Here is a 135,178-nt window from a genome sequence, read left to right as displayed (position 1 = left end):
TTCTTAAACAAAATTAAAATCTACTCCTAGATTTAAAGTTTCCAAGAGTTTCACGAGCCTTAATAAAAACAGATCAAGAGCCAAAGGAGTTGCTGTCTTGGTTTCCTGACGAATGTATTGGCTTTGGTGTGATGGCCGGAGCAAAGAAGAGGAACTACTTCTGTGGTGAAATGCTTTTCATTTAGGAAACATGCACACACCAAAGATGCTTGCAACAGCTTGCCTCTGTATCTCAAAGCAGGTGAAAATGCAGGCTAAATGACAAGAAGTGACCTATTTTATAATTCACTCCAAAAAGACGGCTTCACAGTGTGCTATGGGTATTGAGAGAGCTGTTCTCTCCCCAAAAGCTGCAGGGGCGTAGATTGAGCTGATGGGACAAGGCGCTGAGAACCGTACCTGAAAAAAAAATATGAAAAAAGGCGCTGAAAAAGTACTTGTTTCTGGCAGCAGCAGCCTGGGGGGTGAGCTGGGGTCCTCTGCCCGGGCTCTGCACGGCAGAGGGGTGGGGGGGCCGCTGGCTGCGAGCCCGGCTCAGCCGGTAACGGGGTTTAGGGGAGGTTTCACGCACCGGTCCCGCACCGCGGCACCGAGCCGAGGGCTCCCCGCCCGGAGCCTCCCCCTTGCACCGTGGCTCGGCCCGGCCCGAAAGGGAGCGGGGCTCGGGCGGGGCCGGAGCGGGGCCGGGCGGGCAGCGGCGGGGGCGGCAGCGGGGCGGCAGCGGGGCGGGAGCGGGGCGGCAGCGGGGAGGCAGCGGGGAGGCAGCGGGGCGGCAGCGAGCGGGGCGGCAGCGGGGCGGCAGCGGGGCGGCAGCGGGGAGGCAGCGGGGCGGCAGCGGGGAGGCAGCGGGGCGGCAGCGGGGCGGCAGCGGGGCGGCAGCGAGGGCTCCGGGCCGGCAGCACCGCGGACAGCGCCCGCCACGGGGGCGCGCAGGATGCGCGGGTGGATGCGCGGGGCGCGCAGGGCCGCCCCGGCGCTCCCCGCCCGAGGTGCGCAGCCGGGGAAGGGGCACAGGGATGGGGCTGCCAGAGGCGAAGCGCGGCCGGCAAAGCAGCTTCCTCCCGTTGGGGGGGAAACCAGTGCGTTGTCGCAAAGCTCCGTGCCCTGATTTATGATAAAAAATTTAAAGGAAATCATTTATATTTCAGAGGGCCTAAATAGCTGCATGAAAGTTTTATCTAAAGTGGCACCATATTTATAGGCAGTTCTGCTATGTTGGAAGTAATTAATAGAGGGATAAGTTTCAGGCCTTTGTTTTGTTTTGTTTTAATCCTCCCTTTATTTAGTGCTGTCTGGTTAACGTAAATAAATAAGAAGATGCAAACAGAAAGCTGGGTATAAAGCCCGAGGTAGTGCCTGTTCGTCAGAGCACGTCTCCCCATCCCTGGCTCCGAGAGCACTTGCACTGGGCTGGCACTTTTTTTCCATCTCTCTGCTGTTGCTTCCTTCCCTTTCAAGCAGAGAGGAGATGTCGGAGCCCTCAAACACCTCCTTCCCCTGCTCCCGTGTGAAGCTGCACGCGCCGTTGGGAGGATGCGTTGCAGCCAAGCATCACGCGTTTGGATACAGAGCTCGGTTCGGGGCTCGTGTCACAGCTCAGACCCGTCTTCTGTCACAGCCCACCCCAAGAACACCTTTCCCGGCCGCCTCTTTTAAGCACAGTCTTCTCCTTCCCTCCTGAAGGCAGCCGCTTTGAACGAAACCGGACTGGGTAATCTAGCTGCTGAGCTCCCTTTAATTAAAGCTGTAAAATATTGATGTTCCTGGCTCTGTCTACTGATGTTACACCTTACAAACAGAGGAGAGGAGTCCAAAGGATAAACAATAACAAGTTAAAAGAGCCCAGATGGTTTGCCATCAGAAACTATCTGCAGACTCAAAGGTGTCACTGCAATAGATTTCAGAGATCATTCACATACTAGTAAATAATTAATAGTATTTCTGGAAGAAAAAACCCCACCAAACCAATACTCTGATGAAACATCACTAGTGACTCATTGAAAATATGAAGGTAAAAGTCAGATTAAAAGCGTGTGCTATTTTATTCTTTGTCACAATTCAAAGATTGCTATCTGTTTTCCTAATATATAAAAATATTCTGTTCTTATTTAGAATTTAATTCAAAGACCATCACAATCAGAGAGAGCTGTCAATAGGCTCTTGGTTTCATTGTATTCATTCAATTCAGTTTAAAAATTATATAGTAAATGTTTACACAGGACTGATGGGAAGTTTGAAATATAAACGTGTTCTTTAACACACAGTTTGTGCTAACATCCTCTCTACAACGGGCTGTAAGCAGCACTACCTATTACAGTCACAAAGCCAACATAACTTGCCCCATTAAGTTTTCTTCACTGGCTATTTAAATCAACCACGTAATTTCCTGCAAATCTGGCTTTTCTGGGGCAGACTACTGCAATGCTTCACCTTCCGAGGCCTGTGAGTAAGCTAAAACATGCACAGCTAACACAAAGATACTCTCCTGTTCCTCGCTGGGGGCACACAGCCATGCGCACCCGCTTTCTGTCTCCTGCCTCGGAGCCTTTGCTCCCCTGTCCTGCCCACCCCGAGTCCTGGGAGGGTTTCTTTGTCATGCCCTGGCATTTGTCCTCACTCTGTATCCAAAAAAGAAGTCATGTTTTTCAGACCTGACTCAAGATTCACGTGATAAAGGAAGTTCTGGTGCTGAGGTGCAGCCTGTTATCACAAAATGCCTGATCCGCGTGAAGGACGAGTGACGAGCGCCGACTTTGGAAGGTTCCTGCAGAACCTGGGTTTACACAGCACATTTCTGGTACCCGAAAAGCACAAGCCACGCTGCGCCCGGTATGATACGGCTGTTCCACTGCACAATCTGATCGAGGAAATATCTAGGATTACCCAGACAGTCAATTATTCATCAGCTAAACGGCCAAGCGTCAATTACCTGGCTTGATTCTCTTATTCATTAAGGAGATTGAAGTGCCCAACTTAACAAAGCAAAAAGAAAGTTGCTAAGTTACAGGAGCTGCCCGGCTCAGTAGCGAGGCCACAGCGTGTCAGGCTTTCAAAGGAGAGGGGTCTGACAGCGAGGAAGTCTCCGAGGCTATAGAGTGTCACCCAGAGCACTCGGGTTTTAGAGCAGCCCATTCCTCCGCAGGGCTGAAAGTAGCGGGGTTAAACAGAGAGGCAGGAGCATGCCGGAGTTATAACTGCACCTTGGTGCGGGTACAGTGGGAGGTCAGCTGGGGCCTGACCCAGGAGAGAGGGCTGGAGAGAATGAGAGGAGCTGTAAGGGTGTTTTGAAGAAGAACTTTAAGGGTTAAAGCGAGGGACCAGGGAAGGACCATCGTCATTCTGGGAAGTTTTCAATACAAGTGTGTGGGGGGGTTGAAACTATTTAAGAGAGAAAAGCTGCGAGTGGCATCACCACAAAGGTACCACTCAGCAGAGATCCTCAGCCGGGTCCTGCAGCAGAGATCTTACAGGCAGTTTAAGACAAAAGCACATTTCCACCACTCCTGAGCCACCTCCCCGTGCCAACGGGCCAGGCGCTGCGGCACTCAGCAGCTTGCCGAGGGTCATCACAGCCCAGCGGGCAGGGGTGAACTTGGAGACGGAAGAAGCGTGGAGCCACAGGAGGGATGTTCCCACCAGCTGCTGCAGGGGGGAGCCCAAGGTGCGCATCTCTGATAGTCACGAAGATGGGCTGTGAAACCAAAGCTAGAGCATCCCACAGCACCTGGTAAAGCCCCGCAGCTCCAATCACTGAGCTGCACGCTGACAGTAAACACAACCAAAAATTTGCAGTGAGTGTTCAACATACAGCCCCCGTACGGCCAGGGTCAGTCTGACCAACCTGGCACAACTCAGGAAAATAAAGGTTGCTGCTGGTGCCGGTGTTCCTCTTTCAGAGAAGTGGATGAAGACCCGGAGCCATGGGTCTGGGGAGCTGGGCTGGTTGTAAGGACCGGGGTGGTGAGGGACAGGGGACGGTGCCTGCGCTCTCCCTGGGGCTGGAGCGCGTGGTGCGTGCAGGGCAGGGCGCACCGAGGTGCCCGCCACGCGGCAGAGCGGGTTCGGAGCTCGCCGCAGCAGACGCCCGGCATCCACCCAGGGAAAAGGCCCTTCAGTGAAGTAACATAAACCCGCAGCAGGACTCACAGCTTTCGCTGACAGACTGCTTACCCTGAAAATTGCCAGAGCCTGGAAGAGAATAATGACAGTAAATTAAAAGTCAGAAAACTGCAATGTACATAGTTAACACGGCTGCAGACACCATCTCTTAATCATTCTGTGACTGCCAGATTACTCCTTCTTACAGGGATTTGAGAGAACAATAAAGGCACGGCATTTCATTGAGAAAAGAGCAACAAAAGTTTCAGTAAGTACTTGTCTCATCAGCGTTACCAACCTGCTCTGGTAGCAAGCGCTCCTGAGCCGCGCAGCTCCGCCACCATCACCCAAGTGGATCAGTACACTCGGCTCCAAGCATGGGCTTTCCCAGCTGGCTGGGGGTGGCTCCGTGCCCTGGCTCTGCCCGACGTCCCCTGGGCGTACCAGACATCCCCGCCAGTCCCTGGGGGTGACCGCCCCTTTTCCGTGCTGGCTGTGGGTCTCGGTGCTGGCCCGTTAACAACAGCACGTGCAACTAATCTGACTCAACAAGCGGATTTTGCGACTTATGCTTTTGTCCCGTATCTTTCTCTTCCATGATTTGTCTTTTGCTGTTCCTACCTTGTGCCTGCTGGCGTGGCTGAGACCTGGAAAGTCTGGGTTACCACACGCTAGCCCATTGGACCCCACTCCCGAAGGACTGGGCCGTCAGGGCAGTTGCTGAACTTCCTTCCAAGGAGAGGAAAGGGGAATTACCTGGGGTTTGCACGTTGCTTCAGACTGGATTGTAAGTGCTCGCTCTCATCTTCTGTAATTAAAAACCAAAACGAAGTTTTGCTGGCTGCATGCAGAGGAGCTCTCGGGGAGCAAAGTCTTGGGCATGTTACTGGGCACAGGCAGTGGGCACAGGCAGCTCCAGAAGGCTGAGTGTGTGTTTGCGAGTATTAATCCTAGATCAAAACTAAAAAAGTCTTTAGTATCAGAAAAGCATTGTGGCTGTATTAGAAAATTAGAAGTGCCAAAGCTCCGCTGCAGCATTGAAATGCTTGTTTAATGGAGGCAGAACAAACAGCCTGTCTTCTAGCAGTAGCATTTGGAAAACTGATGCAATCTTATTTTTGAATTTTTCAGTAAACAAGGCTTTGATTTGAGGTCCCAGGAATGCAAGATACCAGACAGTTCATGCTAACTGGGAGGTCTTCCCTGTACTCGTTTGTAACGTGCATGAATTATAGAACTTGTTTCTTGTATCATTCCCTGAAATTAAAATTGCAACAAAGGACACATCGATGCTTGTTAAAAATAAACACTATCTGTTCCTGATGGAGATAATAAGAGCAACATGACAATATTTTCCTGGGGGGGCTGTGTGTGGAACAGAGCACTTATCTGTCAGGCATCTCTTTCTTGTTATATTTGCTCCTAATTCTAGAAATACATCTAAACGTAGTCTAACAGGACTCTGTTCCACAAGAAATTAATGAGGAACAAACATTAATTATTCATGTCTGAAACAGTAGGTCTGCTAATGTTTTTGCTAATCAACAAGTCAAACAGCTGTATCTTTGTCAGGGCAATCTTGGGGAAGATGGAGAAAGAACAACATTGATATGTTTTACCCGCCTGCCCCCAAAGTCTTGCCCTTAGTTTGCATATTTCTCCGTCAGGAGTCCAGGATCGCTGCTACTTTTTAATGCCATCCGTTGTTATAAGATTGAACTGAAACGCTCTCCAGCTCAACATCAGCTGCAGACAGGACCAAACTGCAGGGAAGAAGCTGGCTTCCAGGCCCCTGGAGTCAGCCCTTCGTAGGAAAAATCAAGGGAAGGAGACAAGGAAAAAAAAATCCAACCACAGGAAAAAGGAAGAACCAGGATTCAGCTGCTCAGGCCTGAAACGGAGACCGAATATTTGAAGAAAACCTGCATTTGGCACTTCTGGCCCTTTGCGCCCCAGTTGGAGGCCAGCGGCTCACTGCTGGGTCCCGGGGACAGCACCGCAGCGGGGACACCCGACGGCGGGAGGAATGGAAACTGCAGGCAGGTTTTTAGGGCTGACTTCTCATGCTGGGCCTTTATCTGGGTGAATGTAATGAACTGAACCGAGAAAGATGTTGCTGTTCAGAATTTGCCTAACGGAACACACTTAAAAATTAATGGCTTTGTTTAGAAAAAAAAATTAAAAAAAAAATCTCAAAGCATAGAGAACAAGTTGCTTTCAAACAAGAGCTTGAAATGTTAAACAAAATTAAAAATATATTTCCTTCAAAGGAACAAAGATTATGTAGCCAAAAAAAGGACTCAATCCTCTTGCTTTGCCAAAATTCAGTGTCCTGAAGCTATTTTTTTGGTTGCTGTGAAATTGTTTATTTCTTGAAGAAGAGCAGAGTGAGGACTGTTCAGCCTGCATTTAAGCAGAGCCTCTTAAACATCCGCCATCTAATTCAGCAAGGGGCGTTTGCCTCCACGTCCAACCAAAGGAACACAAAGTGTGTGGAGCAGGAACAGTCCTGACCCTGCGCTGCCCAGCAAAATTCAACAATAAGAAAACTCAGGCCAACAATGCCAGAGAAAGCAGTTCAGCATCCTCACACGTTGCTCCCAACATAGCTGTTTGTCTCATATTTACCACATTTGATCATCATCTATAAAGCAGTAAGAGCAAATATATAATTTTTCCAGTTTCAAAGTGGAAAAAAAAATAAAAAAAAAAATTGGAAAAATCTTTCCAAATCGAAAGGATTTTAAGACTTGCCCATAGTACAAAATCTCTTCTCTACATGTCCAACACGATTCCAAATTCCATTAGAGCCACTGCATCTTAAAACTAGTCCAAGAAGAACGTCAAGCTGATTAAACCCTGGAGCTATAGCTATGGTTGCAACAGATAAAGCCCTTCCCTCCTAGGATCCCCAAACAAGCTGATTATCAGTTTAATAACCAAACCTAGAATTTTCCCACTCCAGGTGCTCTAACAAATAATTTTCCATCGCATCTGCCTTGGGATTCATTTTGAATTTGTTCCAGTTTGATGAGGCACCATGGGACCCCGCACCGAGGGTTTCCAGGAGAGGAGGCCTGTGAGGGTCTGCTCCCCTGGAGGCGGCCGATGCCCCGCGGGCTGAGCTGCAGGGAGCACGGACATTGGGAAGTCGTTGGGTGCTGCTGAGCCCTGTAGCTCTGTAAAATTATTCGGCTTTCTGCTGCCTTCACATCCCTGTTACGTTAATGCTCCCTGAAATCTTCATTAAAATTTGAAATTAAAATGCAACAGTCAAAGGGGGGTGGGGAGAAGTCCTGTCACCTGATGTTAAACTCATCCCTTCCGTGGTCAGATTTCTTGGGGTTTAACTGACGAAGTCACACCGACTGCTGCATCCGAGCTCAGGGGAAACAAACGGTCACCAGCCCGAGCGGGTGTGCTGTCATGACGTGCCCATGCGAGCCCACGTCGGTGCCAGCGCCGATGGGCCGCAGGTTCCCGTGGCTCCCGGCGAAGAGGACGCGGGGCCGTGCAGGGCTGGCTGTCCGCACACCTCCGAGTGCCCTTTGCCACAGCAGGCACTTGCTGGCTGCACGTGTTACACGGTGTTTTAGCAGCTCTGCCTGTCTTCCGTGTGACAGCTCTGCTTCTTGCACAGTTTTTTGCCTATCAGGCACACCAAGATGCCTTGTTGCGGTCAGGAGAAGAAAATCTCAAGTTTCTAAGCTGCTTTACATTTAGCCACAAGCATGGTGGTTAGAGGGCAAGAAATATTTCCAAAGTAGCAAAAAGTTTATGCATGAAAAGCATTAGAGAAATCCCTGGGGCGTATTCCCGAAGGAATGCCCCACTCGGCTCCTAACCCGGCGCTTGGCTGCCGTGCAGGACCCGTGGGCAACACGGCTCTACCCAGCACCAACCCCGCGTTTGTGTAACTCAGCACAGGTTCCCGACGCGGTGGTGCCACCGTGCAGCCTGTTGTGGAAAGTTTATGTTGCCTGTGCAAAAACGTGAGACCTCCAGGGGATACTTCTACTTGGGTTTTGCGGGGAAGTGTGACCCAGGGAGCGCAGACATTGCAGGGAAGGTGCTGGCTCCTCCCAAAGCCGGTGAGAGCTTGGACAACGGAGGGAACTACTCAAAGTCAGTCCCTGAGCTGCAGCAGCGTGAGGAGCGAGCCTAGGGCAACATGCGGCCATGTTAAGATGCAGACAGGGACAGGAGCTTGCACCCCTTCTGAAAGCAGCTTCAGCACAGCAATAGCATCGCCCGTCTGGTGCGCCCGCAGCCAGCCCCGCTCCCGCAGCTGGGGCCGCTCTCCCGGTGGGGCTGCCTGGGAAGGGTTGTGGCACCCTGCTCCTGACAGCATCCCAAAAGGTGCCGCATCAACAGCCATGCAGGAATCTGTGATGAAATTAGGCTTGGTCAGGAAGGGGGTTTAAAGGTTACAACTCTGCTTCCAGAGGACGCTACACAACAGTTTCGCGCTGGTTGGAGCAATGCTTTGTTGCTGGTGATTCTCATGCATTGCACCAGCTCTTTCTGCAGGGCAGAGGGCTCTCTCCCACCCAGAGCTCTGCAGGCTTTGAGAGGAGCTGGAAAGCAGTGTGGTTGCTTGTGAGGGTTTGCGGCAGGAGCATCGCCTGGCAGAGGAAGGGGAGAGTCTTTGCTCTGCTCCGCAAAACTGCCCGTGAGGGTGCGAGGCTGCTTGCTGCAGCAGGTGGGCTCGTGCTCAGACACGGTGCAAAGCTGTGCATCCAATTCTGCACAGCTTTGCAGATTTTACTATTTGAAGCCACACACGTTGTGTTCTGGAGGTCTCTCCTCCCCTGGTTTAGGGAAGCACAGCACCCTAAAGCTCGTGGCATCAAGTTCTGCAGCCCTTTATCAGGCTTTTCCCCAAATGAACAGTCAAACAGTTTTGGGGCAGTGTAAATCGGTACGAATCCATTCCTTCCACCACAGGCAAACCTCAGACATTAATGTATTTTGTAGTTAAATTAACAAGTCTCATTACTTTTCTCCTTGTCACATCAATCTCCACATGCTGATGTTAAAGCTTCCATTGATACAAATACAGCCTGAAAATACTTTCTCATAGGCCTAGATATGCTTACAGTGGTGTATACTTTTATCCTGATTTAGGCTTAACTCCCTCCTTCATAATGGGGACATCAACGGTTGGAAGTGTGCTTGTTCAAGAAGTCCTCTCACTCTTCTTTGACCCACAGAGAACCCAAAGTCATGTTAAAAAGTGAAGAGTGGATGAAATTGTTGTCTGACATATCTTTGGCCACCAGAGAGCACACAGAGGTATGTTATGTTGAGTTGACTCCAAATAATTTTCACATGAATTACTAAAGTGCCAGAAATGTATAATTTATTAGTATTTAAATAAATCACAGAGCAGAAGTGCTTTAAGGTTATCGGTGCAAGATGCGCAGAGTAGGCTATAATTAACTCAAAAACGTCATTGAGCGCAGTGCTCTCAGCGGTGCCGCACCGACACGATCAGGGCACAGCAAGACAAAGTACAAAAGGGGTTCGACTCCTAAAAAATAAGATGAATAACAACACAGCAGTCAAAGCCCTGAGCTGGGGGGTGATGCTGGTGCCGGGCTGGTGCCTCCTTGGCTCTGGGGCTCCTCCACGCACCTCCCCGTCGCTGGCAGGGGTTTCCCTGGGGTCCAGGACACACGTTTTTCCTTCTTGAGCACTTGCAGTCACAGCAATGCTGCAGCCTGCGTGCTGTCCGTCAGCGAGAGCCGCTACAGCGCCCGACTGAATCAACCTCTCCTGGAGGCGACGCGACCCCGGCAGACGCGCACGTCCCCGGATCGCCCACGTCCCCGGATCCCCGCTGCCTGCGGCCGCGCACCCCGGGGCTGGCACGGGGGTCGCTGCCGTTGTCTCTGCTGGGGGGCTCAGGCCAGCGCCGCCTCTGCCGGGGGCTTCCCCCCCCCCGCCTCCCCCACCGCTGCAGGCACCGAGAGCGGTGTCACCAGCTCTGTTACAGCCGCCTTTTGGGCTGGAGTGTATTGACCAGATAAATTGGTTTTTTGAAGTTCAAATCTAAAAGCTGTTTCTGACAAAAACTGTGTTTGCCAGATGCTGTAAAAAAGTAGCGAAAAAACCTCATTTTTCTTCTGTGGGAAGAAGGGGGAAGACCCCGGCGAAGCAGGGCACGTAGGGATGTAAGCAGTTCTGCCATTTGACCCTGCTGTGGTGAAACAGAACAAGGCTGAGGAAATCCCTCAGTCCCCCAGGTTCGGTTGCCCTTTGCTCCCCGGGTTTGGACACCCGGCTTGTCCCCGCACTCCCACACCGTCCCTAAGGGATCCCCCTTCTCACCCTGCTCCCCGGCAAAGTGCCGGCACTGCCGACCGCAGTCGCTCAGGCCGGTCTCCGGGACGGGCAGGCGCCGCTCTGCCCACGGGGACGATGCGCAGGTCCCCTCGGCCCGACGGGGCGGAGGGGACACTGGACCCATCCCGCTGCCACAGCCCACCCGGACCAGAGGCAAACACCTCCCAAGCACCCAGGGAGCAGTGGCAGTTTTGGGGGCCGTGGCTGGTGAACCAGGGCAGGTTTTCTCAGCAGAGCATAACCGCTGCCTTCTCAGAGCAAAAACTGCTCTTGCTGCCCCTTTGCGGTTCACCGGAACAGTTTCTGCCCTTCAGTCGATGTATTTCATAGCGAAACCCCAGGGTTTGTTTACGTGACACATGCAAAGCAGGAGCAATAGCAGTAAAAGTCTGCTTCAGCAGTGCCTGTATCACACACCAACACCGCTGAGCACCGGCCTACGCAGCATGGCAAGGCCAGGCGCCACTGCCACCCCCGAGGCCAAGCACCAACATGCAACTCCCTGCGTGTCACCCGTATCCACGTGGGAACTCTCTTACGGCAAAGACGTTATTGAACCGAAGTAAACACAGACCTACCCATCCCCACGCAAGGGACCCAAGCATGGTGAATGGGTGCCGCTTTTGAGACGCGGCCCGAGTGGAAACGATCACTCCTTGTAGAGTGCCGAAACGATCCTGCCTCATGCGTGCAATATTCATGCGATCACAAGTTTAAAAGACACAACATCAGCTTTTTCTATTTATACAATTTTCAGGTCATACGAAAGCTGCAGGAACATAGCTGAATAAGTTTATAAACCTTCAATTTATCCTAGGGTTAAAAGCAAGACAGCAAGCAGAAAATATTGAAAAAGTACAGAAGCAGTATATGAAAATCTGTATCATCATAACCAAGTTTACCATTGTGAAAGCACATTTAAGATCAAATTGAAAATAAAATAAGCAGACAATTCACAGTAAAATGCATTAGACTTCCAGGATGAACATTGCTAGGGTCACAGAAGATATTGCTTTAAAATACATTTATCGAATTTAACATAAATCCTGCTCTACATGGTTTCCAATAAACTTTTCTGTGTGTCTTTTCCTGCCTGGCGATGCAGTCCACCCTTCCGATGGGGACAGAGGAGGCTGGGACAGCTGGGAAGGAGCAGCCTGCGGACAGCAATGCTACCGAACCTGCCCGCGTGCCTGCGCTGACCCCAGAGCCGAGGGCACCCGCGTCAGGGCACTTTGTACCCCCACACCTGAAGAGAGCCCCGTTCTTGCTGACCATGGAGATGCCACGCTGAAGTGTCCCCGTACGACACCTCGTGATGAAAAATTATTATTGCAGAGAAAATAATCCCACGCTTTGCTTTGGCAAATATTTTGTTTGTATATTCAACCTACCTGATTACCGCCGCTTCTCCCCATAAAATACGCTTCAACTAATTCCCCCCAAATGCAGGCTGGTGTTTGTCTGCATGCAGAAATCAACAGAGCTAGGAGGGAGCAGCTCAGGGAGCGTGGGGATGCCTCGTCCCCGGGGCGGCTGCTGCTGAGCCCTCCTGAAAATAAACGGTCTAGAGCAGCTACCTGGGAAACACGGTACTGGCCCTCCGCTTGTAAGTGGAAAAAGTGTACAGTGCTGAGCTCCAGTCGTCCAGTGTCAACTTAAGATGCCCACAGATTTATTAAAAATAAATCCTGGACCGCATCCTGTTATGGAGCAAAAAATCATCACTTCAAATAAAGCAGGCGTTGAGAAGCTGAGCGGCATGCAGCACGCTACCTGCGAATCAATCTCGGGCAGCGTTTTAAGGGATAAAAGGCAATATTCTGTCACCTCAGCCAGCATCCTGCCTTCAGACTGAGTGATGGGGAAGTCCTCACTTAGGTAATACAGGTCAGATAGATACTTAAAATACTCAGATGCCTAAAGATGCAGATTTCAAATAAAAAAAAAAATTAGATAACCATTAGATTCTGATGCTTTTACCTTTCAATTAAACCTGTCTCCAAATGGCAAGAACATTTGAGAGATGCTGAAGCAATGCCGAGGCCCCAAGGAGCAGAGGTGCGGAGATCCCCACTCGGGAAGGATCCCTGCATCCTTCTGCCCTCTACAGGGTGGCCTTTAAAACGCTAAAGTAGTTTCTCCAGCCTACACTTTTCCCCAGTTCTTGTATTTATCTCCTAAAACTGAACAGAAGGCCCTCCCAGTGGAAGTTCAAATGCCCTGTAAAGAATTTTTTTGTCCTTCCAGACTGGATACTTGCACCACCCTTACACCTTCCCAGTGCCTCTTCAGAAGTAGCTGTAACTCAGTGGTTGTCAGGCACCAGGTTATATTATGCACAAGACCTCACCCCCCCACCTTGCTGGCGGCCTTGCAGTGGTTCTCCACATCTGGCTCCACACGTCCGGGATCCAGCACACATCAACCTACCTGAAAATTAACAGGCAGCAACTGGGAATTGTCTGTGGAACGATCCTGGGGAGAAAGAGAGAGAAAAAGCTCTAGTTAATCCATTTACATTTTGATCATCATAATTGTAGATCCATCATGGAAAAAAGCAGTGGAAGTACACATAAAAGACTTCAGAGAAACGCCAGACAAACTTACTTTTCCATTTTCAACCACACGCTCGTGTCAGTGATCTCGTCCATAAGGTCCCAGACAAACGTTACCCAACCTGCTCCGTGGGCTATACAAGACAGAACTGGGTCCCACGCTTCAAGAGAAGTTAAAATTATATTTCCATCTTTGGGAAACCTCTCTAGACACAATTATTGTTGTATTTCATACAGCTATGACTGTAGCTACTAAAGAGATTCTTGGCCCAAGAATTACCGCAACAATTTGTCTTCATGTATTTGTTCAGTTAAAATAGTTACTTAACACATCTTGCTTTCTTCAAAATGGCTTTCAGCAAGATTCTGATCCCTCGCTGTAGGAAGAGCTGTCATGCCCCACTAAACGGTACTTCTTCAATAGGGGAACGTTTAGATGATATATGAAACAGCTGGTGGGGGGGAAATAAATCCAAACCCACACATACACACAGAGAAAAATGCTAGCCCCCCCCTTCAAGACCTTTTTATTCCCTTTTGCCATTAAAATCAATTTTGATCATGTAGGAAGAAACAAGTATTTTGAACTAAATGCCAAACCTTTCCTACTCAATGTCAAGACTCCATCTCCTTGAAGGACTTTATTGCATCTTGCAGAACAAGGATTACTTGGTGGTTATTGACAGGGAAGCGGGCCGTGGAAAGATTCTAAAGTTCAATTACTGGCAATGAGAAAACGTCCAAAAGCCACACGTTTATCATGAAGAGGCTCTTCATCAACGCAGAAAAGCCAGTTCGTGTTTTAAAACATCTACATTGCAGGACCACAAAGGGATGTGAGGGAGATGGTGATACAAATATAGTTATTAAATATACTAGCAAGTTCCTTCCTCTTCTGCCCCTATTCCTTAAAACGAGAGTGCAATGAAGAAAAAGGAAAAATTCCCCTCCTTGTAAAATTTCTAGTCTGTTTTCAAAAAAATCCTATCACAGCACACTAACAGTACAGCTAAGAAAAGGGAATCCAAGAGAAAAGGCTTTTAAAAAACTTGGATCGCAAACAAACATTGACATTCACGAAAACAACACAGGAACGAGAAGGGAAAAACGGAAAGTAGTGAAAGCAGCAAAGACCAAGAATAAAGTTAATACTAGAATAAATTAGTTTTCAGACCAAATTGCAAAGGGGTTAGCATTTGCACGTATATAATCTCACGTTTTGTACACGCTATTTTCAATAACCCGGCAATACTGGAAATCTGTAAAAGAGACCATGGAACCCACCATGGTCTAGAAAACATTTTTCATTTTCTGTTAAACTTTGCACCTTCCCCAAAGTGTAAAATAGCCTTTACTGGAAATCCCCCTCTCCCCATTGTATCCCCCCCCATCAATTTAACTGTCTTAATTGGTACTATCGCAGAGCACTGATACACTTGAAGATTTTTCTGCTAGCTATTAAGTAAAACAAGCTTGCACACACATTCCGTACAAAGAAATACCCAAGAAATACCCCCTTCACACATATACGTCCCCCGAAAAAAGTGATAACGCTCTTTTTGTGATAGTTGTAATTTTTTTTGAATGGTTCTGCTGTCCAATTTATTTAAGTTAGAATTTTGTCTTTTCTAAATCTTGAACCATTCCATAGTATATCTTTATTGCAAAAAAGTCAACATGCATCTTAGAAATTCAGATTGTAATCAATAAAACAAACATTACATATATGAATTTAAATGTATAAACAGTTAGAAATTCAACAATATCTCCTATTATACTATTACACAAGTTCACAATTTGTAAAAACTATAGTACATGTTTACTATACACCAAGAGGAACTTTATTCCTTTTCACATGATTTTGTTAAAAAAAGCATTGTTTTCACAATAAACAGGCAACTGTTTTCAGATTTCTCTTTTCAGCTCTTGAGTTTGCTTTGTTCTTTTTGCTTAGGTTAACTCAACAGGGAAAGGGAGATAATTCTTCGTAACAGTTACTTCCCTTTCTTATCACACACTCTTTCAGCGTTTATCCCCTAAGCTCAGACTGGTAACATCTAATTACACATCGCCTGTAAATACACTGGCTGGTGTACACAAGGTACTTGTTGATTATAAATTTTGTCTAATGTACTCTCTGAAAATACATGTGAATTTCACAATAAAGCGTTGCCATACAGTAAGCTGTACTGTGGTGGTACCTATTAAAACAAACCAACCAACCAAAAAAACCCCAAACAGTTTAATATAGCCTAGTATACCCTAAAATACAGGGAAATCCATAAGCTTTGGCAAAATGAAGGTCACTTTCAAACAGCTTTCCTCCTCCTTAAACACCAGAAGTCAGATACCGCTATACTGCCCATCACTTAAATTCCCAATAATATAATAGCATGCTTTCAATACACAAGCTAAGTTCAGAGGCACAACTCACTTTTGTGCCTCGGCGTTTAGAAATCATGTTTGGGATGTCACCGGAGGATTTATGTAAGCCTGCCAATGTGTACTGTAAAGGGGAGGAAAAAAAGAAATCGCATGAAGCTCTCAAAAAATCATTAAATAAAGCTCCCGCACTCGCTCCTCTCCTCTCTCGCCCAACTTGAACAGCCAGCGTGTCAAGCCAAGGGCAAGTGTCCCTGAACACAGTGTGCCAGTCAGGTGTCACTTTAGAGCTAAAACCATATGAAAAGGAATCCCATTCTACGTGTGTCAAAGGCTACTGCAATTTTTCTTACAGCTTCATTCATTCACTGTAATTTTCATTTTCCAAATACAAAAATACAACAATTCTTATTGAAATCTATACGCTGGTAGTTTTAGTACACAAAAAAAGCAAAATATTTACAAAATTATACAGTTTAAGAAAAAACTCTGTACAAAAAAATATATAAATCCTTTTGTTCCCTCTATCATTTTTTAAACCGTCAGGACTCAAATATGTTTGCTGCAATGGATTTTTCAAAATATACACTGACTGAGCCACAGACATTAAAAAAACCATTAGAGATGATGGGAGAAAAGCAAGACATTCTTCCAAGTAGGTAGGATTGGTTTCCCCTCGTTTCTTCATGTCTGTAATTTAGCCTCAATATTAGCAGAAGAGTCGTAATTGTATAAAAAGGTGAGGTTTCAATGTGAAGAGACAGAATACTGAAAGACATATTCCCTTCAACTGACAAGGAAATAGAAAATTATACTGTTTGGACTTTTGATACGCCACCACGGCAAGAGGATAACAAAGTTAGGGGAACGGTTAACCCAAAGGCATGCTCAACTACATGTCACTAGCCAAGTTCAGAGCCATTGTAATTTAAAGGTTTTGATGTATATTTTTCTTCAGTTGGGAACTTGCTGGGAAATATACTGTAAACTAATTATTCAAAAGAGGAGAGCGTTTTTGCACCGACATTCTGTTTATTTTGTATAGAAACGTACATCGAATGTACTGAAAAGTGGACGGTACAAATGGACAGTCAAGGAAAATGCTTACTAGATAACACGTTCATGAACTGCAAGAGCCGCGTAACAGTTAAGATACATGGCTCAAGCCTCTGAACTTGTTATCCCCATTTCTATCATAATACACGCCATTTCTGGGGGGTGCGTGTGTGTGTGTTTTTAAAATGGTACAACAATAAGGCAATCGAGAATGTAATGGTGTTCATCTTAATTGTGTCTGAACAAAACTATACTTGGAGATAAATTAATAACCTTCCAAAACCAGCTGTGAACACTCCTCTGCAGACTTACCACTGAAAAACACTGGCTTAACGCCAGTCTTTGAGCAGGACACTGACATTCTGTTGGCTGAAAAGCATTTTGCTCTGAACGCTTCATGGATTTGGTTTGAACATAAGCAATCAGTTGGTAACAGGGAGAGGAGGAAGAGTTTCTACTGGCTGGTATGCAGTTGCTAGTTGTTTTTCTTTTTGAGGAGGTATGAAACTCATTACATTCATGCTCACAAATACTGAAATGCAGTAAACAGTCAGTCTAACTTAAACTTGAACCTTATACTGGAACTACAGATGAAAATCAACAGTGAGTGAAAATTCACTCAAATATGTGCCATTGCTGATGTTTTCTGTGAAGCAGAATTTGAAGAAACAGAGTGAACTGGACAATGTTATAATAATACCCTGTTAAATTGCTTCTTCCATCTCCTCTCACAAAAAGCACTAGAACATAGAAACCATGTGGCTTTCAAACGTATTGAAATAAATGATTTATGAATCTAGCCACAAATAATTCCTACAATAAGTGATTCCATATGAAATAAAATGCTACCCTTTTTCAATTAGCAAATGAGGCAATTTTCTTTTATAACATTTAATGAAAGTTTGCATCTTTCCCCTAACCCCATAATATTGCTAAATAAAACCTGTAATATCTTCTCAATTATAAACTAACAAATCAATCACATTATAAAAAACTCAAAACAAGGTAATACAGGTGACACAAAAAGAGGACAAGAAAATACTAATATTGTTTTTCCCCCTCTCTCTTTTTATCCTTCTTAAATAGAAAAAAATCACCACCCTGGTGAGCTTGATAATTATGTAAAAAGTTACTGGGCCTTTGGCTAGCTTAGTATCACAGCTCTATATCCAAAATGTTTTTATAACAAACTTTGCTCACTTTAAATCTTGTGGTTTGAAAAGAAAGTAAAGCTTTTTTTGGCTCATCAACTTCCTTAAATAAATGTTTAAAAGATGTAGTTTGAACTATATTCCTAAAATTATACATTTCCAACATCAACTTTCATCTTCTCCAAGAACGGGACTCATCCTCATCTTCATCATCATCATCATCATCTTCGTGCAAAAATAAGTCTGAGGTTTCAGTCTCCTAGATTAAGAAAAAACGTACTTTTAAACAAAGAAGTTCCATGCTGTATCCTAGTAAACGTGCCATGCAACACAGCATCAGTTGTACTTCCTATCAGGTTCTTGTTTACCGTATGTCTCACTGAAACGCATGCAACTACATTCAACAAGTTTTACGGAAAGAACAGTAGCTTCGCACACCAAGAAAGGAAAAAAAGGCCACACTTCAAAGGAAGCAGGAATAAACAACCACCCACCCTCTCTGAAACAACAGTTTTGTGTTAAACGCCTAGACAGAAAAACCTTCAAAAGATTAAGGTATTCATAATTACAGGAAAGAATATACGTGACTATAATGCTCCTACAGTGGAGCATTAATACTGTGATGTAAAAAGATTAGCAGCCTGCATATAGAGAACGTGAGGTTTACTTTCATAGATGACAAATCAACATCCCATCCAGAAAGTGTATTTTTTTCCTTTTCCCTTTTTTAAAATGTGGAAAGTGTACCTGACTATTCAAAAACAGTGAAGTTTCTGGTTTGCAAAAACATCCTTTATGAAATTTCTTCAGTAAACAGAAAACTGTATCCTAAAAGAGCTCTTAGCTATTAGATTCCCAGAAGACTGATTAAGTTATTAACATATTTTCATACCTCTTCCTTAGACTCCTCTTCCTCGATTTCTGTGGACACAGAAGGTACCTTAGGTTTGTACCAAGATATCTGTAGCCTTCGGTCTTTGAACCGGGATCCTTGGTTAGCAGCCTAGATTGTATTTTAAATGAACATATTTTCAAAACGAGGATTAAGTAAAGAATTTTTAAGATCGCCAACGAGCTAGACCCAGTGAACAACATGCAGATGCACATCTAAAGATCTCAAGCATAAACGCCACAACCATCCACTTCAGTCTTCCAAGAGCAACTTCGCTCAAACCTGAATCTGCTAAATAATGCTCATCTGCCAGCAATCCGAAGAGATTAACAGAGCTCTGAATTGATCGCGACATCGAACCTTTATCAGCAAAAGACCTATGTTACTATTAAGGTAAACAGGAGGCATTTCCCCCTTCAGTGACACTATATGCAGTAGCAACAACTACCCACACTATCTAGCTCAAACTAGGGGGATCAAAGCCTGCTAAATTTTAAAATACAAAGGCAGACACAAGAAGTTAAAAATTCTTATTTTAGAACTATGAAAAAAAAATAAATTCCATTATTCTACTTACATTCTCAGCTTCTGAGCGAGATTTAAAAGTTAGAACAACACTTAGTGGGGAATCCTCTTCTTGAAGGTCTTCAATATCTCCAAATTTCTATGAGAGAACAATCGATTAGGAACAATAATAATATTCTCCTCCAAAACCAGGATCATCATGTGCTACAACTGCAGTGTACTGAAGCACCACTGAAACCTTATTTTTTGGACAGAAAAGTGAGAGCCAGAGAAATCTCAGCTGCATCATCCAGCAATACTGCAGCATTTGCACCTGTATTTTTGGGCAAAAGCTCAGATTTATTGTTATTCTAATAAGTGTAGCTTAATTTTGCAGGAGGAAAGGAAATAAATGCATTAATTTATAGCTCAGAAGTGAACTTTTTGAATTCACTACTTCCCTTATTCTCTTCTGCCCTTCATTGTTGTACTTCTTTAGACCTGTTAAGCCAGTCCTTTAGAGCTCATTAATTTGCAAAAGAGATTTCAGTAACAGGAATCAAACTTTCCTGCAGAGCTCCTGAATACGTTCTATAAGTATTCTACTGGGAGGAGAAAAAAAATATAATCTAGTATGGCTAGATTAACAAGAAGTTTGTATTTTTAGAATTTATATACTGCATAATGGTGAAAATTGGAATGACCACAGCAGTGATAGTTAAATAGTAAAGAAAGAAGAAAATCAAAACCAACAAAAAAAGGATTTATGCATAGAGTACAAGCAGCACAAAAGAAAACTGTAGTCAACTTCAGATTTAATATGAATAGCAGAAGAAAAGTAGTTTAAAAGCCAGTAAGATAATAGCTTGAGTAACAGCACTAGTTGTTTGTAAAAAACTTACTGGTTTTAGCAGCTAAGGATGGCTAAAACTTTCAAGAACATGCAGTCTCTCAGAAATAGAATTAAAGCAAAGATCTTTTTTAAAAAGACACTCTGGTCCCCTCTTAGGAATTTTTCCAGGGTTCATGGCACTGTTATCATACCATACATCAGGTTGACTTTTTTGATCAAACCACACAACATTTTTCACTGAATTTACCTAATCAAAGCAGTAGTGGTGGCCTCTAACCTTTTGATAAGCTATGAGGCCAAAGTAGAGAGTAACAGTTCCCCAAAGAGCAAAGCTTACCCCACTGTATGAAGAACTGTAAAGTTCTCTGTTCCCACTCAAACCAGGAACAAGCAAGCTTTCAGATTACCAGTTCTCTCGAGAAATCTATTGCTTTTCTGTGTCCAGGTCTAAAGGGTATGATTCTACAAAATTAGTTTTCCCTATCAGTCACTTGCTTTGCAAAGAGCATCCAGAAATACCAAACTGACTTGATCAAGCTTAGATTTCACGCTGGGTCTATTTATGAAGTATTACATGATCTCTCTGAGAAGTTTACTAGCTTTGCACATGAAAACATTTCATTCTGGAAAGAGTAACTGAGGGCAATGTAAAACCAGTTTTTCCTTTATTATGTTAACTTAGTTATGATGCTAATGCATCGGTTAGCTTACAAACTAGCAAGCTACTTGCTCTGCCATGAGTTCGTAAACAAATTTAACTACTTTGAAATTGATGTCCTGTTCAGCAAACCAGTGCTTTGCTTCTTGAGCTACAGAGAAACAAGATAAATGGTATGAATTGCTAAGCTGAAAAAGTTTGTAAACAGAGGGAGGCTGATAGGTATTTTTCAGCCTTCTAATGTCTGTTTTAAACTACTTTAATGCACAATTAATAAGGGTAAGCTATTTAGCTTTGCCCATTAAAAGAATGCATTGGGCAGCTATTGTAAAGCAGATATAAAAGACGTTACATTTACACCCTTGATAACTCTTGAAACTGTTTGCTTATCCATAGACTGTCCCATGAATTCAGGATGAAATCTTTGATTTGTTTGCACTAGACAGAAACAAAAAGACTTGCATCTTCAAGAATTTGGTAAAGAAACAGTTATTTACAAAGTCCTTAGCATGCCTCTCTTTGCAAGTAAGTACACATCCAGTGTATTGGTTACCTACTTAATCTCAGATTTACAGTTCGGCCACAATTCTCCTCTTCAGGTTTTTCTTTTTTTAATGTGACCTGATACTTACAGAGAAGTGCTGTAACAATTCATCTTTTTCCTCTTCAATGAAGCCTCCAACTGTTAGTGCTTTGGGACGATGATCCACCACCATATGATTTAACATGCCCCTTCCTCTCCCACCACGACCCCGTCCTCGTCCTCTTCCTTGGGCTGGCACTGTCTTTCCTCGACCAACAGGCAAAATGCCTAAACGGGCAGCCTGTTTAAAGAAAGCAAATAACGTACAAAGCCATCCTCAGTTTGAAAGGGTTTAACACACTTATATAATCAAATACATTAAAAGCAGCAATCCAGACAAACTCACCTCTACTTGTAACTGATTTAGCTTTTTTCGCAATTCAGTTGTGTCTTCTCCAGAAGAGAGTCTCTTATGAAAGTCCAGCTCTGCATCTAAAAGTTCCTTTTGTGCCTTAGAGAAAACGGTACCGAAAGAGAAAATGGAAGGGAAAAGCAGAACTGTAATGCATACTTTTAATGTTTTATTCCACTTCTTCAGCAATACATTTATGTAAATGATATAGACAGAGCAGTACACGATATCCATACTTTCCTCTAAATCCAGTTTGTTTTAATTGCCTCCATGCCCCTCCCCCAACCCATTTTTGGAAGGCCCCAGAATTCTCTGCTTCAGAATTGGAACAAGCTTGAATGAGCTACACGCAAAACTAGGTCATCCGAGTTCCTTAAAACCATAGCTTGCTTGTCCATGGTTATCACTCTCAAATTCAAAATATTGCTTGGAAGTGTTTTGATCTAATGTTGCTGCATTTTTAGGACATAATATTAGAAATAGTTACAAAAGACAGGCAGGCAAGTGTCTTGTGCAATAAATACCTCTGTCTTGGACTTTAATTTTGATGGCGTAGAGGTTGTAGATGAAGTTTTTAATTCATCCTTTAACTGAGATATTTTTCCTGCTAGTTCTTTTAAGGTCTTCATTATTTCTGCTCTCTCTTCTGGTTTCATGGCCTTATTTTTCTCCAGCTTGGATATCAACATCTATGTATTAATAAAAGAGCAGGAATATAAAATTCCAGGAAAAACAATACTGAACAGACAGGTGTCTACAAATTCAGAATGTATTTACTAGAAGACATTCCAGACTTACCTTCTGGCATTCTATTTGTTTTTCTAACATCTCCTGCTTCTTTTTCCTCATGTCTTGTTGGAGTTTCATTGCCTCCTATATGAGAGGAAATTTCTTTCAATCAGTAAAAAGCAGCCTAGCATTATACGTACTCATATATATCCTATTTTCTTTTCAAGCTATAGAAGTGAAGGCCATAATGAAAACCACGTCTGCAAAACACACAAGTATAAAGTGTATCTGATCTGGAAAAAAACAATAAGAAGTTGCTAACTTCCTGCTGTGAAGTACTCTACTAAATTTTTGCCCCCTTCAGACACCTCTTAAGAAACATATCCTACGTTGTCATTTAAGTGTCTCATACCTGCAGAGACTAAAATCAGAGAAATGCCTCAAGAAAACCCAGAAAATCCACACACGACCAAGTGTGTCAAGTAAGACATTCCAAAAGGAACACTCCCTTACCCATGATTAACCTCAATGTGCATTTGCAAGATAGTCTGATAACGATGACAAATGCTACCCTAACGTAGAAAGCTATACAGCAATATCTGAGGTTTAAGTTGCCTATCAAACCTTTCTTTATAAAGTACTTTGATCACTATACTGTCAGTCAGCCAATGAATAGTAAAGTACCTGTTTTTTTTTAAGGGCTTCTTGCACATCGTGAGGTTTAGACCCTGCACCAGGCTTCATACATGTCTTTAAATTTGAAGAACTGTAAACCATTTTTGAGTGGCTTGTAGAAGTAGGAAATGTCTGAAGTAGTAAAAACACACACACACAAAAATATGTAATAGCTTAAAACAAACGTGATACACCATCAATGAATTTTAGAGGAATTCTGTGAAACGTGAACAACAAACTTCCAGATTTGTGCAATGAGACAAAAAGACCAAGGCAATTAAAACACATGCATAAAGGCATCAGTCTAACAGCCAGCTTGCTTGGAAGCAATCAGCTTAAATGCTTGTTAAAAGGATTACTGCAAAAGATCCTTTCTTTCCTTCTTCCTCCAAAACTCTCTCTGTATCCCAATATCCACTAGGAAGGCCACTGAAGCTGATCTTCTGCATCTGCATTATATTCAGCTTCACAGTCACAGTCTAACATCACACTGTCTGATCCAATAAGGCAGCAAAAGTCACCTGCGTACTTCCTTTCTTAAAAGGACTTCTCTGTGGCCAAGAACACATGCTGCACTATGATACCAGTGTGAATTAAACTGTATCACCTTGAACTCTATGCAGAGGTATTCTGTAAGCTCCTAGCACTACTCTTAAAGCACAGCATAAGCTCAAAATTCACTGGGAAAGCAATCAGATTTGCAAACAAAAAGCTGACATCACATATAGGCTGTCAAATTTGTTTGCTATGAAGCACTGCCAAAAATATTTCATGCTACTTAAAATACTGTGACTTTGTTTCTGAAGTCACTGTCCCTATTTTATATAAACAACTAATGAAACTAGGAAGAAGTGACTGACCGTGTTTGCATGGAACATTGGTGAAAAGAAACAGAACCAACTGGGAACAATTCACAAGTTCTGTTTGCTAGTTCCTTCTTAGCTAACAGGCCAAAGCTTGAACTGAAAAGTATGCAGATGGTCAGCCTTCATAAACATACCTGAGAATCCTCTACCACAGCCCCAGACTGGCTTAAGTCAGGCTGGTTTCCACCTGCTGCTCCAAGGCGACGTTTCACTGGGACTTTATTAAGGACATAGGCACCAGATGCCAGTGGTTTATTCATCACCTGTGTATCAATAGATATTAAAAAATGAAAGACACTGCTTTTTTGAAGTAGCAGTCATTTAGGAATGCTGATAACCTTCACCTCTCAATCACTAGTTTACGATAGCACAATACCTTTGACAGGTTGCTATGCATTGTTACGGCTGGAGATGTGGTCAGGGCTTGCTGCTGAAGGTGAAGTTGGTGATGAAGAGACTGTGTGGGTGTCTGCTGCTGTTGTTGCAGCAATGGGGGCTGCTGTTCGCTTTCTCTGTGCCACAGTACCCTTATAAACCGATTGTTCAGAACTGCCTCTGTGCTGGAAATTGCCTTCCTAGCCTCGTCGTTAGTTAGGTACTGAATTAGAGCAGCTTCAGGATCATTCTGGAAAGCAACCTAAACCAGAAGTTCATTAGAATGTGTTATTTCTCAAGGAAGAAAACATCTCAACCAGAAGCAAACCAATCTACAAATAATCTGCAATAATGAGTGGGATATCCAATGATATTAACAGCTCAAAATACAGGTAAAACATTCTATGTAATTAAAGCCAAGTACCTTTTGGCAAATCTTACATGTACTTGCAGCAAAGCCTATATACAGTAAAATAAAATAAAGACCCCTCCACCAACTAGCATCATATACTCAGAGCATTGTGAACTGCCACTGGGGTATGACTGAAGAGACCCCAGTGCTGACTCGAAAGCTCTTTATTCTAATCTCCTGAAAGAAGATTACTGTCCGAGGATGTACAATGCAAAGGTTCACCACATTCTCAAAGAAGCATTATCTAACAGTCTTGAATAAGACTATTTTTCTCTAAAAATTAATCACAGGAATAAAAACACATCCTGGACTTTCCAGTATAATGATTGAGATAGCATGTTTTAAATGCATGATTTCATTATCGAGGTGCAGAAAGCACCACAGTATCTTTTGGGCTAAGACATGAAATTATCAACTCAAGAAACACAGAGGCTTCCCAGGTATCTGTCTTTTATTTAGACCTCTAACTGAGGACTTAAGAGGCAAGTGTTTTGTATAGAAAAATAAATGGAAATTAAATGCTATTTTAACCGTGTAACTACCTGTGTTTTGCTTACATATGCTTTTCCCCTTCTTACAATGCAAGGAACACCGCTGACCTGGAGCCAGTTCTAGGATGCAAAGCGGTAATAAACTGATGCATATAAAGACTATCCTGTAGCATCTTTGTCAAAATCCTGACTACGAAATACTGTAGGACTATCATACAAGACAGAAATTGTTAGAAGATCTCTTCCAAAAGTTATACACAAGTTGCTCAAGAACCTGAGTTGGTTTAGACACTGTTAAACCTGCGAGCCTTTCAAATTTAATAAGACCTCATGAAGGCAGAAGCCAACATACTTTCACAGAATTAAGATAATAATACAGAGTAGACCAAGAAAAGGTTTCTTTGAATTTGATTACCTACTCTCCCACTTAGCCTCCATTAAGGTTTCTCAAGGAGTGTAGTTCAGCTGCAATATTCAAGAAGGCTTCAGGGAAAATAAAATACCCACATACAGGCATAAGACTGAACTTTGTTTTTTACCTGAATGTTTACAATAGTTCCAAATTTGCTGAAATGTTCGTTGAGCTGTGTAATATTGTTTAATTCTGGTGGAATCTTTCGAACTTCTAATTTTGTATTAGTATACTGATTCTTTTTCAAAAATCCTGGCTTATTCTGGTTATTATTTGCTTGCCTAGAGAAAAAGAGAACAAGATAGTAATTTAGATAGGCATACATACACTCAAGTAAGGCAGCAAATGTTAACATACATTTAACTTTTATTTTTCTCATAATAAATATATGCTCTAGACATTTAACAAAACAGAGCTCCTCCCACCACAAAATATTTAGTCTCCATATTATATGCATACAGATTTTCTGACCCAACCAGCTCAAATTACAGGCACTAGTGAACAGCGATATTCACAGCATTGACAGCAATAAACCGCATTCCAATTAGTCAACCACAGTTGTTAATTCTTACTTTCCCAGCCACGGTTTCTTTAGTGGTGGACATTCCATGCTGCTTGGAGACCTTTTCCTGCTGTCTGGTTCAAGGACAACTCTAGTTACATTGCTGCTATTATTTGTAATGGGAATGGGAGGTTCAGTCTGGATGATTATATTGGCAGCTGGAGGAAAGGAAAAAGGCCTGTGTTATTCACCATACATCAGCAGAGATATCTGAAAAGCTGTCACTCAGAGAGCAAAATAGGATTGAGTTAAAAAACATAAAAATTAGGAAGACTTTGTCAAGTTGGTCAGTTTTGTTTATGAAGTTAACTTCAGAGATCCCTTGCTAGCCTGACTAAACAATTTGAGGAAAAGAAGCATTTAGTCCAGCCAGCAGGGATGAGATTTTGACCTTTAAGATTAGTATTAGCTTGAAGAAACAAAGCTAAAACTCCATCTTTCAGGTACTGAAAATTCAGATTCTGCAGGAAAAGACAAAAGAAAAAAAAGGAAAAAAAAAAATGAGGAAAAGAAACAAGGCTAGGTTCCCAGACTTCAGGTTAGAGTTCTGCAATGTGGCATGGGCTGAATAAACAACCAACTTTCCCTGTATTAACCCTTGACAGTGAAAAAGAAACTAAGAACCCGTTCCTCCCACTGCTATCCCCTTGTCATCCCTCCATCCAGTTTTCAGCAACAAACTGTTAATTAAGCACAACTATGGCACAGAGACATTAAAATTGGAAGCAACTTCTACAAACACAAAGCTAAAGCACTAGATCACAGTTTGCCAAGTATTTATTTACAACCTTTTTAAGATTATGCTATTGCTATTAGCCTCCTGGGTATGCCAAATATTCAACTCCTAAAAAGAAGTCTGAGTTATAAGTCAATTTTCTATGGCTTTTATATATGCCAGAGCTCTGCTGATTACACTGGTGAGAACAAAGACTGGGAATTTTTGGGCAATCTTGCTTTGGAGGATGATTTTAGAATAAACCTTTCACACACGTGACAAAGACAGTAAAACAAGTGGTCTGAAGCACCACTGCTGAACACTCACCCATGCCTTACAACTGGAATGGGTTCTTATAGAGAATCTGAGGGCCAGCAATAAAGCCCCAACCCTGTCTTTATGATGTTCATTAAGATGAAAACAGCAACAGTAATTTCTGCAATAATATTTAACCATATTCTTTATAGGATGAATCACTGGAAGGAAATATTGAAAAAAAAATAAAAATCTGTCTTATCTAAGAAACTATCTAAGAAACACTGAAGTGTAACAGTAAACACTGAAATTTAACATCTTTTCTTTTAAGGATTAGGGCAGGGAAAGCAGGAGGGAAAAAGAAAGTTATGCTAACAGAACAAAAATTTCTTTAAAGAGCCTTGACTTGTTCTCTCCCCTAAAAGATATTTTGCACATGTCACCACTAAGAGACTACATCCACATCCATCCAGTTAAGGATGCAGACTGGGATTTCCACGGGCTAGGAGAATTAGAATCCTACCTGCAGTGTTCGTTTTAGAGACAGCATCTGGCTGACAGAGTCAGACCGTCAAGTACAAAAATATGCCACGATAATTCCCCTCTTCACTACCATCACAACAGCCAAGGGAAGTATTGTAGATCATCACCTCTGTGCCCCAGGTCCTAAACATACCCTTGGCAAATCCAAAGCAGTCTTCAGCCTGTACTGCTTAAAGCTATCTTTCTGCACCGTTTTTCTTTCTAGAAGCACCCAGCACCCAAGAAGTGCCTTCACAGGCTAAAGAGGAATAAAAACCCAACCAACCAAAAAACAAAAAAACCCCCCTGTAACATTCCCAAGCAAGTGGTTATTTTTAAAATCAAAAAGGCTGCTTTGACTTTAATATGGTCATATTAGCATTATAAAAAAGGTAGAGATGTCTGAAAATTGCTCTGAAATATTGATCAGTGAGAAAAACTACTGCTTTCAGCCTGAAAAAGGGGAAAATAAGTGTTGACGGTCTTGGACAAAAATAGCAACAGCAATGACTAGAAACCCTTCCTACCTCTTGGATTTGTATCCATCTCCCCAGATGTTAGGCCAATTAGATTTGGACGCTGCGTTTGTGCTCTTGTAAAGAACTGTCGATACTGAGATCTACCAGCACTGGTAATACTAGGAGCTTCAGGGTTATAGCCATCTGGCTCATATGTATCTACAAAAAAAGGAGAGAAATGAAAGAATTTTTCAAATGAGTTTAAGACTCAGGGTTAATTTTCCTTTAAGGAAATGCATGGATGTCCAAGAATCAGAAGTTGTTTTGGATGAAGAGAAGAGAGAAAAGAGGTCGTACAGCCAATGTGTGTAGCCTTTTAAAACCCTCAACTGAACTTTATGCCCAAGTCGATTTGGGCATATTCTCTTTGGTTTTTAATCTGATTGTTACGGTTTGTAAAAAGCGCATAGGTCACAATAATTGAGTATTGCTGATGAGCTGCCTGAAAAAGGAATGAAGTGTCTGTATGACAAACTTCACAACGTCTGACAGTGTTTCAAGGGGAGCAACAAAAGATTTAGTTTGAGCATTTATTCTGCAGAGCCTAAGATGCGAAGAGATTTTCAGTCTTTGCTGCCCAACAGTCTAGTTTACTTCAGAAAAGGATTTTTGGGGAAGAATGTACTTAAATGATTCCAGTCAAAGAAAGCTGAGAAATCAGGTAATTTGACCAATACTTACCTATTAATTCTCTGAATTTATGTAAGAGTAAGATCAGCTGCCTAGCTTCAGTAAGGTACTAATGATTATTTTAATTAAAAGGGGTAACCGTGAGAACACAGGATGACAGAATTGACTCTCATTATTCCTCCAGCCCAAGGTCTAAATCAAGGATGATGCATTTTTCCAACCATAAAAAGGAGAAGCTATACAAGAACTGGAATGAATAAAGTCTATGAAAAGCCTCCACAGAAGAACAGTACATCCTGGAACAGAAATGAATGCCTACATAAGGGGACCTGACAGACTCGATGCGCTCTAAATTTCAGCTCCTTATTCCACAGCAACAATCAAGACTCTACAATTTAAAACAGATGCCCCAGAATTTCAATACTCATGTTTTACAGTTTAGTTTCAGGCTCTGCCAAGAACTTTCATTAACCTTGCACGAGCTGAACCACAAGTTCCTCCTCCATGATTTGCATGTGACTGGTTGCAAGAGGGCAACCAGCAGTTGTTACCGTAGCAGTCCAAGAACAGGACATGAGAATCTCCACAGATGTTCTGGAGAACAGAATTGTGTAGTGCAACTGAAGTCAATGATGCCCTGCAAGCTAAGACAGACAGCACCACCCATTAGAAGAAGTTCTGAAGCTGAAAGAATCAGATGGTAACATCTAAACGCCTGACAGCATTTGGAGATCACTGAACAGATTATCTGACAAGATATTTGAGTGACTGAAGTTCTGAAAAGCATGGAAGTCACAAAGGAAATGACATGGATCATGAACTAGAACCCTCCTTTGAATAAAATTCAAAATATTTATGTAAAAAAAACCCCAGATGGGAATATTATAAAACACAGATTTAATTATCTTATTTTGCTCATGTAAAACATGGAAATGCCATTACTCCTTTCATTATCAAAGAAACATAAGCTTTGTTGGATTTAAACTGAGCAATCTAGGACTCTCTAGGTATTTTGCTATTTCCCCTCATAAAACCCGACTTTTTAAAAATTTGAGCTCTGTTAAGGAAGATGGACATGTCCATTGAAAGCCATCCTTTTTTTTTTTTTTTTAAGTTAGAACTAAGTCAATTCTGGAAAAAAAGATAGAACGAACGAACTAATGTATATGGAGACTGTAGAGACTATTGTGATACACATCTGGGGGGAAAAAAAAACCAAACCCAAACTCTCTTATCTGTAGTAGCCAAAACTGGATAGGAATAAAGACCAAGTTAAACAGTAATTACAGGTTTGCAGATCCATATTTTGCCTACTAATGTTCTACTAAACAGCTTGAAGACAAAGGGATCCCTTTCTTATGGAACTATCTTATTGCTTCGAGCATATGGAACCCAAACGAAGCTCCCCACAAACGATCTTTCCTCAGACAATGACAGAACACTACTGCTATTTCACACAGTAACAGCAGATGATGGACTGACCACAAGGAAAGCCATCAGACTTCTTTTTAGATTTGTATGTACTGGAGGAAGACAGAGGTAATAATTTCTAATCACACATAAACAGAGGAATTTTAAAATTTGTATCTCGAGCAGATTTTAAAAAAAAAAAAAAAAAAAGGTATTTGCTTACGTTCTGATACCGTATACAGTAGATTCTGGGGTAAAGGAGGAGGTAGTCTTGCTCCTACGGGTGCAAGACTGGGCACTGCACTTGTCCCAGGCTGGTCACGATTATTTATCAGACTTGACTGTGTTAAAGGTGGTCCTACAATGACACCATAGAATAGATCGCTAAGACTTATAACTCCACAGATAAAACGTGCAAACAATTCAATGCAATTTGTTCATGCCTTGCTTTGAGCAAGGTCAAGATTGTAAATATTTACAATCCCACTACAGTAAAAGTAAATTTAGAAGCCCTGTTCAGGCAAGTTACTCTGATTTCAACACCTTTTCTCTTTCCCAAAAAGGACAAAGCTTTAAGTGGGGAAAGACAAAAAAAAAAAAAAGAAAAAAAAAAAAAAAAAAGAAAAAAAAAAAGAAAAAAAGAAAAAAAAAAGAAAAAAAAGTGTCTTTTCTTCCCCAGAGGTTTCGTATTGTTAGAGCTTGCATTAAGTAAAGCAGCTCCTCCCTCAGCTCTGCCATGCAGAATCAAGGCTTGCTCAGAGCAAGAGATGCTATCAGCAACATTTCGATTATAGTTCTAAAACAAGAACTACGGGGCAAAAAGGCATTCACAGACACAGAATTTATGAGCTATTTTTGCTTTGTTTGCAGCATATAGGATACATACATTCCTATTTACTATATGGCCAAAAAAGGACAATGAGTTACACTACACAACCTGTCAAGACACGACTACAATCAGAGCGCGCTGTCAGTTCACTCATTAGCAAGGCAATTCCACCCACCAAAAGGCTCATGCAAAGTTTAGGACTAATCCTATATAAAATTGTCCTATAATTTAATAATTCTATATAAAATATTAATCCTATGTAAAATAATTTCTCATCCCATAGCTGCCGCTATTTGATACAACTGTCACAGCATGTATTGTGTTACTGGAATAGAGAGTACTGAAACAGAGTAACCACGTATCTAATATTCTATTTCTTCATAGAATTTACATTGTAAAATACAGTAAGATAACAAAAAAGGCTAAACATCTCAGAGATCACTGTTGAGCTAAAATAGATCTTAGATGTATCAATTATGTATTGCTTTTTAGTAGAAGATAATATAGCATAAACAGAAATTTATTAGCACTTTTAGGAGATTAAATCTCAACATTTTTGCATTAGGAAAAAAAAAGGCTAGTAATCCAATTGTCAGTAATCAAACCAAACAACACCAGGGTTATGAGATAATCTGAAACATACCTGCCTCCGCTTCCCCACCCAATTTATCTAATTCAATTTGGAGTGCTAGGAACATCCTATTTTACAAGCTGATTTTTCAGAATTATTTTGGCAGTATTTTGAATAGCACATGGCTAGCAGAGAAACCTGAACTCATTACTTGGAATACACATAGATCTTCCAGAAAGAGCCATCATTTTAACTTGGTGACAGAAAGAAACACAGAACAATGTTTCTACTTACTTGGTACGGGAAGCACAACAGGAGGTGGTGCCTGTGGATGAGCCTGTGGAACTGGCAACCTCAAATTACGAGCTGGACCTGGCAAAGGGGGCAGAAGCATACCAGGAGGAGGAGGAAGTCCCGGAGGTGGTGGAGGAAAAGGAATCATACTTGGCAAGGAAACTTCATCTACTACTAAAGGATCATTTCCATGATCAAACTGGCAAAGATCACCAAGTACACAAAATCCTCGCTCTGCAAAACAGGACATTTAATAATCTTTTTAGAAAAAAAAAAAAAAAATAGTTGTCAGCAATTTCTAGCATCTCAGTTTTTTCTGGAATTTCTTGCTAAAGAAAACATACAGTCACTGATCCAACATGAGGTTTCAAAATAATTCAAATCAAAATAATCTTCCATAAAAGCACACAAACATACATGCATCCATCAGAAAAGATGGGGGGGGGGGGGAAAGTAAGTTTTATATTAAACACATATACTGCAATCTCTATCAGAACTACCAGTGGTTGAAATATTTGCCAAGCATATACAGAATTGTGAACTAACTCCGTATGTTCTTAACCAGCGACCATCAGATTATAAGTAAATTGCTTCCAGTAAGACTAGTTATTTTCCCAGTAAAATATAGGCCATATATGCATCTTTTACATACAAGGTATATTCCACATGCTACTGCATTTTGACTTGCTGCCTACATTTAGTGAATACCTGAAAAAAAAAAAAAAAGTCACAGAATAATTGAAACAAGGTATGAAACTGAAAACTAAGAAACAGTTTACCATCATAATCTCGACATCTTCTTTTAGGAGGAGGGTTTCTGCCAAACGAACTGGGATTGCTATGATTGTTATAGTAATTTGACCAGCTCTCTGTTGTGTTTTCAAGATGGTGCGCAGGTGCAATTACAGTAACAGCACTGGGAATAGATTGTGCAGAGGAATACTGTTCAGTAGATTTACTGGGAGACACAGAAACTGGATTATACGAGCTTTCAACATCATTTCTTTCACTCTTGAATTTTGATCTCTCTCGGTGCTCTGTTTAAAAAAAAAAGAATTAGGTAAAGTCTTCATGCTTTGTTCCATATATCAGAGTGTTGAAAAAAAAGATAATACACAACAGTATGTTTTCTTAAATATTCAGTATTCTGCATATTAAACTGTTCTTGAAGGATCTTAGTCTTACCAGTGGAGTAAGAACTAAATATAACGGAAACAGGGTTTTAACTTCAGAAATCTAAATGTTTTCTTTGCAAAATGCACGTTCATTCCCTCTACCCCTTACTCCATTCTGGATTACACCTTTCTCTTTTAAAACAGTAGAAATAGGGGGTAAAAAGCCTGAAACAAACCTACCCCCTGCCCTTAACTAACGTGGTCTCAACATGCATTGAAATCCGTTGTAATCTGTGCCTCCTATTTTTCCAACTGACCTGAATTAGCTCTAAAAGAACAATGGATCACATGGTAACCACCTTCAATTACAAAGAAACTTTCTCTAAAAAACACACAGTAACAAAGTGAAAAAGAGGGTAATACTACTTTGCAAAATGATAGATCTTTGGAAAAAAATGAAAAAAAAAAAATCAACAGCTTTGTCAACACACACAGTAGAAAAATATCAGCTACCAATATCCACTGGTATACACCTGTGGATAAATTAAGAGGTTAGCAAAGAAGAAAACAATCCCCTTAATTGTTCTACTCTGAAGAACAGCATCTTAATTAATAATTTCAGGAACACAAAGCTCTCAAAATTTGCTCCAACTACTCAAGGACATCTACAGCCTGCTAGACCATACAGTATGCAGGAGTCACCACACATCACTGACATTAGATGTTCTCCTAAAGCAGCACCTTGGGTACTCACCAGCACTTCTGTTTGTATCACGGTCTTTGCTTCTACCTCTACTGCGGCTGCGACTTCGACTTAACCCTCTGCTTTTACTACGACTTTTACTCCTGCCACGTCGCCAGCCAGACTTCTCTCTGTACAAGTCACTCCTGTCGTAGTACCTGTCATAATCCCTCCATTTTCCATCATCTCTCTTTTTCTCTCTGGTTCTAGAAAAGATATATACAGACCATGTTTATGAAAAGAAAAACCAAATTAAAAAACAAGCTTGCAACAAGTAAAGATAATGTTCATCCTTCCCATCCAACCTGGATAGCAAAACATTTGAGTCAGAATTTCCCAAATTACATAGAAAAGTACAGCATCTCAAAGTTGAATCACTAATTTGTAGAAACCAACTAGGGGAGGACTAGGAAGAATTGGAAAGGTGACAAAGTTAGACGACCAAAACAGAACACATTTTAAAAGTGATGCTGACACTGTGTGAACAACCCTCTGCCCCAAGACCCCCCCAACAATGCTTTTCATTTATATAACAAGGGAAAGAATGGAATTGATGACACTCCTAAGTATTAACATTTGAAAAATACTGTCATTTTTTCAGAAGAGACCAACTTCTAGCAAAGAGTTCTCATGCACGTGATCAGCATACAGATAATACATTGCAGATAGAGAAAAGTAGGGAGGAAATCACTGTTTTTATGAAAACTCACTACGTACAAGGTAAAAATCCACCGTTAAAGACTGCCAGCAAATACAGAAGAATATATTAATATTTTGATTCAAAACTAACCTTTGTTCACTGGAATCTGCACGGCTTCTCTGCGGACTGGAATACTTCTTTTTCCTGCCCTCCCGCTCTTCTTCAACTGACTCTTGAAAATTCTGTTTAAGAGATGACTACCAATAAAGGATGAGTATCACTTTTTTTGTTTTAAATGAAGAAAATAAGACCAAGATTTAGTTCAAGTTACAGTTAACATCCTGTGCAAAAACAATATTTAAGTATTACTTGCACAGAATACTTAAACACTACAAGCAATCAAGCGCTAGAGGTTGTTGGGCTTTTTGTTTCCAATCTTTCAGGTTTTTTCTGCAGAGAAGATGCCCCAAAATAAAACTACTTCGATATTTTGGTTTTAAACAGGATTCATGAAAGACGACAACTCTATCCACTCTATCTCGTTAGTTAAAGTAAGTAATTCTACAAATGAGGTATTTCTGAATCTCGTAACAGGAACAAAACTAAGGAGAGTTACTTCTTCAAGTAGATACGTCACTAGTTTACACTTTGAAATAAATGCTTTAAAGCAAAAAACTGTTCACATGGTTGAACTAGTCACATTTCTTGCTGGCCTCAACAAAAGCAGTTCTAGAAGTCTGTCAGCTATACCACTACTGAAAATCACCCTGAACCCATTTTGTACTTTTGCTGCCTTTGCTGCCATTTTACACTGCTTAGAAGTTACTGTAAATTTTGCTGCCAAAAGTTTACACGCAATAATCTTTACAAGATTTTTTCCAATTAAAACAGAATAAAAAGAAAGACTTCCTGCATCCTTGTTTAGGATTATCTGGGGAGAACTGGTAGAAATATTCAAGACTTGGCTTGGCAGGGCTCTGGATAGCCTAACCAAAGGCCCCGCTTTCAACACAAGCTGTATCACATGATATCTGGAATCCCTTCCAACCTAGACTTGGTTACGATTCTACATTTGTCTTATTTTGTGTCCTCCATTTGCAGGAATCGAGTACTACACTGCACTATATGACAAACAATCAAGGCCGTACTGATGTTGAAATAACTAATTAATGTCCTGATCCTGTAGAGCTGTCCTAGATATCTTCTTTTGCCTTATCCCTGCCCCCTCCTCCCCAAATTCCCAAAAACCCCCCTTTTCCCCCCACCAAAGCACTGGTTAAGTCAACTGACTGTAGTTCTAAAGCACATTTTATAAATTATGACAGTACTTTGAGAACTGAACGGAAAACTATGGAAGTCTTGTATAGCTGCAAATTATGAACTTCCATCACCAAAGCTACTTCCACGAATTGTCATTATTTTGGGTCTCATCCTCAGATAAAAAAAAGGAACATCAGAAAAAAAAGAGAAAAAAAACCTAAAGAGCGACTTTAATCTAAATCAACTGATGAATCGCATTCTGTCAAATAAGGACCTGCATTCTGCAATATAATATAATACAGCTTTGTTTTGGTTGACTGACAGATTTCCATCTGCAATTATTTGTCACCTTCGTAACCATCAACCAGTTTTAACTCTGAAGACAGAACAAATAACTCCAGCAAGGTCTTTCCTTCATGTTATTTTAGGCTCACAGAAAAAAGCACAAATCTGAATACCCATTTAGAGTACTTGTCAGAAAAAAACGCTCCCTATGGTCCATTTATAAAGAGAGCAACAGTTTTTTGCTCTTAACACTGCGTGACACAAGCATCCCTGGAGTAAGGGGAAAGGGTTAGAATTTCATACATAGTCTCTGACTTTATTTCCACCTTTCCTGTAGTAATTAAAACACATATTCAGCCTAAAGTATCTTTGCAAACTGTGATCAGAGTACATGGAAATAAAGAACATCTACTTTGATAGCAATTTCTTCCCCAACTTTCTCTCAAAGCTGGTACATTAGGATGCTACAAACACAGAGAAGAGGTCTCTTCCCTTGGAAAATCAACAACTTAGAGGAAAAACACATCTATTTTAGACAAGTGATAGCAGATGATTATACAATATACAGAGAGATTTAGACAACTATGGAAATATTACTTCACTTTTCTCAAAAACTTTTGCTTTCAATTTTGTCAATAAAACTTAAAAACAAGATAAAAAAAAAGAACTGTTGGCAAATGAATGCTACCTCACTTTTTAAAGTAATTATCCCTCAAAATAGAGGCCACCATATTTCACTGATTTTAAGTATTACAGAAAACATTTTAAACAATTTCTGTTCCTCACAGAATATACAAAATTGGAAAAGGAAATGTTTTGGAATGTTTTTGCTTCTTCCGCCTCTCTTAAACCCTTCCAAATCATTATCAGCTCGTATTGCCAGGGACGTCTGAATAGGATTTCTGAATGCTATTAGTCTAGCTCAAAGGTATACTCTACAAAGGGATTTTAAAATGTTCTTGTCTCAATGGTCATCTTCCATTTTTCTTCAGACGCACAGAGATTGTGAAGATCATTAGTCACAATAAAGTGGATTTTTCTTTCACATATTGCCTCACAAATGTACAGGATGGCTAATTTGAAAATTAGAGGCAGGTAGACAGAAAAAATAATGTTACCTCCTCCTTGACTTCTTCTTTTTCCTGACCTGCAGGCTTTGCTTCTACTTTCGTGGGTTCAAGAGAAGGAAGATAACTCTTTGTGTACAGACTTTCAAAAAGTTTATCTACAAAACCTGAAGTTTCTGAGGATACAGAACACAAGAAAATATTGTTACATATTGATTAAAGGGCACTGTTAGATTTACCAGAGAAGTCCCTGAAAAAAGTCATCCAGGTGGACTGCTCGCAGCAGCAGCAGCATCTTAGATTAATGAACATTAGTTCCATTCAAGGAGCTGGAATTACATCGGAGGAACTTGAGGTTGTTTATTTAGACAAAGAAACTCATCAGGTGTATCAAAGACAGAAACAGAGACTTTTCACTCAATCACATTTACAACTTTGAAATGTTCTAAGGGGCAAGTGTGATTGAAACTTATGATCAAGGAATAAGTCCACAGTTATTCACTAGCTACAGTTAGCAGCTTCTTTACGGCAATTTTTCTGAGAGTAAATCATTCACAGAAGACTAATCATCAGTTTAACGTCAGATCACAAAAAAATGCACAATAACCGCCCCAGTGAGTGTCAGAATTTTAAGCGTTTAAAACCTTGAATTTGAACCAAATTGCCGTGAGCAGCTCACCAGAAGCCTGAAAGATTAATATGGACCAGGTTTTCAAAAGTTATCAAACATCTGTCAGAGAAACTTCTGGCAGTATGACTGACACTTTAAAATGAAATTGCTAGCTTTTATTTCAGAGGATTCCCTCCCACCCACCATGAACAAGACCAAGCTACACAACTTCACCTTAGGATTTTTTTTTTTTTTTTAATCACAAGATCTTTATTCCTTCACATTCTGTAAGAAATATTCAATTCACAGTGAACAAGAAGTATTTTGAAAGCAACAATGGTGCATCATCCTCCCTCCTCCCCACCAATGAAATGAAAACCACCGAACAGATAGTAGCGAGCACAGTACCTTTTTGCAGAAAGACATCCAGCTGATCAGCACAGAAAGCTTTCAGCTCTTTCTCTGGTTTGTCTTTCTTGACTAATGCCACAACATAGTTGGCTAAGGCTGAGGGGTCTGCGTCACATCTATTGAGAGAAAGAACCATGCTTGATTCTGCTGAAGTATGCCAAAACCCCCGTGTTGGACAATCGCTGTTACAGAAGAGCCACCAAAGAAAACCGGTAACACACGTTGGATGCTTTCCTGACACCTAGCACCAACACAGCCGCACTGGGATGACTGAGCCAGCAAAGTTTTTTTCTCAATTACAGCACAATATTTTAGTTGCCTTGTCACCACCCCCCACCCTACCACACCTGACAGTGTTCCCACTCTTTTGCTCCTTCCTGAGCTTTGCTTAGGAAAAACGACCGTTTTTTTTTACAGAAAGATCCAATTCTAGGGCAACTGAGCAGATGCCATTGTTCCTTAATTTTCTCTAAGCACAGCAGCCACCACCAAGTATGACTCTACAAGAATAGCAGAGCAAGTACCAGGAAAGTCACTGCATAATTATTGTAAAGTATTAAAGTGGTTTTAAAGTATTAAAACATATATTGCAAAAGCACATTTTAAGTACACACACAGACATGCTCTGTACAGCTTAAGTTACTGTGCCTAACATACTGGGGTTTTCCTTCCCCAAGGGCTATTTCCATGCCTACAAATTTTACAATAATCCTTTAACACTGGTAAAATATCTAAAGGGGTGCAATTATTAATACAGATTCACTATCCACACTACCTAAGCCCTCATCCAGCTTCATGAAGGCCAAAGATAGCCAACTTTGTGCGGCAATACTCTGCCACTAATCTTTAAATTGGATATTCTTTTAGATTCCATTGTTCAGCTACTAGAAAAACACTCAAAGTATGAGCCAGATTAACAGTGTTAAACGATCAAGCAAGAGCTCCTCATTTTGCCTCTCTCAAAAGATGCAGATGCAAGCTATCAGATGGTGGGTAGGAACCTAAAACAGTTTGATGATTTAAAGATTTTTTTTTTTTTTTTTTTAAGATTAACATTTAGAGAGGCGATTGTGTATTTTCCAAAAACATTAACTATGGAAATAGAAGGAAATAATATAAAGTATATAGACCTCAAAATAATCTCAAGTAAAAAAAAAAAAATCCAGGAAACAAACAAAGAAAACACAAAAAGCCACGCAGATAACAACTGGTTAGAGAACATAAAAATCCTCAATGAGCAGCCAGTCAAGCAGCTCTACTCCAAATTAGTTTCCTCGCTGTTTCCAACATCCAATGAATGCCATGTTAAGTGTAGCAATTAACAACAAAGAAACCACAAACTTACAGATTTTACAATTCTTACACACAAACACTCACAAAAAGAAATAAACCGTATGTAATACATATTTGGTGCTAGTGCCCACATGCAACTGACTATAAACCCTCAATTTAAAATAAAGGAGATGATCCATCACTTTATAAGCATTCCCATCCCTTTCTCCATGTATTAGTTTCTCTTAGGCATTATGTTACATTATGCATTACAGGAGCACGTGTACGGTGCGTACACTTCTCCGGGTTAACCATTTTGTATTTTCACTCCTGAATCCTCGAGTGTCAGGACCCACCAGCAAATTCTACGATTCTCTGCCATGAACCCTCTTCTCCAACTCACGTCCCTATAGTGCAGCTCAGATACCAAAGGAATGCTGGACAGCAAGACAGAAGGTCGATTGGAATTGGCAGTGAAGGCATAGGAGCAAGTGTTACGCTCCAGTCTAGACAGACTTTCTGAAGGATTTGGCCGATTATCAGAGAAACCCATTATCTTAAAAAAGAAAAAAGGAAAGTAATGTAGAATTTTCAAAGGCCTGCTACTTAATGGCTACAACTCAGTAGTTCTAAGGCCTATTTAAAATATGAAAACAGAAAAATATCTGTAGAAATATCAGTTAACTACACATTGTAAATGTACGTCCTGCAACTTCAAATGGATCTTAGTTTTACTTTGTGGAAACTGCACGGCTACCTCCTTACTGACAAGTTACCTTCCTTTAGAAGACCCTTGCTACAGGTGAAACTCTGCAGAACACCTTGCTACACCTATGTCACGTGTGTTCAGTCAGTGTGCAAGGTGCTTTTCAAAAATGCAGCGGTTTTCATTATGAATGTAAAACCCCTTGAAAAAATCCTCTCCCACCACTCCTAGGACCAGAAACAACCAGCCCTCCCCAACCCCTCCGCCAAGAGGTAAGGAGAGTTCCCGCACATCTCCAGCGGACACTCCTGACTGCGTACTCTGTTGTTCCAATGACACTTGGGTGACATTTGGTAGCTGGCCTACGGTTTTGTTTTAAGGGCAGTGCCACAGACCCACGTTACGCAGCTGGAGATTAAACTTTGACACGGCAGCCCGTCACGGCTCGGAGCGCTCTGCGGCCCCGGGCCCTGCGGCCGCCCGCAGCCCGGCCCTGCGAGGGTTTTACACGGAGGCCAAGGCCGATACGCAGACTGGGGGACAAAAGGCCACGCTCAGCGCACCGGCCCTCGGTAAATCCCAACTCTCGGCCCAAACGCTTTAAGCCGGAGTCTCCCGTAAAATCAAATGTGTGCTCAGAAGCGCTGGCCACCGGGCGAGCCACCTGCGCGGCTCCCGGCCGGGCCCTGTCACCTCCCGGGGCCTCAGGACAGGCGGGGGCAGGGCCCGGCGCCACACCGCCTCGCCCGGGTCCCGCGTCCCGGCCCCGCACGCAGCCGCGTTCGGCGGGGGCCCGTGGAAAGCGCTGCCCGGCCCGGCCTCCCCGCCCACTCCCCAGCGGGGAGCCGCCTCCCCTCACGGCGGGGACCGGCCCTGCCCCTGCCCCGCCGCCGCACCGCCGCCCGGGACGGCCCTGCCCCCGCCCGCACTCACATCGGCTCCAGCAACTTGGCCAGCCAAGACTTGAGAGCGTCCACGTTCTCTATGATCATGGTGGCCCACTGCTCCGCCCGGCTCTGCTCTACACCGCCGCCGCCATCGCCGCCGCCCGGCCCGGCCCGGCCCGCTCCCCGCAGCAGTTGCTCGCCCCGGCCCCTTCCCCCCGCCGAGGCCTAGTACAGGAACTAGCCGCCAGCCCGCAACGGAACCTGCTGGGCATAGCCGGGGCGGGACCAGGTCGCCGCTCACCAATCAGACGGCGGCACTCGTACGCTGCGAGCCAATAGCAGCCTCGAAGAGCCCGTCCCGAAGGTCAGCGGAGAACCAGCAGGCTAGGGCGAGCGAGCACATGAACCCCACTGCGACATCTTTGGGGGTGCTCTTAAAGGGGCAGCGCGCCTCGCCGCCCGGGCAGCCCGCCGCGGTGGCGCCCCCCAGCGGCCCGGCGGGAGCTCCGCGCAGCGGCGGCGGGGGAGACACGCGGATTTTATTTTACTTTATTTTTCCCGTTTTTTGGTTTCTGCAGGGGGAGCCCCGCCCGCGGGGGCGCGGGCCGGTGCCGAGGTCTCCGCTGCGGCCGGGGCACGGGCAGGCCCGGCTGCCTTACCGGCCAGGCCATCCACGAGGCCCCGCCGCGCCCAGCCCGCTCGCCCAGGCCGCGCTTCCAGCGAGCAGCCCTGCCCCTGCTCGGCCCCGCCGCTGCCAAGCCACTGGGAGCGGGGCTGTGGCTGCGCACCGGGACGGCTCCGCTCGCGGGGCCGCAGGAGGCGGAGAGGCGCACTGCCTCCCCGCCGGGCCGCGCTCCCTCCGCCCCGGCTGCCACAGGCGGCGGTGACAGCCAAAAGGCCCGCGCCCCCAGCGCCCTCCCGCCCCGCCGCCTTGGTACGGCCCGGCCCGGCCCCGCCCCGCCGCCTTGGTACGGCCCGGCCCGGCCGCCGGCGGGAGCTGTGGCCCGGCCCCGTGGGGCGGGGCGGGGCGCTCGGTCTCCCGTCAGGCGCGGCGGCCCGGCAGCATGGCGGTGAGTGCGGCCGAGGCGCGGCCCCCGGCGGCCGTGCTCTCCACAGCGCGGCCATGCGGGAGCTCCAGGCCCGGCCCGGCCCGGCCCGCGGGGTGCTGCTCTGGGGCCGCGGTTGGCGGCGGGGCCTGTGCGGGGCGTCCTCCCGGCCCCTTCGTGTGGGGACGGCCGCCTCCCGGGGCCGGTGGCCGCGCTCCCCCAGCGCCAGCGTGGCTTTCCCGTTGACAACGCAGTTTTGCGGCGTGTGGGGCTGCGGGACGGCGATCCCGAGGGGCAGGCTTCCCTCGGGGGGTGGCGGCGGGAGCCCGGCGCTCTCTTCCGCTGCCTTCGGGTGTCTCCGAGTTCGTTCCGCCGCCGGTATCGGTAGGCAGCGCTTCTGGGAACCTTCCCCGGCCCATAAACGCTTTGAAAGCCCCAACTACTTTCTGCAGCTGGTTTCCTGCTTTTACAGGTGCCATAATAATTAGTAAAATGGTAGAGCCACGCTGAGGTGAATGATTCAGTAGCACAGAGACTAAGAGCCTAGTGATTAAACTTTTTGCCATGAGTTAGAACCTTTCATTAAGTTATTGTAGTTCTCTTTGCTTTTCTTTTAAAGGTATTTTGAGGTTTGCTGTAGTACTTCTATTGTTAGTCAGATCTCTCTTTGCTTACGTGAGTACAGGTAGGCACAACTTCTGCCCCAAGTATCCTAGTAGCGCCTTGATCTTGGCAGAAAAAAGCCCCTCAAACTTTGTGTATGTCAAGATTTATGACTGCAGTATCTGTAGTTTATCCTTTAACACTTGCAATGTGTTGTGCAATAAAAGAATAAGGAGAAGGAATATTTAACGCTTAATGGTGATGTTTAAACATGGATGGAATTTAAAGTAATTTAAAATACTTTACCTGAATAACTTTCTTTGCGAACTACAATTATAATAGGCTTGTATGCCAAACTCTTCTCCCGGCATAGGAAGTACTATTCCCACTTAATGTATAGCAAGATGAAGAAACATTGCATGGGGCTTATGAAGAGTCTGGAGCAAAACCAGAATTCCACAGGTTTTAATCGCTTATGATTTATATCCACTCCTGTCTCTTCAATTCAGACATCTCTGAGTTTGTTAGTTATTGGTAAGATGATCAGTTTGTTTGTGTGTGTTATGGTGGCTGCTACAGAGTCTTTTGGCTTGGAAAAAGGTGGTTAACCCTTTCCTTATGGATTTGAGATCTTGTTTCAGAAGGCTGAATCTCAAGGATGCAGATGTACACAGACCGATCATTGATCACATTAATGATGCCCTGTTGTGGCATTATGCTGCAGTGTTACGGAGTCCAGAGAAACGCTTGCTCGTAACAAAAGGAGTTGAGGAGTGGTCTGTAACATATTACAATTCTGTATTTGTTAACCCATTCAGCCAGACTTTTCTTCCTCTTTCTGTTTAACAGGAACGTAAAGGGACAGCAAAAGTCGATTTTCTGAAGAAAATTGAAAAAGAGATCCAGCAAAAGTGGGATGATGAGCAAGTCTTTGAGATTGATGCTTCAGATAGGGAGAACCAAAAGAGGTATCATCAAGTTTTTTTTTTTTTACAGGTTTTATCTTTAACTGCTTGAAATGTCTTTTCAAGGGAACTTTTTTCCTTCAAAACACAGGGGGGAAAAAGTAGCCTCTTTTGAATGAATGGTGTTATTGGGTCATCTGGAGGTACTTACTTATGCATTGAGTTGGTGTTTCGATAGCTGACGACATGAAGCAGTGCTGTACATGTGTTGGCCAAGTTCCAGTAGGATGAAAAAACTCTTCTCATTCCTTGGTAGTATCAGTACCCTCTGAGATTTAAAATATGGGTTCTCTTTGGTGACTTCTACTTTTTGACATGGAGGATGCTTCTCAAGGCCTGAGCCCTTACTAGTGGGAGGGCTTTTACGGTTAGAAAGGACCTCTCCTTTATCTGAAGGAAGGTGTGTACTTGCTTTGCTTTGCTTTGCTGAGAAAAGGAAATTGTTAAACAAATATCTTGGGTCCTGGTGTAGGCCAACCTGTTTTACTTTGCGTAGAAGTGGATGAAGGCCAGGCGTGTGATCATTACTGTTCCTCCGATGAGGTTCTGTGATTTCTTTTTGTAGATGAACTGTATTCCAGAGGTTTGTCCCACTGCCCTGTTAGTCGTAGAGCTTCAGTTTGCATTTCTGCTGTGATCTGCAGCTCTGGCAAAATCAGTCCCAGGACTGAATAAAGAGTGAAGGACCCAAATAGGTCAGAAGATTTGAATGCTAAATTGGGAGGTGTAATAAAAACTGTTGCATGGGGGTGTGTTGCTTACACTGTAGAACTCTTTTTTTACTTAAAAGAAATGCAGTCTGTGCTTTGAGTATTCACCATCTTACAGGCTGAAATTTAAGGCTGTAATTAATACTTAGTTTCTGACCAAAAATGAAACTAGTAGGTCAGTATTACAATATGGAACAATTTAACGTGAAATTTCGGTGTTCATTATGGTGACATGTGATCACCTTATAAATAGAGAAAAAGCTGCTTTGCTAAACTAGCGTTCTTACACTTCTAGTTAAGATGCCATGTGTTTCTTTCAGGGTTTGTCTTAAGCTTCTATCTGTTTTTATAAAATAGCTGATCTGCTAAAAGCTACCCTAGAGGACAGAGAGGTGATGCTGGCAGAGCATTTCTGTGGTCAGTCCTTATATAGTCACAGTGGGATTTCATCCTGTGCTGGGAGAAGGCTTTACTTACAATGTTTTTTCTTGTGTTGAGCTAGTAAAGCTCTACTATGATGTAGATGGAACTGCTGTAAGAGATCTGTTGCTATTCATGCAAAACTCAATCCCAGGAATAGCAGGATATCTGTATCATTATTAAAGATCACAGTTTTTCAAAGAAAATGAGCCAAGAGAGATGACTTATAATGTGGTTGACCTTTTCCAAAACTCAGACTGAATAAATTCTTTGATATAATTCCTGTTTGAACTAGAGGAGTTTCCCTAGGAAAAAAAAAAAAATCTAACCCTTATTTAAAAAGAATGGAATTCCACCACAGATCTTCTCAGGTTGTTTTAATGGCTAACAATGTTCCTGATTTATTTTTTTGTTATTATGTAAAGTTTTTTATTAACTATGAAGTTCTCTGACTTCCAGTCGCTGCATTTGTTGTATTTCCGCTTCTTTGCTTGCAGCTTCCTCTGCTAACATAACTTCATTGTGTTTCTAGAGGGACTGTGTCTGAACCATCTCTTGTTTTCTGCTGTTTCCATGTACTAATGCCATCGGTAGGATTACTTTTGTTCTTTTATTTTGTTAAAATAAAAGAAAAAACTCTCTTGTTGACATCATCCCTGTGAGTGAATCTGTACTGAGGTTTATCTGGGTTATTCCTTTCCTTTTTGGTATTTGCCACTTCTAATTCATTTGAACTGCTGTGAATTTTCTCTTGTTTTTCTTACTTGTTAGTTAAGGATTTTTTTTTTTTCTGTAGAGTATTCTATTTTTAATCTATGCTGGTTTTGGTCAACATAACATTTTGCTTTGATAATGGCTTTCTGGTCTTGTGGTAAAATATTCCTGAGCTGCTGGCTGTTGATTGTAGAAGGTGCTTATTTCTTTGCTTAAATTTTCTCCCACCTGGTTGGTTTCATAACTGTTCGTAGTTTTCTGAAATTGGTTTTTCTAAAATAGCAGGCACGTGTAGCGCTGGTTTGGACTCTGTTCACTTTCCATGTGGCAGATATGGTCTGCTTTAGTGCCTGAGCAGCTACCAAGCTTTAATGTTATGTTCCCTGCCTTCATCTGTCACGACGGGGTTCCCTGGTGCTCGGTGCAGTGCTCCTGGAGCGAGCTGACGGGGGACAGCTCTTCTCAGTTGCCTCGGTCGCCGCTCGCTCAGGACCGTGAGGGTGGCGGCACGTGGCGAGCTGCGTTCCTGGCCTCCGAGGAAGGGATGGAGCAGAGCTGCTGGGAGGAAGCATTTCATGGGCGAAGGGATTAAGAAAAAATGTTTAACTCTTGGTTTTATTTCTGCCCCAGAGTAACCCTGAGAAATTTGTTTAAGACAGAGCCTCTGGAAATGCTTAGCGTGCTTGGGAGCACAGTTCCTCTCAGATGAATAGGATTGATGCTTTACAGTGTAGAGGGAGGCTTCCTTGTGGAACAGCATTAGTTGTTTGGGTAGGTCTCTGAGGGGGAAAAAGCAGTGACCTCGGCAATGTGAGGTTAGTTATTTGTCATGTGCGAAAGTCAAACTAAACCGTGATAACAACTGAAGTGGTGTAACAGGTGGCAGCTTCTTAAATTGTAATATTTTGCGAGCAAACAAATGACTTGGCCTTTATTTATGCATGTTTATACATCAGTGGTAGTGTCTGAAGGGTAAAAAGGCACGGAGTAGGGGTAGAGTTTAAAGGTGGAGGTAGAAATTTACAATGTCCTAAAGATCTAGAAGTTGTTTTAGTTGCTTTGAGAGGTCAGGTTACAACAATATAATATACATTCAAAACACTGTGCAACAATGTATCTCTCTGAAATGAGTAATAATTTACAGCGTGCCACTAGGAAACCTGAACTCAAACAGTGGGAGATTAAATAAATGACTTCAAGCCTTTGCAGTAATTAATTTACAGAAGCAGGATTAGAATTTGTTACCTTTGGGAAGATGTTATACCTATTTCAAAGTTTCTCTGTGATGTCAGTCCTCTGTGGGTTTTTTCTTTTGAATTTTTTTTTTCCTAAAGATGATAGAATTTGTGAGTATATCAGTTCTTTAAAATCAAAGACTTATTTCACTGGCAGGGAAAATATTATTTTAATGCCCCCGTGGGCTGACAATAGCCGAACGTATCAGTTAAGTGTTTTACTTGTGCATCTTCTGATGGACATTTTAAAAGCTAATTACATGTTTTAATTCTTTGAATTTCTTCTCAGCAAAGGAAAGTACTTTGTTACCTTTCCTTACCCCTACATGAATGGCCGCCTTCACCTGGGACACACATTTTCTTTATCTAAATGTGAGGTAAAAATTTTCTTTTGCTAATACCTTTAAATACTACTCTAGAACAAATGCTAATTTTGTAGTTAAATTTTGAGCTAACAGAATGCCTTGTGAATTACTTTATAGATTCAAGAATAGCTTATTCAAGCTTTTCCTTTTTTCCCATATTTTCAGTGGAAATATTGCTGGTTGAAGAGAACTGCCGCTGATCGCTTTTTTAATTCTAGGAGACTAGACTACAGGTGTTTCCTCTATTCATTCTTTCAGATTTGCCGAGATTTTTAGGAGGTGCTGCTTCTTACCATTTGTCTAGCTGCTAAATGGTGCAAACTTCACAAGAAATCTTACTGTCTCTTTTGTTTGTGAATACTCTGCTCTGTTACCTGTGTGCTAACAGGTTTTAGGTACTAGTGGACAGGATTCCACAAAATCTCTTCTTTGCACCCATTCTTCTCTAGTCAAAAACAGCCCCCTGAAAATTAGGAAGGCTTGTACTTATGCAGGTGGGCAGCAGCAGACCTGATAACAAAAGTTAGTTTCACCTTCTTTTCCTTTAATTAGCTTCCTAGATGCTGTTGACTCCATTCGTTTATCTTTTAGTAGTTTCATTTTAAAGAAGGAATTGCACTTATTTTTTGACAAGGGCGCTAATTTAGCCTTATGCCATTCTTATTTCATCTGTTTCGTTTTTCTACTTTATATAGTTCGCAATTGGGTATCAGAGGCTAAAGGGAAAGAACTGCTTGTTTCCATTTGGTCTACACTGCACTGGGATGCCTATAAAGGTAAGATGGTTTGAGTTACTGAGGGCTTTTTCTAATTCTTTTTTTTTTTTTTTTTTAATACTTAAGACTACTTAGGGCATTGCTTACTGTTCATCCAGAATATCATGTTAATTTATTCAAAAATTCATCAAGATAGTTGATTTGGAACCTGAATTTGTAGTAAACATGTGTTGTGCTTGAACTATACATTATGACCTTCTAGAAAATAAAATGCTTTAAAAAAGTTTAAAGTGTTGTAGTGAAATGCAAATTGTTATCAGCAAAAAGCACTCCTTAGCTATGATTGAAGTAATTGCCACAGAAAAGTGCTGATAGACTACCAATAACTCTGTTTAGGCTTGTGCAGATAAGCTAAAAAGAGAAATGGAATTATATGGCTGCCCACCTGAATTTCCTGATGAGGAGGAAGAAGAGGAAGAAAATTCTGCTAAGAAAGAAGAAGAGATTATCATCAAAGACAAAGCGAAAGGCAAAAAGGTAAAATTTAACAAAGACTTTGTGGATTGGTAGCTGTGCTCTCAAAGCTTCAAAGTATGCATTATGGGTTTTTCCTCTTTCACACTCCTCAAAAACCTGTGATAAAAATATTTAGATTGGTTTTTCCAAGTTAGCTGGGTACTTTTAAGGTAGACTTGGAAGAAAAAATGCATCAACTGTATGGTTCCAGAGGTACCATTTTAATGCATGAAATCTTAATGGCGAGATGGTGCACTGTTTAATAGTTTCCTGAGAAAAATGAGATCATCCAGAGTAATACTCTGTGTTTCTTGTGGGTTTTTTTGTTTGTTTGTTTTTTGCGGCCTCCCGCCCCCCTGGGTAGAGACATAAGATATTTGGAGGACAGTAGCTGGAAAAAGTAATATGAGCAAAGTAACAGCAGAAAAGGTTTTTGATACATGGATATAGTGCAGGACTGCTCCACCTTTTCATGGTAAAAACACCCATTTGTTTGACCAGGACCTCAGTGAGCTACTCGTTTCTTGCCAGTTTGTCATGGCACACCCTTTCCGCAGGTTTATCAGAGAGATGTAAGTATGTAACCGTTGAAAAGAGGGGGGGGGTTAATGTATGTACAGTTGAATACAAGCTAGGAAATAGTGTAGATCAGAAACTCTAATCATTAATCTGCAATACTAGAGAAAGGATGCTAGAATATCTGTATTAACTTGTGTATCTGGAAATATAAAGCATAACATTAATAGAGAAAAAATGCTCTTGTCCACATAAAACTATTGTGAATACAAGAATGTGCACTTTTTCCTAATCATAATTGTCCATTCAGAGTAAGGCTGCTGCCAAGACTGGCTCTTCCAAGTACCAGTGGGGAATCATGAAGTCTTTGGGTCTTTCTGATGAAGAAGTAGCCAGTTTTTCTGAAGCTGAGCATTGGCTGGATTATTTCCCTCCCCTTGCTGTCCAGGATCTGAAGAGCATGGGATTGAAGGTAACTGTATGAAATCTAAAATTCAGTTATGCGAGCAGCCATACTTGTATTGTCATTATGTTTATGAATATGCTGCTTCTCCTTTGAGGAGATTTTTTTGCGTAATACCAGCATTATTCTAGAAATGTTTCTGGTATTTTTGGAATTATTCATTTAACCTTTTAATAGTCTTGGGTGATAATTAAGTGCTTTTTTGTATAGAGCTTATACCCTATGCACTGATCACAACTGGAAACAAGAGTCGAATAAAGGAATTATGACTTCCACTTCTTGCTTCTGTATTAGATAACTGTTCTGTAGTCAGTACTGATAGTAGTTTTAGGAAGAGTAATGATGTGATATTAAATAAAGATACTTGTCCTGCTGACAACAGATTTTTAAAAATAAAGGCATGTAGAGATTATGAAACAAGGTAGTGCTGAAATTTAGCTGGAGCGATTGGTTAAAATTGTTACAAAATCTCTAAAATTCACAGTCGGCAGACAGGGCCTTGGGTCTTTGACATCTCAGCTCTGAAAGACCATGCTCATACAGGCTGCATAGTTATGTTTTTAAGGATGTGCCCTTTGTGTGATATGTACTTGCATTATCTTTTTGGAGAGAAACTTCTTTTCCTTTTTAAAATAATAGTTTTGCTATTGTGAGGTTCCTCGAATTTCTTTATTCTACTTACTTACCGGAGACTCTTATGCATTTCCAGGTGGATTGGAGACGTTCTTTCATTACTACAGATGTTAATCCTTATTATGATTCCTTTGTGCGATGGCAATTTCTTACATTAAAGGAAAGAAATAAGATTAAGTTTGGGAAACGGTAAGCCTGCCACTCAACTCTGAGTTTATTGTGAATATGGATAAGCTCAGCTTTACCAAAGATGGAACCCTATGACATGTCTCTAGAATGTGCTTATAACTCAAACTAAAATCCTTTCATTTCCAGTGCTCTACTAGACACAGTAAAGTAGTGTATTTATTGTCCTAGCACAGTGTGTGATATTGTGTTCCTGTTTTAGTTTTTCCATGGATATCAACTGAAAGCAAAATAGGGCCAATACTTAAAGCTCTTGTAAAAACTGAACGTTGACATCGGTGGAAACAGATTGACACAAAATTTGAGAATACCATTAAGACGTCTCTTTTCAATAAAGTTTTTGTTTTTACCTCTTGGTCTATGCATTATTGTATTTGCTACTAAATGAAAATATACCTTTTTCTAGATATACAATTTATTCTCCAAAAGATGGACAGCCTTGCATGGATCATGACAGGCAAACAGGAGAGGTAATATTTTTAATTGAGATTTTTATGCATTGCTTATGATCTTAAATACTGAATGGAAAAATAAATTGTATCTTGGAGCAAAGTGTATGTTGTACATACAGAGTTATTGGTTCTCAATTGTCAGTACATGTGAAAATGGAATGAACTCCTCTATTGAGAATATTTGTCTTGAACTATGGATAGTATTTTCCATTGTAGCTGTTTTCTGTGATTATTTGGCCATTTGTGCCAGCAGCATCACTGCATCGTATCATTATCTATCTGTTGAAACAAAACAAATGAGCTGTTAGTGGCTGTGAGGAGTAAACTTTTGCACATAGAAATAAAGTATAACCTCTCTCTCCAGTCTGCATTTTAGTAAACAGCTATATGTATCAATGGAAATATGATTTACTTTGAAGAAAGCATCAGTACCTTAAATAGCATTTAGGTTAGGTTACTACAGAATAGGATTTATTTTCTTGACTGTTTGAGTCTGTCATATTTATTGCTGCATTATGTGCATTGTAGGGTGTCGGGCCTCAAGAATATACGCTAATAAAAATGAAGGTGTTAGATCCTTATCCTGCAAAATTAAGGTAGGTCTTGAATTTGTAATGGCAAATAGGTTCTACCTTATGGCCAGAAGTGACCATTAAATTAGACAGTCTGTTTTGCCTAAAGCAGAATATAATTTCACCCTCTTACTTCTGTCACTTCAAAGACTTGGTCTCTGTTTTGAGCTGCTATATTCACTAGTCTGTGTGAAACTCAAATTGGAGTTTAAAAAAAAAAAAAAAAGAAAGAAAATGAAAAACCCACAAAGAACTTAATGACCCACTTTCATCCCTTAGGAAATGTTACTTGAAAGTTCATATTAGCTTAAAAGTATGTTCTGTATTGCCCCAAATGTTTTTGTTTTGGTGACTTATGAAATACTTTTTTCCCCCCAGTGGTCTAAGAGGAAAAAATATCTTCTTGGTGGCTGCTACGCTCAGACCAGAGACTATGTTTGGACAGACTAACTGCTGGGTTCGCCCAGATATGAAGTACATCGGCTTTGAAACTGTGAATGGGGATATTTTTATCTGTACCCAAAGAGCTGCCAGGAACATGTCCTACCAGGGCTTTACAAAAGATAATGGAGTCGTACCTGTTGTCAAGGAGCTGATGGGAGAAGTAAGCATCTTGCAGCTTGCTGGTCAGGCTTATCTATTCCTGTGAAGCTTATACTTACAAAGGTGATGGCAGAATTCTACTTATAAAGAAAATATAGAAACTATTAAAAAAAAAAAAAAAAAAGTGCTAAAAAACCAAGCAGAAGACAGCTTCCTTGGCAGCCGAGCTACAACTACTTCTGGGAGATTATCCTGATGCACTTACCTGTGGACAAATGCATTACTATTGCCTTAGCATTGCGTGATGAATGAATGGTTTTAAGTAACAGTTTTCTGCATGCTGGGAAGAGTGATAACTTCTCTACGAGGAATGGAAAGGGATGGAAAAAAGTAATAGCTAGAAAGGGTTATATGAAAAAGGCTTTTTGTTGATGCTGAAATTTCCAGTACATCTTTGTGAATGAAGCTTTCTTAGCTTAGTAGTTGAGTGTTAGTGTTTTTGATATTTACTATCCTTAACTTCTCTGTTCAGAGTAAGTGTAATTAGTGGCGTTTGTTCATCCTGATATAAAGTACCTTCATGCTGTTTACATCTCTCGATCTCCGTTCACTAAAACCATCTTTCATGATCCTGCTTTGAAGGATGAAATAGAAAATACAGGTTTTGTTTCTTTGAAAGTAGATATGATGTGAATTCAAGCAAATTAGAGAGGTAGAAGACAACTGCAACATCTAGACTACCTCCTGTTAGTGCATAAATGGTCTTGACAATATGCTTTTCCTGCCTTTGTTTAATCTAACTTTTGACACTGGCTTCCCAGTTCATTCCTGTCTTGATGCTGATGTGCTTCGGATATTTGGAAACAAACTGTTCTCCTGCTTACTATCTTTTTCCAACTCTATGCTTTCAGTAGTTTTGCTTTCTCTGAATTACTTTGTATTATCTGGTATTTGATTGTTCTACCAGTAAATAGTCCATATACTGTCTCAAATAGTACACACATGCTTTTCATATGTACTTTCTCCTTGTCTAACTATATATATATATATATATTTTTTTTTTTTTTTTTAATTTATTTGTTTGTAAGGTAGGGAATGCTAGCAAATTTGGAGAATATCAGCCAGGAGAGCTTACTCAGCTAGACTGAGAAAGTGCTATTTATTGTAATGATATTCCTTTGTCCTGCATAGGAGATTCTTGGCGCTGCACTTTCTGCACCTCTCACCGCCTACAGAGTTATATATGCTCTTCCCATGCTCACGATCAAGGAAGACAAAGGTAACTTTACAGCAGTGTCTTGCCAAAGCCTGTTTGATGCACACTGTGCATTCAATACATGTTGACTAATCTTTTTATCTGTTGTATCTCTTTCTCTGTCAAGGAACTGGAGTGGTAACAAGTGTTCCCTCTGATTCTCCGGATGACTTTGCAGCCCTGAGAGATTTGAAAAAAAAACAGGTCAGTGTTAACTGAATTGCTTCTGTTTCTGTTTCCTTTCTGCAGTGTGGAGGGTCAAAAGTGGATATCCGGTGGGTAAAATGGAACTCCCTTTAACTGGAGTTTTGCTATCTCTAACTTGAAACCAAAGTAGTTTAAAAATAAATGAAGTTAAAACCAGCTGGACTGGGACAGGTGTTTATTCTCAGACTTCAAGACGAGTTTTGGACAAGAATCGTGTAACTTCTGCATGTTAAGCTATAGAAGAGTACCAGTGAAATCAAAATAAATTCCTGTTGTGGAAATGACTTCCAGAGCTGAGATTAAAAGCTCTGTATGAATTTCAAATGAGACTTAAAGTAGCTGTTGCTATTACAGCTTCAAGAGTACATCAGTGTCTAAACAGGTATCCTTGGCTATTGGATTTTTGTCCCACTTGTTTTCAGGGTAGAGTGACAGTGTTTTTTTCCCCTCTTAAAAAGGTAGACAATTATGACAAAGAATCACCTGGAAATGAGATGGGCATTAAACACAGGTGTGAGAAATGGTGAGAAGGCAGGGAAGTGGCTTTTTCTGCTTTATAGTAAAATATGATATACAGGAAAGACCCTATGAATGGATTAAAAACCTTTAAATCTAGAAGATTTTTCTTCTAACCAAATTGCTTTTTTTTTTTTCCTTCCAACTTTCAAAGGCTTTGAGGGTGAAGTATGGCATCAAAGATGAAATGGTCCTGCCGTTTGAACCGGTAAGTACACCCAAATGTGTCCATCTGCAGTACACATTACTTTGTATTCACTGAGAAATGTGCCAAAAACTGTGCCTGCTTTTTCCAGAATTTCTATTTAAAGTCTTTCTGAGCTGAAAGAGCTGAAAAGTTTAGAGTAAAGTTTTCATGTTTTGCTATAATTGTAATATTTGGTCTGTTAGGGGTTGCAACCAGCGTTTGTTATTCTATGCTATACTTCAGGGATAAAGTATTAGTTTTTGTGGGAATTACTATTTTGAAGAATGGATTGCATCATTATACTGATAACCTGTTGGTTGGTTAAAACTTACCGCCTTAATGGGCAGATTATTATTGTATCTGTTCTACGCAAAGAGCTAAAGTCCCTTACTGTTAATGCAGACCCATGGCTGGATCTGTTTTCATTAGAAAACATAGGTTACAGTAAAACCATCCCAATGTTCAACATTACCCTTGCTTCCACATGCTAGCTTCAGTGCTGGTACAGCTTGGTACTGGTGTCATGTCAGGAGATAAAACTGGGTTATTGCTTGTAGGACGGCAGATCAGGAGTCACGCTGGGGACTGCCAGGAATTTTTGATTTGATGAGTGGAATTGCACTAATACTTTGTAAGTCCTATGTAACTTGATTAGTAGTTGTCGTGGTTTAACCCCAGCCAGCAACTAAGCACCACACAGCCGCTCGCTCACTCCCCCCCGGTGGGATGGGGGAGAGAATCGGAAGAGTAAAAGTGAGAAAACTCATGGGTTGAGATAAAGACAGTTTAATAGGTAAAGCAAAAGCCACACGCACAAGCAAAGCAAAGCAAGGAATTCATTCACTACTTCCCAGCGGCAGGCAGGTGTTCAGCCATCTCCAGGAAAGCAGGGCTCCATCACGCGTAACGGTTACTTGGGAAGACAAACGCCATCACACCCAATGTCCCCCCCTTCCTTCTTCTTCCCCCAGTTTATATACTGAGCATGATGTCATATGGTATGGAATAGCCCTTTGGCCAGTCTGGGTCAGCTGTCCTAGCTATGCTCCCTCCCAGCTTCTTATGCACCTGGCAGAGCACAAGAAGCTAAAAAGTCCTTGACTAGTGTAAACTCTACTCAGCAAGAACCAAAACATCAGTGTCTTATCAACATTATTCTCATCCTAAATCCAAAACAGAGCACTCTACCAGCTACTAAGAAGAAAATTAACTCTATCCCAGCTGAAACCAGGACAGTATCCACCCCTTATTCCATACCATTTACGTCATGCTCAGGTCCCACATTATCCAATACATCCTCATTAACCACCACCCCACTTATTCTATGGACCACTCCTGTAAAATGTCTGTAAAATGTCCATAAACATCCACAAATGTCCACATAATGTCCATTGGGTTCATTTAGTCCGTGACTGGGCTCCATCGGTGATGGTGATCACTCAGGACAGGAGAGGTGGTGTGTTGCGTGGAGTTATTGGGCACCAAAGCCAGCTCAGGTCGGGTTACTGCTGCACTTGCACTGCTTCTTGTAAGGCTTCTCCTCCATTTGTTCAGGTGGTTCCTGCTATGGTAATTCCTATAACATGCAACTCAGATCATGGGTTACAACAATTTAAAGGTATTTCCATTACAATCTCCACCCCTGGCCACTTTGGGCCAGGATTAACATTGCAATGAACTCCTCCCCTTGATCCTAGCCTGGCTAGCAACAAGGGGTTCCTGCTATAGTAATTCTCATAACATGCAACTCAAATCCTGGGTTACAACAATTTAAAGGTATTTCCATTACAATCTCCACCCCTGGCCCCTTTGGACCAGACCATTGGGTTTAACACTGCAATGGACTCCTCCCCTTGCCCCTGCTTCGGCTTGGACTTATCCACAGACTGTAGTCCCTTAGCGGTTTACCTGCTCCAAGCGGAGCCTTGTCTATGAGCCACAGTCTCTCCAGGGGTATACCTGCTGTGGCATGGATTTATCCACAGCCACAGTCACTTAGAGGTGCACCTGTTCCCACATGACCTTCTCCATGGGCCACAATGCTTTCAGAGATATACCTGCTCCAGCGTGGCCTTGCCCGCAGCCACAGTCTCTTCAGAAGTAAACTTGCTCCACCATGGCCTTACCCGCAGCCACAGTCTCTTCAGAAGTAAACTTGCTCCACCATGGCCTTACCCATGGCCACACGCTTTGAGGTGCTCCAGCATGACCTCATGCACAGCCACTGATGCTTCAAGGTGTACCTGCTGCAGCACGGACTTATCCACAGCCACAGATGCTTCGAGGTGTACCCTCTCCAGCGTGGACTTATCCTTGGGCCACAATCCCTTCAGAGGTATACCTGCTGTGGCACAGACATAACCATGGCCACAGACTCTTCGAGACATACCTGCTCTGGTATGGGCTTATCCACGTCCACAGGCGCTTTGGGGTGTCCTGCTCCCACATGGACTCATCCACAGGTCACAGTCCCTTTGACTCGAGTTCACACTGGAGTTCCAGCCTGTCCAGTACAGCAGCACAAAAACAGCAGCGATGCCCTGGCCATCTGCCAGCCCAGGGCATGGCCGTTGTTGTTATCAAAATGTTCCCAGGCACAGCACAGTAAGATGATAAGCAGTTCAGCAAGTAGCAAAAGCAAAAAGCAGCCACTAACGAGCACTATACTCTAATATACAGTAAGGCAAGCAAGCCCCATGGCAAGTACAGAAGCGTGCTGATTAATACCTAAACAGCACTAACAACTATAAATTCAATCTAGCACATTCCAATTAAATCTGTCATTATCTCGAACCCTTCGAGCCCCACGTTGGGCGCCAAAAAGGACTGTCGTGGTTTAACCCCAGCCAGCAACTAAGCACCACACAGCCGCTCGCTCACTCCCCCCCGGTGGGATGGGGGAGAGAATCGGAAGAGTAAAAGTGAGAAAACTCATGGGTTGAGATAAAGACAGTTTAATAGGTAAAGCAAAAGCCACACGCACAAGCAAAGCAAAGCAAGGAATTCATTCACTACTTCCCAGCGGCAGGCAGGTGTTCAGCCATCTCCAGGAAAGCAGGGCTCCATCACGCGTAACGGTTACTTGGGAAGACAAACGCCATCACACCCAATGTCCCCCCCTTCCTTCTTCTTCCCCCAGTTTATATACTGAGCATGATGTCATATGGTATGGAATAGCCCTTTGGCCAGTCTGGGTCAGCTGTCCTAGCTATGCTCCCTCCCAGCTTCTTATGCACCTGGCAGAGCACAAGAAGCTAAAAAGTCCTTGACTAGTGTAAACTCTACTCAGCAAGAACCAAAACATCAGTGTCTTATCAACATTATTCTCATCCTAAATCCAAAACAGAGCACTCTACCAGCTACTAAGAAGAAAATTAACTCTATCCCAGCTGAAACCAGGACAGTAGTACATGCTGCAAATTTACACGCAGAGTAACACAATACAGTAGAAGTTTGACATAGCCCTAGCACTTGCTTCTGCTACCATTAGGGTTCTTTGGTTAATACTGCTTTTGGCCAAGATATCATGCAGCACAAACGCTTTCAGGTAACTCGTAATGACTGCCTTTTTTCCCCTTCATAACCTCTGGTTCAGACTCCCATGTCAGCCTAGGGACTGCGAACCAAGCAAAATACACTTGTCTCTGTTTCGTTCAATGCATCACTTCTGGTGAAGCTTGTGAAATCTGGGAAACAAATCTTTGTGTAGGTTTTATGACATTGAGATAATTTGAACTGAATATCTGACGCTGTTTTGTTAATCCTCAGGTGCCCATCATTGAGATCCCAGGCTATGGCAACCTTTGTGCTCCATCAGTCTGTGATGAGCTCAAAATCCAGAGCCAGAATGACAGAGAGAAACTTGCTGAGGCCAAGGAGAGAGTGTACCTGAAAGGGTTTTATGAGGGAGTAAGTAATAAAAGATTTTAAGTGTTTTCTTGCTGAGTTTGATTAGGAGGAAAAAAGTGGGTAAAGGTAAAGAAAAAAAAAAAAGACTGCAAGAAAGAGGGAGATTTTTTTCTTCCTTTTTTCCCCAGACCACTTCTCATTTAGGCTTCTCCTGCAGTCGGAGGAGTCATGTAGAACTGAAGAAAGAGAATGGAGTAATGCAGGACTGCAAACTGAGACTTATAATCTGGTTTCCTAGCAAGTGATCACATGCTGGGGAGTTGATCAATTTTGTTATAAGTTTCCCAGTCAATACTTGTATGAAGAGAGCAATGTGTTGGCTTGTGTTGTGGGTGTGTTTTTGCCTTATTATTTCTGACTAGCTATGTTCAGTTGCCTATGTGCATGCTGACATGTATACAGACACATTTTGTGTTAAGATGACTGTCTATTTAATGAAAAAAAAAATCTGTATTCCTATTTTTTGCACGTCAAAGATTGCAGTAACTGCTACTTCTTTATGTTGATCTAAAGAGCTATTGCACCTATGTCTTGTTAATTAAAAAAAAAAAAAATCAACTCCTGTGACCCATCTTTTACAGGTAATGTTGGTGGATGGATTCAAGGGACAGAAAGTTCAAGATGTCAAGAAAGTTATTCAGAAGATGATGGTGGATAATGTATGTGGTACTATGCACACAGCTTCTTTGAAATTATCCATTTTGTCTTTTCCACAGTAGCCGAGTTGCTGAAGAAACCTCTCTGTTTTGGTTCTGCAGTCCTCTTAGTGGTGCTTTGGATTGCTACAGAGTATGAAATACTGCTAAAAGAAGAACCTTGTGTTCTTGGACTAAGTGGGGTGAATAGCTTAGAGACCTCTATTCCCTGCTTAATCCCATCACCTTGTCTAGGAAATATTTTGGTGGTCTGATTTAATCTTTGATATAGTTGGGAAGATACTGAAAGTGTGAGATCTGAATTGTCAGTCTTTTTCAAGCCTACAAATAAAGGATATCTGTGACATGCAAACACCTCATTTCTGGGGTTCACCATGCAGAGAAGGAAGAGCAGTAAATGAACAATGATCGTGTCATCTCTCTAGTAAGATCTTCCTGATGAGGACTGGAAGTGGGAGAGGCTTCAGTTATTTAGTCAATATTCCCTTGGCGCATCATAGTTATGTTCAGATTATAATATAACACTTCATCCTGCATCCAAATACGTCGTTTGTGAAGGTAGAATTAAAGCTCATCGTTCTATTTTTCTTTACCTTCCCCTCCCCCCCCCCTCTGTCCCTCAGGGTTTCTAGTAGCTGTTTTAATCAGTAGGGGCATAGTCAATGAGTAATATTTTGTGTTTCTGTCCTCCTTTTTGTCATGCGTGGAGACATTCTTTACGAAATTATGTGAACTGATACCTCAGAGAAGTACATAATCAAGTGTTGCTCTCATTTTAAAGTGAATACTGAGGCAGAGAGCCTGTGCAGTGATGAAAGCCACGCAATAAATGCTGTAAAACAGATTAGAATGGAGAGGATGCTTTCTAGTAAGATGTGAGGATTTTCAAGACTTTGCAAAGCTAAGATCTTAGCTTTTATTGCCCTTTCAACTCTTAGGATGAAGCCATGATTTATATGGAACCTGAGAAACAAGTTATATCGAGGTCTGCTGATGAATGTGTCGTGGCCCTTTGTGACCAGTGGTAAGTGAAGTAAAGCTGTAGTTACAAAGTTACTGCCAAATTATATCCTACTCGTGGATTGCTTTATTACAGTAAACTTTTCCTGACTGTAGGTATTTAGATTATGGTGAAGTGAACTGGAAGAAACAGGCATCAGAGTGCTTGAAACATCTAGAGACGTAAGTTATAAAAGCAGATGTAAAGGGGAGTGATTGTTGGCTGCTGCTGGTGATGGTCCAAGAGGGCTGAGAGAAGTAATTTGTAATAGCTTATTTCTTACAGGTTTTGTGAAGAAACTAGGAGAAATTTTGAAGCTACTTTAGGTTGGCTACAAGAGCATGCCTGCTCCAGGACATATGGCTTAGGTAGGCAAAACGCTCCTTTTCTCACTCTGCTTCATGAGGATGGTACTCATCACTTCACTTGGAAGGCTTAAGTGCTATCTAGAATCCAAAATGGTATAGGTAAGTGTAGAACAGATTTATCCAACTTAACATCTTGACCCAGCATCCCAGAGAAGGCACACTTTCTTGAAAACGCGTGTGGCCAGGGGTAATGTTATTTTTGCATTACTACAGTGATCCTATGCAGCATCTCTGTAGCTTTTTGCCTGGGCCGTTGATTTGGAAGGGATGTCAGGAAAAGGAACTAATACCATTTCTTGGGTGTTCTCCTTAAATTGTGACTAGCCTTCATCTTGTGTAGCCTGTGACATGGGCCAACTGTTATAACTCCATTATAATACACAGCAAACGATCGTGAGCTGAAGCTTGTTTGACAGTTGTGTTAAGAAGCTGACTACAAAAATAGCAAGTATTTTCTCTTGAATAAAATTTTCAAATGCATAAGTTGAATTTTTTAATAAAAGGATTTTTAAAAGCATAAGTATGGCTACTTGCATATATATATATATATATGTATGTGTCCCACTGAAAGTCGTAAACTGCTTATGTGTGCTTGAGTGTCACGCTTGTTAGTAGGGATGATGCTGACTGTATCTGATACCTGGCTTCCATCTCTTCTAGGTACCCGCTTACCTTGGGATGAGCAGTGGCTGATAGAGTCTCTCTCCGACTCAACTATCTACATGGCGTATTACACAGTGGCTCATCTGTTACAGGGAGGTAACCTGAGGGGCCAAGGAGAATCTCCTCTAGGCATCAGGTAAGGAGAGTGAATCATTAAGTTTTCTTGTTTAATTTGGTGTGTTTATCTCCTGAATTGTTCTTGGCAAAGGCTTGCCAAGCAGGCTGGTTCTTTGCTTTTGTGTTTAAAAAGCATCATTATTAAAACTTAACCTGCTGTTAGCTAAGTTACAGCAAATCTGCAGAAGGGAAATAAGGAAAGCGAAGGAGTGTGGTGGCCAGAGAGAGGGGAGGAATGTCCGTGAAGCAGAACTGTATGCAGAGTAAATCACCTTTTTTAATAATGGTTTGATTTGCCTTGAAATTATCCTTGCCAGGTGTTTTTGATTGGTTTCAGTGGCTGCTGAAGTGTGTCTGCTTACTGAGACTACTTTGCAATGATAAAAAAATTGTATGCTTCAGTGTATAAAGTGGGCAAGATTAGCACTTAGTTTTTGTCACTGTATTAAAAGTTGGTAACTCTCTTAGAAGCTTAGAACCATCTTTTATCCACAACTTGTATGTGGAAGCTTTCAAAGTGAGAGGGAGAAGGCATTTGTACCAAAATACCTCCTAAGACTGCTTTGTGACCTCTTGGTTGGGGTGGTTGTGAACTTTCAGTGATAGAGATCAGAGAGCTGAGATGATACAACTCACCTGCAATTGAAAAACCCACTGCGAATCTTATGCACTAATTCTGCATGTTTTATGAACTATTTTCTGGAGTAATTTACACATTGGAGCTAGAAGTTACCTTATTCAATGCTGTAACTACCCTGAAAACCATTTCCAAAGTGGAGATTCTTAGAAACAGAAATAGTTCTGAAAGACTTGGCAAGGTTTTAATTTTGGCTCAAACCTCTCTAATTATAGAGAGGCTACCTACATACTAGTCATGTCTGGAAACAAACTTTGAAGTGAGCATCCTGAGCACTGAATTATAGATTTGATGTAATTAAGTACATACAATTAGAGTGTACTCTTACACGAGTAGATAACATCTTTCTTATAGTGCTAGCAAACACTTTTTACTAAGACTTACTGTGTGGGGTAAAGTAAAAGGGCATTTATGGTGCATTGTGTCAGTTGCCATTCGGTTACAGTCATCTTTGGCGCCAAACATAGAAGCTAAGTCAGGGCACAACAGTAATTTAAAGCACAGAATAATAACTACCAGATCTAAAACAGCAAACTGGTGCAGGTAAGACTTTACTCTAGACTGGTGGTATCGACTGTCATTTGAACTAGTTGTTTAATACGTACTGGAGGTACTTGGGATCCAGAATGCTTTTCCTCTTTGCATAATACAGGCTGAAGCACCTTAGTAGATGTTAAGAAATAATAAACTTTGATTTGAAATGATTTAATTTGAAATGTGTGTAGGTAGTATCTGGTGGACTCCAGTGAAATGCTAAGGAGCTAGGAGTAAAAATCTCTGTAGAAACAAGAAGGATTTTTTTTTTTAATGCAGGCCCGTGGCTGCAGAACTGTGGGTCTAAGTTGCATCTCATCAGTATTTTCATTCAAAATTGTGGATCCTACCTCTAGTAATTGGTAAAATGTGTCTTACAGTAAATGCTAATTTTGAATGGATTAATTCCATTCAAAGTGAGAAAAGACCACTATTTTTTCCATGTAGGAGGCGCCCTTGAATTGTAGAGCAATTCTCTTGTAGTCCTGCTCTTTTACTTTCATGGAAGCCGGAAGGAATGGCTGTGTGACCCAGTGCAAGGGAGGGCAGAGAAACTTAGGTACTAGTAATAGGTTTTCAGTATTCAGTTAAAGTCACAAATGGTGCTGGGGGTGGAGGGGGCAGCGTTTGGAAAAGAAATCATCAGGTTTCCAGGACATTCAAGATTATGCTTTAATTATTAATTACTTTTTGTTTACGGGTGTCTTTATGCTTTATTGGGAAATATCAAAGGGTGTTTTAAGCATGGCATGGCTTGAGCAGTTCTGAGTTTTGATTTTTTCTGCTGTTGGACTCACTCATCTGATTGTAAGCAAAGTACCCATACACTCTTTGTCCATGTTTGCTCTGCTTATCAAATGGAGTATGTTGTGAGAAAGAATCAACAGTTCTAAGCTGTCTTATTAAAAATGCTGTGGAATGTAAGAGGAACTTTTACTGCCATCTCAATATGGGCCTAATTCTGTGCAGGGCACATCAAATGAGCAAAGAAGTTTGGGATTACATCTTCTTCAAGGCAGCTCCATTTCCTGAAACAGAGATTCCAAAAGAAAAGTTGGACAAGCTAAAGGAGGAGTTTGAATTTTGGTATCCTGTGGATCTCAGAGTTTCTGGCAAAGATCTTGTTCCAAATCATCTGTCGTACTACCTCTATAATCATGTGGCTATGTGGTCAGATCAAAGGTAAGTTTGGAGATAATGCAAAACAGGTGTGCAGGAGATAAAGCTGGAGAGTTTGTAGTTCTGGTACATTTGCTAGTGGCTTTGGACTGTACAACATTCAGAATTAGGTTGAAAATGTATTCCTTCATGTTGCAGCTTTGTTACAGTTGTCTATAGTACAAGTTACTGAAATTGAAGGCTTTTTACCGTTATTTCCCCTGTTTTTTCTGGTATCCTTTAAAGATTTTAAGATGCAAGATTCTTACGTACAAATTCTAAAACATTGTTTAAAGCAAAGCTGAAATCTAACTGCATAATATGACTTCTAGTTGACTTGCTGAAATCCTGTTTGTTCTAAACACTGGAATTCTAGCATGTAGCATAAGTGACTTGGCAGTTTCAGTCAGCTCTAGAGCAAACCTAAGGATTTATGTGTCCTAACTAAACAGTACCTTGGCTTGGTGCTTCTTTAGAGGATATGTGTAAAAACATATTGAAACAGCATTGGTGTATATTTAGGATTTTTTCCTCCTTTGGGAGCGGAAACAATACTAAATAGCAGCATCTAGAGCTAAATCCAAATGCAGCCGCTGTTGGAATTGTGGTGTTGGATGCTATTTTTCATTTGTTTTAGCTATCTATGGAGGCATGAAATGCTCAGTTAAGTAGCCACATGAAAAAGCAAATGTGTAAAAGTGGAGAAGAAATTTTATCTTTAGCTTTCATTGGCCTGTTTTATAAAAGTCAAATGTCTTCTGTAAATATCTCTTCTTATGTATTTTCCAGTACTGAATTGTATTCCTGTACTGGGATTTTAAGTAACATTATTATCATAAAGTTTTCTTTATTGCTTCTCAAGGCATTAAACCAGTGCATACATATTCCCATGGACCAGTACAGGTTGAGAATCTTTGCTGATCACACAGTGCTTTTAGAAGGATGTAGTTCTGTGCATTAAGATACTATGTTTGCATTCCCTTGAACCTCTATTTAAGAGTTGTATAAAACTGTGTATAGGAAAAGCTGTTTTCTCATGTATAGTAAAGATCATCTCTGGGAATTTGATATCTGCTTCCTCCATTGGTAGAGATACGTGGGACTTAGCTCTATCAAGTGCTTTTGGGCAATGCCAGTCACTGGCCTTTAAATTAAATGTAGCTGAATAGAAGGAGGTGGGGTAAATGAAGTAGGTGCAATGCTCTCTGCTTTCCATTTCAGCAATGATAATCCCTAACCCTTGTATTGTAGTTCTTTCCATCTTCAAAGACACTCCCTAATTTTTATTAAGACACCCCCTAGGTATTTTTTTTGAAGATTCCACTTAAGGTGTTCATCCCAAACCAGAACATAAAATGTGGTGGCTTTTTTTTTTTTTTTTAAGAGAAAATGTATTTTACTTTACCAAATGCTTTGTATCTTGTCTTCAAACAGAGAAAAGTGGCCAGTAGCTGTGAGAGCAAATGGACATCTCCTTCTCAATTCTGAAAAGGTATAGTGAGGTTTCATGTATGAGATAGCTTTTGTGGTTGTCAAAATAGGCACTTGCCAGACAGACTGGAAAAATCCTTCTTGGAGTTTAAGAGGAGGAAATAGTGAAAATTCTAGTTTCTTCATTGGTGCCTTCCAGTTTTTTGTTCATCAGAGGTAAAGACTTGCCTTTCCTCCAATTCTGTCTAACACTTTTCCTAAGTTAGCTCTTGTATAGCTTCATCAGTTTGGTAAAGATTTCAGTGCATTTCTGTTGAGTTTTAGGGTAATATAGAATGATTTTTTTTTTTTACTAGATTTTTAGCTTTGTTAAGCATTGGAGTAGGTGCAGTGAGAGGAAGAAGTTTGTGCTGATAACTTGCTAACGTATGCAAGTTCTGAAATTGAATTTAGTTGAATTTAAAAGTACCTGAACCTAGGAATTAGACCTTGGAGACTGTCCAATATGAAGCAAAAAAACCCCACCAGAGTCCTTCTTGAAAAATCAATGCAGGATGAGCTGAAAATGCCAATTTGAAGTAGTATTTAAGTTTAATTTAGGTAATTTTTGGAATTAAATTTTGGTACCAGTTGTCCCATTTTTCAAAGCCTGACAAAGTCTGGGGTGGAACCAAAATGATGCAGAAGGCAGCTACCATTTCCCTGCAGCTATGGTGGATATGGACCTTAGTATTAACAACTTGGGCAAGTCTCAAGACAAGTTCAACATTTAGGAGTTAGATGAGTGCTTGCAAAGTTGTCTGCTTTTACTGTGAGAACTAATTCAGATTTACCAAATTGCTTTTCTGTGATTCGTGAGAAAATACTTTCTCAATGGTTTGCCCAAACCCTTGTTGCATCTGTCTTGCTTATCCAACAACAAAATGGATGTGTGAGAAAACAAAGACTTTTCTATTTCTTTCAGATGTCTAAATCTACAGGCAACTTTCTTACCCTGACTCAAGCTGTTGACAAGTTTTCTGCAGATGGTAAGTATGTTCTGACCTGCATCTGGTTTTCAATTATGCCAAAATGACTAAAATTAGTGTTTTGCTCTCAAAGGAGCAGTGGGTTTATTGGAGTAATGAATTGCAATAAATCTACCGCTTACCACCTGCTTTTGTTTGAAAAGCTGAACTTTATTTAGAAAATTGGGATGCATGTTAGCACAACACCTGTTTCAACCAAGAACTGCTCTTGGTGTTGAGACCTCCTAGAGAGTGCCTATTGCATTCCTCTGCATTCACTTAAGAGATCAAAACGTTAAGACGCACACTGTTGATGCGTGCTGTGTTCATACATGTGTGCCCTGGTTCCTTCTTGCACGGTCTTGTTTTTTGGACAGTGATTGTACTAGTCTCCTGGTTCTTGGTGTCTGTTTGGTTTCCTTCCTAAGGAGGGCAGTGTACCTTTCCTGGGTAAAATGCATCCTTTGAGACATCTCTCTCTAGTTGGCCAGGCAGTTTGTAAATTCACTTTGCGCTTTATTAACTCATAATGAAAAGTTAGTTGTAATTCATTTTGACTCCCATGCCTCCTGCATCTATATCTACCAGCTGATTGCATGCCAGCCATGTTAGCTGATCCAGTTTCTTTCAGGCATGCGATTAGCCTTGGCTGATGCTGGAGACACTGTTGAAGATGCCAACTTTGTGGAAGCCATGGCAGATGCTGGTATTCTTCGTCTCTACACATGGGTGGAGTGGGTAAAGGAGATGATTGCAAACAGAGACAGTCTAAGAAGTGGTCCCGCCAATACCTTCAATGACAGAGTCTTTGCCAGGTATTGTACAAAGGCTAATAATACAGTTTGGTCCTTTTTTTTTTTTTTTTTTTTTTTTTTCCCCCCCTGGAAGGAGCATCTCTGTAGTTATTTTTTTTCTACAAATTGATGAATTGCATACCCCCCTCATTACAGAATAGGTTATGTGATTGTGCTGCACTGGTGACATTGGTAGTGTTGTTTTACACAGTGTTGCCATTATGTGGGGTAGACTATTGATAGAATATTGATGTTTTCACTTCACTTTGCTTCCCTCCCTAGTGAAATGAATGCAGGCATAATGAAGACGGACCAAAATTATGAGAAGATGATGTTTAAGGAAGCTCTGAAAACTGGCTTCTTTGAATTTCAGGTAGGAGGTATCTTTTCAGCTGTAAGAAACTAACACTTGGTATTTGTTACTTTGTGGATTTCTTTTGATCCTGGTGTCTCTGATCCTTAATTATACAGCTGAGTTGGAATCAGAATTGTGCCAAGAAACAAGAGTACTTTAGTGGAATAAATCTGAAATTATAAAGGTCTGCTTGTGTCATTTTTACAAAGGTCCAGAGGAAGACAACTGTCATGCTGCAAATAGTCCTGATATCTAATATGAGCAAAAAGCTGCTTAAAAAAAGACACTATTAAAAAGAGTGTTTCCTTTCTTTAGCTGCTTTGTAATAAGGAACGCTTCATAAGAAATCCAGATATTACGTCAACAAAATTGTTTGGAAGCAGAGTGCTTTTTGATATATTCAATAAACCATGTCTCCGGAATGTCTGCTCAACCATGCCGCTTCGCTTAATGAATTACAGAGACTCCTTTATGTGGCTCCTTTGTGATATTCAGGAACATGATTAAGTAGGCTGAGTTATATATATAATGATAGATCACATTCATTGCCTTTTTCTTATTACTTATTAGTATCTTTATGCAAGCTATTCGGGATGATAGTACCTGATACACAGTTGTGGATATTTTTGTCTTTTATGTCTGTGCCAATAAACACTCTTTAAAAGTACCATATTAATGCAAAAATCAAATGGCCAACTGACAGATTCACACTCAGGTGCTTCAGGAAAATACAGTTCTTGTAATAATCCATTTTTGAGTTCTAAGCTGCTTACATTCTAAAAACATATTAGAGCAAAGAATTGTGTGTGTTTTCTTCCAAGTGTTTCTCCATGGCAGTTGGAGTGTGTTAATGATGGTTGCATTGGCTGTGTTTCAGGCAGCAAAAGATAAATACCGTGAGCTGGCAATAGAAGGAATGCACAGAGAGTTGGTGTTTCAGTTCATTGAACTTCAGACTCTGCTGTTGGCTCCTATCTGTCCTCACTTGTGTGAGCACATCTGGTCACTGCTGGGAAAGGTACTAATGTTTCAGTTTTGTCATTTGATTCAGATCTAAGCTTTTACTGATTTTTTTTTTTTTTTTTTTTAAAGTAAGGCTCGTATCAGGCTTATGGATGTCTTTCATATGCGAGTAGAAGAAATATATGTCTTATAATATGGAGAGCCATAATAGCTTATTGTCCCTAGGACAGGGAACATGCAGAGTTAGCCTGTAACTGTGATGATATATGTAACTTCAATACAAGTCACTTCAGTTGTCTCCTCACAAAGAGGTGATCTAAAACGAACCCAAATAATGCAATATTCCTACACTTATGCATGAAACTTAGGTTTTTTTAAGTGCCTTGTGCTTGTAGATGAAGTTATGTAGCTATATGGCAGGTGTAATTGTATGTATAGTCCTTAACATACTTGCAAATAAATGCTTGTTGGCTGTATGCTTATTCCTTTACAACCTAGTTATAGGTGGGTGCTCATTGAGGTTCAGACTGTCTAAACTCCAGTTTCCAGTCAAGCTATAATGGGCTGAAAAACCATCAGATACTGATGTGTTTTGATCTCAGCGCATGTCACTTCTTCCTTTCTTCAAAGCCGCATTCCATCATGAGAGCCTCGTGGCCGATAGCAGGTCCTGTGGATGAGGTATTAATTCGCTCCTCTCAGTACCTCATGGAAGCAGCTCATGACCTCCGACTCCGTCTCAAGAGCTACATGGCACCTGTGAAAGGAAAGGTGAAGTGTGCTAGGTCATCTTTTTAAGTGTGCATACTTGATAAGTCTGTATTGCCTCAGGACTCCTTCCTAATATTTTTCTTTGTTTCCTTAGAAAAGTACTAAAGAACCTTCCCAGAAGCCTTCTCACTGTACCATCTACGTGGCAAAGAACTACCCGCCTTGGCAGCACACCACCTTATCAGTTCTGCGCAAACACTATCAGGTGGTCATCCTTTCATGTGTCTTTGGGCTGCTTACCTGCTTTTTTGTGGGCTCCTTTTTTCTATCTGTAAAAAGTTTATAAGCTGTAATTTGTTACCAAATTATTTCAATACAAAGCAAGATAGTTTTTATTTTCTTTATGCTTTTACAACTGTCCAATGAATTTTGGTGCTTAATGAAAATTTCCCAAGGAATTTCATTGATTTGACAGTACGATTTCATTGTTTTTCGACAATCTGAGTAAAAAGCAGCCCATGTTCTGTTATTTTTTCTTTTTCATTTGTAAGTGGATAGCTTTTAAAATATTCTTCCCAAGTGTGTTTCTGAGGAAACATTGTTGACTGACAGATTAATGCTACCTTACTATGCAAGTAGGCTTAGAAGCGTTGTTTTGGTCCTTGATGTTATGTTCAGTGATGTTACAAGAAATATGTTGAAATGGAATACATCAATCATAAGTAGAAGAAATAAGCTTTTCTGAAAGCAGAAGAATCTGTGCTTCTGACATGGGGAAGCTGATAAGAGTGGCTTTTGGCATCTTGATGAACCATCCTTCTCAGCTTGAACAAATCAGTATTGTAGCTGATAGAAAGTCATGACTTTTCCAACTTGTGGCATTGAGATAAACATGTGAAATTTGTTTTTGGGGTATTAAACTTCGGGCGTTCTGTAGGGGTTTTTCTGCATCAGTGTTAAAATGTGCTGTTTGGTCTGATGCACTAAATAGGATTCTTGCAAATATCTAAATTTTGGATGTAAAACCCAAACAGTTCAGGAAACTAGTGCTTAAAAATATGCTTGTGAAATGGCTTAAATCTGGATTTAAAATGCGTTCTGGTAGAAAACTTGTATTAATACACAGTCACCAGAAATGATAATGAAAACGTGGAATAATACTGAGTTGCTCGAATGGCAGTAGTTATCTGGGGTTTTTTGGTCAAAGTTTTAAAATTTTACTTAAAATGTTTCAAAGGCATGGGAAAATTATTATATGTGGAATCAATGATAATGACAAACCTTGCTGGTATTTATGGGAAAGCACGAACCGTATATGATATTAGAGGGCAAGTTTTTTTAATCATACCTATACTTTTTAATGGATGTTCATCAATGTTTAGGTCAGTGGAGGTCAACTGCCAGATAATAAAGCAATTGCCAGTGAGCTTAACACCTTGCCAGAACTGAAGAAGTATATGAAGAAGGTTATGCCTTTTGTTGCCATGATTAAGGTAAGTGTCAGAGGGACAGGTCTTGTACAGAAAAAGCTTTCATGAATGAAACGTGTCGGACAAAAGCAACGATAATCTGTAACTTCATGCATGGGTATTGTTGTTTCCTTTATTTCATTCCTGGATCTCCTGCTAACTTCTGACTTTGGTCTCTGTCCTGCCCCTTGCTTATTTGGCACCTTCATGTTTTTGTTTATAAGCTACTTTGACATCTCTGGAAGAAAGATGTAATAAAAAGATCTCTACGTTAATTGGCCCAGGTGAACTACTGGTCTAGTCCAGGCTTGGTAGTTTGTGTATTTTGCAGGTTGTACAATCTGTGCTTCAAATACAAGTGGATTCCTCTACATTTGAAATGCATCATATTTGACTTCTCCCATTTTTCATGTTGAAATGAGAATAAGGTGTTGCTCTGGAGACATAAAAATGCTTAACACTTGAAAGTTAAGAAGACGACTAGGGATAATTGATTGCACTACATTTAAGGGAGGAAAAAAGGGACTGTTCTGAGCCCTGAATGGAATTATGAATTTTGTGTATCATTCTTATTTTTTTATCACTAATATTCTGATATTTCATTATTATTTTCCCAGAGTCATGCAAGCCTATGCAAATCTTGGCTTGCCTCTTTTTTTTTAAAGAAACTTTTTTGTGCTTGCTGTTGCAGATAAAATTCAATACAGCAACTAGGAAGGTTCAAGAAGCAAAGAATAAGCAAAATTTTAAATAAAACAGAGGGCAGAGTAGGATTTAAAACCTTTTTGACTTCTACTCATGATCTGTAGAAGTTGAGAGGGATTTGTAATGGAAAAAACCTTAATGAGTATAAAAATATTACTCTTAAAGCTTTAGCTTGATTTTTAAAATGCATGTAATAATGTCTTCTATTTGTAAGCTTTGTCATATTTTATAAATGGAGGTGCTCTTTTCCCCTCTCCCTAGGGCTATTCTAATTATTCCTTTTCATGGTAGCTCAGAAGCCTTCAGAGGAACAGAGAGCACAAAGCAGCTATGAAGCTTCCTGTATAAGTAAAGTTTGTAAAGAGATGTAGTGATGGGTTAGATCAACTGATAACAGTTGGAAAAGGTCAGAAAAGCTTTCAGTCCTACAAGTGTGTTAGGTCTGAAATATCCTTGTTTCCTGATGTCCTTACTCTGGCACTAGTTAGTGATCCCGGTGCACGCAGGGAACGGGTTGGCATGCTGAGCCTTACCCAATAATCGATCCTTTCACTTTTAAAGAGCAGTAAGGAATTTCACATAAAGACGTAGAAACATCTGAGCTCACACTCCCTAGCTCGGTATGTTTTTCTCTGAAACCAATTATTCAGCAATTCCAATGTACAAGGAGCATTTCTGCTTGTGCTTCTTGTTTGTCAGAGGAGAGCTTAAATGTGGAAGAAACTTTGTGATTTACAAAGGGAAGCAATTCAGTGTTAATGTAGGGAATCGTTCACATTGAACTGACAAGGAAACCAGGAAACCACAACCATGCTGAGTCTGACAAAGCAGAGCTTCAAAGGAGACAGCTGGCTCAGCATATGAAAGCAAGAAAGGGACAGATTAAATTCCGAAGAGGAAGTTCTGTTTTAGTAAAAAAAAAAACCCACCAAAAAAACCACGTGGTTTTTATATTGCCTTTAATACTTTGTCTCTTGTGACTGTTGCTGTTGGCTTTCTGGACTAATTAAGTTACTTTTATGTTAACGTATAAAGTAGTTGTTATTTCCCTGCAGAGAACTTGTTTTACAACTGCTGTGAACATGTCCAGTTGTTGTATGCTTGTCCTTTATTTTAAACTAGGTCATAAGACTGAATTTCCTGCTGTGAAATACCACTGAAATGCTGACTATCTTGTGAATTCTCAACCTGCACATTAAGTAGGGATTATAAATAACTGTGAATGTCAAACACCTTTTCAATTCTATATTAAAAATGTGTTCTAATTGCTCTTACTCCTCCCATCAGTGTCACTAACTCCCTGTAGAAGAAACCCTGTTACAAGAAAATTATTGCTCCTACGTTAGCATGTTGTGCCAGCAGAGAGCTCTCATATTTAAAAGCCTATTCTTTTCATGACTAATGTAGATAGTTTGCCAGTTTGAAGCATTATTTTACTTGCAGTGTTCAGAGAGTTTTAATCTTTTTTTTTTTTTTTTTTTTTTCCCCTCCCCTCCCCTCTGACAGGAAAATCTGGAGAAGAATGGTTCACGTGTTCTTGATCTGGAACTGGAATTTGATGAACGTGCAGTGCTCATGGAGAATATTGTCTATTTGACAAATTCCCTGGAGGTTGGTATATATTTGGCATATTCATTACTGGTTTTTATTGGGATAGCTGGAGGACCAGCCTTTCCTAAGGCTCTAAGCCTGTTTACATTATCTTCTGGGTGTATGTTGCTCAAGTAGTAGATTTTTAATCAACTTTCTGTATTTCAGTCTTGCTGTTTGAATTTGTCAAGTATAGGCATATAAATCTGTTAAATATAGGCATGAGACACAGTGGTAGGTGTGTAGTATGCAAACATGTCCCCACAAAACAGAGGTGGTTTTTGCTGCAGCACTGGTTGTATCTGTGGTAGCGAAGTCCAGTGACACTTTTGAAGAGACGCTTTTCTCTGAGCCAACCAGTGTCTTACGTTTTTTCAGCTGAAGAAATGAGAAGGAGATGTTTCAAGGCATTACTAGCAAGAATGATCAGAGTCCTTAGCCTTGTATCCTTGGACTCTTACAATGGCATGTTAACTGTAGCAGATTACCCTGCCCTCTTTAAGGAGCAGGTTCTGGGCAGGGCTTTTAAAACTAGGGTATATAGGATGCCAGTCTAGTAGCAGTTATGCTGTTTTGTATGATAACCAGAATTTAGTTCAATAGGCAATATGTTAATGAGGGGACAGCTCAGGCAGGTTTCTGTAAGGAAAAAAAAGGCACCTGTTTCAAGAATTAGAAAACACATATATATTGCAAAACTTCATTTTGTAACCTGTACAGTATGAAACAAATGTGATTTCATTGGACTTGTCCCATATCAGAGCGAAGCCAAGAGCGAGCAACAACTTTTTATTTTAAAATATCTGTAAATCTGCAAAACTCACTGAACTGGGGGACGGAGCAGTTAAACAGTGGATCTGTTAAGCAATGGATCTTTCATGTGGGAGAATCTGTAGAAACTCGAGAACTGGGCTATGAAGTCTCCTGAAGTTTAACAGGAATTGTCAAGTTCTGCACCAGGGCAGAATTAGCACATTTTTGTATAAGTTGGAACTGGCTGGCTGGCCATCAGCTCTGCTACAAAGGACTTTGGGGTTACTGTGGGCTTGTCAAGATTAATGTAGACTTAATGTGAGTGTGCTGCCACTGCAAATGAGCCGTGCTGTGTGTTGACCTACATTAGGAGGAGTTACCTATATAGGTTGTGATTTGGCAAGTCGAGGGAAGTCATCCATCTCCACTCCGCTCTGCTGAGCCCGAATTTGGAGTATGTGTCAGTGTTGTGCTCCACTCTTATCCTCCTCCACTCCACACCCCCAGTTTAAAAAGGCTGTTGAGGCCTTGGGGCTGTTGAGCAGAGGACCGTCAAGATGGCTGGGGGCAGCCTAGAGAGCGTGACCTCCAGCGAGAGGCTGAAGGAGGTGGGCTTGTTGAGACTGGCTGAGGCGAAGATCTCGGAGAAATCTTCTGCTACTTGGAGAGTTACAAAGACGATAAAGCCAATCTCTTTCTTGGTAGTGGGCTGATAGTCAAACAAGGGACGGTAACTGGGAGTTACTGCTGGAGCTGCAGGTTGTGAGGCTGAGATGGGACGTGAGGAGAGTTTTTGGATTTGCTAGGGCAGCAGTGTGGTGTTGGGGCAGGCTACCCGGAGAGGCTGGGGGATCTCTGGCCTCAGAGGCGGACTTGGTCCAGCGTGGGCAGTAGTCCCACTTCGAGCAGGGAGTTAGTGAACCTCGGGGGTCCCTTCCAAACAATATGTTGTGATTTTGGGTGTGCTACTGTTGCCTTATATCAATGCACATTTACTTTCCGCTTTACTATGCGAACAGTTGTTTGATAGGCCTGCTAACTTCTGTTGTTCCCTCCAAAACGATTAAAATCCTGTTTATTTCCCTTCCTCATCCCCCCCTCCCTTTTTTTTTTTTTTTTAAACAGCTGGATCACATTGAAGTGAAGTTTGCGTCTGAAGCAGAAGATAAAATAAAAGAAGATTGCTGTCCTGGAAAACCATTTTCCATATTCAGAACTGAGGTAAAATCAGAAATTCAGATATTGGAAGTCTGAAAACTTAAAAAAAAAAAAAAAAAAGCGCAAATTTGCCATTTAAAAACTTTAATCAGACATGAACACTGGATTTTTTTTGCCTTTGATCTAACACCCCTTCAAAACAAGAAACACCTCCTGAAGCAATTATGAGTTTGGTTTTTTTTTTTTTCTTCCTCTATATAGAGCCCTAAATGTGGCTGTGGTTGTACCTTAGCTTTAAGGCTTTTCCAGTCAGCACAAGTTAATGATTTGACCTGAAGACTGTTAAAACAGGTGACCGGAGCATTAGCATGTTCTTATATTTGTTTCTTTCAGCCATATGCCTCAACCACCAGTCTTTAGATAAGGTAGATTGTATTCTAGTTAAAACATAGGCCAAAAATAGAGAATTGAGAAGGTCTTATGCAAGTATGGCTGAATCTCCCTTTACCACGGTTATTTAGGAATTGTTGTGTTGCTTATTATACTTGTTTTAAGGTATTCTAAATTTCCATGTGAAACTTTGTATTACTTGTTTGCTGAATCCTAAGGTGTTTTTTAATACTTTCTATGTTTATCCGTTAGGTTATAATGGGCTAATAAATGGCGTTCAGTTGCGTAAAAATAAAACCTTTCAAAAGTATTCATACAGCTGTGTCATGGAGTCTTGGAAGAGTTAGTGAGTAACGTGTCAGATTTAGTGAAACTCTGCAACAGTGGCATCGTATAAATATTTCTAGCTCTAATACTTTTCAACAGTAAAAATTTGATTGATTTCCCTAAATATGTCCTAAAAACTTGGGTATACTGTGGCTTATGTTTTGAAGAGTTGTGGGAGCGCTTTCATTCTGCTACTGGCAGGCAGTGCTTCTGAAGGAAGTTCATCCATGCAGAATATTTGTTGATAGATGATGTTTATTTGTTTTAGTTTCATGTTTCCTCTGAGGCTTGGATCACAAATACATATTCTCCTTTAACGTTTGTATTAACTTTCTTACAGCCCAGTGTGTCTGTATTTTTGGTGAACCCTCAACCGTCAAATGGCCACTTCTCTACAAAAATTGAAATCAGGCAAGGAGACAACAGAGAGACAGTGATCAGACGCTTAATGAGGATGGACAGAGGAATCAAAGGTAAAATACTAGCACAGACATACAGCTGTCACATGCTGATTAGATGAATGTTTCCAGGAGGGAAGTGGAAACAAAGCTGCTGAATTTTGTGCTGCTGTTATAGATGCTTAGAAAGGAGCAAGAAGTTTTGTGTTTGAGTGAACAAGAAAAGAGATAATCTGCAAATAGGCAGGCTTTTCTATGGGTTTTCCTCATTAGTCTTTTGCTCTGCCACTGGTACACTGAAATCTAGTTTCAGCCAGAGATTAATACAGATGATATTTCCCCTTGTGCTTTGAATTTCCAAGAAAACGAGTTAGACCCAGAACTGGTTATAGGCAGCTTCTGCTACTTCTAGTTTGGAGCTCAGGGCTGAAAAAAAAAATTGCCAAATTTATTTTTCAATTTAGCCTAAGGTGAATTAATTTAACAGTTGCTACATTGGCTTCTAATAATTTCTGTCCCAGTTCATAGTGGAAAACTATCTGTTCACTTAAAATTGGGATTACTGAAGAATTGCTCAATAGCCTATCAATTACCATTGTTTATTTCAAACTCGAACTAGCAACCTCTGTGGGAACTAGTTTAGTACTCCTTTTGAATCCTCTGAGCTATTTCTTCCCTCTCTACTCTTGTATTCTTTATGCACTAGTACTTCATTTCAGCTGTTAAACATTGAACTCTGCAGTCGTAAGAGACACAATAAGTACTGGAAGAATTTCTTCGAGAGCAGTCAGTCCATGGGCAATAGTGGATTCCAGTGTGAAAACATTAAGACAAAAGCATTTCATCACCTGTGAACCTGACTGCATTTACCTGAATTCCATCATAGGAAAAAAAAAAGCAACTCTATAGAGGTTCCTTTTTTGGCAAAAATCCTGATTGCTGCCAATAATTACTTTGCCTCCTCTTGCTTCTTTGCTTTCTAGATAGTTTTCTGTTTAGTAACTTTATGCAGGGCTTTTCTGCTGCCACGTAAGTACTTGAGGTGGCATGCACTGACAAGACAGAAGAGGAGAGATGCTGTTTTATCTTTGTCACTGTCTCATTGTGTGGCACTGAGAAAATCTTGGCCCCTTTCCTGTTTTTTGCCTTGTTGCAGTTGGAATAAAAGCTGCCTCTTAGGAGTGCTGCTATGGTCACTTTACATGTTTGTGATACCTTGGCAGTCTAAAGGTGGTCTTTGTAAGTAGCAGTATTTCAGGGTGGGTGCTTTTCCTTGATTTTTTTCATGGAATTAAGCAATGTTTTTTCTAGCGTACTTGTTGATAATTTTAGTATTCCTCACTTATCCACCTGCTTATAAAGATATTTTAGGAAAACGCAGAATAGCATGATAAAATTTCATGTCAGACATTGTTGAAACAAACTTTAAGTTTCTGGCCAGTGTAATGAATGAAAATAGTTTTCTTAAAGGAGCAGCAGCTGTGTTTTTGTTGAAGAACGCAGGAATTAAGAATCAAACCAATCTGAAGCACTGTGAGCTGGGTAGAAAAGGAATACTGGACCTCATCCAAAAGCTTGTGGCAGCAGAGTAATTTTTTCTTTCTGTATCTTTCAACAGCTTGTGTTTGTATTAATATTTATCTGTAGAACAAAGACAGCTATGTACCGATGATGGTGCATGCAGAGAGGAATATATGATAAAGTATGTAGCAAAATACAGGCAGGGGGAAGTGCACTGTATACATAGATTAAACGGTGACTTTCTCGCTCTCTGTCTTTTCCAGAAGGTGTCACTGTTCTGTTGGTGCACAAGGGCAAGAAGGTTGTACTTGGAGGAAGTCTTGGCTGAAAGATCCCAGGCTTCCTGAGATTTGTCTTGTTCTGCTTAGCAGTCTTTTATTAGTATGCATTTTAATAGGGAATTGTATTTAAAACAACTCTCACCTTCCCCTTTCTCCCAGTCTCTGAAATTCATTCCTCGGAAAATGATACTGTAACTGTTCAGTTACAGCTGTCCCAAAGTCAATAAGGCAAATTTAGTGCCTAGAGTGAGGTATTTGGGTTGGTATTTCTGTGTGGTTTATCCCCATTTCTGCTGATAACTTGCTGTGCAACCACTGAATGACGTTTGTAGTGGGTGTAAACCTTAGTGTGAATGTTATTCCCGAGAGAATGTATTTCCTTGGAGCAGATATAGCAGTACCAAATATTAAGTATTGCTTTAATTCAGTTGATACTATAGCTTGTGTGTAGATCCCATAGCCTAACTAGCCACTCTCTTTACTGCAGATCAGTCTAAAGTGAAGCTGATGAGGTTTGATGATCCTGTGCTTGGGCCACGCCGTGTTCCAGTCCTTGGCAAAGAGGAAGCGGAGAAAACGCCTATTCTGGAGGAAGCCATCTTCCACATTGACCTGGCCGAGAAACACGTTCGCATTACTGAGAATGGCCTGACAAAGGACATCGGTGACACAATTGTTTATCTAGTTCATTAAACTGGCGCGTACCTGGCTTGATCCCTGGCAGTAAGATGGTTCATCGAGTGACTTCAAAAGCATCTATAATGAACAAAGATGAGAATTTGTTCTACAAAAAAAAAAAAAGCCCACCCAAAACAACCTAATTTTGCATGCAAGTTTACCCCTTCTCTTTTAAATGTGGATATAATAAAACTATTTTCCTCTGGCCCTTTGGCTTTTCTTGAAAAGAAACGGTTATCCTGAATGTTAACATGGCAAATCTTCCTTTTCAGCTGCAGCCAGTCTTTTCAGAGGCAAACTAGAATACCACACTCAGAATTCCGCTCCCTCTTTAAATAGGCTGGGATCTGGGTAGAGAAGTTGGTTGTAAATCTCCTGTAACAGAGAGCGAAAAAGTTGCTTGCGCACCTCTGTATTTTACTTTTCAATGACCCAGGTGACTGAACACCATTAGGGCACTTACAGAGACTGGCAGTTCAGAAGTGGTTTGATGCTGAAGAACTCTTAAGCAAGAGTAAAATATGGAAGTTTCCATGCTACTCAGCTCTTAAAATGGGAGCGCCTGTAGCAAACTGTTAAAGACTGACTTTTCCTTTTTTTATTCTTTCATAAAACTATTCATAAATCTATTTTAAGTAGAAGGGTTAAGTGTTCTTTTCATAGATTTTAAATTGTGATGTTTTCTGGTAATTTCAGGGCTATCGCAGGCTGCTTTTTCCCTTTTTTGAATTGTGAATAATCACATATAGCTTCAGGACTTCTGTCTGCAAACTTATGAAGGTGGCTGGTGACAAGCAGCATACCTTGTTCTGCACCATTGCTCTTCGGCAGTTTCACAATTCTTGATGCTCCATATGGCTTAACATTTGAACTTCCTCTAATAATATGTTACGGTGTGGGAGGAACGAGCAGCGCAAGAGCCCAAGACTGCCGTACCGAGCGTGCGGTTTTCTGCCCCTCCCTTTACTACCCCTTTGAAAAGGCAGGTTTTGTTTGTGGTTATACAGATGCAATACCAGCTTTCCTTTGCTATTGCTTCTCCCCCGTCCCGCTAAGCAAATACTCATGCGGTTCTCTTAAAAAAGTTTGCTTGTCAAGAGAAAAAAGGTGATTCCATAGTCTAAGGCAGTCCTGGGCGCTGGGGATCGGCACGTGGAAGAGTCGAGGCTAAATATTCCTGCTGCTGCAGGGTCGTGGGAGAAAAACTTTGCCAGCCCTAAGCCTGATGAGCCTTTTAAGTTGCTGGAATACCAACGGGCAAGAGGAATGTCTGTGGTGGGCAGAGGTGTCTGCTGGTTCAGGGGAGCTCGTACCTCGGTGCACTGGACTGGTGGGCAGCTGGCGGTGCTTTCTCATCGCAGCCTCTGGGAGGGAAGAGCCCTGGCCGCAGCACGGCCACGGGGACCCGGCTGCGGCGGTGCGCTGGTCGCATCCCTTCGCTGCTGCCGGGACTTGGTTCTTTGCTAAAGGTTTACTTTTGTGTAGTCCGAGATTGGAATTCCCTTCCAAACTGGTAAAATAAACCCCAGCACACGTATCTAGTGCCACTTCTCATATGTGGCTGTTCCCATTAGGTGTTTGGAGCTCGTTTTCAGAGCATGCTGGTGAGATGCCTGTGCCAGTGCTGCTCTGGCACACGCCTTTGAGAACTCCGATTTTCTGTTCAGTACGTGGCTGTTTCGCACCCAGATATCATCTGTGATTTCTTGCTCTGTACAGTTGCTTTCCAGTGCAGAGGGCTGAAAGGGAGAGAGGTCCCCTCGTTCCTCCGGTGCTGGGACCCCTTCCCTCCAGCCAGCCAGGCTGCCCCAGCATCTCCCGAACGTGGCGGTAGGAAAACAAGGTATTTCAGCGTTGCGATCGTGGAGCCTCCTGAGCGTCCATCATCGCCGGAACAGGAGCCTGATCTGAACTCTGCCGTCACTGGAGGAGGAACCGCAGCTACCAGGGCAGAAAGTTGAAATATCCTCTGTGCTGGGAGACTTTCATACCCAGCTCTGTTGGGGGTAAGCGTATAAGCTCTGTGACAGCGTGACACAGTGCCTCCGGTCAGCATGGGGAGAGGGGAGAGGGGTTTAAAAAAGCCTGACAAAGATTTCAAGTGGCGAGGGGTCGGTGTGCTAACAAAAAAAGGGGTCTCGAATATCGCTCTTGTTTGGCTGGCTCCCTTTGAGCAAATCTGGCTCAAAGGCTGCGAGCAGACGTCTCTTAGAGAAGGCAAGAAAGAGGATTTGGGGGTTTTCGCATAGGCTGAGGCGGATGCGAGATGCGCTTTGTTGCCTGCAGATGAGAAGGCTGATGCTGGATACACGACAGCAGAGGCAACGCGCTGTGGAACTGGAACCGTTGTGCTGCCCCTTGTAACTCATCAAGGGACGCTCTTCCCACCTGTGTGCGTTTTGATCACCAGTGCTCCACAAAGAGCGGCTGAGGATCGGCTGAAGCGAGCTGGTCAGAAAGGTTTCCTTAATTTCCTCGTACGAAAGCAGCTTTATTAGTTTCGAGAAGCAGGGATTATGGCAATAGAAATCTAATATATTGACAAAGCAGCAGCCAGATAATCTGAGCAGATAAAAATTAGTTCAGAGTTTTAGAACAATAAATATTGTTTCCTTACTCTTTCATAACCTGGGGGGTTTTTGTCCCTTCGGCAGCTGTCCAGAGAGCAAAGACTTCCCCACAGATGTTTGGGAGAGCTGGTTTGCAGAGCGGGGCTGTGTGCGTGCCGTTCAGTTTTTTCTGCCGTGAGGGGCAAGTTAAACGATGGTATTTCTTACAGATTCAGTGTTCAAGTGAATCAGCCAAACTGATTGTTAATGAGCAAGATAGAGCTAAAAAGCTGGAATTTTTTTTTTTTTTTCTGTGATGATTTGTTGGCTTCCAGGAGATGTCACTGCTGTGCTGGTTCTTCTGCATTTTTTCCCTAAGAAAAGCTAGTAACAGGATAAAGAGGCTTTCTTGGTATTAGATTTCCCACATTATTAACAAATTTCTGGCCTTATTTAGTAGTCTTCATGTTATGATTTTTGTTAGACAAATCTGGAAAGGGAACCTTTTTTCTTCTTTTTAACTGAGCCAGTTTTTGACGTATATAAATGCACAGCCATGAAGAACAGGGTTATTGCTGTTATTTCCCAGCTCTTCCCGTTTCCTGCTGTAGCACCACGGAATATTTCCTTGGCTTTGAACCCTTCAGTTTTACGCTTTTTAGGAGAATGCATGGACGCTTTTCTTTGAAATATTGCGAGCCATAAGTAACGTTTCTTACAGAAGGGAGTTAAAATATTTGGCGAAGTTCAGAGGGACAGCGAGTGCCACCAGCTGCATCGCCTGCTGCCGCGCCAAGCTGGACGGAGCCTGGCACTGCACGGCCATGTCGGCAGCGGGAAAAACAGCTCAAGGCAGAACGCAGACTTTTCATCTCTGCAGATGTTTTCCAGAGTGGAAGGAGTACGTCTCCGTGATGCTGCTCTGCTGCCTGTCTCCGCACATCCAAGAGAAGCGGCAGGTTTAATCAAGTTGTCCCCTGTACACGTCCAGCCAGGAGTCGTTCATGTCGTGAAGGAGGCAATGGGTGACCAAGGCACCGTGAAGCCTGTTCCTTCCACGTGCCTGTTCTGCAGGTGCTTGATAAATTTGTCTCATTTTAAAACCAAACTACACAACCCCTAGTGAGTTAAATCTCCCCTGGCGCTAGCAAAGTCCTGGGCCTACTTTTCAGCCCCTGGCGGGGTTTGGGTTTGGTATGTCGTAGCAAGGAAAGCTCTACGGGAGGAACGTGCTCTTCACTGCCTTGCAGATGTGCTAAAGCTGCACTTAACTTCTTGTCCGCTGGATTTGGCTCCGTCCTTCAACCCCGATTCAATTGAATGCTTTAATTTGAGAGCCTCCTGCTGCCTGGGTGGTGGGGAAGAGGAGGGCGAGGAGTGGTGCCGGCAGCTGGGAACTGGTATGACATCAGGGCGTGGAGTGTGGTGATGTCATCTCTTCCGTGCGCTGGGGCTGCTCACGCCCCGGGCCGAGGCGTCTGATTCCGTGCCTGGCTGGAAGCCGTTGCTCCGCTGACAGGAGGAATGTCTCCGAGGTCCCGTCGCCATTCAGTCTTTCCTGGGTAATGCCTGAGGATGGGATTTCTTTTCTTTCTGGTCCCAAGTAAGAGTGAAGTTAGGAGCCCCAGCCTTTGTTAACATTATAAATAATCTGGCATATATATATATATATATATATAAAAAGAATCTATATAGAAACTATATAGCTGATGAGCAATGAAAGCTCAGTGTTGCATATTTCGCTGTAAAATATCTCTCTGCAGTGAGACTTGGGTAGGGCTCTTCTCACTCAGGAATTCAGTTCAAAGCAGTTTATTAATCCCTCCAGGCTTTGCTGGCAGAAGAGAGAATTATTGACTCTGTGGCACCAGCAAAGTATCCAGAATCTATATTTTGTTTAAAGCAGAAACAGTTATTCTTCAACAGTGCCTTATTGTGTCAGAAGGATTGCGTGACCTTTAGTGAATTATTTTCCGCTGAAGTGGGGAGCAGCAGAAATCATCATGCAAGAGCTGGAGATGCGCATCAGCTGCTGAGCCAGGGAGAGCTGCCCAGGACCAGCTACTGGTGAGGCTGGTTTGGAATGGTCTTTTTTTATATTTGTACCGTACTTTCGAGGATCACAATTCGTATCAATCGGTTCTTGAACTGCCCATGTGGCAGTGGTAAACCTTAGTGCTGTTGCAGAGCTGGGCTGCTGGCTCCCTCCGGTTAACGTGAAGGGACTGGGGGGGTCCTCAGCCTCCCCGTCCCCACGTGGCCCCCGCTGCCCCCCGTCCTGTCACACGGGCGGTGCACTGGGCTGCTGGGGCTCAGGAGAGCGGCACCAGCACCTGACCAACACCTTCCCCTCTGGAAAAATCGCTATTGGCCCTTGAAGCCCCTTCCAGTGAAATTGTGACTGGTTTGTTACGTTACCAGCAGGACTGGAGAGCCGGAGATCTGATCGCAGCACGGCTTTTAGCATAGAATCACAGAATCATTAAGGTTGGAAAAGACCCTTAAGATCATCGAGTCCAACCGTTAACCTATCACTGCCAAGTCCACCACTAAACCCTGTCCCTAAGCACCACATCTACCCGTCTTTTAAATACCTCCAGGGATGGGGACTCAACCGCTTCCCTGGGCAGCCTGTGCCAGGGCCTGACCGCCCTTTCAGTAGCATCCAAGAAGTAATTTGTGGTGATGCGGCTGTGAGATGCTGAAGTCCTTATGGGTATCGTAATTTGCTCTGGAAGCACTCGTGCTTCGCCGTAGATGTGGAGGGTAGAGGAGATCGGTGTGGAGCTCAGCAGCAAGGAGATGCAGGAACAAGTGAATCCTTGAAAGGGAGCTGGTATAAAATAGAGCAAAATGGTAGCACTAATCCCATGCATCTTCTTTCCTTCCCCACAAGGTCACTCCAAATATGCAGTGTGTGTGTGATTAAAAATAGACAGGATCTTTTAATTTTGTGTGTTCTTGTTCCTGTCTCCAACGCGCAGCAGAGCACCAGGGGAGCCCGTGAGGAGCCAGCCAGTGCGGCCGTCACCGCCGCTGTGGGGACCGGACCACCGGCCTCCTCAATCTCTGCCACAACAAGGCAATTTGTAGGAGTTTGGCTTCTTGTTACTCCCTGAATGCTTCTGTAGTTCCCGCAGCAAAGAAACACCGAGGTAAGAGCAAGCCCAAACCTGTTCCCGTTGCCGGTCCCAGCCGTGGTGCCCAGTCACCAGCTGCTGCGCAGGGTGACCCGGGAGGGGCTGGGCGGTGACCGCCACAGCCGCCGTGCAAGCCATCAGCAGTGGCCCCTGTGCTTCGGGGCTGTGCCGTGCCCCCGCTGTGAGCAGGGGCTCCGGCAGCGAAGCACAGCTGCCTGCGACGCGGGTGCCCCGGCCGGGTATCCAAGCACCGCTAAAAGCTGCAGGGAGTTAAATCTGTGTTTTATCTATGGCATAAAGGGGATTCAGTTGTTGCTCCTCTGATCTTTAAGCAGTGGCTGTTAGAGTAATTTCTGATCCATTAAGCAGAAATATGTGTCTAATAGGAAGAATTTTTATTTCTTTTGATGTTTTATTTCTTTAGTAGCAGACTGGGTTTTTGCATCCTTTTTTCCCTTTATTTGGGTGGGGGTCACATTACTTTCCTCCAGGTTTCTTTTATGTCTTTCATAATGTGTGAGGAGGAGAAAATCATCACCGCTAATTTGCATTAAGGACGTGAGTTAGATTCAAAGGCACAGAGTGCTTCAGCAGTGCTTTCTGAAAATAGTTTTTTGGATTTTGTTCTGACACCAGCCTAAAAGCTGGGCTGCTTTTTTGATAGAGGGATGTTTATAATGCTCGTTGGCTGAATACATGGGAGCTGGAGTTTGCAGATGTCTGCTGGACTCAAAATCACTGAGGAAGCGAAGTGGCCCGGGCTGGGGCAGCGGCAGCGCCAGGGCTGGAGCGTCCGCAGGGAGCCCAGCGGTGCCGGGGACCTCGGGCCCCGCTCTGGGCAGCGGCTCCTGCCTCGCACCTTTCCCTGCTCCAGGGTCTTGGGTAGAGGAGGCAAAACCAGGCTTTTGATCAGTTTTTCCCAGGTGATGCTTTTTTGGTTTCTGTTTGGGTGATGAGAAAATTAGCACTTGCATCACGACTTAAAACTGGGGGCGCAGCTCTGACCTCCAAACCTTCGTTCTCTACAGCCTGAAGTATCCTCCTTGTACAGCCTAAAGCACCTTCCTTCAGTGGATTTTGAGTCTCTTGCCATGCCAGCTGCTCTCACAGGTACAAATCCAGGCAGTCTCCCCATCAGAGCAGTGGGAGGGCTGAGGCCCTCTTATTTCCCACCTTTTGGCATTTTTAAAGAACTCAAATACTGCAGGGGTTTCATAAGCAGGGACTTACCGATGAGTTTAACAGGACAGGAAGAATTATATTGTTATAATAGTATATCGTTTAAAGTACTGTTAGTGTCATAAACCAGATGCGGTTCCATAACAAAGGTCTGGGAGCTTCGGTTCTGCTGGAGATAGTGCGTTGTGCTGGGTGTATTTACTCCTGAGGTGCAAGCAAAAGGCAATGCAAATGAATTGCAAGAGACTGAGATAGCAAAGCGCTATTGAATTTACTTCAGGCAATAGCAGCGAGAGAGAAGGCTAAATACCAGAATGGGAGTCAGCACTGACCTCCTGGGTACTCGGAGGATAATGCCGTTTGCACTTTTCTCCTTTGTTTCTGCTGGAAAAATGTTCCATAGACTTTGAAGTCTGCCTTCGCTGCTGTTGGGGATACAGCTAGCAAGGGGTTTTCATTCTTCCAGTTAATAGCACCAGCTCACCTGGCAGAGGAGGTGACACCGGGACCCCACGTGTGGTGGGACTCAATCCAGTGTTGGAGATGATGGCATTTGCCATAAATACGGTGAATTTGTTGGAATTGAAGCAAGGATTCGAAATACGCACACACAGAGCAGTTGGAAAACACCCTCTTTTCCTCTGGTGTAAGTCTGTTGGGGATCTGAGAACTTCAGCTGGGATTTTTCATGTCTAGCAGCCTTAAGAATTTTGGGACATGCAACTGTGCGGATTTATTACCCAAATGCGCTTGCCCTGCTGTTGGAGCTGGGCTGTGCTGCTCAGCCCCCCCCGGCTGCGGGTGCTGGCGGTGCCCCGGTGGTCCCTGCCTGGGGTGCAGCCATGGGCAGCGCCGGTGCCTCCCCTGCTGCCCTGCGGGTGAGCCAGGGAGAGGTGCCGAACACCGGCCAGTCTCTGCGTGGGGAGAGCTCTTCCCTCGCGGGGGGGTTTCGGTCAGGGCACCCATCGCCAGCAGGTGCCCCCTTCCCCAGAGGTGCCCGCAGCCAGGATCAGCGTCCCGGAGCGCAGCGCTTCATAGAGATCTTGTTAAAATGACACAAACGTGAGAAGGACATTTGGGGCTCAGTCCCGGAGAAGACAGATCCCATCTGCCACCCCAACCTCCACTGTTTGCACCGGTGTGTGCAGGATCCTGCAGCCAAATTCCTTTTTGATCTGAAAATCTGTTCTGTCACCTTGATGCATTTTTAAAGCAGAAGTAATACATTAAATCTAAGGAATTGCCCTGTCTCCTGTGTGGAGGCAAAAGCAGCATTTGTTTTATAATGGAAGGGTGACTCCAAGCAACTACTCATGTTTTTAAAGTACTTTGTAAGAGCAGGGTTGTGTGTGTCTGTGCAGCTGCTGTGGAATCGCGTAGCCCAGAGCTGACGCTGTACGATATACATTGCCCTGTAACCGGGGTGGCAGGGAGCAAGGAGCCCTTTCAAGCCAAGGGGGAGACGCAGCCAAGGGCTTGTGCCCACCGAGCATCCTCACGTCCTGCTTTTAGTGAAACTTGTGGGTGTCCAGCACCCCTCAAAATCTGTGTTGAAGGTGTACCGGGCAGAGGATTCCAGGTCACGGGCTGAAATGAGCTACCCCAGCACCCAAGCGCAGGATAATTCACTGGATTGGGTTTGGATCTGGCCCATGAGTTCGCTCTTGCTGTGGAGTGATCTCGGTAGGACGTGAGGCATGAGGTGGAGAAGCTGGTCCTTGGTTGTCATGTAAATCCTGCTTGCTCCTTCCAGGGGACCCTTGGTGGGGACTGGGCAGCACTCCCGGCTGCTGGCCGCCTGCTGCGGGTCAAGTGGCCCGAGAGCTGGAGCAGCGGGCTGCCACCAGACCCTGCGGGGACGCTGCCGCTTAGCTGAGGGTGTCCTAGTTAAAAAACCTCCCAGCAAGGGAGCCTGAGTCATGATTCTCTCTATCTATCCAGTCTTTCTCCCTCACCACCCACCATGCAAAATGCCTTGTTTTTAAAAATAAAATGCATGAGTATTTTACAGAAGTCTCTTTCTCTGCTGCTTCTCATCCCCTTCAGTATGTTAAACCTGGATATAACGCCCAATAACCTGCTCCTTCTGCTAGATCATTGTATTACAGCAGTCTCCTGTTCCAGCAGTGGCTTTGAGAGCGTGAACCTGAATTGCCGTCGTCAGCTGGGACCTGTGAGCTGAAAACTTAGTGCAGATTTATTTGCTGTTCTTGGGAGAGCAGCAGTGATCTGCTTGTTCTGCAGCTGAAGGGTTGATAGCAAAGGGGTAGTGCCACGGTGCATCGGCAAGGGGTGAGACTGGAAGCAGGACCAGGGTCCCGTCCTTGCGCTCTGTCCCTGCTGCCTGGGACTTGCTTCTGACCACGTAAATTGGAGTGAAGTGCTGTGCTCTCCTCTTGGCCGGAGATTTCAAAGCACTTTAAAAAGGCGGGGGGAAGTCAAGCAATGCTAAATATTATTGTTATATTTGCTTGTAGGTTCCTGCTAGGGGCAAAGAGCATCAAAAATAGAAAGCAGGAGCTTGAGCTCAGACTGGCTGAAACTGAGCTCAAGCCGGAATCTGGCTGGTGAGACAGAGAGCAAAGCTCCTGGTCCCAGCCCCAGCGCCATGCAACCCTCCTCTTCCTTGCCACTCGTTCCCAACTGGCAAAACAGCAACCCGAAATAAGAAAGGGAAAATAAACATTCCTGGTTTTTTCATGCAAAAAGTTTTAATGGTAACACAGTAGCTTCCATGGGGTGGAACACAGCACGCGCCGGGTGCTGCAAGCTTTACCGAGCCCCGGGTTTCCCGCTTGGCGACGCGCCGGCTCGCCGGCCAGCTCGGCAGTGCACGCATGCTGCAACTCGCTTCTGCCACTTACGCGTCCACTGTATAAGGTGCCATAATCCATTCGGCTCCAATTAATTTAATTAATCTACAGGCTACAGATCTAAACATTAGTGCTAGAAACTTAGACAAATAAACTTCTGAAAACTTAAAATATTTTTAAACCATTGTTTTTCAGTTACAGAAGTACAAAATAAATATCTTGAAGATTAATACAAAACAGAAAATGAATATCTTTTTGTTTATTGACTTCTTTCTGCTCCCTACTAGTATGTTAAATTGAAAAAGCCTTTTTAAAAAATGAACTTCACATCATGGAAAAAATATTAAGCATCACTGAATTTGTACAAGTGTCTCTAAATAATAAACTAAATGTGTATTATTTATTCCTCCTACCCATCACCAAATAAGAGAAGATTATATATCCTACTGTTTCTAAACATATACATGTAAAAATAGTCATTTCTGTTTTCTCATTTATAGTAACATGGCTGTAACATTTCATTATAATGTTTCCTGGGCTCAGTGCAGAAAGAAGACAACAAAATTCCCTGGTCTGTTATGTAGGGGATCAAGGTAAATTACCTTTCGTTGATCCCTACCACCTTTAAAATTTCTTTTGGTTGGAACTTTGGTATAAATAGATCTTTTTTCCACTTTTATTACACGTATAGTCTTCACCAGCCTGACCACCGTTAGGTATCTCCTGTGCCGGCCCGCAGAGCGCTTTCTGATCCATTCACAACTTCCCATTTGAAACGGGTACAGAGCGATCAGCCTGCGCGAGCTCCCGCTGACCTCACTGGTAAGTCCCCATTGCTTCACCTGGATGGTTTTGGGTTCTAAACACTGATTTTATGAGTATTTTGAAATGTTACTTTTAAAACGGGAGAGATACCGAGACTTAAGGCAAAAAACCTGAAAAACTTAAAGTCTATAGCTATTATTACACTTAAAACTTGCAGTTGTACAAATGAGCTGCAATAACTATTGGGCAATGAATAAACCTGCTAAAATAATGATAAATGTACACATGAACTTGAACATTCCTGGGCTGCTCAGTGTGTCCAGCTTAATTGTTTTGGGGCCAATGTTTGCGTTCCTCTTTCCTAGCGCTCGGCACGGAGGCGGGATGGGCGATGGGCCACCCCTCCTGCCGCTCCCGGGCTGTGCCGCGGCGAGGGTGGGCTCGGAGGCTCCGCGGCGGCAAAGCCGGCTGGCTGCGGGCTGGAAGAGCTGCAGGGCTGGGGGGCTCTTCAGTAAAGGCTGCTTATTCTCAGATTTTTTTTTTTTCCTCAAGCTAATTTCTTGGATTTTCTGAATCTAGAGCTGATGCTTGCTGTTTTAACAGTTCTTGTTTTGCTTTGGTGGCTTATGTAAGATTAAACAGGATGAAGTCAGGAAATAAACATTTGGCAATAAGTGTTCATTAAAACACCTGGTGACTAAGAATATAGTGTGGATTAGAAGTCTGACCGCACTACAACCTTAAAGGAGTTTTTCTAATGTTAGTTTTAGAAAACGGACCATTACCAGAGGGAGAACAGGGTTGTTGGGAGAGTGAAAGAAGTAAATATCTGGTGTCCTCCACACTGTGATCTTTCACTAGCTCATCAGTATTGGGATAAATGTTTGTTTTTTTTTTTCTGAAGCCCCAGGTTCTTGGAATTGCGGTCATGTTAAAACAAAACAAAAACAAACAACAAAAACACCTCTTGACTTCCATGTAAAAAGAGGAGCCCTTGGGACTGTAGGAGAAAACTCTTGAGAATGACTGTCAAAGACTCAGCGACTGGAAGACGGATAGAAATCACAGCCAGGCAGGGTGTCTCTCATGGTTACTGAGCTACCCCTGGCACCCCTCATCTTTGCGGGTGTCTGGAGCTGCCCGTGCCCGAATCCAGCCTGCAAAGCCTCCAGCCTGGCCATCCCCTGCTGTGGGCAATGCAGTTTCTGGTGGCACCCGACCAGACATGATCCTAAATGCTTTGCGTGACCGCAGCATCCTCTTGTATGACTCATATTCTCCTATCAGTGGATCGCTAGATCCTCTTTATCACAGAGCAGGACTGATCCTGGAGGAATTTCTATGGACCCCAGCCTGGCTACGGTTCTCAGGCTCCTGGGAGAGCAGTCTGGCAGCGATGCAGCAGCCAGATTCCATCTGAAATGGCCTTGCAGAAGTCCCTCCTGAGACAGAGCATCATCACTCCGACCTTCTTTGTGGCAAGTGGTGGGAGAGTCCCCCTTGGGCCCAAGGCTCCAGCTCTCGGATGGACTGGGATGGGAGGTTCCTCTGCATCCCCCTTGGTGTCCAAGACGAGTTGCTTCTGGCTGGGGCAGGGAGGCATCCTCCGTGTGAAGGGTGTGGAGAGAATTAGTGTTATGTTTTCTTACCTCTGCTGCCTCTGCTCGTAATTTATCAGGAAACATGACCGCAGCTCAAGCTGCAGTAGGTAGGTTACTTACTGAAGCACTCCAAGGTTTCTGCCAGGCTAGGCAGGCAATTAAAGCTGAGCTGATGAATGATCTGATTCGGGCTCCAATTCATTAACTAATCGTAAGAAACGAGCAGATAGAGAAAATAAGCCCAATTCAGGAACTTGCGAGAGGTACATTAATGGTCCCTCCGTCCCCGTGTGCTGCTTTGTGCACTTCTCCAGAGCTCCTTTCCTGCGCTCTGCTGACAAACGCAATGCTCCGGGTGGTCAGAGCCCGGATCAGCCTGCTTGCGCCTTCAGCCGGGTAGGCAGAGAACAATATATTTTCATTATAGAAGCACATTACGCTGCAGCAAATCTGCAATTGTATTTTGCTTTTCATAATGTTGTTTTCTTTGCACTCTGTGCTTCATGTGATGGTTTGTAGCAAAACAGAAGACTGCAGACTTGGTGGTTCAGCAGGGCCAGGGCTCGCACCAGCCTCTCTGTACCACTGAGAGACATCCCTGGGGGGAAAGGGGTGGCCTTCCCCCACGGGCCCTCCTGGCCAGCTCAGGAATGACAAAACAGGATCCTAATGCTGATGTCTAACCTCTCTTCACTGGGGAAATGGGCTGAAGAGAGTCTGGATGGTGGGAAGACAGGAGGGAAGTTAAATAGATATATAAAAAGAACAGAAACCCTTGAAGAGCTCGCCCACCTCCATGTAAAGCTACCACCCTCCTGCCAACATGTGATGCCTCCCTTTTCATTGCTACCCTATTAAAAAAAATAAAAATTGGATGACAGCAGCCAGAGAGGGACAGGAGTTTGGAGCAGATCCTCAGGGAAGATGCAGTGTGCTTCAGGTCAGCAGCCCAAAGCTGAAACAAAAAAATGTGAAGTTTGCTCATGCTCCAAGAAGCCAGCGTGGTGATTCTGCTTGCAGAGTAAAGGTGGTTGGAGTAACTGTTCCAGAATAGATGTTTTTAGTCTGGTGTGCTTAGAGAATTGCTCCCTGACAAACCCAGTCCATGTCTTCCCCAGCATGATTGGCTTTTCCGTGTAGAGAAGGGCCGCTTGTTGGGCGCTGCCTCGCTCAGGGCTGGTGACAAAGCTCCAGGCAAGCTCCAGGAGTTTCTGCTTTAGCCTGGGCTTTCGGAAGAGAAAGGTCTGAGTTCTAGTCTCTCTCCGTTGGGATGTTCCTTGGTGAAATAACGCAGTCCAGGTTCTTCCTCCTAGGTGTTGCCGAGGGAGGAGTGGAGAAGGTGAGGAGGACTTAGCAATCCTGCTCAGTGGGCTGCAGTATGAAACCAGTGGGCAGGAATGTCTACGGGAACAAGATGCTTATTAGAGCTGTTGCTTTAAAATATGTCTTGTTTTCAATTCTCTCTCCCTACATATTTTGAATATATTTAGGGCACTTATCACCATAGCATCAAAGCACTGAAATATCCTGTGCAAGAAACTGAGAGATCTGTCCCAAAATAACTGCCTGCTCTTTTACCAAAGCACCAATTTCACCGTCAGTGCTTCCTTTCCCTGCCATTGCCTTTGACTGTGCGTGTGCGTGCGCGCGTGTCAGAGCTGTCTCCGTCCCCATCAGCCCAATGCTGTCACTTGTTGTCATAACGCAGCGCGTTAAGGGCCAAGTCCGGGAGAGATTTGTGGTGCTTTTTGGTGTGTTTGTCTTAAGACTTCAGTATCATGTAACGGGCTGAACGGTTTTGCAGGCTTCCCAGTGTGCATGGGTGCTGTGAAACCTTATTGCTATTTATCTTGATACGAGAGGGTAAGAAGGTGCTTTTGTTTCATGAAAGGCAATATTCTGAACTGGTAACGTGAGCAGTATCCAGCTGTTGCGAGCACAGATGTGCCAGAAAGACTTTATGGCTTGTTAAGTCTTAAGGCATGCCGAGAACCTTTGGCTTTTCCTGATGTGCTTCGTGTCCCCTGAAGCTTAGCACATCTGACAAATTGAGCCAAAGGAGGTGCTGTCTTTCCTCATATCTGGGCTTTGGTGGCAGGACCGAGGCATGAGAAACGGAGCTGCAGTCACTCCTGTCTGTTGCTCTCTGAGCTTTTCATTTTGCAGCCCCAAACTGAACTTCAAATTCTTCCTTGCTGCCTGGCCTTGCACGCCTGCGTCTTGTGGGAAAACCTGCCCCATTTGTAGATTAAATTTACAAGGTGACTTACTTCAATGTACATCTGTCTGAAGCCCCTGGTGAGTTATGGTTCGTTGTTTTCTTTTTGCCCCTCACCTTCAAATGCCTCTCTGCATGCAGATTACACTGACCTCCCTCCTGACCGTCAGCAGTTATTGATCTGCTCCCTGGTCTTGAGGAATGCTCCTTCTAAGCTTCTGATGAAACAGGCACTGGGGTCTTGCAGGGCAGGGTTAATTGCCAATAACAAGGGAAGATCTTTGATCGGAGGTGCCACAGAGTCCCTGGCTCATCATCTCGTTCCCGGCTCTCTGGGGACACTGAGCTCTGCTGTGTCGGGGGGCTTGTGGCCGCCTCTTGCTGTGGAGCGTAAAATGCAGGGATCGGCATCAGCCGCGGCACGTGCACAGGGATCGGCCCGTCCCCCTCCCCAGGGCACAGCCCAGCCTGCTCCCAGCTGCGTCACCCTGCTCAGCAAACAGTACGGCCAAGGCTGTCCCGTTAGACCTTGGCTCTGTTACGTTGGCATGAGATGAGGACACTGGTGTTTGGGGGCAGTAAACCGCAGAAGTTCCCCGTCCTTCCCTACACGCACCGTCCGCTGCCAAGTATTCAACTGGGCGTCACGTTTCCTACTGCTGCTGCTTTGCCAGTGTTTCCATCTGCATAATTAATTCTCGTGTAGCTCCAACCACCCATGCCACCGTCCTCATGAGTCTCATGGAGGTCAGCTGTTGAAATGATTAGATGCTTTGTCAGCAGATTACAGATCAGGTCATACCAAGCTGTCTGTCCTTTCATTAGCATGCAGTAAGTGATCACACCTGGAGCCAGGTGTGAGCAGGCAGCCCTTCCTTCCCCTCCAAACCAACACTAGAAATTACTACCCGAGCTGGTCCTGGACATGCCTAATGCAATTCTATTTATTTCTGAATGTGCTTGGGAGAAGTGAAGGTCTTGGTTATAGAGCTGGCTTTTGAGGTTTTCTAGTTTAGTTTTAAAGGGATGAGAGGAGTCTTCAGCAAAGAACCGGCATGTCTTCTCTGAGACGTTCAACTGTCTTTGAGATGGCATTGCTGAGAGTCATGTTCATCCTTATTTGCAGCTTGCACCACCTCTTATATCTGGGCAAACTGCATATTTTCAGTTTGTCAGGATTCTTCTGCAGGAGCTTAAATAGTGACAGAGAGCACAAGGTGAAGAACTTCTCTGCGCCGTTGGTGCTTTCTGTGCTACTGAAAATCCCTTCAGGCAGATGCCAGCTTCCTGCTCCACAAACAGAAAAAGTCTGAAAGAGTAAAAGAAGAGGGGCTGTAGACTAGTAAATGATTTTATCCATTCCCTTTTCTTAGTTCCAGAAGAAAATGTCCTTCTCTGAGGCTGTGCCAGTGCCTCAGAGAGTTTCTGTTGACCAGTGGAGTTAATTTCATGGGGTTTGTTTGCAGTTAACCAAGGATGTGATTTTACAGCAGCTTTGGATGAAGCACAGCTACCGCTGTCAGGAGATCTAGCGGTTGGTGGTTGTGGCTAGGATGGGAATTGCCGGTCTATAAACTGGCAATAAAAACAAAGTATGAAAAACAAAAGCTGTTGTGCATGGTTTTGCTGGAGAGCAGTCCCAACTGGTGAGCCGGGCTCAGCTCTCCGACTCTGCCTGCTTTTTCATGGATACACAGGAGGATGCTTGAAAAGGGGTCAGCTGAAATCTGGAGTTGGTGCTGCCGTGGCAGAGGGGTGGTCTGTGGCACGGTGAATGCCGAATTCTGCTTTCTATTAAGTAGACAATGTTTCATGCATCTTAATGTAGACTTAAACCCGTGAATTCCACTTAGGATATTTACAAAAGCAATATCTGAATGGGTGGGTGGTGGGAAGGATGTGGAGAGAGCTCATGGACTGCTAGGAGGTAGCTGACAGGTAATTAGAGGAAACCAAGCAATGAGGAGAAGCAAGATTCAATACCCCTGTCTGCAGAGTCTAAGTGACTGCGGTAATGGCACGTCTCTTTCCTCTCCAAATCACCTTTTAAACTGTATTTTGTGTTAAAACTCCTGGACTAAAACCAAACAGAAAAGCAAGCAAGCAACCAACCTAACAAAAAAATCTGAGTGAACCCCCCTCAAAAGGCAACACGAACTGTCAGCTAGGAACTGACTGATTTTGATTTATGGTTTCTTTATCCTGCAGAAGCAGGAAGGTAATGAACCAGCGTTTTGATCTCTCTGGGCTTTCCTGCAGCAGTGAGGAGATCAAAACAAGCTTAACTATTTCTGATACCTGCACGCTTTCTTCCCCCTCCCGCTCCTTCTCCGGTACCTTACAGGCAGCCTTACCAACGCCAAAGGACAGCAGTTTTGTGGGTGCCACAAACACTGTTCACGTCTCTCGCGGCAGCCCCGGGGCAGTGGGGCTTCTCCAGCCGTGCTTGGCACAGCAGGGGCCAGGACAGGACTATCCCCTGCAGGGATGGATGCTGTCCTGTCCTGTCCCGCTCCCCTGGGACTTCCCCCAGTTCTCTGCAAGCCTCAGACTTGCAGGTCCCGAGGGTGCTGGTGGCGTGGGGACATGGGGAATACCTGCCCCTCGCCACGGGAGGGGGAGCGGTGGAAGCGGCAGGCTGGTGCGGGGTCCGGGGTGCTCGCCCCTCGCAGGAGGGAGGAGAGGAGCAGGCGTGTGAAGGAAAGTAAGCGGAGGAGTTACCCTGTCAGTTTGCAGAAATGCTGCTGTAGTTCTTCTTGACAGGGAAGGTCAGCTGCCCGGAGAGGTCCAGCGACAGCGCCTTCGGGTGCAGTGCCCGTCGCTGGTGCAGGGGGCTGGAGCTGGTCCTGGGCGAGTAGAGCACCACCAGCTCGGGGCCCGGCAGGCTGGCTTCTGGCAGGAGAGCCTCCGCCGCGGCTGCTGGCTCCGTCCTGCCACGTGGCAGGCTCGGGGAGGGCTGCAGGCTGTGCCGCTTGGGTGGTGGGGGGCTGTGGTTCTGGAACCTCACCGTCTTCACTTGCTGCAAGGAGAAGGGGACCAGAGTCATGCTGGGAAAAGCAGAAAGCAGCCACCCACCCTCCTCTTGCTGGGATCTGCCCTGGAGAACTGGGGGGGTGAGCTGAGGGGGTGGCTGGCTCCTTCCTGGGGGCAGAGGACGCCTGTGGAGAAGCCCAGTGTGATGTGCAGCTTATAGCAGGTGGCAGAGAGCACCAGGGAAGGGCACAGCGTGGTGCAGCAGTGCCATCAACTATTGGAGACCTAGGAGAGTCCGTCCAGAGAGCCATCACCCAAGTTAGTGGAAGAGAGCGGAGGGGAAGACCAGGTGGCAGCAGGACACGAGGAGGGAGGGTGGCCTGTCCTGCTGTGCCCCTCGCGGAGAGCACGCTGATGCTCTCTCCAGCTGATGATGTTCCCCCTGGGAGCTCCAAGGTCGGTGGGGCTTTCAGGGACTTGTGGAGCGATTTACTCTTTGGGTGCCATGGGAAGGGAAAGTCATCACTAGGACAATTTGCAGAATGATTTTATGAAATTTTTCTCTGGCTGCCGGAGGGGAAAGAAGTTTCCTTTCCAAATGGCTTAGCCAAAGCAATGCGGGGGAGATGGGGAAGCTCGGCAGAGACCAGCCTGACATATGGTCTAAGACCCAGGGCTGTGGTGTTTGCTCATTCGCTCCCAAACTCTCAGGGATCTCGGTGGGATTCTTGCATGATTTAAGACGGATTTAAGAAAAGTCTCAAGATTTGATCATGACTGAACATTGGTTTACACTGAAAGAGTCTCTGCAGCATCTTGCCTTTCTAAAGGGCTTAACCTGAACGGCAGAGTCAGCAACACAAATATCTTATTTCTTAATGCAGGTACCAATCCCAGTGATTTCTACCAGAAGAAAACCTGGTGAGAATGGAGTGAAGCCCTCAAGGGATTTGGCCCCAGTCAATATTGGGCTGACACTGAATACCAGTCCCACGAGGACTGGGAGCACCCTCTGAAGCAGCGGGTAACCGCTGGCCGTACCTTTTCGGCGCTGTTGCGGGAGGTGTCTGGTTTCACCAGGATGGATGGCGGGGCTGACGCAGGCGGCTTTGGAGCTGCCTCGCTCTTTGCTGGAGGGTCTTTGGCATCCAGGATCACCGAGCTGCACACAGAGGGAGTTCTGCTTTCCCCTCCTCTGACCACAAGCGTCGGTGAAGCATCGTGGGAGAAGTTTGGCCTCGTTCCTGCCTCGGCCATGCCAGCGCCAGGAGGGATGCTGTGCGGCTGGGGGCTGATGTGCTGATAAAGCTGAAACTGCTGAGGTCGCACCGCAGCCGTGGGAGGACGCCTGAGGGAGCCGGCAACCTGCACGGGTGTCCCTGCCTGCCCCGGCCTCTGCAGGGATCCGTCTGGGGAGCAAGAACCGTTGAAAGGAGGTAAGTCAGCAGGAATCCAAAATGATACAGACAAAACAAAGAGGCAGAAGTGAGCGGTGGTTACAGCCCTGCATGAACAGCCCCGTTCACAGGGATGCTGTGAGGTCGTAGCTCCCGGGCATCGCCACGCACCTACCTCCATGCCCCGGGCCTGGCGTGCAGTAACGCCACCTGCCTCCATAACGCCTCGGCAGGCAGCCGCTCTGCTGGACACTGGTAAGGCCAACAAAACAGAACCCTCCATTCCCCTGTATTTGCACAACAACTCATGCCACAAATTCTTGTGTCTTGGATAGGACCGATCTGGTTTCTGAGAGCTTGCCCTGCCTTCTCCTGGACTGCAGATACTCTTGATGCGAGCGCGTGGTGCGTTAACCCCGAACACCAGCTTGCACAGCCTCAGCGTGACATAGCTGGATTTTCCTGCCCAGTTCCCGCGGTGAGGAGTCGCGGCAGCGCTGCTCTGTAGGCTGCATGGGCGAAGCGCTGCGATGAGCAGTAGGACCAGACGCAGCCCCACTGGAAAGGGGGTGAAGGGGGTGGCTGTGTTGGGTGACGCAGGACATCTGCCATCAGCATGTGCAGAAACCGCCCCTGCGAGCCCCTGGGGAACACCTCCTGTGACGGGGTCCTCCCGGGGCCCGGGTGCTCTCTGCCCCCTCCCCATGGTTTCTTTGCTGAAGGTATGACGTGCCAGCAGAGCCCTGCTCCTGAGCCCTCCCGCCAGCCCTCGCCATCCCGTGCTGTTTGTTGTCCTTATTTGCCTGCTCCATCCCATAGCTGCTTTTCCGTCTGCGGCGCGGGAAGTCACACACTTTATTTCTTCCGCAGTTTCTTGCTGTTCACAAGATTGATTTTTTTTTTTTTTTTTTTTTTTAACAGAGTAACCACAGGGGAATGAGTCCTTTACAGTAAAACATCTCTGAACATAAATCCAATTTCCAATCTATAAACAGTGACAATGGCCCTTGCAAATGCGCCTCTGCCCTGCCGGGGCACTGCCTGCCTCCAGCAGCAGCTCCGCCTGCAAGCATGGAGAACACACCACTTAGCTGCCCAAATACACTTGGAAATGTATTCTCAAGCAGCATGTATGGGCTGAAGATAAACCTTGCCAGCTTGTTGGAAAGAATATAACCAAGTGAGCTCTGCATAAGCCTTCGCAAAGAGTTTTTCTGTGCTGAGTCAAAAAACCTAAAATTACCAAAATAACCACAGCTGGGGAAAGCCAGTGGTGTGGGACCCCAGGCGCCTCCGCCAGCCTCGCGGGAGGTGTTCACCAAGGCTCCCTCTCCCTGCCCTCCGTCCTTGGGAGCGGTATTTCCTACAGCCCCGGGCGTGTGCAAGTGAGAAGCATGTATTGGATCTTTGTGGAGGAGGAGAAGAAAAATAGAGCTGACATGGGGGTTTTTTCCCTCTAGCTCTCTGCTACATCAAGGCTTTTGACTTCACAATTTCACTGGGTAACTCCTGCTTCTTTTTTTGTGTGAAGTATCCTTTCTCACCTTCAGGCTATTCATGATTTTATGCATTTCAGATATTTCCAAGCTGAAATTTTTTTTCTCCTGATACAGAAGTTATTCTATTCTCTTGATCATCCTCCTGCATGTTTTTCCTGATTTTACTCTATTCTTTTTAAGTTACCAGAAGTACCTGAAGTGTTCAGGATATGAGTTTGCCAGAACTCCCGCAATGGCACAGCTGAGTTTTACCCTCTTGTTCTGAGTTCCTTTCTTAATAATTCCTAATAACACTCTAAATTAACGTTTTTTTAAATTGCTTCTGAGCATGGAGTTGGAGCTCTCAAAGAGCCATCTGTGACAATTCCAAAAGCTCTCTCCAGAGTGACAAAAGCTAATTTAGGACCTGAGGTTGTGCGTGTATAATTAGAGATTATTTCTCCCCGTATCTGTGTATTGACGTTTCAGCTACCTTTTTAGTGCCTTGTTGCTGGGTGTTGTGGGTTTCAAAGGTTGGATTTGCTGATTTACGTTTTCCAAGATCACTGCAGAAATCCCTTTTAGAGACTCGTAATACTGTCTTGGTACAGTTCATGTTTACCTTGTTGGAGTTTTTATTTCATTTTCTTTGTTTGCCACATAAGGATATTTTTGTCTAATGGCCTCCCTTACTCTATTGTTTAAAGATTTTTGGTGAAGCAATGCATTTTGAGCCATGTTCCCGGGCCTGTTGAGGACACGGTTATCTGCTGCTCCCCCCGAAGCGAGCTGGGCCACGCTCCGGTGTGGCGCGCGTGAGCCAGCTGGCATTGCCCTCAGCCCTGCGTGTTTCCACCTTTGCAGGGGATTAACCCCCCCTGGGCATTTCACCCCCCTCCCCTGCCAGCCTGGAGGGTTAATCCACAGAGGCCGGGGCAGGCTTTGCTATGCTCAGCCTAGTAAATCGCATTTTCCTTCACCTGCAGCCCCTTGCCCAGCGGCAGGATAACGCTGCCTGTCCTTGGCACTGCAGCCTGGCTGTAATGAGACCCCTTGGAAAGACCCTTCTCAAGAGCCGGTTTCACAAGGGGGATGCAGCTGGGTGACTACGTGGTCACTCCGCGTCTGCAAACCTGGCGTGTCAGCCAGGGACCCCTGCCCGCCCGCAGCTCGCCCGTGAGTGAGAGGAGAGGAGATGCTGTGAGTGCCCCAGGGAATGGCCCGTCTCTGCTTGTGTCATGCCCATGCCTGACGCAGGAGCCCAGCTCTGGGGGGGACCACTCGGCAGAGCTGCCGCTCTGGCAACATGCGTTTCTTTTTTTTTTTACATCTCTGGTGCTAATTGCAGGCGGCCAGTATGGTTTGGGGGGGATGTGTCTGGCTTCTCCCCTCCCAGAGACCCCTCCTAAGCACTTACTCTTCCTTGTGCTGCCACGTCCGCGCCGCAACGATGCCTGTCCTGAGGCCGTGGTGGCTGTGCTCCTCCCGGGCGAGGTGACGGGCACGGGCAGCAGCGCCGGTTTCAAGGGTCTGCTTTGTCGCGGGCCATTTTCTGAGATGCTCCCTTGAGAGGAGAGTGAGGAGGTTGATAGCGTCCATGAGGCATAGAGGGAAGGCATCTTCGAATCAGAGAGATTAGATTTCCTGTTTGAAAAGGAAAAGAAAATAAGCTCAGACTAGACTTGGGGTTTTGTAAGGAAAGTGGGAGTTTGCCCAACAGGGAACTCAATGGTTTTAATGTGCCTGCACTGCTCCCAAGTCAGGGCTTTGGTGCGAAACACTATGGATGATATAGTTAGTTCAGGTTTCTGATTCCATTATAATGAGGGCTTTCATCTTTCTGCACCTGATTTATAATAAATTATTCCCAAATAGGGTTAGGATTCATTACAGTAACCTCATGGCATTTCAAAAGGGACCTCCAGACACCAGCCCTCCCTCTGTCATTGCCCAAACATGCTCCCTCCTACCCCTACCCTACCCCTTCCCTGCACAGGAGTGTGCTGGATGGCACCTTCAGCTGGAGCGGTGAGAGGCACCCTTCGGTGCAGGGGCAGGGCAGGTCCGTAAGGACCGGGCAGAGGCAGTATTTGTGCTCCTGTCATCTGGCTCTGGCTTCCCCTTGGCTGTTTGGGCAGCTCTCCAGTGCACAGCAGCTACTTTGGATTATCCTCCTCCCCTGCCTTCCCAAGAGGGGTCATCTTCATGTTTTCACCTGAAGCCACTAAATTGTCAACTTTCCCCACCAGCACACTGGCCAAATATTGCTCCAATTCCTTGAGAGAGCAGGCCACGATGAAGTCTTTTTGCTAACTCCTTAAAGGAAGGGAAAACCATTCCTCTGATTCTTCTTTACCTATTTTGGGGGGTAGAGGAATGATTTATGGTTTAATAACTGAGCAGTGATTCATCAAATAACTCAGGCATCAATTTATTATGAAGAAATTTCCCAAGGAGGATAGAATAGCAGCTCCAAAACCAGCGCTTATGGTTGAAGCGCTTTATGAGGCTATTTAGGGTGACTAGGCTGTGCTCTTGATTATTTGTTTCCTCTGTTTATCGGTGAGGTGGGGCCACGGTGTTATCGGAGGCTATATGGTGAAGAAATGAGCTGGAGAGACAAAGACTAATCACCAGCGCTCTTGAATGCGGGGAGGGTGCAGGGGGGGCAATGTTGGGATTAAAGCAGCACTGGGACCTCCAGTCTGAACCGAGCGATTTGGCAGAATAAAATATAAACAGGGAAAAAGAAGCAAGGAGGGGAGAATGCAAATGGCAGTGGGAGTATCTGGGAGCATAAGGTGAATTTTTGAGGTGTTGCTAGAAGGCTTTCAGGAGGCAGAGGCTGAGATGCCCCGATCTTCCCTCGGTGCGGTCCTTTACCCCTGCGCAGGGGCACGGGCAGGTGGACGCGCGTGGAGGCGATCCCCCGGGCCGCGGCTGCCCCTCCGAGCAGAGCTCCCTGCACCCATCCGTCCCCGCTCCCGCAGACAGGGCTGGACCACCGCAGCGAGTTTCCAGCCACGGAAACCCTGCTCCAAACAATGAAATCACAGTCCTGGGAGAGGTGTCCTGCCTTATCCCCACTTTCTATTTGCAGCAGCAGATCATTACATTTCTAAGCTATTCTTTGTTTCTTTGCCTAACCTGAGTGTATCTCAGGGGAACTAAGAGCACAGACAATTTTTTTTCCCTCTCCTAAATTGTGTATTTTAATTATTGCTCTTTCTAATGCATGCTTGTTTAGTTAGATCAATGGCGTCCAGTGCTTAAATGCCTGCTCTAAAGACAGTATTTTGACTCTAAAAGAGCCTTCAGCTTGTGGTTTCCCTTCTGGCAGGAAACAAACAAAAAAAAAGACTGGAGTCATCCAGAAGGAATAAAGGCAAGTCTGAGCACAGACACGCTGCCGTTCGTCCTGGCTCCCAGACTAACTCATCAAAATGTGCCAGTTGTGTCACCTACAGGTCTCTGCCAAAGCTCCTGGAATGAATTAAAGAGTCTTGGGAGAAGCTGCTGATACCTCTGTCGACATCCCAGCTTTAAAACAAGTGGATGAAGGCTGATGTTGTACTGTTCGCTCCTCCGGACTGTGTGCCCCCTCCGAGGGGAACACTGCCGGCCCTCTCTGCTCCCTGACTTCTCCCTGCCCTGGCACCCAGCTGTTGGAGGGAGATGCGATTCCCACATGGTGTGTGCAGCCGAGCTGGTACATGGAGAAATAAAAGGAGTGAGAGCTGCCAGGAGACATCCTGCACAGGTAAGGAGTCCCTGGCCCTTGTTAGTACTGCAGGAATCCCTTGCAGTGATTTCTCCGCGGAAATAAGAAGACCCCAAATCTTATGTGTTACCCGCTCCCCTCTCCGCATGTTTTTGATTCATGTAAGAAAAACCAGACCTGAAGAGAGGAGCGACGTAGTTGCTGGGGAAGATCCCCACCCTCCCTGTGACGAGGGACATGCCCCGCAGCCAGCCGTCGTGGTCTTTCCCAAAGACGCGGACCCCTTCTCCTTTCTGCAGCTCCAGCTCGTCTGGTCCATGAGCCACGTAGGAATGGAGAGCCACGCACCTGGGGAGACAGGGGGGGTGAGGGGAAGGGGGAAGGCAGCCTGCGGAGCGTAACTGCCACCGTGCAGCATGGCTGGAGCGCATCCTGAAGCTCCTGCGTTTAACTGTGCTGAAGAACTGATGCTGCTGGCTTTGGGTGAGCGGCGGCTGTTTGCCTGAAGCCTCTTCAACCAGCACTTGCATCAAATATTTTGGGTGCTGCCATTATTGAGGAGAGAACTTGCAGGGAAGAAACTGCCCATAACTTCAGGCCAAAGGGGATATGAATAAATGAAGAGCCAACAGGAACAGAGAACAAAGCAGATCCTGTCAATGGCTTCTGTCCCAGAAGTGCCAGCCAAGGGTGACAAGCGTTAGGGAGGAGAGAGCTGCTGTTCTCTACCGCACACAGTGAGTGCTCCATTGAAATAACTGATTAAGGGCTAATGTGTACCTGTCCTAAGGCAAAGCAGCACGAAAGAGCGCAGGTACGATGCTCTGTCCGAGTGATAGCATCAAGAATATATTCTGCCTTTGAAGTATGTGGTGAGCCAGAGGCCTTGCATCTGCTTGCCTCGAGCATCATCTGGAGGTGTTGGGAGGCGTGGGGAGGAGCACTGCTCGTACAGCAACGTGCGCGTTAACCCCATCTTCCTCCCTTTCCTCGTTCTCCTGTGACCGGACCCCTGCAGAGACTGACACTGGGACTGCAGTCACTGCCACGGGGGGCCTTTGAGAATAAAGCGGACAAAGGAGGAGGTACATGGCTCCGTGCTGGGCTAGTGAGGAAACTGGACTAGAAATGAATTTGAGATCTCCTCTACACCTCTCCGTCGTGATTTTGGGACTATGACTAGGTGATGAAGCTTTGTTCTCCATAGTGAACCACGTGTGACCACACAGCAAAACAGGACCAAAAGAAAATGGCATATTTTTCAAAACTTTCCCCTATTTGTTCTTTAAAGAACTTTAATTTGTCTCCAGTGTAACACATTTAATTGTTGTTGGTTGTTTTTTTTTTTTTAAGGGGAATGTGATCTGCTCCCAAATATTAATGAGTTACAGATCAATACAGCAATTATCAGATATTATTTAAAAAACAGAAACAACAGACTAGTTGTCTAGATAGTCAAGGACTATCCCATAACTTTTACAAAGGTTTCTCTCTCCCTGTTGTTCAGAAAAGTCACAAGAAAGTCTGACTTGAAACGCCTGTCTTCATAAAGTGACCTCTCCTTCTGTTACTTGCACAGACCAGGCGAGGCTCAGTGTAAGGGTGTTCTAATTCCGCAGTGGTTTATCACTGTATACAGGAGTCATCTTGAAGGGCAGGACATGCAGATACCGGTTTGATATTTAGGGTTGAAAAAGGAGCTGTGCACAATAGGCAGCTGATTGAACACTTTAATACAATCCTCACTCTGCAAATTATTTTAAGGTCTTAGGAGTTTTCCTGTGCTCAGGATTAAGTGTGTGCAGTACTCTTGGATGACCTATGCTAATGCACAAAAGTAGCAAATTTCACGAGCATAGTACAGATCTACAGATATTGCTGATGCGTACTAGTGTTTCCACAGGTCTGACTCGATACTGTGGAGGTGCTAATTATCAGGTAGACAGCTTGCTGCTATTTTGTTGTTATTGGGTAGCTTACTACAGTGCCAGGCTGATGAATCTTACCTAGAGGAAAACAAATCATCACAATATATTATCTGCAAATTTCAGCTCTGGAAGAGTTTTAAAAGATTGGATCATTCAAAGCAGCAGTGACTGTCACTGTCTTAAAATAAATAACCAGAGGCACTTAAGGAGTAATTAGTTTCTTTACATTTAGAAATTTAAAATGGACTGTTGACAAATGGGCAGAACTTTATACCTATAAATAGTTAAGTGAGGTAATAAGGTGCAAGGATGGTTCACCTGCTGGGAATAATTAAAAAAGACGAACACAGTAATTTGTATGAGGGAATGATGAGAATCTATCTCAAATGTTTCCAGTAGTTTACCCACATTCTTCTATATCCCTTGATTTTCCTAAATTTAACCTTTTGAGTTCAACTGTGATAAGTCTCTGTGACTCCCTGCTTAGACCAGCCAAGTACATTCCTATGTGGATCTGCATTTGGATCCGAACACACGGGAGCTGCACTCTGGTCTGCCTTTACCTCCTGGCTCACAAGAACGGTTGGTTGGAGAAGCCTCAGGTGAAGGTACAGAAAATTACACGACCCCCCCAAGGTATTTCAGTTTCCTTACTTACATATGAGCTGATAGGTGGTGCTGCAGATGGGGAAGAGTGACTATGGCTGCTGAGGGCCCCAACGATCCTGGCGCAGGATAGTAAGATGCACTGACCTACAGGGAGGAGAAAGAAAACAATAAATTAATCTGAATATAGACTTATTTTAGCCACTGGAAGAGCAGCTAAAAACATTTGACAGGCTTCACCCGCTCTTCAAAAAAACCCCAAAGACGTTTCAGGAGAAAGAAGAGTTTAGAGCATTTGACCAAAAAAAAAAAGACGACCAGGCAATAAGAGGAAGACTCATGGTGTTTCCACTTCAACACCGAGACGCTCTCCAAGGTATGGCTTGGTTGGACGGATGGTGCATGTCCTGTCCTGTCAATAAGGAACTTGTTGGGACAGTAGCCTGGTGCGTGAGGAGGCTGTCAGAACGGCGATGAGACAGGATAAACATAAACTAACAGCTACAACTTCCAAGTGCTAAGTTGGAGCCCTAAACCTGTAATTGTTGCTAATCTCATACATATGAAATCCATTCCAGTGGGGAAACACTCCTTTGCCTCTCTCCTTGCACTCAGTGTTTTCTCACCCCTTTTTGCTTGGCTCTGAACAAGGTGAGTACCTTTCATTCATTCCCTGTCTCTGGTGCCTGCTTCAGGAAGGAAAAGGAGTTCGGGAAAACAACATTTCAAGCCCAGACTTTGCTAACCAGGAGGAGACCGCCGCGTCTGCCAGGTGAGGATTGGTGTAATCATTGCTGTTTCACTTGTTATTTATTTAGCTCCAGCTGGGAGTATTGGCATTGTCTAAACCCAAAATAATACAGTCCTTGCCCCAGTGATCTTTTAATAACTATTATTAAAGCTATTTACCACGTCTGTGGCGTCCCGAGGAGCTCCACAGACCCGTGTGTACACTCGGTGCAGACCGTGCCGGGTAAGGGGAGTAGCTCTCTGCTGCACTGCGGGCAGCGCCAGAGCACGGGCAGAGGCACCTCGCTCGGGTTTGCATTTGGTTTGGGATGGCCCTTTCCCCACCGTCATTTTGCATCTGAGGAGAGGTACCAGCCACCATAATGCCCCCTCTGTCCTCTCGTAGGGATCTTTCATGTTCCGGGGAGGAACCTCAGCCCTGTTTTTGCTGTCAAAGTAACTGTGTGCCTTGAACACACCACGCCAGACCTGCTGCTGCAGTGGGCGAGCGCTCGTCCCTGCTGCCGCCCGCCAAAGGCAAGACAACAACTCCTTGGACCTCCCTGTTGTCCCAGTGAGGATGCGGGCAGCGTGCTGGGCTGTTCCTGTTCCCCTACCCCTCCATGTTTCGCAGGTCGAGTGACATCCACCCACCTGGGGGGTTTCTGAGGCGAGCGTCCTCTGCCCGGTGTCCTGCTGAGCGTCTGGCTGTTACCCCCCGACCCCAGAACCTGCCTGTGAGGTGCTTCTGTTCTCCTGGTCTGGTTTTGGTTACGTGTCCTTTGTGCTCGCTGGGCTCTGGCGTGGTCCCACCATGGGCAGCTGTCCCCACCTCGCATGGCACTGATCTCTGCAGAGGCTTCACCTCCATAAGGGGACTGTGAGGAGACAGGGCTTTTCTTCAAAGGGTGAAGGCCATCCAGTAGAAAGAACAGGAGAAATTTCTACAAATGCCAGGTTCTCAAGTAAGAGCAGTCCTGCGCGTGTGCCATGCAGATGGAGAAGTAAATAGGATGACCTCTCTGAGGCTGATAAACTCTGCACCTCCATCTCCAGTGTACTCTGCAGGCTGGAGGGTGCTTCCAGGTGCCAAGAACAAGATGTGGAGATGTTTTACTTGATTGCCAGTGCAAAGTGGGTTCGTGTTTCATAGCTGGCTGATTGAATGAGTGGTAAAAAATTGTACTAGAGCTATTAGATATGGGAAATGATAATCCTTTTCCATAAACATCTGAAGAACATGCAGATAAAACTCCCTAAAGCATATTGGTCAACTATACAAAGTACTTCCACTAAGAAATGCTACTGAAGTGCTTGGCGGGGGCATAGGTCTACGTGTCTCCTCCGCTCTTTCCCTGTCTCTTGGGGCCACATCTCCTGGACCACATATTGGCATCTTCCCCCTTGGTCAGGAGACTTGCAATGTGGGAGGGTTATCTGATCAGGGAATTCCTGCCGTACCAGAAAAGGAAAGCGCTGGGCTAGCTCCTGCTGGGAGCTGCATGACAGCATGCTTTAAAGGAAATATTTTCCTTGCTGGTTGCAAACTTATGTAGCAATCAGAGTGCAAGGTCTTTCAGTGAAAACAGAATTTTCTAGGGAAGGTAGACCCTTCCCTTTCACGTGAAAGCCCAGCTATCTTTCAAATGGCAAAAGCAAAACAATTTAAGTTGAACTTTTTTGACCAGTCCTAGCTGGCCGCCTTGTTTACATGCCCAGCAGTGAGGCAGAGGATTAGCTGGAACAAGGACAACAACATCTCTCTCCTCCAGAGGTGGTCCCTCCTGGCAGGGGGCTGGAGCCATGGCAATAAAACCCTGTGCTTCTGTATCGCCTTGCTTTGGAGGCTCTCCAAGGGTTTTGCAAGCATTAGGAGATTAGCGAGGAGGCAGGGAGGGTTTGTTATCTCTGCTTCACAGGCAGGAGGGCCGAGGTCTGTTGCAGGGATGGAGGGAGCAGCGCTGCCACACCTGGCACTGCACGGGTCTGGGGACGGTGTCCTCAGGGGAATCCATCTACCACCTTTCACCAGCAACATTTGTTTCGGAAAATGGTGAGAACAAGCAGTGCTGCTGAGCCCAGCCCAGGAAGGTGCCAGTTACCAAACCCGCTGGTGTGTGCCAACCAGGCACGCTTCTCCTCGTCCATTTGGTTTCTACCGGTGAACTTTGCTTTTCTGCTTGTCGCTGCGCTGGCAGCACAGCAGACCTTGGAGCCGGGAGGTGATGAGGCAGTGCATTCAGCAGTGGATGGCCTGGCTGCACAGGCTGGGCCCACGGGTTTGGAGGAAAGGATGGCAGTGTTCAATGTGGCATCCTCAGGATGCTCTCTTCTGCTGATCTATCCCTTCTAAAGCACAAAAAAAAATGTATCCCGGGGTGAACTGCTGTCAGCAAGCAGTTCATCCCCATTTGAAATTCAGCGCTGTGCACGCTGAAAGGCGTTAGCCGTGTTGCACCGCTGCAGGAGGGTGGCTGCTGTTGGGAAGTGAAAACAAAGTTCCCAGCAAGGCAGCGTGGCTGCAGCAGCTTCCCTGGGGAATCTCAGGCCAGTGGAAAGTCACCGGACTGGGATATGGCTGGCAGTCATGCTCTCCAGCAAAGACCACAGGATCTTTAATGATGCAAGTTGTCAGGGCTTTAATCTCGTATTCATTTCAAATCTAATTTCTAGTGGTCATGTCTGTAACACGGTGCTGAGGCACTGGCTTTGCAAGGACCTGGGGAAAAAAGAAAGTGACTCACCAGCTCTGTTGCTCTCCAGTAAATTAAGTTAATTAAAAAAACCCAGCAACTATCGCTTCTGTCTCTGGATCTGGAGTGGCAGGTAAGCTTCAAACCATCTTTGCACTCCTGGTTTTCTAGTCCAGGTAGGGTCAGACCAGCCTCCCATATAAATGAAGTTGGTTGGAAATTATAATTCTGTTTTAATAATTTTGATAACCAAAACCTTTGAAATTTGGGGATTTGGAGTTTCTTTTTCCTGCATTGGAGCAAAATGACAACCTTTTTGCTCATTTTCCTGATGGAACTGTGTTGAAATGTCCATTTCTGGATAGAAAGCTTAATGTTTTTCTGTTCCCACTCTGCATGGAAGCAGCAATCCTTCCAGAGCTGCATCAAAGCTGGTTTTGTGTTTTCAACAGAGAGGAAAGAAGATTGAATGAAATATTTTCCAGCCAGGTATAAGTGATTTCAGCATTCACTTTTGCTGATCTCCTGTGAGTACCTTGCAAGCCCTTATAAGTACAGAGAGTTTCATTTTCCACCTCTCCTTAAATCCCTCTCTTACTCCATCTCCCTGTCTAGCTTGTCGCCAACGTAATTTCTAGCTTGGCTCCTCTCTACAGTGCCCTGCTGACACAGGCAATTGCCTGTCGAGAGTGTTCATGAGATACCTTGTGGGGAGGGAGATTTTCCCCGTTCCATCGCGGGGCAGTTGGTGCTCTTGGTGCTACTGAAAGTTTGGCCCTGCAAGTTTCAGACAATTTATTACATAGAAAAGCCAAATGTACTAGACAGCAGATGTCTGGTTTATCAGCTCACTTTAACGAGCAGCAAAGGGTAGCAGAAGCTTAGCCAGATGTTTCCTGACCCAAGTACCACCAGGTCCCAGTTGTGACTGGGAACAGGTTCCTGCAGCTGCTGGTGCTTTCCGCTGGAGGTGGAGAGGGAGGGCGCAGTTCAGCGCTGCCGCGCTCCCCTCGCCCCGCAGCCGGCCCGCTTGCACAACAGGCACAGGCACAGACATGGTGTGCCACAAGCCCTGCAAACTGGTTCTGGCTCCTGCCTGAGCCTGGCTTGGCACCACAAAGAGGAAGGAAGAGCGGGAGGAGGGCTGGCGGCAATGCTGGCTGCTGCCAGTTATTCCCTTTTATGGGCCGAAATGAGTCTGACCTGATCCTTGTTGGTGGAAATGCCAGGCAGGCAGGCACATCGTGTTTTGGAAAGCCCTACAAACACCCAGCACAGCCTCTTCAGCTTCGCTTCTTAAGCCGTGCTTTGTTGCTGTGTGCACCCATGGTGCAGCCCCTCCGGCTCCCTCTCCCCCTGCCAAGTGCCAGCATCGCTGGAGACATGACTCTGCCGCGGGGATGTCACGTACAGGGTGCTTCAGGGGGATGCTGATGCTCCTCTTTGTCTCCCTCAAACGTATTTAGTCTCATAGCTTGGGGCAAGTGTCATGTAACTACAAGCCACTGGAAAATTCCCACTTTTTTTGACCCCCACCCAAGGAAAGCAATGAACGCATCTGTTCAAAATGCATGGATTTTTAAAAAAATTACAAGATCCAAATGTATATTCAATATCTGTCTGGAAGCCTGTCCTTTCAGAGGAGAGGGATTTAAAGGCTTGGATAGTAACAGGGTCACTTGGTTGCCAGTTTGATTGCTAAGGTTGCTCTGCTGCCTCATTCCCACGTGATGGCTGATGCTAGGACCCCCCCTGCTGTGATCCTCACCCCTGTTAGTGTCAAGCTCGGCTGTAGCACAGCTCCTTTACTTCCAGCTGGTCTCATGGGGCCTTACATCCTTATCTTGGGCGGGGAATGAAACCAGGCCGCTGTCTGAAAGGACAAAAGCACCTCGGAGCACTCCATGGAGGGCGTGCTCCCGGCGAGCGAGCGCCCGCCCAGCGCACGGAGGCGAGCGAAGGGCTGGGGTGCTGCTGATGGGGCAGTTCCTTTCACGGAGGGAGAAAAGCTCTGGTGTTTGGGCGTGGAGCCCGGCGGCCGTGGCTGCTCTCAGACTTCTCTGGGCTCCGCGTGGAGCCCTGGATGGGGAGGCAGACTTTCTCTGGCCTCCCAGGGAGGGTGGATGCTGTGGTGAGCATTCCTCCTGCCAGTGATTCACCTGCTAACCCCGCGCAGCCTCCGTGGCTTTGCCTGCCGCTCGCCATCTTAGGCAGACGCCCGCTCCTTTCCCGTGCCATCCCTCTGCTCAGCGGAGGAGGGCATCAGCCCTGGTGGCCAAGGGCTGGGCAAGGGGGCACCTTCCACCCCCCTGCCCCTTGCTCAGCCTACCCCATATACCTCACCCCTGCCTGCCAGCTAAGGTTATCCAACCCTGAGCTTTGTGTCCTGGGACAATTCCCACTTAACAACTGGTTAAATCCTCGCCTACTTCATTCTCAAAAATTGTTCAGTCTTGCCCACCAGGTCTCAGAAACTCCTCCCGAGAGGCAGTGCTGTTTGGGGCTGGCTCCCGGGTGCTTCGAGAGCTGCCATCGCTGCTCCTTATGCAGCACAACTGTGTGTGAGTGCAGGCTCGGCACCTAGGTGAAGCCTGGTGACGATTTCAGCCTGGAGCCGGGAAGGCTGAGCTGAGCTCTAGACTCAGCTCCATCTGCTGCACCATATTTGTGACCACCCACAAAGATCCAGGCTACTCAACCTCTGCAGAATTACTAGGGAGCACGAAAACGCACGGAAGCAACTAAGTATGTGATTCAACCCACTCTTTACTATATTGCTAATAACAGAAGACCCCAGCTTGATACTTGTACTCTGGGGCTGAGTTTTCAGGGCTGGCAGCAGGCACAAAACTGTTCATTACTTCCGAACTTCTATTTTATCTGGAGTAGTTTAAACCCAAGAAACACAGATCTTTTCCTTTCAGGTAACATTGTGTATGTAAAATTAATTGCCATGGAACAACCACACTTTTTGGAGATGTGCTGCTGTTCTTCCAAAGTCTCAGCGCTTACTATCAAAGCTGAGCTTCCACCAGAAGCTACTGAGCAGGGTAGACCAACCCTTGGGATCAGCATCAGCTCTCATCTCTCCCATTACTCCTCAATCCTGCAACTTTGTTCTGGTCATGAGGGCTGCCTTATCAACAAATCACCGCTGCAGCTTTTCTATCTGATTAATACTAGGGAAAAAGACGAGTGACCTCAGTGGGATATGGCCAACATGGTCCAGCCTGGCAGTGCATTTCTGGGCTTGCAAAAGAATCTCAAGTTTGCAGGTCAGTCATCACAACTCAAACCCAGAGACGCAAAAATGAAAAGCTGCAACCTGTGTGGCCCCATGAACAACACAGATCCTCCTGCAAACCTCCAGGAGTAAAACTGTTGTTTAGAAGAAAGGAAATTCCAACCCTTCTAAGGCAAAATGTTAACACGTTCACTCTGTTTCTTCTGCTGTTGATGATAGTTCACACTGAGACATTTTTGCTGAAATTATATTGGGTTTGCAAGACATGATACCATTTCAATTGAATTATAGTTCTATTGTAAGGCTTCATTTCCTCTCACATAAAACAGGATCTAACATCCAAGGCTCTTTGCAGGCTATTGCTAAGTACAAAATGCCTGCTGGGTTTTATTGCACAGACACCAAACTACCAGGGGCTGGCTTATTGCTTTATAAAATGTTAGAGCAACCTTGAATATGAAAGATGTCATATAAATCTAAACAAAACCTTTTTTCTCCCATTTCAGATGATCTGTGAGGATTCTGTATTGAGATCTTTAGTCAGAGTGTGAAGAAGGAATGAGACTCTTTTGCCTCCTAAAATAAAGAGCGGATATAGTCCGAAAGGTCAGTCTACTTTTATTATCTCAGCCCCAAATTCAGCTTTTCTTGGCATAGTCTCAGGTTTAGATTGCAGACCGACAAGGACTCCCGGTAATTGCCCTCCCCTGGCAGGAACCATTCATCTGGACGTGGATGGATGTGGGCAGAGGACTGATTTATGGTAGGGCAAAGACGCCGATTGCTTTTCAGAAGGGCTGACAGCCCTGCTTAGAAGAAGCAGGAGGTTTCTTCATTATTTCTGTCGATGTTATAACACTGCTGAATTGGCATTTTGTGAGGAAGCCTGTCCTGTAGGCAGTTTACCTTTGGAGAGAACTTTGTGGATTAGGGTACGGTAATGGAGCTCCGTGCTTCTGCAATGCCCGAGTGTGCCCCGGAGGGCAGTGTAAAGGTTGTGTTTAGATACACCCAAACATGTGATCTTCTGCACAGAGATTTTGGGCTTAATCAAGTTTTTCAATTAAGCCCAATGCTTATCGTTGAGGATAAGCATTGGGGATGCTGGGGGCTCCTTGTAGACTTAAGACTTACTAGAAAAATTGAAATACCAATTACTGAAAAGAGCAGGTTTCTGCTTTCCTTTTAAGCATAGGGGTTAGATGAAAAGGCCGTTAAAGCAATCACTGGCAGTACAGACCTGCTCAGTACAATGCAGCTTCCTCACTGATCTTGCTGGGCTTTTATTTGCCCATAATTCAGGGCCTGATTCTGCAGGTCCTACCATGCTGGTGCAACTTAATTCTGTGAGAGGAGCTCAGAAAGGCTCCTCATCAAAGTAATGCAGGCAAAAGTGGCCGATGGCTGGTTTTAGCTTTAATTTTGCAAGTGTTGAGAACTGCCTGGTTTTGATCTACATCGTTATATGGCAAACCAGATGTTCGCTTGCAGTGTGAATTCAGGCACACACACACGTCTGTGAATGAGCTGAGCCTCAGTTAGCTCCCTTGGGAATTTATGTTCCATACCACTTTCTAAAATGAAAAATATTTTATTTTGTAAGTTAAGCTCTCTGTTTTCTGTTCTACACCTGGAGCTCACTGCAGTAGGGCAGAAATTAGGACGGGAATGTGCTTTATCCACATTTAGTTACTCTGATGATAACTTAATTTCTCTTTTTATGAATTCCCTTGGGCCCCTGAACTCTGAAGACAGATCTTTCCAATTCAAAAGGAGGGGAAAAAATCCCAGGCAGCCTGATGTGGATGACATATCTTACTGACACTATTAGCATGGGTGCTTTGTCTTTGCACGTTTGTGCTTTAGCTTTTTGAATTGCTGCCTGCGAGTCAAGTGTTTCTATCTAGGATTTGCATTTTGGACTCATACTGCTCCTACAGCATCCACACCGCCGCTTCCTTACCTGGAGAGGGGTGCTGTAGGGAAACTCCGCTTTCTCGCTGCTCTGGGTGGCCACAGTGGGGTTGCTGGAGCTGATGAGGACGGGGGAGCTGATCTCCAGCGCCTGACGCTCGGCCGGTGCATGGACCATCCGGTTGAGGGTGTTCAGGGCAGTGGTGATGGAGAACTGCCGCAGGCTCTTCCGCCTGGAGTCGGGCACCTTGGGGAAAGCCGGCGAATCCGCGCCCTTTGCTTTGGGAGATGCCGTTCGTAGGGACGCACACTTAAACTGAGGGGACCAGTGGCTTTTGCTGGTCTGCAGGAGTTGCCTTGCAGTGGTGTTTGGCTGGAAGAGACAAAGGGAGATGCGATGGCACGTTTCAGAAGTTATGCCTGGCACAGCCCGGTGACTGCTCAGTTTTCCCTTTTTTTTGGCTTGCCAAAGAATCTGAGCTGCAGGAGATTTCAGATGATGTTACAGGCAGTCTTTAAAAGCTTGTGCCTCAGTCGTTTCCCTGATATGTTTTCAGTGACAAATCCCGGATGCAAAATTACTGATGCAAAGCTGACAGCAAAATTAAAATTGGTTTGAAAAACTTGTTGCTTAGACAACACGTTACTGAGGCTGGGTGCTCCTCCCCCAATACTTCACAGAAAGTTTTGTTTCTTGTCAAGGCCTTTGCCTTGCAGAGGTGTCAGGAGAGCTGGCTGACTCTCCAGCAGCGTTATAATAAATTTAACTCTAAATTAGAAGGGACGTTTGGGCACACCTCCCTTTTTCACTTTGTGCTGGCACGCTTGGGTGCGTCTCGCAGCAGCCGACTTTAAGGCATGAGCTCAGAGAAGCCCTCACTGATGGTGGCTTTCCGAGCAGAATTAGATCCACCCAGTTACCTCTCTGTAGGCCAAAACATTCATGGCTTGATCCTGCTTCCATTGAAAAAAGCTTGGTTTTTTAAACTATTGGGTTTAATGAGGGAAGAGCCAGGCCCCGAGTTTGCATATGGGCAACGTTCAAACAGTATTTCTTGGAAACTGCTGATCACACAGTATTAATAGCAAAGGGCATGTGGTGACAATGTTTTTTACCACGATGACTGCCAGAGGAATTAATCATGATTTACTGCTGACATTAACGAATTGCAAAACTTTGAGATTCTCACCCACTCATGTGAGGCAATGTGCCTGACTCCTGGGATGAACGAGGATGACTTTAACGCAGGAGGGGTACAGGTGTCTCTCAAGCATTATAATTTTAAAGCAGGGATTGTTTTCACATTTCCCTCCCCCTCACTCCTTAAAGCAAGGTTTAAAAACCATAGTGTGTGCGTATGTGCGCATATAAGATGGCAATATTGTCATTTCTATGCGTAATTAAGCTTTAGCCTAAACAGGAAACATTTTTCTGCCTTCTCTAAACACTGGGCCATGTGATAAAATGGGGCACAAACCTAAGTGTCAAACCTAAGTGTCAAAGCCTTGCATCCCCAAAGCAGACTTACCGTTGCCTTCTCCATAATTAATTTCTAATTCCTTGGTGGCTTTATGTGGCCCTAACTAACTTATTTCTGTTAACGCCAGGCTTAAATAAGTAATTACTGAAGCTAAAATGATTTCATTAAATGAAAAGACATTTTACAAAATATATTAGAGCTTCAAATAAGATGTTTTACTAGTGTCCTTTTATAAAATAGCCACAAAGAGGTGCTTGCTGTAATTAGGATGATTACAAATATTAATTTTATTTCTAGGAATTCTTGTTGGTGCCATTTACACCCTGCATCTCAAGGTAAACTGCAGGAATACAATTAATGTCTAGACCACTGCTAACAAAATCCTGTCAGGGAGTGGGTGGCTTAAAGGTCTCCGGAGCCGGAGCGCTGGGAACTCCTCCTGCGACGCGCTGAGCTGGCGCTGGTGGAGGCTGGGGCGGCTGGGGGCCACCATGACCCGCCAGCCCCCCTGAAGCCCCAGGAAAGCATCTGGGGGGCTCATGGGGCAGATCCCCCAGCAAACAGAGCTACACAAGAGCCGATTACAACAGAACCTGTTAAAAATGCAATTTTGATATTTTGCCTGAATTTTGCATTTTTGCCCCCAACTTTTTTCCTTGTTGTGCAGGCTTCATTCCAGCGAGGGAGAGGGAAAGCTGTTTGCTCACTGGGCTGAGAGGCAGCCGAGTGCCATGCCAGGCTGGGAGGAGGGCTCTGCCCCCGGGTGCCGGCGCATGCTGCTGCCTGGCGGGGCGTTGGGTGGGCACGGCAGAGAACGGGCTGGACCCCCCTCCACACACACGGTGGGGAAGGTCCCTGCTTTGTCGCCTAACTTGCCCTCTGTTCTCATCAGCTCTGCCAAGGACAGGGGTGTTGTCACCCCGAAGGGCAGGAGCATGGTGTCACCAGCCCTCTCTTGCGGGAGAGGTGGGTCGTACGGGTGAGGATGGGCTCGCCCTGCCATTTCAGACAGCAGCCTCGTTAAACAGCTTCGGTGGTGCGGCCCCGTCAAGTTCTCTGGGACGGCTTCTGGTACGTATATATTCTGAAACGCCAGCTTGTCTGGCCTTACTCAGCACAATGCTTAAACTTGTTTTTCATTTAAAGGTGCGAGTGTGGCTGAATCTGGACCATGGACATGAGTCTGATGGTGAGGACATGAAAAGCCTTTTACTTGCTGGATGGTTTCCATTGGGTGGAAATGCCTCTGTAATTGCCACGCACACAACTAATAATGAAAATGGCATTTTAGCTATGAACCAAGTGAAAAACCCCTATGTAAGTAAGAAGTGTTGAGGTAATTGGTGTCACACTGCCGAGAAGCTCAGATCTCTCTATCAGAAGCTGAAAAAGCCTGACATTGCTGGAGTGCAGGTATTTGAAATACTCTGGAGGAAAAAAGCTAGTTTGTATTGACTGATAGCTACATCTCTTTGGAAAGACCTAAATTTCTGAGCAACTCAGCAGAATTAAATCTTGTTAACTTTTAAGATGTTTTGGTTTCATCTTTTTAAGGATATCTGCCATGTGTGTGTGGGGGGAAATAAGGAGAATTTTACAGAAACAAATGTATGTTTTTCTCTCTTCTGAACTAATGTGCAAAGTTTGGGGCTAAAATTTTAATGACTTCAAGGCTGAAGGGGTCAGAGAAGACTGGTTCCCGCTGGCCAAAACATTTACACCCGTGCAGAGTATGTGCATAAATTTTCCACTTGAATTGGTGGAAATTTTGTATTAATCTTGCAGTAAGTGACCCTTAGCTTTTGTTTGTGTGTCTGAACGTTATCTGCTGGCTACTGCCTTGAAGAATAAGAAGAGACTGCTATGTGGTATTGCACCTGAATCTCTGCACAAATTTCCAAGTGGGCTTGTTGCCAAATTACCGTCACCTTCTCCCGAGGGAGGGCAGGGCATGTGGAGGTGGGGCAAAGCCGAAAGGCAGGGGCATCCCATCCAGATGTGAGAGCCGGTGAGGGTGAGAAGCTGTTTGCGAAGCCAGCTGCAGGCAGTGCTCCTGCGAGAGCAGGCAGCTGTGGGGTTTTTTGTTTGTTTGCTTTTTTTTTTTACAGTCAGCTCATATTTTTGAAAAAATCCTAGATCAAGCTGCCCGGAGCAGAGCTTTGGTCTAAAGCCAGGCTGTGCTGGACAAATGCAACTCCTGTGTCATCCACCCGAGGCTCCGGCATCCCTGTGTTGAGGTTCCCCTGCCTGCTAGGGCTCTTGGAGGAATAAATCATCTCTTTATGGTGGTTTGCAGAGAGATGGCACTCGCCAGTTACCCGCCTTGGCTGGCCGGTCACTATGCCGTGCTGTGCCCAGCTGGAAGAGGACACGGCACTGGCACCGGCGCTGCCTCGAGGTTACGGCAACAGGGAGTCACTGAAGTGACTGCTCCGATCTTTGTCATTTCGTACGGTAACAACCGACCGCTGTCACAAGGCTGGGGGACAGGAGGATGCTCTCGCCTCTTTGCAGAGGCATCTGTTCATTTTAGATGTGCACTAAATCCCCACATATGAACCTTGCTGTGGGAGCGGAGATGAGCGCAGCCTCCTAACGCAAACAAACAGAATGAGTAAGCGGTGAAACAAAGGCAAATAAAGTGAAAGAGAAAAAACAAATGCAGGCGGCAGAAAGCTGAGGAAGGCGCCTCCTGCTAATAAGTGAACCCTAACGACAAAGGGAGGATTGCTGGCTGCCCAGCCTCTCTGCATCTGCACTAGCAAGCTCAAAGCCCACATTTTATAGAGCTGCTGGTGATGTGTGACGCTGCTCTGAACTGATTTTTCTCTTTTAGTTCTTCCCCTTAGTCAGAAACCACAGCTGGCTTTTGGCTGTTTGATTTCTCTTGCCCCCTGCCAGCCACCCCACATCCAGCTCCAGCTCCCTGGGGACACTTGGCCTGGACCAAAGCCTCCTTCTCCTGCCTCCGCTTCCCACCCGTGAGAGCGAGGAGAGCATCGCATCTGTGCTGCCAGCTGGACGGAGAAAGAAGTGACTTCTCTGCGAGGACACCGATACCTCCGGGCAGCGCTTTCTGTTCTGCTCTGCCATGCCTCACCTCGTTTTGACGCTACAGGGACAGCTGACTTTGCTGGGAGGTGCAGTTACTCAGAAAAGCATGTCCTCTAACAGAGTAAACGCAAGCTCTGTAGCCTTTGGGGAATAAAGGGAAACACAGTACAAGTTCAGGTATTGCTCTGCAAATGCATGCCTCCAGCCGGCTGGGTACATTCAACCTGCATAAATGTTGTACCCCCAGACCTGGAGCAATTTTCTTTACTACGTCAGTAGGTGTCTTTTAGAGATCTCCTTGGAGTGTTTTGGTCCTGAGAGCAGACTACCACCATCAGCCACTCCTCATCAACGACAGCAGCATGGGCGAGAAGCTGAGCCAGGGGACTGCAGTCGCTGCTCATGGCGGGCACTTGCATCCCTCTCTGGATGCCCCTCGTCCTGCACGGGGCAGTCGTGGGGGTTTAACTGCTGGTGGCAGTGTCTGAGGGGGCTTGGCAACCTCACCGACTTCCAAAAGGGAGCTCCTATGGAGTTGGGGAGTAGCAGAACACCATACAGTCTAAAGAAACAGCCCAGCCCGTGTCGCCCAGCCCCTGTCGCCCAGCCCCTGTCTGCTGCGGGGTGGTGTTACCTTATGAAACGTCAGGTAGTCCTTGTTTTCGGTCTTATCCCTGCTCCTCAGGTCAAAGCTGTAGAGTGCTCTGCCGAGGGGTGGTGGCAGGGGCAGGTGCTTGATGACTTGCACGGAGCTGGCTGGGAAAACGCCACTGATCCCATTGACCTCCCCCAAATACCAGTTCTCATCCAGCTGTCGGAGCAGCATGATGATGTCCCCCTTATTGAACCTCAGCTCCCCAGGGTTGTGCCCTCGGTAGGTGTACAGGGCCTTGGCTCGCGGGACCTGTGGGATGAGAAACAGCCCTTGCAGTTCATCCGTGACAGTGATGCTTAACATAGACAGAAATCCCCAAAAGCATTCATAATCACTGGGAAAAAATTAGACGTCTAAAGCTTAAGCATGCATTTATTGGAATTAACTACCCACATCCTTTCTTGATGTCTTTTTCTAACGAAGACGAGCTCCAAAATACTTATGCTAAATTTGTATCAAGATGAAAAGAAGGCTGAACTTGTTTAAGAATATTAAGAAACAATTAATGCCTTAAACTAGTCTTCCCATGGGATCTTATTGCCTGCTATAAGGCCCCCACTAATACAATGTCTGTTTTAATGAACCCAGGTATTTCTATTTCAGAATGACTGGAGGTCACAGCCATCGTCCAGCTGACCTGGCGGCTGTCACCTGCAGTGGCCAACTGTGCACGTTTAGCAGAACGCAACAAGAGCAAGGTGAGTGCAGGTTACTGCTCTCCTGTGGTTATCTCCCTGCTTTAACACTGTGTGACCGTGATTTTATTTCAGTCTTTAATCTGGGTTACAGGAAGAGAGGCTTTTTAATGTTATTGTTGTTGCAGCGTAATATAAGAAAGAAGAGATATACCAAAACCAGAAGACATGAGGGAACTTTACAATCTTGACTCTCATCAAAATGAAACTACAAAGTTCACTTAAAATAACCACTTTACTGACCCTTATCTATACCAGAAGACTCAATTTAATATACAATGCAGTGGATCATTTAGATGGCTGAATAAACCCAGAGCCATCCCTGGCCTCGGTGCTGTGAACCCACGCGGTACAACTTGAGGGCAGCCTGCGGGGTGTTCTTCTTGGGAGGAGCGCAGATACGTCGATGTTTCCTGTGCTCTGTGTAGCTGTTCTAGATATGCATTTGGGGGGTCCCGTATATTGGAAACCAGCAATACTGAAAGGCTCGATCTTTACATATTTGTGTTAAAGACAAGATGGAGATACCTTCAGCGCATTTGTTGGACTAGAGTACTGCATCCCACACAAGTGCATCCTAGAACAAATAAGCAACCTGTGTTTGTTTATGTTTATTGCCATTTGCAACATCACAGTAGTATATGAAATGCAAAACACTGAGTCTTAAGCTCTGTCCTTCTGCTGGCCCTTCGGCTGGCAACGAACGCTGCTCCTTTAACTTCTGGTCAGCCCTGAAGTGGTCAGGCAGTTGAACCAGATGATCATTGTAGGTCCCTTCCAACTGAAATGATTCTATTCTATTCTATTCTATTCTATTCTATTCTATTCTATTCTATTCTATTCCGTGTGTTTGAATGCTATGAGAAGGTGTGCTGCCTTCACAGGATGGGCTGCCAGCAAAGCCCTCATCCCATCATCTCTGCACACAAGTCAGAAATAAAAGTTGTAAGAACAAATATCCTCGTGTGTATTTGTGAAGCCTCAATCACGTAATGATGCCGTTCTAGGCCAGGCTCTTGTCAGTACACAGCATTTCCATCCCATACTGGATGAGTGGTCCATCCAGTCTCACATCCAACTGGAAACAGCGACCAACATGAAGTGCTCGGCTCTGCTGCAACAGTGCGCCTCTGGGAGAGATTTCTTCTTTGCTGGAGGTAAACAGTGATTGTTTTTGGCATGAAGTAAGACAGCCGTATATATTCTAAACTATTATCTGAACTGTTAGAGCTGCAGTTATTGCTTTTCCCTTGAATTGCACCAGATTCTTGGCTTCAATAATATCTTGTATTGTGGTTCATTTTCTTGAATCCCTTTGGATTAACTGTTCTGCTGTTTTTGTGCATTTTGTGCATTTTTGTCTGTTGGCTGCCAAGTGCCATGGCCTTGTGAGTAGGACCCTGCATGGCAGTTTTTCCAAGCTGTAGTCACCAAACCCCTGCAACCTCATGGGAGATGGCACTTCTGTACCAGTGACGCATTCAGGCTTTTCCTGCCTTTTTCTGTGGAAGAAGATAAACCCATTGCCCCAAATCCACCCGTGTCAGTGCCCAGGGCTCAGGCAGGATTTCTGCAGAGTTCACCCCCCCATCAGCCACTTTTGGGAGGTCAGGAAGGTGGAAGAGAGAAACTCGACGTTAGTGTCCTGAAGTGTGGAAAAGGTCAAATTTTCAATGGAAATGACTTAGGTTTTGGGAAGAGAACATCTTCCAGCACTCCCAAACACTGATGCTTGGTAGGAAAAAGGAACCAAGAAGAGGAAAATTTTATGTACTGTGTTTACTTCAAAGCATTTGAAACAGGAAGCAATTAGTTTAATGTTTAGTTCTAATTAACTCATTTTATCTGTTAATTTTTGCTAATAGTAAACACATGCACTTGGCTTAGTGACACTAAAAGTCACTTAGAAAAAAAGAAAATGATGAAAGTGAGACTCAGGCCAGCTTTGCTCTCCATCAGTGTCCTGAGCGCGTTTGGGAAAGAGGGACCGTGTCAGTGCCAGGAGCACAGAGACTCTCACTGCAAACGCATGCCTGGACGCACGCGCTCTCATGCAGAAAAACAGACTGTGGGAATAGAGGATTACGGGAGGGCCAGTTCTCCTTCAGCAAGACTCAATGACAGACTCTCTGGTGTTCAACGAGGACAAAGAGCACAGAAAGAGACTTTGCCTCAGGAGCAACCAGAAAACAAACAGGATTCATGCAAACGGCGAAAATAGGGCTTGCAAAGGAGGAGCACAAACGTACGGGGATGATGAGAGAATGGTTGCACAGCAAAATAAAGCAAAACATAAAAGGCATCAAGAACGAGTTATGGAAATATATTAAAAATAAGAGAAACTCTGAAATGAAATGCATGCCTATTACTAACTGGGAAAAGTGAACAAGCAATGGGGTGCTGAGAGTCTGGAATATTCTTTCTTCAGCAAAAAAAAAGATGAGACAGGAGGGCAGGCCGGAATAAATAACTGAAAACTAGGTAGGATAGGCGCGTTTGGGACATTAGGGCTGGCTGAAACTCATCCCTCCACACTTGGATGGATGGGCTGTTTCTTCCTCTGACCATGGCCACAATCTTCATTCCTTCACCTCCTCTTTAACCCTTTCCTCCCCCTTCCAGGCCCTTTCAAATCTCACAGCCCATTCAGTTTTCAAGTTTCCCTCTAAGCCTGGTTTCTTTCCCACTGCTATTTCCTAGAGCTTGCAGTGACCATTGACATAATCTTACCCCTCGCTTTATAGAGCAGAGCACTTGTATTCACTCATTGAAATTTGTTGCAAAACTTTTGTGGATCTCTGTGAATAACAGTTAGTATAAATGCTTACATGCTTCTTTAGCATCCAAAAAATATTCAGAATTTTGGTCTTCTGGGGCTTGCTAGTAATTTTGAACACTCACAAGGTAAAATTGGTATCCTTCATGGATGTTTTGTCAAGGAATTATTATAATGCTGGCGGTCCTTTGATCTGTACCACTTATTCCCTGCTAAGGCTCCCTGTACTCCCGGGAAGGGCTCTGCGGCTCCCCGTACTCGGGGTGGGGAACGGGGGAAGCCGGGAGCCTCCAGCCTGGGTGCAGGCTTGGGGTCAGCACGGGGCACAGGACCCTCACACCTCCCGCCTGCCCTGGGAAGGGTTGAGGGCAAGGAGAGCGGTCCTTGTTTTCCATAAGCCTCAATTAAAACCACCTCAGAATTAAGTGCTTCAAACGGACAGGTGGTGTTATGAAGAGATGCTGGACTGGATGAGCGTTTCTGGATGTATAACAAGGAAAAGCTGTAATCGCACTGGCCTGTTTCTGCACTTGATGACTGATGTTTTCAAAATCATATGTTCTTTGTAACTGCCAAAATATTTTTTCTATTATTTTAATAGTCTGTTAACAGCAAAACCCAATGTAATTTAAAAAAAAAAGAGGAGAAGGATTTAAAAAAGCCATAGCAATATAAAGCGTTTTGTTTTGGAAACAAATGAAATTAATTTGAAATTAAGTCTTTCTAGATATTTACTTCATAAAAAAAAAAAAAAATCATTCAATTCAAATAATTTTTTAAGGCCCAAGTCAATTTTTTCCAAGGTCTGTCTTTGTTGCTTTTTTTTAAATTTTGTTTGTCTGTTCAGATACTGAGCCAAAAATATCCCATTGATTTCCCAACTTTATTTAGGACATAAAACAAGCTTTTATCTACCCACACAGAGCAACCAATGTGGTTTTTACTGTACAGGGCTCTTTCCTGCTTCGCAGGCCTTTCACAAAATAAATCTTCAAGCTGAAGTTTTCAGAAAGATGTACATCAGGGTCACTGTATTTTAACATGTTCATAAGATGTAGGAAAGACAAAGAAAAACAACTAAACCGTCCTTCAGAAAACCACCCTGCTAGGGCCGGGGGAAGCCGGCAGAAACCCTCTACGGGCAGCTGATCTCATTGCTTATCGTTCCTCCCGGTGCTAAAACACAGGCAGCTGCGGGCGTATCTCAAATCTGATTTCTTTCTCAGGCTTTGGCTGGTTTCTGTCCGCTCTTGGATGTACTAGATGCTCTGCAAGGCATCTGTTTTGCTTTATTTAAAGTAGGTTAATTGCAATGGCAGAAACTGGAGTGCTAATTAAACCCGGCGATAAAGACAAGGTGTGCCTGGAGGTAGCTCTCTGAGGGCAGCGGGAGCGGCTTTTCCCAGGCACGGATGCGGTCCCGGGGTGAGCAGGGACCAGGGGTCCGGGAAGGGCAGCAGGAACAGAAAGATGAAGTTTCCCTGCTGGCGTGGCCTGGTGGTGCGCAGAGCTGCTGAGCTGGAGCCAGTCTCCTGCTATTTCATTTGTTTTGATGGATTTTTCTCCCCATTATGTCCAGTTGCTTTTTGTTAATCCAAGGCAGCATTTTATTTTAGCGGAGTGGTAGTGGCAGCAAAATGTTCAGCTAAATATTGCAAATATTGGCACGCTCCCTAGCTGCCTGGTTCAGCATCTGTCTTTAAATTCAGTTGGGAAAACACTATGAGAAGCTCTGTGAAAAACTCAAGTAAAGGTTGTTGAAAATTTGTGTAGAATATTTGCTGCCCAGTAGCAGAGAGACAGCAAGCACAAAGAAGAAACACCACTGGTGAATGGAAAAGGCTTTTTCCCCATGATGCCATGCAATACTGCAGCTACAGTAGTAGTGCTAAAATAAATAAATTAGAGAGGTGAGTCTTTTTCATGTTCTCTGATGTGAAAGCCTCTAAAGTCAGTGGGAAGCTGAGTAGAAGAAGGGAATGCCGTAGTGCATTGAATTGCCCGCTGACACTTTTCAGGCTATTGAACAGACAGAGACCAACGGGATGTTTTGCCAAGACCTTTGGGCCAAGGGCAGTCAGAGCTCGTGAACCCAAACCCGTGTGGGTTTCGGTGCTGAGGAAATGCTTCTTTTCTGCCTGCGGTGCTTTTGACTGCTGCGGAGCATGCTGCCTCTCCCAGAGAAGCCTTTCCCTCTCTCTTTGCTTTGTGGGGGGTTGTAACTTTTTTCAGTGCTACCTCATTTTTTCTGACTTTTTTACCCCCTCTGTTTTTTTCTCCATCATGCCCGACTGAGACATGACCCTGTTATTCCCGTGCCCCCCAGGAGGTATGTCAGGCTTTTCAAGCAGCTAGAGACCCAAGGTGTGCCCCTTGCTGCGGGGCTGCCTGCGGAGCTGGTGGGAGAGCCCAGGTGGGAAAACGCAGCGGGGTGTGGAACCAGAAACTCCCTCTTGCATCAGTGCAATATGGTGTGCCGTCTCTAGGCGAGATACTTTTCTCTCCTTGGTCACTCCGCCAGCAGGGATGGTCGGGGCAGATGAACCTCAAAGCCTTGTTCCCATTCTTAGTGGATATAAGGCTGATAGGGGAGAAAAGATTTTTTTTTTTTTTTTTAATACTATTTTTGGCATTTGGCATCAGCTGTGCTAGGGCAGCCATCCAATACATCTGAGTCTCCCTCCGTACAAAACAAAGAAGCAAATTAAAAATATGTACATGTGTGTATGAGGAAGCAATTCAAAGCATCTCGTCATAGTTGGGAGAAATGCACACTATAATTATCTTAAATGAGCTAGTTATAACATCCTCGTTATTGGCAGCGGATTAATGTAAGACCACACACTCATCGCACAGGTATTAAAAAAAAAAAAAAAAAAAAGGACAAGAAAAAGAAAAAGCGTGTGAGGCTGTCTGGGGTGGGAGGTCACCAGGGAGAGACATTAAAAATTGTCAAGAAAGGAGGAAAACCAAGCCAGGGAGCGCAGCAAAGAGGAGAGATTTCTGATGGAGGCTGTGAATACCCGTAAACCTTGTCCCAGGCCACTCCACTTAAAACCACCCTGAGGAGCAGCACGGCCCCGCGGTGACACTGTCTCTGCACGAACAGACTGGGCTGCTGCCTGCGATACCCCGGGGTGAGCGTGAGGACGAGGCCGTAAACGTCCTTGCACTTGGGACTCATTTCCTCCTTCACCCGTTTCCAGGCAAGGCTCACTGCAAAGCGAGACACAGCTAACAACGTCAGATGGGATCCTCCTGTTTCCCAGATGCTCTGACTTCACCAGCGTTCACGACTGCGTAGATGAACACACGGGATGAGTGACAAATTAATCCATGGAATAGCTTATTGCTGTTGATGTCCAGGGGTGCTTCCTTCTGATTTACTGCGTGCCAAAGGGAGGGCAGCAGGAGCTGTTTTGGCAGGAGCGAGCCCCAGGAGCGCTGCCTGCTGCAGACATTCCTGTTCCTGCACCGCTGCTCGACAGCAGCATTGGACCTGGCCCCCCTAAACCTCAGCGGGCACCCTGCTCACTCAAACGGCGGAGGCAGACCCGTGGGGCTGAGGAGATGGATCAGGAATGGCTGGCAGATGGATCAGGAATGGCCTCAGATGGGTTTGGACCTGCACCCGGCTGGTTTCCCAGCTCTGATTTTCATAACGCTGCACAGGGAATGCCCTGGAGTCGCTCTTCGCTGCACCTCGTCCCTCGAAGGCAGGCAGCCACCCCAAGCATGCGGTCTCCTCCCGCAGCGGCTGAATGTCTTTGCAGTAAATACCAAGGGCCTGATCCTGATCTGGGTTTCATGGGTGTTGCCCACGTGCACGGAGGCAGGCACTCCCCAGGACCTTGTGCGGGAGAACCGGCTCGGCACGGGATGTCTGGGGAGCCCCGTCCCCCCACGCTGAAGCGGTGGCAGCACTGCCAGGGCTGTCCCACCCTGGAAGAAGCTGGATGACCAGAAACAGACCCAGGACACTGCAAATGAGCTGCAACAAGCCAGGCTAGCCCTAGCTGTGTCACCTGGAAAGTCTAAGGGGGTGGGGATGGTGCCAAGGGGAGACACGGTCATCCTTGGTGAACGGTCCGCAGGGCCCACGAAGGAGGCAGCACAGCCTTCTGCTCCGTGTGAGCTCTGCCTTCCTCTCCCGCCCCCTGGCACTGCATTATCTGTGCAGAGGCAGCCATATTCCTGTAGATACATGATTTCTGTAACACATAACAGCCTCCTTGAGAGGAACAATTTATTTCTAGGATAGTGCCAGGAAGAAGAGAAATCCAGCCCTGGATGTCTTCCAGTTTGATTTTTCTCCCACTAGGTACTCTGCGTTCAGTTTGCAAGTGTTTTTTGATTATTTTTTATTTTGGAGTTGTTTGGAGCAGGGCTGGTGTCAGTCAGAGGGAACTGGCACACGGGTGTGCTGCACGGGGCGGCATCAGGGCTGCTGGAGCCAGGATTCGCCAGGACTTGCTCTTCAGGGAAACATGTCAAATTGGATCCTGCAAGCCTCTAACTCCATCGTGCCAGTTCTATGCCTGGGTATCAGGAGTCCAAGTACAGCCTAAATATTAAACTATACTGAGGTGCTTGAAAGAACCTCCCACCCAAAAAGCCACCACTGCAGAGCAAAGGGTCAATACCAAAGGATGGAGGAAGCTCCTCCTACCAACCCCATCTCCTTTTCATTAAAGAAAGAACTGCACAGTGTGAAGAGGTGGTATGCAATAGGTGCAGGCATATTTCATTGCCCGAGATCCACACGTGAGCACTAGAGGAGTACCAGGGTGGCTGAAGAAATGTTAGAGTATCTTTGCTCTCAACTGTGACCCAGGGTGACCCGTCCATCTCTGCGCGGAGATGCCTGCCTCTTCAGTGCAGGGACCCCCACAGCACAGGGACAGGCTGTTCCACAGCACGCATAGAAATATCCAGACTATCCAACGTCTGTAGGAAATGGAAAGCTTGTGTCCTGTCCCCACCGTGCAGGCAGGGAGGGTGGTGAGGGCAAGGTGGCCAGTGGTCCCTGCTCTCAGGATGGTAGGTGTTACCGGAGGCTGCTGCTGGGCTGGGTGCTGTACAAACACAGCAGTGATTCCTGCCCTGGAGAGCAGGGGATCTAAAGAGACCGTGCAGATGAAGGGTGGGGCGATGGTGGAAATACTATCCCTGCTTTACCTGTGGGTATAGAACCAGGGCCAGTGTAAATGACTCGCCCATAGCAGACAGTGACTCCAGGACAGAACTGAGAGCACAACCCAGGCCATGCTCCTGATGAGCAGTGATTTACACATTGTGAACAGAGAGCTGGTTATTATCTAAATACTGACGCCAAAGGACGTGCTGGCTTTTCATAAAGAGAGATAATCAATAACAACTGCCGTCCATTTTGATTACTAACTTTCTGCAAGCCGCCTTCAGCATCCTGCCACCCACTGCCTGCATTTCGATGGGATGAATGAGCCCCACATCGTCTCCTTTGTGTGCTCAGCTAGCGCAGTTTCAGGGCTCTTTAGGATCCAGTTGGATGAAAAGAGCTATTTGAATGTAAATGAATTGCCATTACAATTCTGTTTTTCTGCTTTTCGGCAGAGGAGATAACTTCAGCCTTGTCACAGAGAACAAAACCATCAAAAGTGAACTTGTCATTTCAATCTCTTCGTATAATTATATTCTGAGGATTCAGACAGTTGGGTGGTTTCTGCATTATTTCTCCCCTGAGGAGGATTGCTCCCATCTTCCAAGCACAAGCAGACTGCATGCACCAGGGAGAACAAAGTCAGTCCCCTCCTGCTCATGTCGGTACTGGAGCTCACCAGATCTGCCCAATTTCTTCTTGGGTTCACTGGGACACAAGGCCAGTGCTGGTCGTGGCTAAAGCTGGCAGCTGCCCTGCACCACGTGCCAGCAGGACTTCACGGGGGAAGCTGGAGATGTAAATTGTATGGATTTAGCTGGGTATGGAAAGCATCGTCTTAAGTTACAGGTGTAAGTGGGTGTGATTTACAAACTGAAGAGATGAAAAGCAACTGAAGGAGTCTGCAGAAGCAGGTATTAGAGCCTGTTGCTGAGGCTGCTGGGGCTGGTTTCTGTGCTGCTACATCGGCGCATCTGTGGCTGCTGGTGGGGCGATGGCAGCGGTGAACGGGAGCACTTAGACCATCTGCTAACTAACACCCCTTTGATATGCCACCGCATCGAGGCTTCTGAACTTTGCCTGTTTTCATTCTGGCTTTGTAATGCAGAGGTGAAATTGAAAATGTGGAAAATGATTAAAGAAAATACAGAGCAGCTTTTATCGCAGAGAGGCTGAGTGGATGCTGCACTGGGGATGGCTGAGGCACCGCCGCAGGTGCCCAGCCCTGAGGGGAATGCCCAGCTGTGTCTCGGTAACGTCTTCATGGCTCCGGAGGAGGACAGTGCCAAATCAGGCTTTATGTTGACTGTGTGAAACCACAAGAAAGATTTAGGTGGGCAGGAGGAGTGCCAAGGCACACGCAAGGCAGGAGTTGGACCTGAGGGTAGCTTTGCTTCGTAGATGGCCGCTCCTTGGTACAGGCAGAGTTGCATGGGTGCAGGCAGAGCAGGGACAGGCCCAAAAAGCCACTTGGTGGAAGAGGGGAGGCTGGCAGCGGCCAGTGCGGGGCACAGCAGGGTGATGGATGCTGGCAGTGGCTGGTGTGGGGCACAGCAGGGTGATGCCAGGGACCACTGTGTTCGAGCTGTAGTGTCTGCACAAAACCTTTTCACGCCTCTTCCACTCATGGTTGCTGCTATCGTATGTTTTTGTCTCTGCTGCAGTCAGCAATCTCAGGCAGTGGTTAAGTTGTGTGTCATGGTTTTAAGCCGCATGGAAAACAAACTGTGTCAGCCCTCGGCGTGCCCGGTCATGATGCTCTGCCTCAGCACCGCAGTTCTCAGAAGTGGCTGTTTACCGTGCAGGGAGGAAACCTGCGTCCCGCTCCCTCCTCCGGCTGCTCCCGAGCCCTCTCCCTGCTGACTGAGTGCCCTTCCTGTGCTGGGAAAGGGAGCGCGCTGCCGCCGCCCGTCGCCCCGCGCTGCCAGGCCTGGGCAGCAGTGCCGCCGCTGCCTGTAGGCACGCGGGGCCGGGTGCTCTGCAAGCCATGACGGCGCTGGTGGCAGGAGGGAGGCGAGGGACGGCGGCCACCCCCGCGGGCAGCAGGCCTGCAGAAGGCAGGTGTCTGTGCTGTGTCCCTGCCACCATTCAAAGCTGCCAGGGCCCTGCACCTTCCGATTGCCCAACAACCCAGGATTTAGTTTTCATGTTATTTCAGGGAAGTGCTTAATTAGTGACGGTTCATCTCTCCATTAGCCTGCCACCTCCGCTTAGCAGCCATTTTGATGGTAAATTAATGACTGTCATGAAGTGATGGCCACCAGCTGGGCCTTGCCTCAGCTGTAGGCTAAGACCGGGGAGGTCACTGTCCACCTGGCCTTGGGCCTCCTCAGACCTGGGGCTGGAGAAAGGAGTCGCTCTCCCCCTTCTGTATTTCCATTGCCTAGGGGAGACTGACCAACTCTGTAGCCCAGTTACAGAAGACGCAGGCCAATGCAGATTCCTAACAGGCGAGGCTTGCTCTTTCCTCCCTGTAAAGCCAGTGAGAGTTTCTGGGCCCATCAGTTGTTCAGGGCCCAAAGGAAACCCTTTTAAAGGGGTCGGATTGCCAAAGGACATGTGTTTGTCTCTTAAAAACTGTTTCCTAAATTGTGTCCCCTGTCCTGGCATCAAAACGAAATGGAGGTTCCCCACATCAGGTTAAACTCAAATATCCACTTACAAACTCATAAGGAAAAGTTTTTCTTCAAAAAAAGTCATGGTTCTTTATTCATTTGCACAGTGCCTTGCACAGTGGAGTCCTGATGCTAAATGGAGTTTGAATGCCTGAAAATTAATAACAGCAGAACAAAGTCCAGCATTTAAGAGCAAGCGCCGCAGTTTTCCGTGTGAGAAGGGCAGAGAAGTAGTAAAGGACAGCAAGACAAGGTTTAGATGGCAGCAGTGAATGGGTTTTCTCCCTGCCAAGGTCCAGCCTCACCTCTCTCAGGGTGTTTTTTAGCTCCAGCCCTGGTGCACCGGCAGAGCTGCATGTGAACATGCCTTCGCCTCTCCTTTCCCTCTGGAGGGGAAAATTACAAACTCAGGCCAATGACCAACTTTGTGGACTTGGGGATGGTGGCCAGCCACCAGTGGGGAAACTGCAAGAAGAGGAAGACTCTCAGACTTTCAGCCTCCTCACTGACCACGATACTTAACGGGTAAACACGCACGCTGAGAAACCCTGCTGTTCTATTCCTGACTTGCCATCTGAGCCTGACTCATTGCCTTGGTAACAAATTAAAACACTTTTATGTGTTTGCAGCTTGGTACCTTATTTTGTAAAACCAGGGAAACTGGCTCCTGATGTTGGCTGTGGAGGTCCTTTGGCTTTCCCCCACCCTGCGGTATTGCCCGGGAGTGGCCCCATGCCCCGTCTTGAGCCGTGGCAGAGCCGCCCGCGCTCGGCAGCGTGGTTCGCACAGGCGCTTCAGGCAGCCGCGCACAGCTGGGGGAGTCGCTGGCGACGGGAGCCAGCATCGGTGCAACCCGCAGGGAGACGGCTGGGAGCCCCTCTGCAGCAAAAAACCGGTAAGTATCGCTGTGTGTTTTCCAGGCACCAATAACAGGGTCAGCCGGGAACTTCCATGCCCATTGCTGTTTGCCGGGTGCCCTAGCAAGGAGCGTTGCTCATTCTTCAAAAGCGCAGAGGGGAGTTTGCCGGTAGCTGAAACGGACTTGAACAGCCGTAAGACGATCATGCACCCACCCCAGCCCTCTGCAAAGCTGCCCATCACGCCATCCTGTCCTGGCTTGAGTATGACAGTGCTGCCTCACGTTTACAGTGCAATTGGGCATTTCATCCTTCATCCCATCAAAACATTATTTTCTTCTTAAGCTTTCCGTAGGGAACCTGACATAACCTTCATCCCCTGGCTCCGAGGCTGTGGTTCTGCCTTATGCCCCTCTCCAACAGAAACGAATGAATGGCTCAGTCTCCTGGCGTGTGTAACACCAACTCTTCCTCATGGCTGCAGTGATGCTTATGGCTACTGCAAAGCTTCCTACTTCTGTGTTCTTGCATCTGTTGTTGTTGCGCACGCAGCTTTTGGGGTGCGTGTTATCAGGCAATCTATATCGAGGTGACTACACTCTCTCTTTGCAGTAGATAAAAGTTCTCAAACTACGTGCAAAGGAGAAAAAAGGCGTATGATGGTATCCTGTACAAGGTGCAAGCCAGCACTGCAGAACCAGTTCCTTGGGTCACACCAAGTGTTTTTTTTAGAATGAGACAAACCCTGATGGGATGTGGCTGTGGAGGAGAATTGGGGCAAGCCCTTTCTCCCAGAAGGTCATGAGGCCATACAGAAGTTTTAGCCAAATAAAGCAGCTTCATTTCCAGCTGAGGGACCCTGTAGCACAAGTGGCCACCACCCACAGCAGCTGCTGGGTGGGAGGATGCTCCCCCTCTCCGGTGGAAAAGGAGCCAGCACCACCTCCCAAGGCAGAGCCAATGTGTCTGTGCAGAGTCCCCGGGTTTGTAACATCTGTTCAGCGCTAGCCCAGCCCCAGGCTGATATGACACGTGTTATGAGGTCATTACTGTGATGCACAGGAACTGGTGGGGGTTTTTTTGGGGGGTGGGGAGGGTGGTTTGCACAGTGAGTGGGTCAGAAAACGTGTTTGCCTCCGCCGGGCATGAAGGTTGCTTTGAATAAGGTTTCAAAAAGATCCAGCAATCCAAGTCCTGTCTGTCAAATTCAGAAAGGAGTTGGAGATGTTTCTGGAGGAGAAGAAAATACCAAGACACAGGCACTATATATAGACGTCCCTGTGAAGGTGGCGACGTTGGAGTGCAGGGTATTTTTATCCCAATAGAGGTGTTATCTGTCTATCTCCCATGAAATGCTGGAGGGGGGTGTTACAGCACTCAGTTCATGCAAAAAGAAAATAGCCGAAGTCACAGTTAAATTTGTGTGGTCTGTGTTTTCCAAAGGCAAGCTGTCATACTCGGAATTTTTCTCCTCTGGCTCACTGCCCTGTATTTGTTACATGACAAAGTTCATCATCCGAGTAGCTGTTTAGTGGCCTGGATGGATTTTTGCTGCGTGTAGGGTACAGTTTAAGTCTGCTACTCATCAGAGAAGTACGTGAGTTTTGTGTATACCTCAGCACACATGATCTTTCTGCTCTCTCACCAGCGGCAAAGCCGTGTTTGGCTTACATTGGGGCCGAAGCCAGATAAGAAGGATGCTTCAGCACAAGACGTAACCACATCTGGCACATGCCAGGGGCGGTTCCTAAGAGTTCAAAGGCTTCAGCGTAGATTATTTACGCATTCACCTCCTAGCAAATCCTTTTATTCTTAAATTCCAGACAGTTTATTATGTGGAGATCCTGAAAATCCAAAGTCTTGTCCTCTCTGCATAGATTAAAGATCTTAAAACCTGGCCAGATGTCCCGGGAGCAGCTACCGGGCAGTGCCAGTGGGCTCTGCGCAGCGCTGCCCGAGCGGCTGCTCCCACAGCGGCTGCTCAGGGCCCGTCTGGTCCCTTCACAGGCCCAGCCTGGGCGTAGATATGCACGTACGTGCCCATGTGCGCAAACCCAGCATGTGCCCACCCCATGTTAGCACGTAGGAAGTCCCGACTGCAAACTGAGTATTGTATTACTGCTAATTCAGCATCTCTGCTGGGGCCTGCTCACTCTTCCCTCTCAGAATGATACCAGTTCTTGGCTTGCTTGCTGAAGAGGGGATTTATTTTACTTTTTTGGCTTCATGGATACTCATGAGGATGAAGAGCAAAAAGCTGGCAAGGAAACATCTGTGCTGAGAAGAGAAACTTTGATCAAACTTGTGATTTTCTCAGCTCCATGGAGTAAAGGAAGTTTATTTATAGAATGGCTTTTTTGGTAAAAAGAAAACATGTCCTGTATCCTGCTTTTGATGGCGTATCTGGTTGCAGTGCAGCATGGTGCACGTTAATTTTATTTGCTTTGTAGCGTGAGGTGGTGTAGAGTATTAGTGGTAATTAGCAGTCTGTGCAGATTGGGGCAGTCTTTCTTTGGAGAGCACACGACCTTCCACTGCAGTTGCAAATGAATACTGCATTTAAGAGGACCCAGGAAGGCGACTGCGGTGGGATTAACTGTGGTGGAGCAGGATTGCGCGATAGCTGTTCTCACTGTGGTTCTTGACAAAAAGCATCTGCTCTGACACTCAAATTATTTGGAGGCCTCTGCTCAGCCAGGTTACTTCAGATGAATACCCTGAAACTCAAGCACTCCATGGTGTAGGGAGACAACAAGTCATCCTTAGTACTGCCTTGTTTCTCTGCACCGCACAGGTACTTCCCAATGAGTCCTTGCTGCTGCCAGGTGAAGAGCTGCTATTACCGGGTGCCACTTCAGGGGAGGGTCTGTAGGCATTAACATCCCACCAGAGCAGCTAAAGTAACGTGTGGTCCTGTTTGCATGTATTTAAAACCACCAAAACCAAAATGTGACTAATACGTTGCATTCTTCACCTTGCAGCCGAGGATTCCCAAGTGTTTTATAATTAACTAATTAAGTCTAAGAGCGTTTCAGTGTAACGTGTTTTATATCCCTGCACCAGAGAGGCATAGGAAGTCAGAGGGCTCTATCAGTGCTGCGCCTGAGCGCTGCATGGAGCTGGTCCGCAGCCACAGCCCTCTCGCTCACTACTTCTGCCGATTCCCAGGAGTTTGGTCTTAAAACACTTTTGGATGGATGTTGCCATTATGTAGTATCAACAAGTTCCCACCTGTCCTGAGAACTAGTAAAAGGAATGTGAAACGGGTGAGAGAGAAGAAAAACAGGCAAGCGTATTTGTGCTTTTTTATCCGGGGCTGAGGGAGTCCAGTTGGAGAAACTACAAACCTTCTCATTTTCAGCCGAAATGCCACCCGTAGTGACAGTGGCTGAAAACTGTCGCTGTCTGATGGTTCGTACCTCACACGAATGGCATTGGCAACTCCCCGCAGCTCCCCTGGGGAGCTGGTTCACAGCGAGGGGTCTCGCCGGCTGCGGCTCTGCCGCTCGTGGGAGCGGGCAGCCCTGCCGTGGAGCACCGTCACCCATGGCAGAGGCTGCCGAGCTACACGGGTCACTGTGGAGGGGCCGTCTGCAGCCTGAGGACCGCGCTCGCCCCGGCCCCGCTCTGCTGTCCCACCCGACCACCACTCACCTAACGGGTGCTGCAGACAGGAGACCGCTCCTGGGCTGTGCTGCATCGCCCACCCGCCCTTACCCCCCCGGCACCACTGGAACAGCATCGCTCAGCGCCTTTGGGGACTCAGCTACGTTTCATCTAAGCTAAAGCATAATTTCTGGCCACAGAGATGCACGCAGAAGCGGATGGCCTCTTCCAGGCCAGCGTTCCTGCATCGCCCACCTGGCCCAGGCACTGCCCCTGTGCACGGGCAGGCATGCCTGCCTGCCTGGCTGATAAGCTGTGGGCCAGACAAGGCTCCCAGGAAAGGGACTCACTCCCAAGGCCACACTACCGCTGTTTCCAGTGGGAAAACCTGAGAGAGGAGCTCCTGAGAGAGATCCAGTGTTATGTGTGATCCATCCAAGATGACTTATCGACACCACAGGGATTCCCTGGGATATGCACGCCAGCTTGTACCCACAGGACATAGGGGGTCCTCTACAGCTCCACAGCAATACCCGCACCCATGTACTTCTACAGCACGCAGGTGAGAAAACCTGTCCTATGTCTGCCTGGAAGCTTATAGCTCTGCAATTCTGAAAAATGCTCTGAGATTTAACAGCCGTAGAGACATTGTAAAGAAGAACAGTTCAGGTGGGAGAAATGGAAATCCAGGAATATAATGCAGGAAAGGTGAAGCCACACACCAGTCTCTACCCCAAATTCAATCTGAGCCAAGCTGCTTTAACAGGTCTAATATCATGCCTTCATTATTTAAGAAAAGCTTTTGTAGTGTTAAAGCGAAACGACAGAAACAACTTAGAATTTTAAAATTAGCCTAGTAAATAATCCCTAGATAAAGTTAGCAAGTAAGTAGAGTTTAATGTTTTTCATCAGTGAACCTCAAAGTATTTTGCCAGGGACATAAGCATCGTTACACACCTTCCTTTTCAACGGCTGAGGAAACTGAGGCGCAGCAATGGGAAATACCTTTGTTGACCTCTAACAGTTACAGCTTTGCAATTACTGATTTAATTGCTATCAGTCAAAAATCAGTATATTCCCCAAAATTTGAAGTGCCTGAAATGCTCCCCCCCCCCCCCCCCAAAAAAAAACCCAAAAAGTCAGGAAGCACCTGAAAACTCCTGGGGAGAACAGCTGCTGTGAAGTTTTTGTAAGGAGAAGGGCTAGCTGGTTTTGTCTGAGCCTGAGAGTCAACGCAGTTATTGTTGTGGTGAACTCGAAATAGTCAAATATCACAAGGAAATAGCAGCCAGATTTGCAAACAAAATGATCTCTCTTACTTCAGACATTTCTGCAACACTGCTAACAGGAAAGTTTCACAGCTCTTGGCACACAAGAATAAAGCTTTCTGTGCTGACGGACAGAGTAAAGAACATGGACCCTCCTTACCCCTTCCATGTGGATCCTGGGATTTGTCGCCAGCCGGTGCTGATGAAGTTGCAACCCCCTGGGGACTCTCCTGATGGAGGCAGGGGAGGACAGGACCCCCGACCTCTGGATCGAGCCAAACCTGGTAACGTTTGGTCCACACCTGACTCCATCCAGGAGGCGAATGAGGAGCAGGTTGGAGGGCAGCTGCTCGATGCTGCAGAGGACAAGGGTCCTGCACTCGGGGCACCTGAGCTCCTTCTGGGATTTCAGGATCCTCTGCAGACAGGGCTTGCAGAAAGTGTGCTGGCAAGGTAGTACCTTCGCTGTGGCATCGAGCTTTTCAAAGCACACGGGACACTCCAACAGGTCAAGGAGAGCTAAATCATCCATCTTCAGTGCAGAACTCTGTCACGAGCGGAGCTGGAGCCATCCACACGCCACATCCACTGGAGCGGGCTGAGACGCCTTCCTGCGCCCGTGAGAACCGCACCAAAATCCTGGGCTCAGACAGCTATCCTGCACGGAGGGAGAGGGAGGAGGGAAAAAGAGCAGAACTTGACTGCTGGAGTATGTAATACATCCCACCTACATTGCAAAGCAGTGCCTCACCAGCCAATTTGCAAATGTATACTTTGCGCTCACATCCAAGTTTGAAGTGAGTCACTTGTGACTCAGTACGAGCAAGGGGACGGCGTTCGGGCTGACGCCAGAGGCAGGAGCCCCAGGTCCTGCTCGCTGGGCAGACAGATCCCGTAGCTCGAACGGGGCGAGCTGGCTCCCCTCCGCCGGCCAGGGCAGCGCTGGCTGCAGGACAGGCATGCTCAGCCTTACGCTGTAAGCAAGGCTGTCTTTAAT

General features: G+C 44.9%; 3 protein-coding genes across 10 annotated transcripts; 1 reads left to right on the top strand and 2 right to left on the bottom strand.

The window, feature by feature from the left end:
• Window positions 1-16,055: 16,055 nt before the first annotated feature.
• On the bottom strand, window positions 16,056-41,117 carry LOC309596306 (RNA-binding protein 27-like). 4 transcript variants are annotated; one of them, XM_082324346.1, is made up of 21 exons: window positions 40,743-41,117; window positions 37,829-37,947; window positions 36,862-36,986; window positions 34,349-34,455; window positions 33,571-33,764; window positions 32,481-32,738; window positions 31,702-31,935; window positions 30,231-30,365; window positions 27,977-28,126; window positions 25,968-26,115; window positions 25,523-25,676; window positions 24,082-24,342; window positions 23,840-23,968; window positions 22,849-22,971; window positions 22,234-22,308; window positions 21,960-22,124; window positions 21,430-21,534; window positions 21,133-21,324; window positions 19,063-19,149; window positions 18,486-18,596; window positions 16,056-17,852 (listed from the first exon to the last, which is right to left on the bottom strand). In XM_082324346.1, the coding sequence occupies exons 1-21, from the start codon at window positions 40,799-40,801 to the stop codon at window positions 17,766-17,768; spliced, it is 3,018 nt and encodes a 1,005-aa protein (XP_082180472.1). In that variant the 5' UTR covers window positions 40,802-41,117; the 3' UTR covers window positions 16,056-17,765. The 4 variants fall into 4 exon arrangements, with proteins under 4 accessions (XP_082180472.1, XP_082180473.1, XP_082180475.1 ...); XM_082324347.1 differs by having other exon boundaries at window positions 34,349-34,440; XM_082324349.1 differs by lacking the exon at window positions 27,977-28,126.
• LARS1 (leucyl-tRNA synthetase 1) lies at window positions 40,997-77,264 on the top strand. 5 transcript variants are annotated; one of them, XM_082324345.1, is made up of 32 exons: window positions 40,997-41,060; window positions 43,195-43,313; window positions 46,679-46,766; window positions 47,450-47,530; window positions 47,867-48,007; window positions 48,813-48,974; window positions 49,675-49,787; window positions 50,191-50,254; window positions 50,765-50,832; window positions 51,187-51,412; window positions 52,543-52,630; window positions 52,734-52,810; window positions 53,484-53,537; window positions 57,285-57,425; window positions 58,007-58,084; window positions 59,020-59,105; window positions 59,198-59,263; window positions 59,367-59,449; window positions 60,110-60,248; window positions 62,370-62,582; window positions 63,993-64,050; window positions 64,954-65,017; window positions 65,628-65,811; window positions 66,073-66,163; window positions 67,023-67,163; window positions 67,739-67,879; window positions 67,974-68,084; window positions 69,202-69,312; window positions 71,500-71,604; window positions 73,462-73,557; window positions 74,552-74,684; window positions 76,899-77,264. In XM_082324345.1, exons 3-32 carry the CDS (start codon window positions 46,716-46,718, stop codon window positions 77,102-77,104), a joined length of 3,372 nt encoding a protein of 1,123 aa, XP_082180471.1. In that variant the 5' UTR covers window positions 40,997-41,060; window positions 43,195-43,313; window positions 46,679-46,715; the 3' UTR covers window positions 77,105-77,264. The 5 variants fall into 5 exon arrangements, with proteins under 5 accessions (XP_082180471.1, XP_082180467.1, XP_082180468.1 ...); XM_082324341.1 differs by lacking the exon at window positions 40,997-41,060 and adding an exon at window positions 41,699-41,766; XM_082324343.1 differs by lacking the exon at window positions 40,997-41,060 and adding an exon at window positions 41,879-42,214.
• Window positions 77,265-94,079: 16,815 nt separating this feature from the next.
• On the bottom strand, window positions 94,080-134,722 carry SH3RF2 (SH3 domain containing ring finger 2; the record flags this gene model as incomplete). Its single annotated transcript, XM_082323786.1, has 8 exons — window positions 134,342-134,722; window positions 117,207-117,476; window positions 112,087-112,410; window positions 103,510-103,604; window positions 101,101-101,271; window positions 98,620-98,846; window positions 95,369-95,736; window positions 94,080-94,373 (listed from the first exon to the last, which is right to left on the bottom strand). The coding sequence occupies exons 1-8, from the start codon at window positions 134,711-134,713 to the stop codon at window positions 94,080-94,082; spliced, it is 2,121 nt and encodes a 706-aa protein (XP_082179912.1). The 5' UTR covers window positions 134,714-134,722.
• Window positions 134,723-135,178: the final 456 nt, after the last annotated feature.

Source organism: Platalea leucorodia (genome assembly GCF_965183815.1).
Source record: "Platalea leucorodia genome assembly, chromosome: 11".
In the NCBI taxonomy this organism is placed as follows: Eukaryota; Metazoa; Chordata; class Aves; order Pelecaniformes; family Threskiornithidae; genus Platalea; species Platalea leucorodia.
The sequence above is the reverse complement of the archived record's forward strand: the minus strand, read 5'-3'. Positions and strand labels throughout refer to the sequence as shown.

What these genes read in the sequence shown, in the direction of transcription:
- LOC309596306 (XM_082324346.1), bottom strand. Translation starts at nt 40,801, where the DNA reads ATGATCATAGAGAACGTGGACGCTCTCAAGTCTTGGCTGGCCAAGTTG. An exon ending in GGATGTCTTTCTGCAAAAAG is followed by an intron (nt 36,987 to 37,828) that starts GTACTGTGCTCG and finishes CTGTATCCTCAG; the next exon opens with AAACTTCAGGTTTTGTAGAT. An exon ending in AATTAAAGTCCAAGACAGAG is followed by an intron (nt 21,535 to 21,959) that starts GTATTTATTGCA and finishes GTTTTCTCTAAG; the next exon opens with GCACAAAAGGAACTTTTAGA.
- LARS1 (XM_082324341.1), top strand. An exon ending in GATAGGGAGAACCAAAAGAG is followed by an intron (nt 43,314 to 46,678) that starts GTATCATCAAGT and finishes ATTTCTTCTCAG; the next exon opens with CAAAGGAAAGTACTTTGTTA. An exon ending in TGGCACCTGTGAAAGGAAAG is followed by an intron (nt 67,880 to 67,973) that starts GTGAAGTGTGCT and finishes TTGTTTCCTTAG; the next exon opens with AAAAGTACTAAAGAACCTTC.